This window comes from Mycetomoellerius zeteki, unplaced genomic scaffold, assembly GCF_001594055.1.
Source record: "Mycetomoellerius zeteki isolate Tzet28-1 unplaced genomic scaffold, Tzet1.0 scaffold95, whole genome shotgun sequence".
Classification (NCBI taxonomy): domain Eukaryota; kingdom Metazoa; phylum Arthropoda; class Insecta; order Hymenoptera; family Formicidae; genus Mycetomoellerius; species Mycetomoellerius zeteki.
Genome location: NW_017257990.1, coordinates 955,051 through 1,058,509, shown reverse-complemented (window position 1 = coordinate 1,058,509; position 103,459 = coordinate 955,051). Strand labels below are relative to the sequence as shown.

General features: G+C 34.3%; 10 protein-coding genes across 17 annotated transcripts; 5 read left to right on the top strand and 5 right to left on the bottom strand.

The window, feature by feature from the left end:
* The first annotated feature begins 1,083 nt into the window (after nt 1-1,083).
* Nucleotides 1,084-2,206, top strand: 140up (RPII140-upstream gene protein). The gene is made up of 4 exons (XM_018460544.1): nt 1,084-1,251; nt 1,343-1,594; nt 1,656-1,904; nt 2,077-2,206. The coding sequence occupies exons 1-4, from the start codon at nt 1,100-1,102 to the stop codon at nt 2,204-2,206; spliced, it is 783 nt and encodes a 260-aa protein (XP_018316046.1). The 5' UTR covers nt 1,084-1,099.
* Nucleotides 2,207-2,558: 352 nt separating this feature from the next.
* twf (twinfilin actin binding protein) lies at nt 2,559-7,688 on the bottom strand. 2 transcript variants are annotated; one of them, XM_018460598.1, is made up of 5 exons: nt 7,362-7,688; nt 7,153-7,230; nt 6,259-6,918; nt 6,075-6,193; nt 2,559-2,814 (listed from the first exon to the last, which is right to left on the bottom strand). In XM_018460598.1, the coding sequence occupies exons 1-5, from the start codon at nt 7,384-7,386 to the stop codon at nt 2,644-2,646; spliced, it is 1,053 nt and encodes a 350-aa protein (XP_018316100.1). In that variant the 5' UTR covers nt 7,387-7,688; the 3' UTR covers nt 2,559-2,643. The 2 variants fall into 2 exon arrangements, with proteins under 2 accessions (XP_018316100.1, XP_018316101.1); XM_018460599.1 differs by lacking the exon at nt 2,559-2,814 and adding an exon at nt 5,410-5,595.
* A 1,362-nt stretch (nt 7,689-9,050) lies between these two features.
* Arl8 (ADP-ribosylation factor-like protein 8) lies at nt 9,051-11,100 on the top strand. The gene is made up of 3 exons (XM_018460600.1): nt 9,051-9,362; nt 9,965-10,281; nt 10,359-11,100. Exons 1-3 carry the CDS (start codon nt 9,240-9,242, stop codon nt 10,477-10,479), a joined length of 561 nt encoding a protein of 186 aa, XP_018316102.1. The 5' UTR covers nt 9,051-9,239; the 3' UTR covers nt 10,480-11,100.
* A 4,680-nt stretch (nt 11,101-15,780) lies between these two features.
* On the bottom strand, nt 15,781-39,307 carry Asator (tau-tubulin kinase asator). Of its 4 annotated transcripts, XM_018460567.1 has the most exons (16): nt 39,298-39,307; nt 21,794-21,956; nt 21,509-21,641; nt 21,152-21,299; nt 20,830-21,044; nt 20,449-20,718; nt 20,194-20,280; nt 19,848-20,117; nt 19,507-19,693; nt 19,100-19,434; nt 18,726-19,022; nt 18,352-18,618; nt 18,013-18,280; nt 17,525-17,902; nt 16,397-16,817; nt 15,781-16,232 (listed from the first exon to the last, which is right to left on the bottom strand). In XM_018460567.1, the coding sequence occupies exons 3-16, from the start codon at nt 21,563-21,565 to the stop codon at nt 16,178-16,180; spliced, it is 3,255 nt and encodes a 1,084-aa protein (XP_018316069.1). In that variant the 5' UTR covers nt 21,566-21,641; nt 21,794-21,956; nt 39,298-39,307; the 3' UTR covers nt 15,781-16,177. The 4 variants fall into 4 exon arrangements, with proteins under 4 accessions (XP_018316069.1, XP_018316068.1, XP_018316071.1 ...); XM_018460566.1 differs by lacking the exons at nt 21,794-21,956; nt 39,298-39,307 and adding an exon at nt 24,923-25,252; XM_018460569.1 differs by lacking the exons at nt 21,794-21,956; nt 39,298-39,307 and adding an exon at nt 24,923-25,252 and having other exon boundaries at nt 16,397-16,715.
* Nucleotides 33,936-45,646, bottom strand: sff (BRSK family serine/threonine-protein kinase sugar-free frosting). The gene is made up of 13 exons (XM_018460571.1): nt 44,946-45,646; nt 39,875-40,055; nt 39,659-39,799; nt 39,419-39,569; nt 39,090-39,305; nt 38,754-38,953; nt 38,410-38,640; nt 37,657-37,955; nt 36,535-36,686; nt 36,096-36,248; nt 35,622-35,796; nt 34,800-35,029; nt 33,936-34,451 (listed from the first exon to the last, which is right to left on the bottom strand). The coding sequence occupies exons 1-13, from the start codon at nt 45,043-45,045 to the stop codon at nt 34,227-34,229; spliced, it is 2,454 nt and encodes an 817-aa protein (XP_018316073.1). The 5' UTR covers nt 45,046-45,646; the 3' UTR covers nt 33,936-34,226.
* Nucleotides 39,821-61,688, bottom strand: rept (RuvB-like helicase 2 rept). 2 transcript variants are annotated; one of them, XM_018460572.1, is made up of 9 exons: nt 61,586-61,688; nt 61,102-61,209; nt 60,577-61,011; nt 60,078-60,510; nt 59,743-60,011; nt 59,553-59,658; nt 59,430-59,473; nt 45,673-45,677; nt 39,821-39,831 (listed from the first exon to the last, which is right to left on the bottom strand). In XM_018460572.1, the coding sequence occupies exons 1-7, from the start codon at nt 61,589-61,591 to the stop codon at nt 59,436-59,438; spliced, it is 1,395 nt and encodes a 464-aa protein (XP_018316074.1). In that variant the 5' UTR covers nt 61,592-61,688; the 3' UTR covers nt 39,821-39,831; nt 45,673-45,677; nt 59,430-59,435. The 2 variants fall into 2 exon arrangements, with proteins under 2 accessions (XP_018316074.1, XP_018316075.1); XM_018460573.1 differs by lacking the exons at nt 39,821-39,831; nt 45,673-45,677 and having other exon boundaries at nt 59,416-59,464.
* Nucleotides 55,736-59,154, top strand: LOC108730703 (uncharacterized). 2 transcript variants are annotated; one of them, XM_018460575.1, is made up of 4 exons: nt 55,736-55,804; nt 55,872-56,026; nt 58,455-58,586; nt 58,866-59,154. In XM_018460575.1, the coding sequence occupies exons 2-4, from the start codon at nt 55,921-55,923 to the stop codon at nt 58,892-58,894; spliced, it is 267 nt and encodes an 88-aa protein (XP_018316077.1). In that variant the 5' UTR covers nt 55,736-55,804; nt 55,872-55,920; the 3' UTR covers nt 58,895-59,154. The 2 variants fall into 2 exon arrangements, with proteins under 2 accessions (XP_018316077.1, XP_018316076.1); XM_018460574.1 differs by having other exon boundaries at nt 55,763-56,026.
* A 3,904-nt stretch (nt 61,689-65,592) lies between the features above and the next one.
* On the top strand, nt 65,593-73,526 carry Wdr33 (WD repeat domain 33). 2 transcript variants are annotated; one of them, XM_018460605.1, is made up of 9 exons: nt 65,593-65,986; nt 66,672-67,132; nt 67,209-67,478; nt 67,817-67,968; nt 70,280-70,377; nt 70,702-71,062; nt 71,180-71,391; nt 71,505-71,837; nt 71,974-73,526. In XM_018460605.1, exons 2-9 carry the CDS (start codon nt 66,809-66,811, stop codon nt 73,362-73,364), a joined length of 3,141 nt encoding a protein of 1,046 aa, XP_018316107.1. In that variant the 5' UTR covers nt 65,593-65,986; nt 66,672-66,808; the 3' UTR covers nt 73,365-73,526. The 2 variants fall into 2 exon arrangements, with proteins under 2 accessions (XP_018316107.1, XP_018316106.1); XM_018460604.1 differs by having other exon boundaries at nt 65,593-66,115.
* A 1,457-nt stretch (nt 73,527-74,983) lies between these two features.
* Nucleotides 74,984-77,760, top strand: Ns3 (nucleostemin 3). The gene is made up of 4 exons (XM_018460535.1): nt 74,984-75,156; nt 75,457-76,840; nt 77,012-77,312; nt 77,527-77,760. The coding sequence occupies exons 1-4, from the start codon at nt 75,055-75,057 to the stop codon at nt 77,672-77,674; spliced, it is 1,935 nt and encodes a 644-aa protein (XP_018316037.1). The 5' UTR covers nt 74,984-75,054; the 3' UTR covers nt 77,675-77,760.
* Nucleotides 77,761-77,921: 161 nt separating this feature from the next.
* Nucleotides 77,922-79,404, bottom strand: Ssu72 (Ssu72 CTD phosphatase). The gene is made up of 4 exons (XM_018460540.1): nt 79,322-79,404; nt 78,967-79,110; nt 78,517-78,775; nt 77,922-78,444 (listed from the first exon to the last, which is right to left on the bottom strand). Exons 1-4 carry the CDS (start codon nt 79,402-79,404, stop codon nt 78,343-78,345), a joined length of 588 nt encoding a protein of 195 aa, XP_018316042.1. The 3' UTR covers nt 77,922-78,342.
* Between the last annotated feature and the right edge of the window lie 24,055 nt (nt 79,405-103,459).

Genomic DNA, 103,459 nt, shown 5'->3' with positions numbered 1-103,459 from the left:
TAGCAGTCGTAGGGTCTTAAGTCGTAGAAAATTGACCAATCACAGTCGAATATGAGAAGAATAATCAACTGTGATTGGTCAATTTTCTATGACTTAAGACCCTACGACCGCTACGACTTCTATTGTAGACCCCGCATTACATGTATGAGATCGGAATCAGACTAAGCATTAAAGATTGAGATTGAAGATTGAAAGATTGAAATTTGACCAATCAAAACAATAGGAATTAAAATTCCTTTGCCCTCATTGGTTAAATTTCAATCTTCAATCTTCGATCTCAATCTTCAATGCGTAGTCTGATTCCGGCCTGAGAGGTTTGTTCGCATCGCAAGTTCCAATATGCTCCAACATGCTCCTACCATTGCTCCTATTCACTCTATCAAGCACGTTGGAGTGAGTAAGAACTATGTTAGGAGCATATTGGAACATGTTGGAGCATGCGACACGAAGACTGTGTTCCAAATTTACTGTCAACACTTTAAATAAAACAGTTTACGTTACGTGCACTATAGATTTTCAGTACAGGCATTCAATTTTGGAACATAGCCGAACAAACCTGAGCACATCTAACGTAAACTGTAGATTTTTGGCACTGGCAGTGAATTTTGGAACACAGCCAGGATAAATTGATCTAATGATGCCACCGAATATCGAATGCGCATGCACCAAAAAGCAGTTCGTCTTAACAACACTGCGTGTCAGTGTGTAATAATGTAAAATAGTGTAAAACTTATTAAAATACGAAATTTTTGAGATTGTGATATTTATCTAATTTTCTATGAAATATTTATTAACATTTATGTATACATATTTTTTAATCTTTTTGTGACAGTTTCATTATATATAATTATAATTTTCTGACTGCAGTTAAACAGAAGGTTATATGCGAAAATAATATTTCTTGAATTTTGTCCTATTATATTTAATTTTTGTTCCATCGTGTTTGTTATTATTATACCGCTTAATTTGAAATATTTATATATAAATGCTCAAGCTTTCAACTTTGTTCGAAATGATTTCAGATTTATTAATATTCACACATATATCTATATATATATATACATACATATAACTAGTAATAAATTATTCAAAACTTAAGATGATACGCTCATTAATCAGAAGTCCACTGTTAATGTCCGTATTTCCATTTCACAATATCAATGATAAGTATGATAAACCTGTGAATACAATAATAAAACCATTAGATGATGAATTAGCTTGGGACAGAGTAAAAAAAATGTTTACTTTGGAGTATGTATGTCTTAAATATAAAATCTTTTTTCTTCAATTGCATACAAAATTTTTATTTACAATGGTTTATAATTATAATTTTATTTTTCAGCGAAAATGGATTTACAAAAGAAATACAATCTATCATAAATATAACACTGTCAGGTTTTGCAATTGGCTTAGTTATGGCTGGTACAAGCTCAACTAAGGCTACAGTAAATAATTTCATCATGCAAAACGAAGCATCACGATTCACAAGTCATTTTGATGCAAAACGAAATCTTCAACAGTTGGTTGTTGTAAATTTTTTGAAGAAGGGTGGACGATATGGAATGAAACTTGGGACATTTTGTTTTTTGTTTAGGTATGTATACTTTTTATAACCTCAAATTTATGGAAAATTAAAATGATATTTTCTTTTATAGTTCCATAACAACATGTACATCAGCTTATCGTGGAAAGATAGCATTAGAGAATTATATGTTGGGTGGTTCCGTAACAGGATTATTATTTAAAATGAACCTGGGGCTTCGAGGAGCACTTGTTGGCACTGGACTTGGTAGTATATTAGGTGGAATATGTGGTGGTATATCACTTCTTATTCTTAAGGTATCAGGAATAACTATAGATGAAGCATTAGAAGCACAAAAAAATTGGATAAATTCGAGAAATATGTAAGTAAAATATTATCCATTTTATAATTTAAATATTAAATTTGATATTTCTTACAAGAGAGATCTTACCATGTACATTCAATATAACTGTGTTATATCGTTGAATGTATAAGTTATAAAATTATACTAATTATTTTAATACATTAATATTGTATATTTTTAACAATTGTAGGACGCGCGAAATAATAAAAAAAAGTATGAATAGTGAATTATCAGAAATACAAAAATTATACGAAGAAAATAGAAAACTGAAGGATATGAACAAAAATGATAATGAAAATCAAAACAAAATAAACCCATAATTATGTAAATAAATCTTGTACATAGAAAAACAGCTGTGAGATTGAAATTTTTATTATCCATTTGTCATTGCCTTAAAGTTTTGTAAGACGGCGAAACCGTCAAAAAATATTTTCTAACAAATGTACATATGAATTTTACACATAATTTATCACATAAGTGTGAAGTTTGACAAATCCTTTATATACGTATATGTATGTGTATATATATTATATATACATATATATAATTGGTTTAGAGATCAAACACTAAAATAAATAATTATGTACTTTAAATATATATTTACAGAATAGGCCAAAATAAATTTATCTTTAATATCTTTTCTTTTAAGTAAAGTAAATGAGAAATAAGAATCATGCATATTTTATGACGATGCGTGCACAAAAATATATTAAAAGTCACTATCCTGCTTTTAACATTAATAATCTCATAAAGTCTTTTAATTATCTTGTCCAGAGGATGCTAATTCTTGAACCTTGGTTATACGCTTAGCACCTCTGTTCGGTGGACCCTTGGGTTTAGCGAATTTTGGCTGATGTAAACTGATTTTTGGATGTAATTCCTCTTGAAAAAATTCTTCGGTAAGTTCCTGTCCAGTAGCTATTTCAAGCTGTGCAATTAAATTGTAAAGAAAAATTATAATATGATCTATGTAATGTATATCTAATAGAATAAAAATTTAGGAAATATTAATAATATGTATATATCAACAGAAGAGTAGGAATGTAGTTATATATAAAAGATTTATTACTATAAAAATGGAGAAAATCAGGAAAAAGATGAGCTATATAAACATGTGGCTGTAGATCATATTGCAGGCCTATTCTGCAAGTTGTAACAAAACATGCCTTTGAATCTTAAAAATAACTACATACCCATTTTATGGAGGTGTATCACCAAGTCATCCTTAGCAATAGCAATATACATACCTAAGTGGTCCTTACTAATTATATATGTATGTACCTAGTATAAATGTATATAATACTGAATATAATATAAAAAGAAACACCAATAAGTTGCATAATGCTTTATTATTTCCAGTATATTCAATATTGGCAAGATATATATATACAATTTCCTTGATTTTAATAAGTTATATAGATATAACTGAAAAGTCCAGAGCTAAGATAAAATCGGACAGTTACAGAATAGGCCTGATATGACACTTAACTAAAGTATATTATTAGGCAATATTGTGGGTCATGATTTAAAAAAATAGAATACGTATGTTTAATTAGTCTTCAGTACAAGAATTCATTTAAATATATTTATGCAAATATGAGCCAAAAACTGTACTCTTTCCTCTTCTGCTTTAGACATCTCTCTCTCTCTCTCTCTCTCTCTCTCTCTCTCTCTCACTCACTCACTCAACTGAACTAGAAAGTTAAATAATTCATTAAAAATAAGGGATATAATAATTAGGATTATAAAAAATCTATAAATCATATAAAAACCGTACTAATATAAAAAATATTAACTGTGCATGGAAGGAAAAAATCCAAGAATTTGGCTCAAATAATTTTCACAGCACAAGTAGACCCAGCTGTTTTATTAATCATTTTTCCGCACGCGTATTTTAGACTAAAACATTCAAAAAGTTTATAAAAAGCTACAAGTGTTAAGAAAATACAGATCACAAAAAATAGAATGCCTCTTATATATTTTGTTGCGGACTATCAAATTGTAGTCCTATCTGCTGTAAATTGCATGTCCATTTAAATATTTGAAAATATTTTCTCTCTGGAAACATTTTATTATTTAAATAATAAATTATTGTAATAAATATATTAAATAATGCTCTCAATATATCTTGATTAACATAGCTTTTTAGTAATAATATAAGCATAACAAATAATTACGTTAATCTTGTTTAATAGTTGGAAATGTGTAATATTTAACAGCTGATAGGACTCACCAAGATCAGTCTTACATCATACACATATTTGTAAGATCTAATATTTTTAGCATTTACAATAGTGTAGAACATGATATAAAATTTTATATGTAAAATAACTAGTATTATCACTATCTTGTAGCTGAAATAATAATGTGCGAAAAAAATATATCCACATTAATGTGGCGTTTGCATATTTATCACACGTCTACTACGTTATTATCATATTGAAAATATATAGAGAAGTTAGGCGAATGGCTTTAGCTCTTTCTCTTTCCTTCTACCTATTTAGAGCACAAATGGAATTTTTCCTAACTCTCTACTCACATCACATATGGTGTATATAGTTACCACAGATCAATATTAAAAATATTATGTTTATCGAATCTCATATGAACATTTGATTGAGTTTAAAAGCTAAGCCTTCAAATTTTACTCTAAAAATACTTAAGACACATATCACTTTTGTAAGACTAGGAACTAATTCACAGTACTTGGTACAATATATATATTTTTTAAACATATTTTTTAAAGAAAATATATATTTTAGGTATAGAAATGCTGCATGTAAAATATATATATGTATATATAAAGTTATTAGAATGAAGAGGAACTCTATGAATAGAATATGTTAAGTTCTGTATAAAACTAAATTACATACACATTTCACACAATTGCTCTATCACATGACACAATACTCATACTAAATATAAAAATTAAAAAGTGAGGCTTAGCTTTCAATGTCAAACAAAATAATCTAATCCAACCTAATTCTCGACACTATTCTTCACATAAATGAATAATTTCATACGTAATATGAATTAATGAATATAGTATATGTGAAACAACATGAACCATATGGGGTTATCTGTATCATAGGCATGTCACACTTATTATCAATAGATATAATGACGTTTTGCAAAGAACCTTCCACATGATAATTTTGCTTTTAAAATTTAGAAAAATACACCATCTGGTCTACTCTGTTTTGCTACTTAGATTTACGTATCACTTTGATAAATTAATTCTAAATGCTGATAAATAACACAGATTTCCTTTGCATGATGCATTACATTTTATGCTACTTGTAAATTAACTGTCATAACATACATTTATATATATATATATATATATAATTAGATAATTGTAATTTGCTCTAACATGAAACATTGGAAACCCATTATTTTATTTTAAACGACATATTCTATGTCAATATCATATTATCACAATTCTGGAATTCATGAAGGAAGATATTTGATGCACAAAACATCATAAACACTTCAATTAGCAAAAAGCAATAATAATGGCAGAGATAAATGCTTTAGGCCAGTTTTAGCTTAAGACACAAGACCGTTTCTGTTTTGATTTTTTCTCTGGTATGGATTGAGTAGGAGCACAAGGTGTCGATGGAGTTGCAGGAGTTATCGCAGCTGAGTCTTTTATGCTTGGAGGATCTTCCAACTTATCTGCCAATTCCTCTCCACTATTAACTTCCAACTAGGATTGCAGTTATATAATACAGAGATGGCAGTTATATATATACATGTACACACGTATGTCAAGAATATATTTTTTAGATCATAAATAAATAACAATTGCTTTTCTAAGTATAATAGTGTTACACTTAGAAATGCAATGCACACAATCTTATATATGATACAATATTGCAATTACAATTATTATTACAGTATAGGATGATACAAAAGAGAAAAAGATTTCCATTGAGGCATACTAGATTTTAAAAAGAAATTACAGATGAATGCTAGATTTGTATTCAAAATAAATAGTTATAGTCATAAAATACATGATATTAATCAAATGTTGTACTTTTATTATTTAAAGAGTATGCCTATTGGATTGAAATATACGATCTTTAAACTTAAAACAAGACTGATAAAGAAAAATAATTACGTAAAGTGGATCAGAGCCAAATTGAAGTAATTATAGTGAATTATTAAAATATTAAAAGTACTAACCTTTTTTATTATGGTTACTCCTAGAGACTGGATTAGGTCCAACAGAGGGGCTTTACATGAGGAATATAACATCCTTTCTTTAATACTGCAATTATATCCTGGCATGCTATATATGAAAACTGAAAAGAGAAAGAAAAAATTCTCTGATACTATACAGGTACATGAAATATTATTTATCGCTTACCTATGCTTTCTGTATAGTCTCCTTCGTGAGTATGCTTGAAATTATAAAGATGATATCTAGCAGCATCAGATGGGACTTTAGTAGGTAATTTATCCAGTGAAACATCGCACGCTGTGACTAAATGTATCTTTTCTTCTTCCAATTCAATTTTTAATTGAATGTATTCGTGAATTCCTTTACCCAACTCTGTGATGGCTTGCTTGGCTTCATCTGTTACTGGAAAGGCCACGCCACTCAAAGTCTGATGTCTCGTTTCGACACTGTAGTCCGTAGTCGCGGTAGTCTTCTTCAATTCAGCTAATTCTTCCTCTGCCGTTGTCAGTGGTACAGGCGCTGTATCGTTTCTTTTATGTTTATGATAACCGTCTAATGTAATATCTTCCGGAACAGTGCCATGTAATTCTTCTTTTATTGAGGCTGTACCGAATTCCTGCTTGAGCGTAGCCTTGGTAGAAGCATAAAGCATTTTCTGTCGTACTGGTGCAGTATCGGGAGACCAAGATATAAATAACCAATCATAGCCAGAATCTGGCGATTTTGTGTCCAATCTATAAAGGATATAAGCTGGTTGATTTTCCACGATTAGTGGCTTGATCATCTTATCGTAATCATCTTGCCATTTGTTAATTGGCTTCAGACTAGATGCTGGAGTCAGTTCCTCTGGAAAACGGAAAGAATAATTACTAAAGCAGCGTCTCTGTTTTGTTCTGTGGAGGATTGATTATGTATCTTATCTCTGAAACGAGATGAAATTTACAAAGTCAATATTTGCTTACTTTATAACTTTCACTTCGCTTCAAGATACACAATTGATCCCCAGATCTTACAGCAAAATAAACACATTGTTCTTATAAGATTCGATAATAAAAATTTTTGCTACAATCCAGAACTTACCATTCTCTATGGAAATTTTTAGTACTCGTATCTTTCCGTCACGGCATTTCGCGAACAACTTCTTCAATGCGTCATTGGCTAAAACAAATCAACCATTATTAATAAAAGATTGACTATTAAGATCGAAAAGATTCTGTTATCAATTCACTACAATTAATCTTCACCGTGGCGATGCACTAAGTACGCTACGAGCAAATAAACATAATCACCCTTAATTCCAGTCTGGTGTGACATTATTTCACGAGGAACTCTTGTTGCTGCCTGTCGGAGTTGGTCGGAATTCACGAAGCACGTCAACAGCCGCCCACGGTCGCCTACTCCGAGAGTTTTTTTTTTCTATGTGCCAAAGTTTCGCGAGAAAGGAACCACTCGATTGTCAAGTATAATAAAGACCTGTCTCTACGGTGCTAGAACTCGGTCCGAGTTATCGGACCCAGAAATGTGTAGCCAATCGACGTGCAGTTTTTACGGAAAAACGGCAAGTTGATTGGATACACATTTCTCGGATCGAGTTCTAGCACCGTGGACTGACTGCGTGGAAGTTCTAGCATCAGGAACCCCTACGAAACACTCGACGATAAACAATAATGCGAGGTCTACAATAGAAGTCGTAGCGGTTGTAGGGTCTTAAGTCATAGAAAATTGACCAATCACAGTTGATTATTCTTCTCATATTCGACTGTGATTGGTAAATTTTCTACGACTTAAGACCCTACGACTGCTACGATTTCTATTGTAGACCCCGCATAAGAGAATTTTAGCCAATTAGAAATATTGGAATTGTATATTCGTAAAAAAAGATTAAATTGATAAAAACGTTCAACTGTGATACCGGCTTAAGTTTCGCGTGTATGTATGAACTTGCAAGTTTTATAAATCAAGTATGAATCTGACGTTTAAATAAGATTCGATAAGAGAAACGTGGCCAATCTCGATCGAGAAATCTCTCGACGTGTCCAATCGCGCTTGATAATGATATTACTAAGATTTATTTATGTCTACATCTCATTTGTATATAAAATGCTTTATTAAAAAAAATTTCATTTCATGACACGCGCTACACCGCGTTATATCGGACTTTTACGATACCTATCAACTATTTTTAGAATATACATTGAAGACTCAAGACTTATTACACCTATTGTGTACTAATAAAAAAAATTGATTGTGCCTTTTTAAAACCCAACATTGCCGGCGGAGAATTAAAACTTTTTCTCGACGCGTCTCGAAACGCATCGAGGAACGCGACATCCCATCCAAGGATCTGCGCAATTGTTAGGCAATTACGATAACACCGAATGATAAGGAATATGCTAATGACTCCTGCACTGGACGCGGAAAAGCTTACCGCGCGGCAAAATGCGACGCGATAACCAATAAACATGTTAGGAGTTGTAAGCTTATTGGCTACCGCGTCATATTTTGCCGCGCGACAAGCGTTTCCAGTGTGCAGGAGCCATAAGAATGAGAAATATAGAGAAGCATCAAGAGGAATTTGAGCAACGTGCCACGCGTGGCACACAAATGGCACAGAAATGATTTCCAAATACACGCTTCGTTCGACATGACACTCTCAAAAGGCCATTGGCTACGTTTACACCGTGCATTTAGGCCGCTGCCTATACAATAGACGTCCTTGTTTATCCTGTAGATTAAACAAAGACACCTATCGTATAGGTCGCGGACTAAGCGTACGATGTAAACGTAGCTATTGTCACTTAGACCGGAATCAGACTATGCATTGTGATTGAAGATTGAAAGATTGAAATTTGACCAATCAAAACAATAGGAGCTAAAATTCCTTTGTCCTCACTGGTCAAATTTCAATCTTGAATTTTCGATCTCAATCTTCAATGCGTAGTCTGATTCCGGCCTAAAATCTCTACGAACAGCTGTCTGCTAATGCTCGCGCCATTGCGCACGCGTGAAATTCGTCTGTCCATCTGGGAGCGGGAGTGACGTATCCTGACATTCCTGACTCTCTTGACGGCGGATACGAGGTAGCGAGCAACGAGCAGTCGTATATTTTGAAGGAGTTTCCACTTTAACCTCTCGACGGAGCTGGATTTCGCCGCACGGGATTCAACATGCTGGCCCTTATCAATCGGATCTTGGACTGGTTCAAGTCCCTCTTCTGGAAGGAAGAGATGGAACTCACCCTCGTTGGCTTGCAGTACAGTGGAAAGACTACCTTCGTGAATGTCATAGCGGTACGTGAGTCATGAATCTCCTCTGTTTAGGAGAATGTGCGTGAGTCGACCTCGCAAACGTACAAGTCGATATCGACGAGACGCGAGGCTCACGAAACCAGTCTGCGTGTGTCGCAATGTATTGGTTAGATTCAATAACCCCTTCGAAATAACTCCGCCGTTGTGTTAACGTATACTGTCACCGTATACGCCCTTACGTCAAATGATTTGGCATACGATTGTTGCAACTGAATGTGATAGTCATCGAACTGTGTTGCTGCTTCCGCTTATTTTTCGTCTTTTCTCTCTCGCTTTTTCTTTCCGTTTTTTTTCCTCACTCTTTTTTCACGGAAATCTGATTGTTTTTGCGAATGTATAATAAAACTTATTGTTTCTGCACTTATAAACGAATTGAAAATTAAATTTGTTTATGCCAAATTTGAATACGCTCATCTATAGTATACTATTTTCGTTATAATTGGAATTATATTAAACTAAAATTATAATGAGAATAAAATTATAATCTTTGTATTATCACACACAGAATTATTAATGATAATTGTACATGTTATTGTTTTTAAATATGGACTAACAAAGATAATCTTTCTCTTTTCTGTATTCAGTCGGGTCAGTTTAGCGAAGATATGATACCAACTGTAGGCTTTAACATGCGTAAAATAACCAAAGGCAATGTCACTATAAAAGTATGGGACATTGGTGGTCAACCAAGGTTTAGATCTATGTGGGAGAGATATTGTAGAGGAGTAAACGCCATAGTTTACATGGTTGATGCAGCTGATTCAGAGAAGATTGAGGCAAGCCGTAATGAATTACACAACTTGTTGGATAAACCACAATTGTCTGGAATACCAGTGTTGGTTCTGGGTAATAAAAGGGATCTACCTCATGCATTGGACGAGAATGGGCTCATAGAAAGAATGTAAGTTTGACGCTCAGTAATGCATGTAACATTTTGCAAATGTATGGATGTATATATGTATTTGTTTTTTATTTTAGGAATCTATCTGCGATTCAGGACCGTGAGATCTGTTGCTATAGTATTTCGTGTAAAGAAAAAGACAATATCGATATCACGTTACAATGGCTCATAGCGCATTCAAAAGGTGGAGTTCGTTAATACTCTTCAAATATCCCATTTGTTAGTATCGGCGAGACTTTGATACTGATAACAGTATTGGGATCAATTGTGAAACGATCGCATTGAGCAAATTTTGTTCAAAACTGAAGTCATTATTGTAGAAAATTACTCGAGCTTTAGCTGATCTAAATTGGTTGGTGCGAATATGCCGTGGTAAAATCTAAAAATCATGCTTGTATGCCAAGAATCTGCTCGTGTGAATTATACCATAAGGCACTCATTTCCCGCGAGCACCTTAATAATAAGGAACAATTTTTTATATTTTCGTTTTAGGTAAGTTCAAGAATATATTCCAATACTTAATATAACAATTAAATGTAATTAGTATTTCTGTATTTTCTATAATTACCGCTATTGTGTAAAGCTGAAATTATACCAACATAATCGCAGTTAATTATTGTGATATTATAGTCTAGATGTCGATAATCTGATTTTGTCTTGTACCCTTGAGAGATACCAAACGTTTCATGTATAAATTAGAGAAAATTGTAGCTATTACGAAATACACACGCGCAAAGATATCACTATTAATTAATATACTATGGTATATATATACATATACTATATATGTGTGTATATATATATATACACACCCTCGAAAAACTTTAATAACAAATAAAAACGACGTATTGCAAACATCATCTTTTTGTTTCTTCTTACTTCAAGAATGTGATAATCCTGAATCGGATGCTACTCTTGTACGTTATGTATAAAGAACTGTGACGAGGCATATATTTATCAAATATTCTGCAAAGACAATAGAAAGAAAGCAGTTACTGACAGTAACAACCTAAAAACAACCTAAGACACGGAAACAACCTAAAATAATTCGAAAAACAAACTGCTCAGAAAGTATTACGAGAAGTATAAATTCTATTATATAAATATAAAAAAAATGAATTGCAGTAGAATAGATAGATTTTATTTACTCTGCAGTGATACGAGGAAGTTTAAACACTCGTACTTTTTTCGCGTTGTTCCTATAAATTGATTTCTTTTCATTCATTTCTATGTATACATATAAAGTTTATAATACGCTTAAATTTCCTTTAATCCAATTTTCTGTAATTTAAATGGCTTCTAATAACATGTTTCTAAATAACTCGATTGGCTGTATTTTGTGACATAATTATGAAATTGTCAGAGCTGAACTGCTTTGTATACCGTGTACGTTGAAATGTTCCGATATTTATTTGTATTCAAAGTATGTAGTTTTCAAACAGATCGTTACAATGACATTTTTAAATAATATACTGTATAGGGAGGGAGGAAGAGCTTTCCTAAGTTCAAATTGTTGAAATAAAGTTTCAGCGAAATTGAACTACGCTTATATGACAATATGATATTTCATTTTCTAGCAGTGTTCGTTACAGCCAATTTTTGTTATATTTATTAACTGTATATGACTCACTCTTTTAATAAAGTGGTCACAATAATATTAAATTGTCGGCAAAAAAATCAGTTACATATTACAGCAGAAAAAATCCTCATCAACGGTCTCATCAACGATTTGCGGATACATGTACATGATAAAGATAAAAACGATTATCGTGTCTCCTATTTTATAATGCATATGTTATAATACAGAATCATGGATGGAATGATACGTTTCCATCTTTCAGGGACAGAAAATATGCTCACATACATACAGTTACATTTACGGTTAAGGTCCAAAAGTCAAGTATAGTAGAATACAGAACTGGATATTTTTATACGAAATATTGTAAAGATAATACAGATAATATTAAGAAAAAAAATAAAATAAATGTAGAAGTATAATATAATAATATTCTTTATAGAATTTAAAGATAACACTTTTGTTTCTTTAAAATTCAATTAAGAATACCGTTCTATTATAACTTTGTCTGTGAAAATTTCTATAAACAGAATATCTTGCACCACTGGAAAATATTTTATTGATAGATTTTTTTAATGCGAGATTTAAAATCAATGTTTCTATACTGAAGATTTTTAAGAAGGAATATCTTAAAAAAAAATTGATCAAAATCTGAAGAATTTTATTATATATATTTAAGTAACCAAACAATATCGATCAACTTTATTTTTCAGTAATTTCGAGTAAACTTCAGTAAAATATGATAAATTACTATAATTAATATTGAGAATTATAATAATTAAGAGCCTCTCGTATTTTGCAAAGAAAAAGCCGGTTTTACAGCATCTACCTTTTAAATACTTCCCAGTAATGATGATGTTCTGCGGTTATTACAATCTGTCTTTATATTGGTTATGATTCGATTTAAAATTAACTCATTAAAGTCCAGTTACAATTTTAGTTATTAGTTTTATTTGGTTTTTAAGTACTTTGAAAATAGATAAAATTTCATACGAAGTTTCCATGCTAAAGTATATTGCTTTGGATATCTAATGAATAAAGATAGCAAAGTTTCATATACAGAAATTACAAGAAACTATAGGCTTTAATGAATTAATCTTTCAAATTTGTTGAACATCTATTGAAACTTTCTGTTTAATCATTATATGTTACATTTGAATATCCATAAAATACATATAATATTTGCATCTATATGCATATATGTATTTATGCATTCGTCATAAGCTATATCTACATATATATGCATACATGCCGTTTATTTACATAAATTCAAAAAGGAGATACTATATGCTTTTTCTCCCCATTTTCTTTTACTGAAAAAAAGACGGTGGAACTTTATAAATTTAATTATGCATGTATCCGAATAATACTTTACAGTTACAAGTCTATGTCATACTTGCATGAAAAGATACATTTTTTCAAATTTCTTATATAATAACGCTATTATTAATAATATCCAAAATTCACTGATTTTGATCCTTTTATATGTCTATTCAATCTACGTCGTGTATCCGCACTTCGTATACATCTTACACGAAGATATATTGCCACATAATTAATAAGCACTAATAAGTCGATGATAAATTTCCTATTAATACAATCTCTTTTGTTGCGCGTTATGTTCCGCCGAACAAAACAATTAAAAAGTTGTTTATTTATAAATTATTATACTAAGTGTCCACATACAGAATTGACGAAAGATGGTCATATAGTTTCGTGAATTCTGAACTCTTGATCCTTCCCCGACAAAAATTTCGAGAAAGATTAACATTTTTGTATTTAAAAAATTAAAAAAAAATCGACGTCACACATCTCATAAGAAATTACGTTATGCCTACTTTTCGCCAATTACCGGAATTACCGGATTTTTATACTTGATCTAATCATAATCATTGCACAGAATAATCTTCCTATTTTATACAAGGTGACAAGACTATATTTAAAACTGGATTTAACAATAGCACATTATGGATTATTCTATTATGACTAGTTTTATGCATCACTAGACTTCATTCAAGATCCGTTATATAAGAAAACTCGCAAAGCATCCGTGCTTAAATTAATTTTTTGTCATATTATGTGCATGAGAAATGTTTAAATATCTGTCACAATTATGTCTTATCCGACATCTTTCTCTTCATATACAGTGGCATTCTATATCTCATCTTGAAGTAGATGTACATATATATACACATGTCATATGTGTAATATATGTTTATATTATGTGCTACGATGCTCGAATAAAGGAACCTGTATTTAGTACATCGTTTGGTACAAATATTATTTGAATGTTTCTATTATAAATGTTTCTCACATGCATACACATTCCTTCGATTCGCATCTACACGCATATATTCATATAAGCAGTTTCCCAAATTCTCTGCATATCCTTTCATCTATAGATTCCCTGAAAAATTTGGGATGCATCTTTTTTAACAAAAATTTTACTTTTTAACATTCAATTTTAAATATTTTTAATAATAAAAATAAAAATGTGCACTTTATAACTTTATATATACATATAGAATAACTTCTAAGATAACAAAATTAATATAATTAATATAATTTAATACAATAATCCTAAATATCTTCAGTTTTGAATTTAAATTTATCATTTTACTATATACTTATTATATATATGTATATATGTATATATTTACATCCCTGAAGCTGATTTGAGAAAATCCCTGAATTTGTAATTATTTACAGTTCAAGAATTAAAACTCCTTTTTAATTTCAAATTAGTCTAAAGATCTGTAGATGAAAGATAATACAAGGAAGCTGAGATCATATACATATATATATTTACAGGATGTCTCAAAAGCATTAAGAGTTCTTTTAATGATGAAACATGTTCTTTAATCAATTGATGAGCGATTGAACAGAAAAAAACTACAAAAACCAATTTTCAAGAAACCAAATGAATAATAAAACATTCTTCGACTAATTTCAAGAAATTAGATTAGAAAATAATTTTTATAAAATTTTAATTTGAGACTTAGTACATCATATCAAAAAGATATGATACGAAGTTGCAATAAAAATGATTATCCTCTTTGTTATATTCTTTTGCTAAAGTAAAATCGATTTTTAATTGGCCAAAGCTGAACTGCTATTAAAAGAACTTTTGATGATTTTGCAATATCTTGTATATATGCAGAAAAAAAGATTGCATTTTGTTGGCCTTAATAATGGGCTATCAAGGAGACTAGTATATCTGTGTGTGACCCAAATTTTATAATTACTCTAGAGCCACTTCATTAAACTCTTGCGATGCTAAATAATATCTATTATCCATAGTTTCTTATATTATTCACAAAACTCATTATGTCATTATTACGTGATTTATGCTCATTGCAACGTAGCAATTCTAAATTACTGACAATTTAAAGTATCATAAATTAAATGAGTATAATTTTAATTAATAAATTATCGAGCACTCATTTCCTTTAAGATATAAAATATTTGTATTATTTTAACAAATAAAATATGTTTCAGTGTACAACAGTAGTTATAATAATAATTATTATAACAAAAAAAAATGTATTTATATTACTTCGCAGCTACTATCAATAAAATTACAAATCTTATAAAAGCTGTCTCTACAGGATATTTTATATAATATGGATGAATTATGCAAATAAGTGCATTTTATACCTCTGTGCAAGGAAAATTCTATTAGATTTAATAATAACATAGAGTTTTTTCTGGTAACATATATAAAACACATTCTATGCATAAATCAAGTATGCAAATCCAACAAATATAAAAAAAAGAAAAGAAATATATAATATTGTATGTAAAAATACTAAATTTAAAGATACTCTGGACATATTCATACTGTAACATAAATGTAACAAGTGTTATATAAATAAAGAAAAGATATTAGTCTTAAAAAAAGCGACTATCTCGAATCACCAGATTATTGTACTGCTTGCACACTGAAAGCACGCACTCTCATGTATGTACTTTTATTTCACTTACTGAAACTTGTTGAGCATATGCCCCAAAAATAATTAGAAAGACTTCTTTTGAGGAATTCACTCAAAAAATTCAGCAGTTAATTAAAGCGGCACTATTTGAATACGCATTCACAGACAATTACATTTTCGCACGCTAAATGAATAGGTATGTTCTGTATCTTCGTAGATATATAGATATGCATTTTTGCTAAAATTTTCATATATTCGACGATGTATTTATCAGAAAAATTTCGTATTGCGGGTGCCCCAAATGATATCACATTCTTAGATGGTTGAGCAGTAAAAGCCTTCTCAATCCTAACATAAACAGGCTATTTGTCATTTTGAACATCAAATCTCACGATTCTCTGCTAGCAACCGTTGCATCTGGTATGGGCCAATAACGGCGGCATCTATAATTACAGAAAATTATATCCATAATCACAGAAGGGAAATTATATCATTAGTTACAATCAATTTTACGTAGTGGGATATCGAGATAAGGGAGTAATATATCTAAATTTCCAATTTATAAATTATTTATACAAGTCAGATACATATATGCAAATATATTCACCTAGCATTGTTTTCTGCTATGTGAGGTGGCAACGATGTAGGCGGTGGTGGTGGTTGACGAGAAGAAGATTTTGGCGGTCCACTGCTGTTAGAATCACTTTCACTGCTCTCTTCGGATTTTTTACCAGGCTCCCGTAAAAGATGCGAAGGTACTCCCCTGGGAGAAAGTCTCAATACTTCAGATTGCGGTCTCGTTCTGTGTTGTGGTCTTTGGAACTGCAGATTCAGCTGACTAGCGTCTGTCACATATTTTTCACTTTGTCTTCGGCGGCGCAAAGCAGGCGTACATCCAGTTAAATTTTCGTCTTCGGCAGAGCTGGCTGAAGTTAAAGGTGACATGATTGGTCTAGCGTCAGATAATGCTATGCGACGGTAATGTGCTGGCGCTTCCATATGTGCTGTCAATGGTTTACCTCTGACAGCTAAAATTTGCGAACGTTAGTACGGAGAGGAACTAGTATGCCGAAATTAATTTCACGTATATACATTTTCTTATTTTTTAAATACAAGTCATAGTCTTCAAGACTAATGCTATTTTATTTGTCAAAAATATTCTTATGCAAGGGTTAAATTCTTTTATAGGATATTGAAAACTCATGTACATTTTACTATTACATAATATTTTATATATATAGTTACGAAATTTTAATATTTCTTGTTTTGACAACACGAAATAGTTTGTAGAAGACTTCTTCACACGATGTGTGTGATCGACATAAAATAAATTTTTTTAAGTAAGGAGTAACATTTGAAAAGTAATTTCCTACTGTAATTGTCTTCTCCACACAATTGTTTCAAAATATAACAATAAATTTTTGTATTATATTAGAGTCATATTACATTCCATAAGAAGTTTTCTCTAATAATAACAATGATACAATGTAAATAAATAATCTTCAAAATTATTAAAATAAAACACCATATATAATAATAAATTAAAGCGTTCAAAGCGTAGCTTTTTCAGTATCTTCAGTGATACGTTGCTTTCTTTACAAAATTTTTGAGAACAATATATATCTTGTCAATTTTTATCATAATCTTGCATGTTATAAATAACGAAATATAGATATAAATATTATATATCGACATTATTATAAAGAATTTTCTATATTATATTAGTTTTACTAACTATTTTCTTTTTCCTTAGTTGCGGTCGCGGGTACGGGTAGTTTTTCTATATCATTTCCAGTTCCCGCCTTGGTATTCGGAGTGTTAGTTTCGGGCGTCGATTCGGATAGCGAACACCTTGGACTTTTAACAGGAACCGGTATTTTACTATGAGCGATGTACGTCCTACTAGATGTTTCCTTCTCTTTATTGTCCTTATTATCACGAAGTGGTACTGCGTTTTGTACAGTAGTCGAGGCAGTAGTGACATTGATCGATTCCTTTTGCAAACTCGCGTTCGCAGTTGGTCGATTCTCAGTAGCGTCATAATATATCGATGGTTCTTCCGGTCCTGGATTAGGACTAGCTGGGCTACCTGCCGTGCCGTTCGTTAATTTCTCTACAAATTCAGGTAATGCAAATATTCGCATAAGTGCAAAATAGATTGTGACAGACTAATACACTAATAATAACAGATTTGTTAAAAAAAAATAATCGAATCGCACATACTTTGTAATGGTTCCCTGTCAGCACTAGTTTGCACAATTGTAGCACCACCAGTTGCATCTACCACTCTGATTTCCAATCTACCCGCTACTGCTTCTTCCTCTTCTTCTCCTCTAGGAGTGTTAACTATTGCATCAAAAGGAGAAAAAACTACTGCTGGTAGACTAGATCTTCTGACTGGTACGGTCCGTTTCGGCTCATCATATCGAGTGGCAATATTCCTCATAACATCAACCTCATATAGCAAATCATCAAATGCTGCTTGCTGAACCTATTACCATCGAAATTTAAATAAGTGCAAAAGAAATCAGTAGTGAACCATCCACAGAACATGGTACGAACCAATGGAGCTTCAAGATAAGCTCGAACATGTGGAGCTAAAACCGGAACGCTCCAAGCTCGCGGAAGTGCACCTTGTAGTTCTGGATACTTTTCAATACCCGCGATATTTAAACATCTATGCGGTACCGCCGGTCTCGGAGAATCTTCGCTTATTTTAGATAGTGCTGTGGGTATTAAAGACTGCTGTTGACACACATTTGAGGCATTTGATTGAGCTGCATTAGATTTTGTATCCAATTGCTGTGAGCCCTCGACGATACCTGTGGACTGCATGTACTTGTTTAAATTTCGAGCATTATTTGAGTATTTTCGTACAAACACATCCGTGTTCCTGCTAATCTAATCTTTTTATTGTAATAAGCAAGAATTTTTACTTGTGGCGGTATAGATGGGGCATTTGTCCCTTTGTGCTCAGGGCTTTGCAAATTTTCCCCTTTCCACTCGTTATCAGTCTCTTCAGAATCGTCAAATTGTGACTTCCATTGTGAGGCCAGAGTCAATCCTCCGCCACCTTTGGTCACTTGCTGTAGGGCGGATACATTGTCGTCGTCTATTTGTGCAAATTGCGTAATAGAACAATCACGTACCGCCGACCGTCCGCTTCTTACTTGTTGTCGGCTGTCTGCTCTTCTTCTGGGTTCTCTTCTAAGAGGTTCTCTTTGTTCAGTTACCTAAAAATATCGAAATATGAAATTTGCATAGTATTTATTGTAATCTCTGTTACATTAAGTATAAATTGTGTACTCACCGGACTTTGATTTCCAATGTATTTAGTATTAGTTACATCGTAAGAGCAATAGGAAGCATCAACTTCCGTCTGTATACGAGGACTTGGTAATTCACCGGACGTTCCTTCGGGTGTAGCGATGCGCAAACGGGCGAGAGTAGCGGGCAATGTAGCACCGCTTGCTGATTTTCTAAGTGGTGCTGTTGCATTTGTTACTGTTTTAAGGCGAGGAACCTCGGATGCCGAACGTGCGGAAGCCATCAACGCGTCTCCTTCGTTATCTACCTGCTTTTCTACTGGTGTAGGAACTTGAGATTCTACTGCCATCGAAACTGCACGTCGTTTTTTGGGAGATCCTACATGATGTGCGATAATTAGTGTGTAATAAGGATAAAACAAACATTACGATATAGATAAGCTATACAAACCTTGGGTTGGCAAAGGTGGCATAGTCTGTTGTGCGACTTGTTGATGTGTATTATCCGTCGTTGGTATTGTGGCATTGCAATTTTTATCCCTACCGTGATTACTGATAGCTGCTGCAAATGGCACTGGAGAACCTTCTATTCCACGTTGCCTGTTTCTTCTAAATATACTTTCGTAATCCAATTGTGCCTATGACAAATAAATATACATAATAAGAAATGGATCTTAAGATAATAAAAAAATTAAAAATTATTTAAAAATATAACAAGTATATAAATGTTGTCTTAACAAGGTTTAAGATAAATAAGATAAAAATACTTATATTTTTCTCTTTATTTCTTACATCTAACTCTTTTCTGTTGTCCGGTTCCACGTTCTCTTGATTATTTGTGTCTACATTCGTAGTTGGAGGCTGATTGAGGGTAGTAGCTGTAGTAAGAGGGGGTGGTACAGCTACTGTAGGTAATGATCTAGTAGTTGATAAACTTTCATTAGCTATTAATGGCCTTTCCCAATCGTAGGGATCATTTGGTTTTACACCTCTACGTTTCATACATCGTTCAAAGAGACCAGCTAACATACCATAATCTGGTTTATCTGCATACTCCAAACTCTATGAAAGTATTTCGAGTGTTATTATTACAAAAATAAAAATTTATCGTATAAGTTCAGATCATATCGGAGATTACCTGAATGTGTTCTAAAAAAACTCGTAGATCAGATGGGAGATGTTTTAAAAGTAATCGATGATCGTATTTCTCTTTCATGAGACCCACCTGTACAAGATATTATGAACTTTAATAACGCTTCTCTAATTTAATATACACATACGTGTATGTGCGTACACACATATATATATATATATATACGTGTATGTGCGTACATGTAGATAATATATAGATAAAACTACTCCTGTATCTTATGTTAAAATTTCTCAGACTTACTTGTTCTTTATCTTTTATTTTTCGCCAAGGCAATTGTCCATTAACGAATTCGACTAGCATATAAAACAGTGACCATAAATCATCGTGTCGGCCCATCTCTTTATTTTTGTGTGCATTGACTGACGCATATCGGACGGTTCCTCTAAATCCCGCGGCAGCACGAGGCGGCCGCACTTCTCCCGTACTGGTAGTAAATTGTCGAGCTAGACCAAAATCTAACATATATACTAGTCTGGAGTTGTAAGGATGGCGACCAATTGAAAAATTCGACTGTAAAATAGAATATTAATATTTTTAAGATAGTACAATTTTAATATGTATGATTCAGTAAAAGCATAAATAATTTTGTATGTAACGATGTGTAAACTCATATATACTTACAGGTTTAATATCTCTATGCAAAAATCCCACTTGATGAATACTTTCTATAGCTTTCAAAATTTGAAGACCAAGACGTAATGTAGTAGAAAGTGAAAAAGCTCCTCGCGGTTGCGCCCTGCGCAACTCAGCCAAATTCTTTCCTTGCAATTGCATTACAACATAATTAAATCGATCGTTACGTCCACAGCCAATAAAACGGCAAACATGGTCTTTACCTAAAGCAGTAAATTTTTTTAATATAATAATCCAGAAATATAAGGAAACGCTTGACTCAATTTTATGAATACAAATATCTCTTTAATGGAAAAGACTTTGTACTGACCCTGTAATTTTTTTAGTACAGCTACCTCCATCTTTAAGACTTGTTTCGGCTGCCGTGCAGATTCGACTTTAAGGGCAACTTGTTCCTTCGTCATTAAATCAAGACCTTCGTAAATTTCACCAAACCCACCTCCACCTATTTTTCTCACCTGTACAAGTTAAAGTATAGGTTAAAGATACATGTTTTTTTTTTGTTATTAATATTATATTTAGTTCGAATTGCTTCAAACGGTAAATTATGTCGATGTAAAAATATATTTTCTCCTTTGACGTGAGAGTATCTCTTTAAAGGACTCGTCTTGTTAAAAGTAGTGAATTTCTTGGAACACACACATGAGAATAATAAAAAGAAGCTTACAACTTTCCAACGCTCTTTGACCACATGGCCGGGCTGCAGCAGATCTTCGCTCGTCATAGTTATATTATTATTTTGATCCGTGCTTTCGTCGCCTACATTCCTTAACACCAAATCCTCGGTATGATTCGCAGGCCTGGAAAACGCAAGTAACAGATTATGTAAAAAATATATGAAGACGTAACGCAGCGTGACAGCGCTGTCACCGCTGGTCACCGCTGGTCACCGTGCCGACGATGTAAGCTGTCAATGCAAAACGCATCTCGAGAATACGAATACGATTTTAACCTGAACTGAGAAAATTGGTCGATACGCGCCCTGTGCTAGGCAGCCATGATTGCGTGCGAGAGAAAAGTGTTGCTGGCTCGGTTTCTTGTTATTCGGTCCTGAAGCGAACCTCCATATCAAGTGATCCTTCGATCGCTCGCAAGTCGCAACTTTGGCTCTTTCTCTCTCCCTCTCTCTTTCTCTCTTTCTTATTGCTCTCGTACGGCTTAGCGATCGTTACTCTGCCAGCGTGATTCGACTCGCCGACTAACGGATGTCACGGAAATCAATTGAGGCTGTCGGGCACGTACGATTCTTTTTCGCAATTTCGTTGTCGACTGGCGGTGCCGACGAGTCGACGGGCGCGGGCGACCATCGTTGGCGATCGACGTGGATCGACGTGGATCGACGTGAGGCGCGACATAAAAAGCGAGCTTCTTCGCCGCCTACGACCAATTAATTGTCGCGTCACGGCGCGGCGGGACGTTCGCCGTCGAAACGAACGCTGACGAACGCGCTTTTTGCCTGTTTTCACACTCCCGATCCAAATATATATACAATAGTACTTTATTTTTACTAACAATGTCGTCTGCTAGAGACACCGCGCTGACGGCGCGGCGCGGTGCGACGTCGACGTTACTCGTTGTGCGTGACGTATTCTCTCGATGGACGGCCGTCGCACAACGCGCGCGCACAACTTCCTTCACAATCCTCTCGCCGCCATCCTCCCGCCGGCCGGAATGCCGTCCGCGCAACGCTCTTGGATTGCCGCGTAGCCGATCACTCGCTCCAATTCGCTCGTAGTGCGGCTGCTGTAAAAGTTGCCGTCAAATGCCAGCGGGACGGCCATCTTTCAATTTCGCATCACACGAGAGTCGTAGTGCGGGAAACCGCCGGGAGATAGCGCGCGCTGCGCCACGATCGATGCACACTCGTGAGCGCTCGTGAGTGCCGTGCCTCACCGTGCCTCATCGTGCCTCTCGCTCTCGCCAGCTCTCGTTTCCCCGTCCTTTTCACTTTCACGCCCGCGCCCACTCGCGCCCGCTACTCGCGCCGACTCGCGCCGACTCGCGCCAGCGACGCCTAACGCCGCTCCTCAACGTCCTTCTCCGCCCCTTTATTATTCGGCGGCTTTATCATCTCTCGTAGATCTTGCGCGTAGATCTCCCTTACCGCGTCAAAGTTCTGCATGGTCGAGTAAACGCATCGGCGCGATAACCTTTCCTTTCATGGCGCTACATTGCGACGCTAATTGTGGAAAAGAAGATCGCCAGAGAGACTCATTGCCCATTCCTGCAGTTTGCAATAATTGCAATTTGCGTGGGTAGATATTACAAATCAAGACTCGAGTTCCATCGAGTTCGTAATGCAGCCAACTCCTCAATGAATCATTAATCGCGTCGAGGATAATTACATTATTCTTTTACGAACGCTCGGTATTATTTATAATCGAGTCGTATTAGGCTGCAAGCTTTAGAAGCGCTTATTAATTCGTAAGAATTGGCCGCAAGTCGCAAGTATAGAGTCGCACACGGCACATTCTTCCGCGTCAACTGTTAAATTATTTTAAGAAGACGGCAATTTTTTGTGACAGCTGGACATTAGAGCGCAAGCAGACGGTATGATACTCCGCCTATATGTATGCATCTATATATATATATATATATATATATATATATGAGTAATTAAATTCTAATTAAAGATTCGATTGCCCGTTATCGTGTAATTCAACAAAAGGTAAGATCTATAACTATTAATTACAGCAGAGAGAATAATTAAGGAAAATACTCTCGCCATTTCTTTTATACAATTATATACTTTTAATTCGCAAATATTAATTTTGCGATCTCTCGTCACAATTATACGGATCGAGTGAAAAAACATTTCGCCGTTGGCGACATCCTTCGGTTATATTTAAGGCGTAAAGCGCTTATAAAATTTTGACCGCTCGCTCTCGCGGCTCCCTTTACTAGAGGGCATAATTTAAGTTTAAACATCTATTTTTAAACGGCCCCACTCGGCATATAATACACTCGTCCACCGAGCAGCATCTTCCTCCGCGCCAACTTTTCCAACTTGTTTCCATTTTTCTCTCACTCCGTTTTCTTATTCCGCACGGACCAATTATGAGCCGACGTTGCAAACATCTGCGCGCAAACAAGAATAGCCTGGAATGCGGAATACTTTGATTTTCCCTCTATCTAAATAAACAAGCGATATTCGTTACCATTACCTATTTACTTGAATTACGTTACGTACGAATATCGCGATAATCCGTAAGTCCACACGTAAATTATTATGCATAGATGTACGATTTGTTATCGGATAATAATGGCAACAGAATTTAAAGAATATATGGAGCAACGAGATTATTTAAAGAGACTTTAATAAGACATATACAACCTCCCGATACTAAAATAGACAGTAATTATGTCGTTATATAATTCAAAGTTATTGCCGTCACCTAATTTATTATTTCTTTATTATCTGCGCTTTGTATGAAGTTGGATTCACCGAACTGTTTCAATTTTCAAATAAATAATTCTAGATTGAAGAATTAGCGTGAACGCTTTTGAAGTTGTTCTAAAGTAGAACTACGAAAATAAAAATATGAATAAAGCACGAGCTCTAATTATTTACATTTCTTATTTTCGGGAGAAAATGATTAAGCGAAGAGAGATGAAAGAAAAAAAAATCGCGTGTCTTTTCCATTTTCATAAACAGCTTCTGAGTTTCAGGAATAGTCACATGCGATTTTCGATCTGCGCTGAAAGCGAGAAATTGTTATTCCCTCTATTTATAAAAGAAGTGTTAAATCCAGACATCTCTTAGTTATGATTATACATCATATATTCGGGAAGTATTCCAAAACGGTTAAGTTTAACGCTCTGGCAAAGATTCGTAATTTATTTGTTTGAAATGTATATTGAACAGAAATTGGTATACGCTTGCCACAGACATCGTAACTCTTCATTGCACCAAACGGTTACGCACGATCATACGCTTCAGTTAGCGTCTCTAAAAGCATTTGCAAAAAAGCAAAATTACACAGTGAAGTTAGATTCAATCGATAGCATCGCGGACAGTCACTTGGCGCGACATTCGACGCCGCGTTAATTAATCGGCAAGTGCATTTTATACTATACGTACCATTTCATGATCTTGAAAAGAAACGGGATCGAAGTAACGTGAGCAGTAAACGCGATAACGTGGATCGGATCGGTATACGTCGGAGCGATATACTTTGCGTCGAATCTTACCGGACGCGGAAAGAATTAAGATAAAAACCACGCGGGACCGAATCGAGATTCTCGCACGTGTTGCGAGCAGTTTTAATGTCGAACCGGCGCGGCGCGGGGCGGCGTGGTTGCAAGGTAGATTCACCTCGACTTTCGACGGCGACGACGACGACGACGACGACGACAACGACGACGACCGAATCGGACTCGAGTCATAACAGCGCTTCGCTCTTTGGCATCGAAGCTGAGCCGCGACGCGGTCGCCGGTGGCGCGACCGCGAAATCGTCCCCTTCGGCCCCTGCTTCACTCTAGCTGCTTTTCCTTGTCTCGCCGTCAACCCCCTCTCAAAAAGCGAGCGAATCTCCACAAAAGAGCGAGATTCCTGCCACACGACGAATTTCTTTGTGACAATTAATACACAGCAAGATACAGATCGAATATAGCGAACTCGCCTTCTCGTTCACCTTTTCCACCGTCTCTTAATTCGCTCCGATCGAGCTTTGTCGATTCTCTCTCTTCTCATTAATCTTTAATATCTGCACTAACAAACTATATTTATTATTGATTTAGTGAATCTTTTGTCAAGATATTTCTTCACGTCTTCCTTTTGGAATAGATTTTAACTATTTCCAAAAAATATGTTGAAAGTATAACATATACATATATGTATATTTCGACAATCTCTTAAAATTAAAATTAATTTTTTACACACTATATCCTATGTAATGCGTTCTTAATACAACTTATTTCATATATTGCAGCGAATCTTCTTTTAAAAAAATGTTTTTAAAAAAATTCTCTGTGTGTTAAAATGGTTTTTCCTCGTTTAAGATAGAATGATAGACGAGCCTCTAAAAATAAGATTTCATGTCTTATGAATCACATTTAGTACTCTATCTGTGTACTCACCTTACCTAGTCGAAACTTCGTAGAATGACTGTCGGTAAAATCGCTGTTTGTTAAACGATGGAGAAACAAATTTTTTACATTTTTATTGCTGCATCATCCAAATCGGAATTAATAATATTTAGATTTTAGAAAAAAAACTAGGTTTTTGTGATTCCATTAACAAAACGAGAGGATTTAATAATATCTGTTTATTATTAATGTTATATTATTATTACTTTTATACATATTTGATATTGGCCATCAACAAATATGTTACAATTTTTTATTTCCCCCACCCCTAGTGTTTTTATTCGTTTGTCCAAAAACTAACGTGATATATTTTCATAATAATAATAATAATAATAATATAATAATATAATAATAATACATAATAATTCATAGTCATCGCGTGTGACATGTGACTACCAGTAATAATCATACCGCCCTAAATTGTACATTGTTCTCTCCAATCGCTCCGCACTAAAACGACGTGCGTATCGGAACAACTAGCGATGGGCAGGTAAAAACACATCGCTTAAATCGATATTCAACAAATAAGACTCAATTAAAACAATAGAACATACACATGCATACTCGACGCGATGAATCGTGACGAAAAATTAATCGCTTGGCGCGCGTACAGATTCGCAAAATCTCGTGCTGCGTCACGCGCGCTATCCTCTCTCTTCTTTTTTTTTACAAACAAAAGAATTACGCAAATAAATATGTGCTAGCTTGCCGCGCTTTTAATTTTGTATTATGTTTACGAAACTATCATGTACCCGCAAGAACAAAAATTTTATCTCGAATGATCGACGATTGTTGAAAAGTGTGTGTGTATATTTGTGTGTATGTAATTCATTTCTTTCGCCGGTTTGTGACATTTCAAACGTCACAATCCGTACACATGTTACCATTGTAATTCGCGTGTGAAGGGAATTATCTAATCGTCCATACATAATGAATTAGTATCGCTTATTATATCATCAATATCGGCATATAATCGCAAGGGCAATTTTTTATCATTCGTAAAAAAATAGTTGACTGCGAGTGACATCGAATTTCAACGTTTTTTCCTTTCTCAGGCTAATTGCATGAATCTGGTACGACGTTCGAGTAAGATGTACTCGCGATGTAATATAAGTGAGCCCTCGAAATTTTCCCGAAACGTGGTTTACTATAACAGATTGCTAGAATGCGGCTCCAGGCTGTAAGTGTCGAGTTCTCGGAAATTACGTACAAAGAGAAATGCGATACGTATCTCGCATTTCGAAGCGGATCGGTATAATTCTCTCTAAATTTCTTTTGTGAAATCTCATTTCAAAAGAGTAAAAATAGTGCTACACTGAAAAAAAAGATTGGCTGCTGCAGCAAATTAGATGGTAAAATATGGCATAGCATTTTTAATTGGCTGCAGCAGCCAATTTTTGATTGCAGCTGGTACTATTGAAAAACAGTGAAAATATTTGCACTCTTTTTTAAATAAGAATGACAAATTTTCACTCCTTTTTGGAGAGAGATTCACTTCAAAGGAAAGAAATCTCACTTCTTTTTTTTTTCTTTAGTTTTCACTCCAGAAATGTGAAATCTCACTCCAAAAAAAAAGTAAAAATCTGCCACTTTTATTCAAGAATGCAAATGTTTTCACTTCTTTTCAATAGTGGCAGTATTTTAACTCTTTTGAAGTGAGATTTCACTCCAAGAAATTTAGAGAGTTGGACCGTACAAGCCGAAGAGGAGTATATTGTAATTCTAATATTATAATATAAAAATCAATCGATACGTGCATACGCTATGTGTTTATGTATGTGTGTACGTATACGTATACGTGCCTGTGTATGTTTAAAACTGTGTTGTGTGTGTGTGTGTGTGTGTGTGTGTGTGTGTGTGTGTGTTTGTGTGAGATATAGTGATATCGATCGGACATGGTGATCGTCCGATTTACACGGGCAAATCGAGCGGAACGCGGTTTACGCTACAATAGATTTTTGCTGAAAAGAATACCGCTCACTCACAGCCGTTATTGTCAGTTTGTCTGGACGTCACTAAATATTCAGCACATACTACGTACGCGCGACTACTTGTAGATAGAAGCTCGTAATGCGTGGGAGATTTGGAAAATTATTTACGTTCCGCGGTGTATTTGCTGTTGCATGATGAAAAGAAAAATCGGTCCGATATCGAAGGAGAAAGAAAGCATTCCCTTTTATATTGCCAACGTAATTATGAAGAAAGGAACTAGCCGTCAATTTTTGGATTTTATAAAATATTGCTAAATATACAAAACGACTACTGAAAAAAACCTAATCGTCGGTATATATATGCAGGAATTATTATTATAATTATTTCCTGTTAATTATTTTCGTGGTGAAAGTTTTTTTTTCCTCAAATGAAACTGCAACGCTTTTTTAAGCTGTTGGAGAATTATATTTTCGATACGGCTCCTTCCTGCATGCCAATGTCAATTTTACATCAAGAGATTTCGATTTTTCAACCTCTATTCTACTCGATTGTGAAAGTTATTGCCGCTCTAGTGATGCACGATCAATTTGACACTCGTTCGTTATCTTAAAATTTTTGATTCGAGAAAGGCGTTCACGCGAGAATTCTGCGAGAAAACCACTCCGTCTTCGTCGATCATCAATGGAACCCGGGACGATCTCTCGAGTCCCGCATACTAATTATGGTCTACGTGGTCTACGAGCGATGATAAGAGGACAAGAGGTATACGTGCTGATTTACGAGATCCGGCAATTAGTGCGATGCAGCGATTGATGGTGCATCGTTTGCAACTGAGAAGCGTAACGCGATGTATACCGTAAAAAGAAGCGGCTGTCTTGAGGGATGTTTCTAGTCGCGGCTTGCATCGCAACGTGACTTTCTGGACAACTCGAATGTCTGAAAGAGGATGTCCCTTAGGCCCGTATTAATAATCAGGTCTTATATTTGAGGCTTCCTTAAATTTATCTTCAGATGTTCTACGAATTATTTCATTGGCTGAGAGCATCTAAAGATTTAATTTTCAAATTTAAGGAAATATCAAGTACAAGGTCTGACTATGAATACAGGCATTAGACATTCTTGTTGTTCAGATTTTAACTTCGATATCACGAATATTCGCGAGTTTTTATTTTTTTCCGCGCTTTTACTAAACCTTGGCTAAAACTAATTGGACCTCGTCGTTTGTCACGGCTACGAAAAATTAAAGTGACAGTCAAAGAGATAGATATACACACACACGATAGGCGCGACGCTCGCGCCGAGAGATCGCGAAAGACGCACGATAAATATTATTATATGAATGCGCGATATAGGGAGAAGCACACACATGATAATAATAAACCACGCGGAATTTTTCAATTGGACAAGAGCTATCTTACATAATAGATAAGACGCGTCCTCGAGAAATACGAGGACGACACGAGGCACGTCGCGGCGACCCGCGCAATTCCGTCGTCATTTTCTTATTTCCCTCTGAGTCCTATATTCTCTCTAAAATTTTTGGAATGGAATCTAATTCTAAAGAGTGACAATTGAGCCGGTGTTGAAAAAGAGTGGTTCATTCGTCAGATTTCTAAGAGTGAAATTTCACTCCAAAGAGTTTAGAGAGATTGCATCGACATTATACTTATGCTATATGTATTAAATACGTAAGACTGAACAAAGAGAGCGAGAATCTTTCCATGATTTTCTGTTCCGCGAATTATTTACAACATAATTAAATACAAATTTAATTTGAGGGAAAATAATGTTTAGAACTCAGAGGAGCGTACCACTGTCGCCCGACACGTTTCGATCGCGACGGAACTCGCGAAACTCATTGTTAGCGGGATAGCCGCGGGATTCACGCCCCGAATGACAAAAATATAGTTCACATTTAATTAACAAAAACGCCAACAAGGAAACGTGCGTGAATAATAAATTAATCGATCGCATTGCGCAAATTGCATTATCTTATAAATTGTATAAAAATTTTCTATATTCAACCTAGCTTATAATGCCTTACGAGTACGATACGTCGGGAATTTGTATAATGCCTGCAGACCTGCGCGCCTCTCTTGCGGCGAGACAATTTTCTTACGATCTGCGCGCGAGCTCCAAGCTATCGGGTACGTTCGCTCGTTATCATTGCCGATTCGGTTCTCTTAACGATTAATATTTTTAATATTTGGTCATCCAGCAAAAAGATCGGCGCGAACACGACGTGAAGAGATGGATCCGAAACTTATAGCGGTCACTTGCATTATACTAGATTAGTGCGTACTAAAAGCTGCTGTACAATGAAATTAGCAAAGTTAAATGTAAAAGCATGTAAATATTTTAAATGCTCAATAATGATATCGTCACACATTATTTAACCCTCAAACGTCGCACTACTGAACGCCGCTATCTAATCCAATTCGATTGCTTATAACTTTCATAAAAATTAACGTATTGTAAACAATTTTTTTCAATCAAAACGCTAGACATTAAAGAATGTAATAGTACGGATATTCAGCAGTACCTCAATACGTACCTTTATTAATGAAAAAGTTATAAGCAATGGAAAAAGAAATTAAAGGTGTGTTATATCGAAAAGACGTTTAAGAGCTAAAAAATAAAAAAATATGCTACAATTAAATATATTATTTAATTGTCACGGTTGATTATAACGCTACTGTATTAGTTATTTTATATAAAGCAGCCTTTAATGTATAATAATCCAATGCAGTGCGAGTGACTGAATTCATTATATAAATCATCTCGCGAAGAAGGTATCCTTTGAACGACTTTGTCGTTCGACTGAATAAATTGCAAGTCTCAAAATCGCATTTGGCTGTACAGTGACACGCAATCGATATTCGTGTTCGTGCTACGTCACCGCTATTAAGCAAATTCTTCGGGCGGATAACAATCATCTCGCGTACACGAGAACCGATCACGTGATCGCTCGCACGCTAGATCGCGGCGTCTCGCAGCGCGCAAAAGCGAATCGAAAAATAAGTCGGAGACACGTGAGAGATAGCGAGTAATCTTCTGTTCTTTCCTTCGTACAAGAGATTTAACGATGTTACGTCAGCGGCACAGCTATCGGCGAGATTTTGTCGAGGATCGATACAACGCACTCCTATCTATATTCGCAAAGTATCGCTCTGTTGCTCTGGCTCGATCTACGAAAATATCACGCGGATTTCCATCAGGTTGCCTTTTACGAGACAGAAAACAGAGATTTTTTTTCTCGAGATTTGTCTGAAATTTATCAATTTATATTATCCTCACACGCGAAACTGTACTGTGTAATTTGCTTGAATTGCTAATATAGATTTGCATATCGAAGTTATTTTAATTCTCCTCCACTTACATTCACAGACTCGCACAATATAAAATCCTAATTTAATATGGCCGGTAATTTGTTTTACATCCTCTTTCTCTTTTTCTCTGTAACCACGTCCGTCCACCCACTATTTCTCTCTCTCTCTCTCTCTCTCTCTCTCTCTCTCTCTTTCTCCTCCTATTTTGTTATTATAATATACTTACGCACTGTATGAGTAGTTTTATATTTAACCGCAATTAGTAAATAGATAATTGCAAGCTTATGATAATTTTAGTTATATGTAGTGGTACGTGTGTATGTGTGTGTTTGTATTGATAGTACTAAATTCACATTCATCTTCTAATATGTAACAAGAACTTTCATTCTTTCCTTTTTTTTTCTCATACATGCAAACGCACGCTCACATGCTCTCTCTTTCTCTTTCTCTATTATTTTCATTCTCGTAATCAATTTCATGCACAGTCCGATTTCTTAGCGTAAAATTATTAAACAGAGAAAATTAATTTACGTCATTAAGCGATTTCAGAGAATACCGTCATTCTTTTTGCGAGTTATGCGCACGAAAGATAACAAAGGCTTTTTCATCGGATTAATCTCATTTATATTCGAGTAATGACATCCGTCTCTGTTCTTCTCGATATAATTGTCCTATGATCATCAAACGACAATCTCGTGGATAATTTATTCGAATCTTTAACTACTGATATTAATTAATGTTTGTTCTCTCTTTATATCCCATATTGAATGATTTATTCTTACGGCAATCAAAAAGAATTATTGTATTTTTGGAAAGCGATGGAGAAAAAGGAAAATATTTACATTTTATCTATATAATTTGGTGTTTGCATATATGTAAATAATATTCTAATTCTCTCTCTTGTTAGTCCCTCAAAAAGTTAATAAACGTCTATACATCACTAATAATACGAGCGACTATAAAAATTGAAAATAGTTAAGGATTAACGACTTTTTATAAAATTTCACCCACGCATTTTTCATCGGAATAATATTTTCGACACGTGTCCAGCTAAATCTCTTTTACAATATTGCATTCTGCTTAATAATGCGGAATGACGATGCGTCTGCCGTTAGCTGAGCCTTTAGCCGAAAAACACCACCGCGTTTTGCGTCTCGCGGAATTTTGCTACTCCAAAATGCAACGGAAAGAGTAGATCGTTAGTTGTTTTTTTTTTACGTACCGTTAATCGATTATAAAGATATAGCCCTCGGACATTTATATATAGGAACGAGTCGCCACATGCGCGATATAATACGTAGGTAATATCTGAAGCGAGAGCGCCTATCGGGAGATCCAATGTGCACTAAAAAAAAAGTCACAATTTTGATTTGTGCGAACGTTTATGCACTTTCGCTCTCACCTATTAATCTAATCCTAATCGTGTAAACTTTGAAGATTATTGGATTATCGAGGATAATTTCTTTTCCGCATTACATTCTCAAAAAATCAATCGATTCCAAGATATTGATCTCTGAGAATATTCGGGCGCTCAACGCTCGCTATTTCCTCCGTAACTTTGTCTAGTCTTTCCTCTTTTCTTCGTAAACATATATCACGATGCAGCCTTATGTAACAAATCTTCGTTTAAAAACGATGCTAAACGCGCATTTATACACCTTATATCGCTTTCTACTAAGAAGCCAATAGGGACAATCTCGAGATATGTCTGTGTTGAGAATAACTTTATGATAAAACTACTTATTCTTTATATCGCTTAGGGAAGTGCAGCTCTTACTGCTTTTATATATATATATTTTTTTTTTCTATATGAGTTATACATTCAGCAACGCGTTAGCCCTCAATCGCTTCGCGGCGGGTTTTGCATGTCATCATCGACTTCACTGTCCTTTGCTTTTCTTCTTGTGAGAAGCAAACGAATATCTACGCTTCGTACGATCGTGAGACTTGCGTGTATATTTATTATTATCTTTTAAAATCGGAAACCTTTCTCTGTCCCTCTCTTTCTCTGTATCTATCCTTCTTCTCCGTCGTGTGTGAAAAAATAAAATTCTCGGGACATTTTTCGCACCAGATTGTGTTAATGTAGTTGGATGTTGAAATGTATGTGGTTAGTTTGGACAGATCGCTATGAGAAGATTGATATAATGAAGCTACAAATAAAAAAAATTATATAACAAGCGAACAAAGAAGTAAATAAAAATTATAATTCACAAAACGAATAATTTGTAATGTATGGGGGTAATAACGTAATACTCTCCAAGCAACAGTGTTTGTGTCTTTTCTATAATTAATGAATAAAATGTGTCCAAAAGTGCCATTCATTAACACAAACACAGCGCGACGCAATTTTGCAGTGACATTCATTATACGTGGGGGGCGAAATAATACAGTAACATTACATTATTGTACTTAAGTTTCGCACGAAACATATTTTTTTTAATATACTTTACATTTCTCTTCTTGTGTATAATCATGAAATTTCCTCTTCGTGTAATTTTTTATGTAGGCTTATTTGTTGAAATATATATGCCATTCGGCGGTTTTATCTGGAGACAATTTGGAAACGTCTCTCTCGAAATTTATTTATCTTATAAACACAGACTACAATAATTGTATTTAATGTCTCATTTAATATTTCTTCTAGCATTTTAATTTTGAGTTGTTTGAGGAAAATATTTTACGCACGTATCGTTCGAAACAAAATTAAATATTTTTGAATTTTGAGAATGAAGGGAGCTCGCACTAAAGGTTTCGATGTTTCGAATTACACAATGCAAATTTAATAAATGTATTATCATCACTGTTACCTCTCTATTTTCTCGCTATTAATGCTGACGATATGATTCACGATGTTAGACCTCAATTTTGTTTGTTGCAATATTGTATTACGCATATAGATGTGTCTCACGCATTCTGCAGTTCTTTTAAAGCGTTAGAAGCGTTCGTCAGAGGAAACCTCACCAGAATCTCTGAGCGCTGTCCCATAGGCTCTTTAGACTTGAACGGAACTCGAAGCGAAGATTCTGGTAGTATCACGCTATGTTGTTGCCGCTCATCGTGGTCACGCATTTCTTCTCAGGCGTATTTTGACTCTCCGAGTTACTTCGAACCGCTTTTGGCGGGCTGCCCGGCGTTGGTGTTGTATCGCCCGACAGGGCATTGTTATTATTCGTCGACGTCGAACTTCTTCTACCGTTCTCGCGGGTCGGCGATTTCACGTCAAATACAGACGTATCCGATTCGATGTCCGAATCGATCTAAAACCGATATGATACTCTATTAATTGGTGATGACACAAAGTCGCTCTTCCAATATTCGCGTACACAAATTTCTACAATAGCTTTAAACAAAATTGAAAAAACTCTGAATTTTTTATTAATTACATTTAAAAAAAGCGGTTTATTGAAATTATTTATGTAGAATAAATGACAACTTAGATAACGTCAATCTAGATTATGAATGAGAAAGAAATGACGTGGTTTTATGAAACTATCTCGATGAAAAAATTTTCGTTTAAGATTTCAATAAAATAGACATTCCAGAAGTGGTATCTAATTATTATGACGATGATAACGAAAATAAAGATGATAGGGATGATGCGCTACCTTATTGAAACAGACTACCTGTCTGGTAGCTGGGTGAGGATTAAGAAATAGTCGTTCACTGGTATCGCTGCCACAGCTGGAACTCTCGCTCATCTCTGTGGTGAACTTTCTGGAGGCCCTCGGACTAGGCGGCGCGGCTCTGCTTTGTCCTCCCAAGTTCATACTCACATTTCTTGAACACACCTGAGACTGGATATGTTCGCATACTCGCCTGAATCTTCGAATGTTTCCTGCGAATATCAAATTGACTTCATTGTCTGACGACTCCTTAATTCAATAATATCTAATTTTTTGAGAAGAATTTGAAAATCGTATACAGGATTATCATCAAGTTAAGAATTAATATGACTTCCTTGAAAATTAGCGTTTGAATTGTGCTTCGATTAAAGATTGCTTTTATTTATTAAAATATTGGATTTTATGTAGCGTGCTTCTGACAAATTGAATTTATGAGCCCGAGTGACTACGGCATGTTCTTATCGGTTGTAAGAAGCTTCATCAGAAAAAAGGCCAGACTCTATCGCGTCGACAGACCGAATGTAGAATATACATATGTGGGTAGACATAAAATTATATGTATATATTAGCTGTACGTGCCAAGGTAACATCGATCTAGTTGCGCTTGGATGATTGCCAAACGCAAAAGAGCGAGGCGATCCACTATACAAGCGTACTTTCGCGAGGGCTTCGTACTTGTCGAAGAACGCTTCAGTCAACATTTTTTGTTTCTTTGATTTTTATGCCATATTTGATTTAAGAATAGCAAAGATTCTAATTTTTCTAACCGAAGGAAAAATCGTCAGAACGCGACTGTGTGCTTACCGCTCAATAATGTAAAGGTAATGGCGAAGAGGGGCTCATTCGGCTGCTTCGAAATTGCGCTAATGTCAACTTGAAATCGCACTTGTCTCTGGAACATGGCTGGTGCGGTGCTACCTCTTTTGTACTCCACTCTGAACGACATTGGCGAGCTCACGCTATGAGATAATTCTGCTATCTGTAAGCGTTCAGTTTGTTTCAAATTGAATATGTCAGAGAGGTCAATCAAATTGATATAGAAGTTCTAATAAAAATTCTAACAGAAAGAATTCTGAAAGTTATATATGGACGTATAATTATAACTTATTAAATTTCTTTAAATCTATTAGAGATTTTTAATGAATGTTTTAACGAATTTTGTCGAGTATTTTGCTGGTGATTATAATTCTCGTAAACGTAAGTATTATTTTAAATAGATAATAGTCGCTTTTATTTGCGATTTATACCAAAATCGACAATAAATTTTGGTACACTTACCGATAAAAAGGCGTGAATTAGATCGGCTTTTACACTGGCTAGCGGTTTTCCTTTAACTAAAACGGTGAAGGTTTCATCTTTCTCCGTAGTCATCAAACTACCGAACCATGATTTTTTTGTAAGTTCCGGCGAAGAATCCGGCGTGAGATGTACCTATATGCAACGGAAACTTGATGATAAACGCAACGTTAGAATTATCATAAATAATAGTTATACTGTGTTGAACTTTCAAACTAATCTTTTTTCAAAAGAATTTTATTAAACATCCATCGTCATTCTTTAATTTTGTTAAGAAGAAAAAATTAGATTACTGATCAAAGAAATACAATATTCGATAATAACTCCATACATTGATAGAATATAAAATAATATTACATAATGTTAAATAATTTTATATAATGAAAAGAAATAAAGTATATCTTTATCTATTACCGCATACCTCCTCGGTACTAGTGAGCAATTTACGACGATGAAACCTGGGACTACCCAGGAAAGAATTCTTGATCGTGGTTAATCGCGATCTCCAGTGATGAGCTCCAGATCCCGCTCCCGTGTGAGGCGACCCCGGCGGTGTAACGCCGACCGCAACTACTGAGAAATGAGCTATATCTTAAAAATATATATATGTACTTGACTTATCTAAAAAGTTAAAATGTTAGCTTATTTCTTCTCTTTCCGTAATTAATTAGTTACCTTCCAAAATTTTTGTTCAAAGTAAATATGATCATTACACGATTGATCGAAATATCAAGAAAGCCTATTCCCAAGTAGAACACAGAAGTCATGAGGACATCATCACGACCTTATTCGTCACTTATAAGTCAATTTTTAGGTATCAAATGACGTCATGATGACGTTCTGTGATACCATTATGACTTAATTATGACTTCGTGTTCTACCTGGGTTGTGTGAGGCAAATTTATTACGCAATTTCGTTTAATTACAGTACGAGTCCTATATATTAGAATAACGTTTGATAAAATATAAGATTTTAATCTACGTGATCACACCGAGTATTGTGTTTAAACATTAATACACAATCTCACGGTTATGTGATAAATACGAGAACACTTAACGTAATACGATCTGCCGTGCTTACGGGATAGTGGTCTAAGAGCAGCGGTTAACCTAAGTGATAATCAGTGTTGTACAATATAGCTTTTACTATACGTAATCCACTGCGTCTGTGCACGCACATACACACATTTATATAAAATGATCAAAATTTGAACACGTTTGAAGAACGCAGTTTCAAAAAAAGATTTTTCTGTATTGCATTTGAAATTGATACAAAAAATTTGACAGCGTTTTAGGACCTGGATCAAAAATTATTTTAATAAGAAGTAAACATGTTTTTAAAAAATAATTAAGATAAAATGAGAAATTTACACAATAAAATTATATTTTAAATAGAAGTATTGATTTTATCGAACCGGTTCATATATAATATATGTAACATTCATTTTATATACGGAAAGTATAAATTTCCAATTCCAACTTTTCCACTTTTTGTAGAGACTAAACACCTGATATATTATTTTTTTAAGAATACTAAACTTACCTGGCTGCACTTCATTGAGTTCAATACCGACATTGGCAAGCGCCGGCGTCGGCATCGGGACACTTTGACTCGTGGGGCTACCACCATTTCCGGTGAGGGTGGTACTGCCACCAAGGGACAGTCTGTGTGCACCGCAGGTAATTGTCTGGCCCATGTGTGACGCCGGCATTGCTCTGTGAGGACTTAGGAGACCTGCAGGTGCATGCAACGGTGAGTTGCCTGGCGTTGACGTGTGCGAATGAGACGCATGAGTGTGGCATCCACCTGTGCTTGGTGATCGACGCGCGTGATGTCTCGTGCTGCAAATAATTAGCGATCTAAATAAGGAATCGCGAATTGTACACGAAAAAAATTAGACGCATCAATTAAAATTTGTTTTTTTTTGGTATTTAATCGAACGAAAGAAACAAATTGAAATGTAATTCGATAATCGCATCTGACGCGAGTTCAAGCTTGTAAATGCAGGACGAATCGACGAAAAAAGGGAGAAAAAAATAACATGGGGAGACACGTGATAGGGTGCACGCGACATGTGCGGAAAACTGACGCTGTCACGCGATTGCTGCAGGCCAGTTTGAAGCGAACCGCACAGCTGCCTATCTTTACACTGAACGTTTTCGTTGAGTACAGTTGGCATGTTAATTTTATCGGCAAAACACGCGGGTATTCTTGACTTTGTTCTTCACACAATAAGAATATAAAAACGACTTGTGACGTTTTTACTTCTCTTTATTAAAATTCACGCTTATTTACCTAGACTGCCTTCTAGGCGTCAAAGGCGAGCCATGACTGATTTGTCCAAGATTGAGCGCGGTACTTCCGTTCACTCTACATGTGTCCACCCGTTTTCTCGGCGGATCGGCCTCTAATTGTCCCGCGGATCCTCTCATGCTACTCCTCATTACCTCGAGCTCGTCCTCACACGCCGGTCTTCTTCGCTTCCTCTCTAGCAGTAGGAAGTATATCACCTTCTCCGTATTGTGGCTGAGAGAATATTGGTGCGTCAGATTCTTCAGTTGCTTTTCTCAATATTTTTCCAACACTTAACAGAAACTAAATTCAAAGTCTTTCTACGAGAGAGGAGTATTGTATCTTACTTTGGACTGAGCAGTTCTTGAATGAGTTTGTCGCGCTCCTTGAAGCAACCAAGACTTGCGATCGCTTGTAGCACGTCGGGATCGATTGCTTCCACGGACGGAATAACGTGCGTCTGCACCACGTCCATCATCGACAGTTCTAATTCCAACTCGCCCTTACCTGCCGCCGTTACCCAAATATGCCTATTTATTTCTGATAACTAAAAAAAATTTACATTTATTTATTAGAAAAGTCTTAGCGTTTGTAAATATATCTGATGTTAATATGTTTAAAGAGAGAGAGAGAGAGAGAGAGAGAGAATATTGTAATTTAAAAAGAAACAGAAAAGAGCTCACCGTCAATCTTTTCTCGGGATCAACTTCAATCATACCTCTGAGCAAATTCTGACACTCGGGCGGTACAAAATGTGGTATGTAAAACAATCCGCGCTTAACTTTCTCCAACAATTTTCTCAGATTGTCGTCGTCGAAAGGTAAAGCGCCTACCAGAAGCGCGTAAAGTATTACCCCACAAGACCATACATCTGCTTTTCTACCGTCGTACTTTTCACCCTATTAAAAGGAAGCAAACGTCATTTTATGACGTTGAACTCAAGTAGCTATTACTCGCTTAATATTTCTGCGTAATTTGATATCGCAAATTGATTGTAATTGAGGGCTCTTACCCTAATGACTTCGGGGCAGGCGTAATGAGGTGATCCGCAACTGGTCTCCAGCATAGAGCCCGCGGGTTGTAAAGACGCCATTCCGAAATCTGCTATCTTAATGTTATTCTTCTCGTCCAGCAACAAGTTCTCAGGCTTCAAATCTCTATGGCTAAAAGTGATAACAAAAATCAAACGATTAAGTCTTTTTAAAGTATTTTTTTATACAGACAATCATAAGCGATAATACACGCGACTCACCATATACTATGACTGTGGCAAAAATCTAATGCAGAAATTATTTGTCGAAAAAATCTCCTCGCTTCTTTCGGGGTCAGTCTGCTCTTTTTAACCAAATAATCGAACAGCTCCCCGCCTGAGACGTGTTCCAGAACAAGATATCTTAAAAAAATTTATAAAACGTGATGTTTTGTCTTCATTAACTTTAAAATTTGACATTTTTATCAATGTACTTACAGATATTTCTTGTTTTCATATACATCTGAGAGCCCGAGCACGTGCGGATGATCGATTAATTTCATAATGGCGATCTCACGCTCCACTTTCATCAACACAGACTCCGAAAGCTTTTCGCGGTTGATAATCTTGATTGCCACCTTCTTGCCCAACACACAATGTACGCCGAGCTTAACTAAACCTAAAATTTAAAAATAACAGAATATTTATGCAAGTGTATATACTATTAGTATATAAAAGATCAATAAAAAAATTTCCTTATATTATTCATCATTAGGCAGACTATTTGATTTCTATGATATAGCACTGTGATAGATAATTGTAATTTTATTTTTTCTTATATAATTCCCTTAATATAATTCCCAAATTTTTAATTATTAATTTGCCATTCTGCAATCATAGAAAAATTAAACATAGAAAAATAATCAAACAAAAAAAAATCAATGAACGTCTTGAATTACTTGGGGATCGAGTTATTCCTCGAGGATGCGGTGGTATGTAAATATACTATTATCCCGGACAGATACAAACACAATGATTTTACTCGAGTGGTTTGGCATTCTTTCCGCTTGATAAATTCCGAGAAGTTTGGCAGCGTAGGCGAATTTCTATTAAAAATCACTCTCTTCGAACATTTCGGGCAGACATAATTTTATCAATTTACTGTACCATATATTCCAGAATATATATTAACAATTCAAGTTAATCAAATACAAACGCATCGATTTCTTATTATTCGATCTTATTTATAATTATTCTTTTCAAGAGAAACTATTCCTGTATAATTACCTACAGATCGAATAATTACACACTATTGTATCGGTTGAATTCGCGATAATGTATGGATAATATTGCTTCAATCAAACGCATGTTAATTCGCGCATAATAGACCTATTATAATCACGAAAAACCTTTTGTTGATTAAATTCTTGTGAATTCTATGATAAAGAATACTACATCGTTTTATAGCTACATCTACACTAATTAACATATGAATTACTGATCACATTAAAGACAAATTACAGGAACATATTATAATAATTGAAAAGATCAACAGATCAGATTTATGATTTTTTATAACGACGAGCGATAAAAAATACGATTCAAAAAGAAGAGATTGCAGGAACAGGATTTATGAGGTTGGTACAAAATTGATTTAAATCGCTGATGGAAGTCTACGAATTGCGCTACACAATGTCTTTATCCACTTAAATGGCTGCGCTATGACGACGGTTGTACATGGCTTAAGCAGATAATTGAAGGGAAGAAGAAAATAGAAAAATACACAGAAAGAAACTGTTTGTTGTGAGATAACGATGGAGAGCAATTAAGAATCCTCGTAACGAAGTCGCATCTATCTGAAGAATTAAGGGATTTAATCCTAAGTAAAGAATCTCGTGTCGCTTTACACAGCGATTACATAAAAATTGCGAGCATTAATACAGGTTCTCAATTCTCATGCGCAAAGTGATCGATGTGTTTTGATTACTCGAGTGAAAAATAATATTTCACGTGCGCGTCAGCTTCTCTGTATCTGTATTGCATACACTTATTTACATATTATCTAAAAATATATTACGTTTCTGTGACGCTACGCTAGTATGTTATAAATAATCCAAAATACTTTTTATGATCGATGGTTATCTTTCAGCCATTCTCAATTGAAACGTGCGAGATTGTCTCGTCTGTGATTGACGAGATGACAATTCCTATGGAATTAAACGAACGCGACGTTTCTCATCAAATTTGGTGGCAATTGCATTAGCGGCTATTGAGACCATCGAGAGTTAAAGTGCACTTCCCTCTAACGATTTACGTCATCCATGATTTAACGGTGTCGGTAGCATATATATGCATTTGTAGAGAGAAACCTTCGAATCCGTCATATGCAGTTTAGAAATTTATTTACTAAGATAAAATTTTACATAAATTTAGAAACAAGTTACGTCTTACATTGCTAATATGTCCAAGAACTGATTGTGAGAGGTCTGACAATGAATTCTTTCAGTACATAAATTTATGATATTAATAAATTTAATCTTGAATCTACTTTCGAATATTCGTGATAGGAAACAAAAGATAAGTCTTACATAAAAAATATTTCGTATAAGTTCCCAATGAGCAAAATGTCTAAAATCGACGCATAAGACAACTTTAAAATATCTTTAAGAAACATCTTTATGATATTTCATAAAGAATTCTGAAAGATATCTTAAAATTTTTTATGCATCGATTTTAGACATTCTACTCATTGGGTTAAAGTCTTGCCCGAATATATCAATTTTCGACTTCGTTCGTTTTTTCACAATCGATTCACACACACTAAGCTTTTGCTCGAAGACTTTTGCACATCATTTAGCACCTCCGTTCCAGCGAGAACCATCGTAATGTTATTATTTTTCTTTCTAATGTTTCCATCGATTCCGTCGATTATAATTCAAACCGTGAACACTCATGTCGCGAGCATGAGCGGCAATTTCATTACCCGTTCGCGCGTGGGTCATGGAATTCAAAGCGTGGAGAGGAATTCATTCGTATGATTAACGCGCCGTATTGTCACGTGCCAGAGCATGCACCCCTTTCGAGATGCATACGGGATCGATATAGTCCACCGGAGGAAATGACCACCACGAGACTCATCCTCTGAAAGCCGAGCCGCGAATTCATTAACGAGCTTTTGCGAAATTACGTGTTGATCGAAGAAGCAAATTGTGTTTCTATTTAGACCTCGTATCTGCATCGAAAGTTCCATTTGGAGATATTACATCTAAATAAAAAATGAATTGAAGTAAAAAGTGTTTACTGAAAAAGAGAAGAATGTCTCATCTCAACATCGCTAATTTACTCCCATTTACACGCAGAGTATACGCGCGGGTGAATCGACGAATTCTTTTTTCTTTAGTACATTCATTGTCGTCGACATTATTACTTTCCAGTCCCCTTGCTGGTGGCACTTAATTAAAAACGCTTATTAACTGCTTCATAAAGATTTACAATTGTCGTCGAGTCTTTTTCGTACAGCATGATACAAAACGAGGGCTCTTAAACTTTGAACTATAACCACGTTTGTTATTAGAGTACCAAGTTACAGAGCAATTCAAGAATGGATATTCAGAAATTATATGCTTTATCGTTTTCTTCTGCTTTTTTTATGCTCTTTCAGTGGTTTTTAAGGCGATCTTAAAGTCGTCTGTTTTATCGATTGTTTTTCAAATAAATATTTTTTTAACTGCTTTATATATACAGATTTAAAAATCCTCCACAATTAAAATATAAGAGATAATGTAGTCCAAACCAGTCGATTTTATGTAAAAAACGAAAAAAAGAAAATTAAAGTTTTGTTATCGACTTCTGACGTCGACTTGCAACAATATTTGCTTTCTATACGAGTTCTATACTTTGTACGTATAAAATAATCTTTGGACTACGGATTATATGAAACAAACAATATTGTGTTCTTAGAATTAGGCTTAGACGCTTCATATAAAAGATTAGTTATAATTGGAAAATTTGTACGTATGTGTGCGTGATATTGATGTAGCAGTGTGTACTTGTGTAATGATATGTCAATGACACGTAAATCGTATGTAAGTCCTACTGAATCGGTAATACAGACGACTTTAGACCCCTTAAAGAGAATATAATCTGATTCTGCCGACTTATAATTATGTAGCAATAATATTATTATGATGTCGCTATGATTACCCCACTCAAAAACGTTTTTAATTCTCTGTCTGCCATAACCGTTACATGACATAATTAGTACGCTGTCAGTATCGATCGTATAATAGCATCAAATGCCTTTGAGGTGAGAGCAAATTAGTGTGGCGTTAAACTCCCTTCTCTGCAAATCTTGGATGCGTGAGCTATCTGTAAAACATTTACTTTGTAAAGCATTTGTTCTTTTATTTATTTTATAATTTATTCCGCAAAAATAAGCTTGTCATCTAAAATTTAATTATTCCAATTTATTTTTCAATATTTTCTGATAAAAAAATACTACCTCAATATATTACAAGACTGTTTGTATAGCAATTGCAATCGCAGCTTCTGACACTTATACAAGTTTCCAACGTTTTATTGAGAAAGAAAATTGTTCATTTGACTAATTTAATTTAATTGTCTTCATTTTTTTCAATATGTTTAATTTAAATACGTATACTCCTCATTGAAAAAAAAATATATATAAGAACTAAATTAACTTTATTTTAAATGAATTATTTTTTCTCAGTGTACCATTTGTAAATATGTATGTGCAACAGTATATTCAAAATATTGTTTGGTACATAAAATGTGTATGTCTATTCTTCGAGAATTTGCACACATGTCGTATGTAGCTAAGGACTAATTCGAATTGTATTTGAATACAAAATGAGAATAGAACGACATACATGGGGGCGAAGAAAATTATGATCGAATATTCGAATTGAACCGATAGCCTAACGAAAATGCATTCGGCAACAGTGCTATAAAGCTAATAGCCTTGTCGCGAAATGGCTTCGATTTGATCCTATTACCGCTATAATTCACTCTATTACCGTGAAATAACTCGCATTAGCTACCGTGTACCCGTTACAAATTTTTCTTTCTATTCTCGTTGTGTTGTTGCGAGAATAGAATTCTCAATTCTTTTAGATTCAAAAGATATAAAAATATATCTTCGTTTCGGAAGCTTGCGTGGGCAGTGAGACAGTCTGTGAGAATTACATGAGTTCTATAATATCACAATGCGGCAAACCTTGAAGTCCTGCGAAAGTTTCGCGGCAAATTTATATCGACCAACGTATTTAAACTTTAACAGTTTAATCTTTTCCAATTAAAAAGGTGTGAAACAGAGTTTAAGCTCGGTCACTGAGAAGCGCGTGTGCAAGATCTCGTATATCCACTCGAATATACGGAACTTAATTGAACATTCTGACTTGACTTGATTAGACATTCCTGTGGCTATCGTCGATCGCAATAATGATTGCAATGGAGATTTGTCATAGAGGGAGGAGGAGGAGGAGGAGGAGAGAGAGAGAGAGAGAGAGAGAGAGGAGAGAGAAAGAGGGGGAGAGCGTGCACCACCCACCAGTCTGGCCTTTCCCCAAGGTCTTTTCCAACCGATACGGGCCGACGTACTGATGGGTCTCCTGGGTGTTGGACCCAACGGGACTCTCCTTGCCCTGCATCGCCGCTGAGCCACTTCCTTCCTCTTGGTCCGCCAGGTTGAAGGGTTGTTTTATAAGAACGGCCAAACAGGGTTGAACTACGATCTTTCCTCACTTTCCGTCCTCTTCGCTCGCCGTTATCACTTTCTTGTGAGTTTTGGTACCGATCTGCTGTGTTCTGTCGCGATTTCACGCGACATCGTGCTCCTTGTCGTGATTTGTGATGGAATACGGAAAATGTTTCGAAGATAACTTAATGAATAAATTGTCTTCGAGTTAGCGTATATTTTTTTAGTTTCATTCGGGCAGCAATTCAAAGATAATCATTGCGATATACATGTCAAATGTCAGTTTATCGTCGGTATTCGTCCATTCCTTTCCGAAGAACATCGCGTAAGTTTCAAGACTCAAGCACAGGTTATTTACGAATATCGTCGGATCGTTGCCTCTCTTCCGCTCGAATTAATCGACAACTGTTGTAAATCGCTTGTCGTATACATCCCTCTCGTTGTCACTAACCCAGATTTTTATTTTTCGATAAGTAACATTCATGAACGAGAAGCGATGAAAGACATCGCTAAATATCCCCAGGCGAGAGCATCACGCACCTGAATTCACTGCATTCACTATCACTGTGATGAATTTGACATAATCTTCTTTTATCTTTGGCGGATGCTTCTTGCGTATTCTTTTCATATTGCCTCTTTCACCGTATACTGGGGAGACTATCAGAGACGTTTCAAGGAACGTCAATTAACTGGTGTAGTCTACTCATTTAAATCAGCAGAGCATCGTATGGATGATAGACACAGGGATATATTGTATATGGCTATATTTACAAAGATGCCTGCTGTTGTTGCATTAGTCGATCGTGGCCGGCCACGATTCCACAAACACGAAATTGGGCGCCATTGTGATTCGAGGAGAGATTTCACACGGTGGAATCCCTTGCTTCGTCGGGGACGTAGCTCAGCCCTGACGAAATTGGCCGCTTTTGGTCGGTGGCGGTGCCGCAGCTCTTCTACCTTATGACGGTTCCCCTTTCGTTCCGCCAACCCTTTACTACCAAAATCCTATTCAACTCTCGTTGACGATATCCACCCTGCTTGGCACTCACGGAGTGACGAATTTGACTTGGCGGCGATGTTTTAAAATTTCTCAGACACGCTCGGAGATCGGGCAGAACGCGTGTAAACTTGAAGAGAAGAGACCACCCTCCTTTCCTAAAGTCGCACCATCACTCTATCCCGCGTGCACTTGTGCATCGATGATATCGCTACAATTGAGCGATAAGCGGTGTGATTACGCTTGTGAGACCGGGCTGCAAATCGAAACTTTTTATCACGACGAGGAGGATCTCACGAAGAATCTCTCCCTCACTTCACGTTTTTACATCGCATCTATCTTCTTTCGTTTTAGCTAAACTATGTTCTCATTTTAGAAATGAAATTTAGCTCCGTCTTACGGAACTGACGACGGCCACCACGGCGCTCCCAGTTCGATTATGTGCTGGATATACAGAGGGGGTAGAAAGTGCGCGCGCAACCCCACGCCCGCGAACGAGAAGACCCTTTCCACCCTCTGCGCGCATGGGAAACCACCACCGACCGAAGGCGACGGGAGGGTGTCAGACTGGGCTCGGGAAAACGTGGCGGAGAGAGCAGCCGCGTGTCTACCTTCGGGGGTAGCAGAGTGTACGATATGCGGGGGTGGCATCGCCGCCACGTCCCGTCGGTACAATGACGATCACCGATGGTTCGCGTCCGAGCTTTCGTTCGTGGTTGAGTGAGTTTTCCGTCATGCGAGGGTGTTCACAGCTCGGCTTTTTTTTCTGGTGCTAATTTTATCTCCCAGTCAGAAAGCACTAAATAGTTCATCTCACCCTTTCATTAAAAAGTGATGCACTCTACCTCGGGTTGGGTTTCACAAAGTTACATTATACATAAATAATATATAGGAAGTAATATGCAATATATTTATATGCGTAATTTTGATATAATGTGTAAAATAACTTATAAGTATAATATGGGTACAAATTTATGAAATTATTTTTTATCTTGTTTTTTTTAGGATCATTTTACGCAAACAAAAAATAATGCTGTAATCTAATGGAAGTATGTTTATCAAAATGAAAAATGTTTGGACGGTATATTTTATTAGAATATACTACATATATATCCAACATTTTTGATATTTTTGTACACTGAAAAAAAAGATTGGCTGCTGCAGCAAATTAGATGGTAAAATATGGCATAGCATTTTTAATTGGCTGCATCAGTCAATTTTTGGTTGTGTTAGCCTATCCACAATGTCAGTACAGTCAGCCAATCTTTTTTTTCAGTGTACAATTGTCACAGATAAATATAATATGTAAATATTTTTCATACAGTGAATGAAAAAAGCATTTGCATAGAAACAAAGTGTGCAAATTTTACTTTTTCTTTATTTATTAAATCCTTATTTATTTAATCGTATTATATATTCTATATATTTTTTAATTGTCTTAAAAAATGTATCTGAAAGTATAAATAAATATTATCAAGTTACATTTGTACTATTTACTTAATTAATAATGATGCCTACTCGTCACTAATCGTATTTTGTTCGTTGTTTTATTAGCGGCACGTGTATTTAATTGAGTTTGACAAGTGGTTAAAATATACATCGAACCACTTTCCATTTATTAGTTGGAACGAGTAATAATACCTCGCGACAAAGTCGGAGCTATATTGTTGTCTCATGCAGAGAGTCGTTTCCGTCTCAAACGATAAAATGTGATTCCTCAGCGACAGAAATGGAATGCCGGAACTGCATTCCGCTGTCATTGATGTAACTCGCTCGACTGTCAACGTTTTAACTGACTGACGGAAGCTAAGGGGTTGTCGACTTACAAGGGAAGTTTCAACTGTCCGGAATCGATTTGATTCTCCATGAAATATGTTGTTAAACACAAAAATCTAAAAGATACGTTCTTTTTTATACGTGCGCCAACTCATGTTTAAGGGGTGAAACACCCCTTTGAAAAAAAAACGGTATTTCTATTTCGAGCCGAATACCGTCGGAAGTATAAAAGATGGAAAAAAATTTTTGAACAAAAGTTGTACGATTTCAAGAGTACTTCAATGTTGTGAAGAAAAAAAATTTTTTTAATTTTTTTTGTTTAACAATTATTAACAAAAAATTAAAAAAATTTTTTTTCTTCACAACATTGCAGTACTCTTGAAATCGTACAACTTTTGTTCAAAAATTTTTTTTCCATCTTTTATACTTCCGACGGTATTCGACTCGAAATAAAAATACCGTTTTTTTTTCAAAGGAGTGTTTCACCCCTTAAATATATGTTAGCATATGTATAAAAAAATACATGTTTCTTAGATTTTCGTGTTTAACAACATATTTCATGGAGAATCAAATCGGTTCCAGACAGTTGTGAAACTTTCCTTGTTAGATGGACCTAAACTACTTTCATCTTTATTGCAATGGAAAGGATTGTTCTTTGATTAATAATTTTATTCGATTTATTATAAAACAATTATTGTAAAACAATTATTTGATATAAAAGTAAAAAAATAAAGTAGTTAATTTCGCTTCCGGATAATAATGCGTTAAAAATCGAGATCTAATTTAAAAATCGCTGTGCGTAATCCCTTCGGATTATTGCAACTAAAACTGTAAATGATTAAATTTATTTAATATAAAATTAGAGACATTGAGATGATATGTGATCAATATTTCGTGATATTTTCTAGTAATAGGATCAAAAGTTTGTGTTGGATGTAAAGGATGTAAAGTTTTCGCTACCATGTGGATATTATGTATTATTCATAGTAGAATTAGGCGAGATAAAGAGATTGTAAGGGTCTGTCGGATCTCTTTCTGTACTAATTAATCGTTTAGTAAATTCAATTAACTAAAGAGTTCTATTTTATAGCTTCCTTTCAAATTTAATATCAGTGACATAATATAGATAACTCATAACTATATAAATAGTTAAGTATTGTGTTTGAATTGCATTTCTTACATTAAGATTTGTTATATTTTAAACAATATCATCTTGATATTAATATTTCCTCTAATAAACTAATAAACCTCTATATTAATATTTCCAAACAATCTTTTGTTGCATATTGTAATAAAGCATGAAACGTATTAGAAAACGATTTGTTAAATTCCTCGAATGAGCGGAAATAGCTTCATCTTGATCTTGTAAACGAATCTTTTCGCTTTCGTAGGGGAGGATTTGTGGAAAAAAGGAAGAATTTCTCTTCATTGTAGTATCTGTTAAACGTAGCAGTTAATTCTTTCGGAGAGGGAACGAGCGAGCGAGCGAGAGAGAGAGAGAGAGAGAGAGAGAGAGAAGGAGTATAACGGAGGCACTTCTCTAGATGAGGCACGTGTATAAATATGCAAGGAAAATTACCCGCGTCATGGCGTGAGCTACCATGAGGAGGGCTACTTGTAGGGGCAAAGTGTAACTATACAGGGTGATCCATTAAACCTGAATATAGCATCTACAGTGCTTGATATTTTTGATACTTTTAAGAAAAGTTGGATTATTCCTATAAAGATAGTTTTGTGTTTTGTTGTTTTTCAACAAAAGTGTTTTTATCTTTATTAAAACGAATGTTATTCATCTTTTTTGCTTTTTACATTTGAATCCAAATAAATTCATTAAAATATTGATTTATACTCCAAAATTAGTAACGGAATGGTTAAAAGAAGATGCAGGAGACGAAATCAGTTATGAACCACCCCATAGATTCAGTTTGCGAGCGAGCGAGAGAGAAAGTTACAGTGTGGTAAAGAGGCGGGATCATAGGAGAGTGAGAGGGAGAGAGGGATAACAGTCGGTGGCACAAGAGGAAGGGGTGCAGGGTGCTTAGGATCGATATATAGAGGCAGAAAGGAACACAGGAAGCGTCTGACACCTGGGAAACTTCTGGGGATGGTTTCTTACGAGGTGATTCAACTCGAACTAACAAGCCGTTTTTCAATACTGATCGATAATTCGATCATGCATTTTTACATTAAATTTTCTCGTTTCAGCGATCGCGACATAAAATTATCCCGGATATAATGATTATTATTATCAAAATTATTGTACAAATAGATTTATATAAATAATTTACATAAATGGGAGCTCATATGCTTTTCTTCAGAACAAAATAAATGGTAGATAAATATATGCATTATATGCAACAAGTAAATTGGCAGAATCAATTAATTAGAATGAATATAAATTAATCACGGATTAAATTAAAAATTTTTTAGAAGAAATGTCCTTATCTCTTTTTATCAACTATTAACCAATAGCTTGGGTGCAAATTTCTATATTATTTTTAATATATTTTATAAAAAACTGAAGAACTTATATTGTATTAATGAATAAGAGAGATTTTACTGTCATGTGTGTGTATTATCTGTGTTCTGCAGATATCCTGGATACAAATTTGAAGTTAAACATCAGGAACGCCCGGGCTTCAGGTTTTGACAGCTCAAGTACAAGCTATTAATTGGCCTGGCATCGTCCTTTACTGTCCTCTGCAGTGCAGAACCAGATAATCGTCATAAATATGCATGGTTAAATTAATCAACAAAAATATTTGCTTCTCTTACTGTTTGTTATAGAAATTCATAGAAATAAAAATTTGAGAATAGAAAAAAATAGTTATATGCATTACGTGTAAATTTGGATATATGTTTGAGGATTCGTCAAATATTCAATCAGGAACAGCCGAGATTAAACCGACAATTTTATGGTGACAGTGGGGATATCCGGAACATGTCGGGAGATGAATATTTCACTACAGTGATACAGACATAGTTTATCCGTACTGTTAACTTGACGGATTAAATCCCGATGTAATTCCTGATGTGAAATTTTCCGGAGAAGTTACGATCAGCTCTGAAATACACCAGTGATTAAATTTTTAATATATAAAGATTGTCGTACGTTGTGCTTCTGTATAATACTCACTTTTCCGCAAAAATTAGATAGAAAGCTTTAGAAAAACATTATAAAAGATTTAGAAAAGCTTGACATTTAAGTATATCATAATATAATGGATACGTGTGATACAAAATAGAAATGTTACTGATTTCTTTTAGAAATGTATTATTTTGAAATATCATACAGACTACCAAAAAGCTGCACTCTTTTATGAGTCATATGCGTGAATATGATATTCTTCTCATGGGGATGAGTAATATACGTACATATATGAAAGGGAGATGCGATGCTAACATGCCGAAACGAATAGCGGATACTTGGCACCCCTATAATGACTCCTCCGCTTCTCGTCTTCTTTTTCCATGTCGTTTTCACTTTCCCTCAAACCCTCCAATCTTTCTTTCTTTTTAGAAATATCGATTTTTGGTATAATTTCTCTTTTATAAGAAAATTTCGTTTTCTTTATAATAAGTTTAAAATAATTATAAGCATTGGGTAATATTAATAATATATGTCTCTAAGTGTGTGTGTTAAACGTATCGAGAGTGCAATATACGTAACGTGGTTTGATTTATACAGCTGCTAAATGTGATCTCTATTAAGCGTGTACTTTGTATATGGACTCCAGAGTATGGTAAATCATGAGGGTATAGCATCGGGTGCGCTCCCATAGGACATAATAATATAATCGCGCCCCAAAGTACCAAGTTCGACACCGCCGATGTCGGACGAGCTTCAGAAATAATTAACAGCCTAGCTCCGTGTCTCTTAGCTTGACTGGCATCATCTGTCGTCGAGAAACATGTCTCTTCATTTACAGATTAAATTTTTTAAAGCAATAAATAATTTAATTAATTCTTCTGCAGACAAAGATGTGAGAACGCAACACGTTTTTAAGATTATTGTAATTTTGTGAAATTTATATCATAAAAAAGAGTTGAAAATAATTTATTCGAAGACATTTTTAAATTACTTTCCCAAAGTTAATTATTAGAACATTCTAAATTAATGAAGATTTAATCATGACAATATTTGTAACATAATTTATTGCACGTACATTTCCAAGTAGGTGTATCTACGATAATACTTCATTTAAAAGTTACCAAGATAGATGGAGTCTCTTGAATATTTTAAATATATTACACATAAGTAATTAGAAACTCATTACGCCCCATCTTCTTAAAGTACAAGTAGTGTTTCTCGTAGACAATCACGTTCGCGGAGGTTGCTTTATAATAAAGAGGTAACAACCACCCTCATAGGCGTGACAACTCACGTGTCTGCCCACGCAGTAACTCGTGCATACACGTGAAACCGAGCACGTGAATAGGGGAGCAGGCTTTGATTCGGACTTTCGAGCGACTCTGCGAGAACTTTACGAAGAGGACAACGAGGGTTGGTGGTGCTCTCTATGTGTAGAAGACCTTGGGGAAATCCTAATATTTTAACCAGCGCGGCGGCGAGGTATGAAAGAACCCGCGCAAGCAGAGCACTGAAAGGGAAATGGGGTGTTGTGCCGAGTCATCCCTGCGTCTACCCTCGTAGACGAGCATCTACATACGTATATATATATCCGTATGCGGTACCCCTGGAGGAAAGTACTTGCAATTAACGCGGTAAGACTTGGCTATTGCAAAGGGTGAGCCATTCCTTCACCCTCCTCGGGTTCTTTCGGTTCCGACTCTTATTCAAAGTGAGCTTGGAGGAGATGAGCTGGAATTTGTGCTCAATTATTTGTCAATGATATGTATAATTTTTACGCCTGTAACGTATGTGTATATATAATTACTATCAGTGACATAATGTTGTTTGTTATATTAAAAAATATTTTACACGCAAAAATATCCTTGCTAGGCTTATAAATGATCTCGATACGCTTTTCAAGAGTGGATTTCTTTCCCCATACCGAAAATACGACTTAGTCATTGACTGTCCATTGTGCTACTAAGTGCATATCCGTGTGAAATCTCAGCGGTACAGTTATCTCGAATTTTCAGATATATTCTCATGTGAAACGATCGGTCGCCGTGACGAATAGATTTTGTGGTGCATTTTTTACAGTTGTAGCGTCGACGGTTTTATACGAGAAGACCGTTTATGTAAATCGCTATAAAGTATATAGTGTCGCACATAAAATCAGGAAGTAAAATTCATGGTTTTTTTTTATTCTAGTGACAAGAATGATAAGTTACTTAATATTAGTATTATAGTAAAATATATAAAAATATATATGTATGTATATAAAAAGTAATTTATAATCATATAAAATATATTGCATAAAATGTGATAATAAAATTACTCACGATTTCAAGTTTCGACACGTTTAACGAAACTTGCACGTAGAAGGTATAAAACATTTCGATATCAGCCGTGCGACGTATTTTCAAATTTATTACATTTGACTCAAATAAAATGTGCAGAAAAAGCAATTTCTTAGTGTTGATAATACGACGAATGTAATTGTAGGAGCACGTGCGTGCAAGTTATTGAATGTTTCCGCAAAGCAATTTCGTTCGATTATATCTCGGCCGATATATCTCGTATTTCCTTAATCTTTCTCTTCTTTCTTCCATTCGATTACTTCTTCCTGTAGAAAAATGACAATGACGGTATCATATTCCCGGCTATTTGACAGACACATTTACAGGAATATTCTGTCGATAAAAGTTATCTCACCACTTTATTTTACGATCAGACTCATTGGCGTTCTTCTTATCATGCACTGAAAAAAAAGATTGGCTGCTGCAGCAAATTAGATGGTAAAATATGGCATAGCAGTTTTTAATTGGCTGCAGCAGCCAATTTTTGGTTGCGTTAACCTATCCGCAATGTCAGTATAGGATTTCGATAGGCTAACACAACCAAAAATTGTCTAATGCAACCAATTAAAAATGCTATGCCATATTTTACCATCTAATTTGCTGCCAATCTTTTTTTTCAGTGTGTCATTTAATGTAGAATTTGTGTCTACACTGAGAGAATTTTCTTTTAAAATTTACCCTGAAAAAATGGTAGTTGCGGTACAATACAATATTTAAAAATTTTTACCATACACTTCAGTAAAATTGATCAAACTTATTTTATACTTTATTGTAGTTTTATTAATGAATGAGAGAGATTTACATTAAAATTCTTCGAAATACAATGTTTTCACACGACTGTCATCATATTTTCAGGGTAAATTCTAAGAAAAAATTCTCTCCGTGTAGAAATCAATGAAACCTCGCGTATGTTTTTATGGCCTTATATTCTATCATTCTTGTATCATCTCTTTTTATTGAATCGTATTTTGCAATTCCTTAATAAAATAAAGGAATTTTATAAATTAGTAATTTTTCTCGGAGGAAGGAAATATACTTGCTAATGGCCAACGACAATAGCATAATATGTCCAAGTCTAATCGTAATTCGATATTATTACTATCTCTCCAGCAGTCTACTTTCTTCGCGTCACATGGCAAAAAAATTGCTGAAAAGCAGAAAAAAGAAGAAGGATTCGGCTACTCCTGCTGACATAACGCTCGTTCTCCGAACCACTTGCAATTCTTCCGCTTTCAGCGTGAAAAAGTGGAGGAGACGTCTCTCAGGTACCAAAACTGTCATCGAATGAATAGAAAGCTCGAATAGAGCTCTATGGCCATTCCTTCTCCAATCTGAATCCTTTCACTTTTTAACCCAGTTTCCATTGTTAGATTACTAGGCTGTGTTCCTGTCACGCTTGCTGATTACCGAACTGTCTATATAGTTGGTACTATATCATTTTTTTCATTTCTTAAAATCATTATTATACTTATCTTGTCTATAATTAGATATACATATAATAAATAATTAATCAGTTCATATATATTCTATTTTTAATAAATTATATTAAAACATGTGACACATTTATATATTTAAAGCGAAGAAATTACATTGCAATTTACGTGTCTTTTTTATCTTTCGTATACACTTGTATGTCTATTTATGTGTATTCTTGGAAAAATTCTTGGAATGACGCGTATATAAAGAATGATTAATACAAATCCTTGACGCTCCTTGGTCATCGTTTACAAGCACCTTGTTTCTTTCTTGGTTTACCTTCAAGCGGAATAAATCGTGGACGTAATTTCGTCTTAAATAGTTACTCATTTTCATGAGAAAATAACATAAATGTATATCTATAAAATGTATATTTATGGCGCCATTTCGTAAATAATTATGTCCAAATGTGTTACAATATTATAAATATTTTTCTGTACAAATGTAATAATTTGAAATATGTTAAAATTAAATGTATATCGGAAACGTGATTTGCAATTATTTGGAGTGCAATAAAAAGTAGAAAATAGAGAACAAGAGCTTACGAATGTATAATATCTTAAAAAAAAGTGGCAAACATTTTTTTCAAAACAAATAAGTGTCTTTCAAAACGCAACGCGCGCGCAGAAAGAGATAGGTGAATTAACATCTAAAATGTAGATCAACGTGATGCAGTAGCATAAATAAACTACAAAAATCGAACTTTCACGCGTTCTCTCATGCGAGAGAGGAGAGCGAAAGGTACATGACGATGGAGATCTATTCTGTTCATTGCTCTTTCTCTCTTTCCTTTCTTCGATCTAATAATAAGTTTCTTATTTTATCTCTTCCTCGTTATTATCTCTGATATACTGCACGCGTCTATTTTACGCTGTGTGGATTTATTACAATCGTAGAGTCACGATCTCTTTTGGATTACGCCAATTCTCTTATTCCACAGTTTCCCCACTCGCAGCAAGTGTTTTCATTTGCTTTGGTCCACGGTAAACGAGCGCCGAGCGTAGTAGTGCCGCGTCAGGTATTGCCGCGCAAGGTATTTCTCGCGATCGAAGTGTGTTTATTATTTTTGAAGGATTTTCTCAGGATTATTATTTTTAAAGGATTTTCTTCTATCACCACTTGACAGCTGCCGACCGCAGCGAGACAGGCATGAGGACTTTTTGGACCATCATTCTTGGCGTTATCATCGTGATCGCTGCGGTGCACGCCAAGCCTACGATTTACAAAAAGAATCAAGATAATGTATTCGAGCCAGGTAAGCGAAAAATTTGCGATTCATTAAGAAACATCGTAGATTAAATCGGTAAAAAAACGCGTTTAAATATTTTGTTGTGTGTGTTGTGTGTAAATAAATTTAAATATTCTTCCGTCCGCTTATTCTCGCTTTTCGCTTGGAAGAGGAAAAGAGAGATTGCGTATGTATCTTTGAATATTTCTCAATTACGAAATCTGAACTCTTCTTAGCGCTTGAAGAATAATACGTTCCTGATGATAAAAATCGGAGCGTAAATTGGATGTAATGGAAGAGAAGCGTAAACGAAATTTCTAAAAGGCAAAAATTGGAACAATGAAATGTAAAAGAAGCACTTACGCTTCTTTTACATTTTGATGTTTCAATTTTCGCTTCCTAGAAGTTTCGTTTACGCTTCCGTTACTCTCCCATTCGACTTACACTTGGATTTTTATTTTCATCAGGGTTGTTGCCGACACGTGTGCAAATTGCATGTTTTCCAATACATCTATAGTTATCCATCATTACATAGCAATTTCCCTCTTAAAACAATAATAAAAAAATGGATCCTTTATTTTACACTAAAAATTGCACGTGGACGAAATTGTGCTACGGAATGAGTTTTCCAATTTTGGCAAAGGATCGATCCTTTCAATTTACGGTTTTTACAACGTGTGAAACATATAACGTTGTCATTCCAGAAAACCAAGTGAATAAGTTTTATCCTGCATATCGACAAAACGAAATATCAATACGATATACATAACAAAAAAATCTATTTCAATTTGAAAGTTTGCTTTTTTCTCAGACAAGAGAACTTAAATAACGCACAGAAAAATATCTACGCAGAAGAAACTTTCACTTTAGTAATTAGAGTCTAAGAATCTAATTAACCACACTAATTAACACGGAGATTGCATGTCCTTATTTCTTTTGCGCTGCATTTGTTTCTTCTACACACATCGTTCGCCTCGTGCACGAGTTGATGATAAATGTATGTTAACAAAAAAGAAATATCCGAGGTGTTACTGACCATATAAAGAGCGATCTCTCTCGAGAATTCTGAATTCGCGCGAACGATATTCGACAGGTGAATGGAACAGGACGATGATGTCAGCCAGGTAACGCGTAGGTTTCGACGATCAGGTTCACTACGTATATCGCGTTAATAACGTGCATTCCTAGCTATATTTTACTTTACGAAATTTTTTACATGCCCTGGTGAAAATTTTTCTCAGAATTTTTCATATAATTTTTCAGAATTTCTATATAATTTTATATAACTTTCTCACATTTTTTTATACGAATTGGAACACTTCTTAGAATTTTTCATATATGTTACTCATGAAATATCGTTAGATATTTCTTAAAATTTTTGTAAGTATAATTTCTGATGAAATGTTATAAAATCTAAAGAATTAAAAAATATTTTTTTAAAATATATTATGTGATGAGAAATTTCAGAATATTTCAGAATTCACTTGTATGAAAAATTCTGAGAGAAGATGTAAACTTTTCAAATATTTCTGAGTATTTCTGAAAAATGTTCCAATTCGTATAAAAATTCAGAAAAAAATTTTCACCAGGGTGTCGCTATATATATTACGCATGACAGGAACACAGAGTGATATCTTTTCTAATCTTTCTTGCTGCCGGCGCGAACGGTTGGAAAGGCGAATCGCTAAATAAAGTAAGACGCCCACGCGTAAAAGGTGTTAATAGAAGTTACATATATGTCGTCCTTGAATTGTCGTTACAACGCGAGAGAGAGGAGCGGCGGGAAGAGGGGTAGAGACGATGCGTTTCTCAGCAACCAAGTGCAATCGTCGCTCGAATGAACAATTCGAAAGGATTTCTCTGTGGTAGAATACTGTAGGTGTATACACTTGAATTCATTCTAGTGTGAAGAGATGCCGCTATTATAATGCACATTATAGTGTACGTAAACGAGATTTGTGCCTTGTAGATGAGATGCGAATGTCGCCGAAGATTATACATATTATATGAAACGTATGACCATTGTATTATATTAGCTCGCTCGCACCGCTGTTGTAATTAAAATCAATATAGATATTCAATTCATATATATATGTATGATATTCGCGATATAGATAGCTCTATCATTGTCATGCGATTGCTATATACACGATACACGACATTTACTGCCGTCTTGACATTTCCGTCGTTTAATTTTTGGTGTTTCAACTTTCTATTTTTTTCTTGTATGCGGAATGAATGATTAACTTTCACTTTACATACACATACACACACACACATATATATATATTTGGTTTATGAATATCTTATACCGATTATTGGTAATCGATATAAAATAATTGTACAAGTTACATTATCGAGTATAGATGTATAGTGACCTACTAAATCAGCCGACTATACGTATGTACTATAAATACTTAATAATTAATAATAATTTAATTTTTTTTTCTTTCAGTAATGGTACCCGTTTCATCCACGGTAATTCCATTACCTGTGTATAAAGTAGGCTATGGCTTAGGATTCATATCGAAAGATAAGAAGACCCAATCATCATTCAAACCAGAAGGTGGCATAAAATTGATTACGAGTACGTACAAAAGTATAACTTTAGTACAATTACGAGATCTTGTTTTTCCGACTCTTTCATAACTTTCTCTTTTCCTTATCTATATCAATAGATCGCGACGCGGATGCCGATATATATGTGAGCTGAATTGTAAAATATATACATTTTACTCGTAAATTATTATACGTGAATAACGCATACAAGTTGCACGAAAATAAATTTTTTATATATAATTCATGTAAGCGATTTTCTACGTTATCGTAGTAATTATTAACATTGATTTATTTATTCTTTTTCTAGTCAGCAAAGTCCAAGAAAAGAAGATCTAATGTAAATATTCTAAATTATGTCAAGTAATATTTGTTGGATCGCATCTTCAGAGAATGTTTGAAACCTGTGCGTTCTGCTATTAATCACACTTACTTATGCGCCTGTTATTGTTAAGTTATTTAATTAAGAAGCTCTATACACCAAAAAAATAGACCTCCATAAATGTTAATTTTTAATTATTTTATCATCGAAAATGTGTATTATCTCTAAGATATTAAATCAAAACTAGGCAGTTACATACTGTATGTATATGTACGAAGTTGTTTATATATCTATCTTACCGATTATGACCTAAGATGTTTTAAATGTTTATGTAAGAGATAGAGGATAATGCGAAACATTTATTTTGTTGTATGATGTTAATATGTAATTAACTATAAATAATATTTGTGATAATGCATCATAATAAGAAGAATACATATATATTTTAACCATTATTGTTAAAAACATATATATTTTAACCATTATTATTAAAAAAATTTTATTCTATTTTTTGTAATTTATAACTTAATAAAAAATTTGTTGCATTTCTACAATGTATTATGAAGAAACGTCCATGTTATCTTCAGCTGAAACAGTTGAAAAAATATTTAAATTTTAGTTACACAATTTTATTAAAGTACACATATTTTATATAAATATAACTGTAAAACTTACAGAATTCATTGAACATAAAATCATCTTGATATTCCTTGAGAAATTGCGTAGATCTATTTTCATCAAGAAATAAAGAATAGACACGTTTCACATCATCGATACTGACCTATCATTTAAAACATTACAATAACATCATTACAATAATATCGAATATATTCATGCAATAAATTGTATCGCCTGTTCTACTTACTTCTGTAGTTTTTCTTCGACGGCTTACAAGAGAAGCCGTCGTAATTAACTGTATGGCGTATCTCAGCGATGTTTCCGAAGCAATTCTAGTTAACACGGTCAGAGCATCGTCGGTCATTTCGCAATCCTCCTCTTCGCATCTTATTTTCAAGATTTCCTTCAACTCCTTTTCTTGATACGGACTCGTTGGAACAATAATTGCACGATCCAACAAGTCAATCGGAATACCATGAGGGCTTTTATAATGTGTTCCTCTAATTCTTGTGATACCTACGTAATTATAAATTGTTAAATAATAATAATTTAATATCAATGTAATTGATTATTCGCGCATACCTCTATTTGTTGCCATAATTACAACTGGAGCCATTTCATTCTCCAATGCTCGATTCAGAAATGAGAAACATTCGATATCCAACATATGTACTTCATCGATAAAAAGTACACCCGGAACTATTTCTGCCTTTCCTTCTTCCCTCCATTCTGCGACTTTAGCGTTTATTTGATCTCGAACTTCTGATTTTATCTCTCCTGTATCTCCGGAGAACAGTGCTAAAAAGCCATGCGTTCTACTGTTTATCACATCAACTTCATGTAATGTCACAGTGTGCACGACTTCTTTGCGTTTCTGCAATTCGCCTTCTGGACATTGTACAAAACGCGTTTGCGAACCTGTCGCATCATAATCTCGAGCTCTAGTGAAGGATCGTCCAAGTCTATTGATCTTCCCTGTGGCTTTGTCAATTGTTATAACATCACCAGCTTGTACCTAAAGATAATACGAAATTGTAATACCAAATGAGATATAATCTATTTAATATACATACATACTAACTTTTTCTTTCATTAAGCAATCAATCATTTTATTTCCTAAATCATAAATCGTTTCCATCTCAGTTGTTTTTAATGTCAACTTGCCAACTTTTACTCCAATTCCAGTTGCTGGTCTATCAACTTGAATCTCTACTACTTCACCCTCTATGATTTCTGTCTCCTCCTTAATTCTGACTCCAATAGACTTTCTAATAGCTTGAGTTAAGGCCTCTGTTTTACTCATCTCTAAAGAATAAATTTCAGAACCAGCCATTGATGTAAAAGGAGTATCTAGGCCTAAAGCTTGCGCCATTCCCATAGCAATAGCTGTTTTTCCTGTGCCAGGTTGTCCAGCCAATAAAATTGCACGACCTGCTATTTTACTTTCCTTAATCATCTCTAGGATAACGCCAGCAGCTCGGCGTGCCATGAGCTGTCCAACCATACCTTGAGAAACCTAATACAGTAACAACAAATGTTAATTTTTATTAAATCGTTTATAATTAATAAAAATATCAATTCTTTGCAAAAAATGCAGAATATTCACATTGCGGGGCTCTAAACTATCATTCAGTCCTAAACCTCTGATATGAGAATGAGCACCAATACGCTCTATCCTGGTGACCTCACGTACTTCTTGCACATTAGTACTAATCTGAAATAAAAAATAATTGGATACATGATACTTTAATATTTGCGTATTACGATTCAAGTAATTGCAATAAAATGGATCAAACATTTGGTTGCTATGCCAACTAATAAGGCACAAATTATTAATAAATTTATAGTACTGCTTTTTTTTATAAAAGCAATATAATTCTTTTATATAAAAATTATACAAACTATATATATATATATATACACACACAACACAAAGTACAATAAATGTATGTATTAAAAGAGATACAGATTAATCGGCGTGGATAGTTTTTGATGTAATAAAACTTCAATGAGATTATAGGAAAAAAATTCTTTTTTCTTTAGACAAAAATATACTTATGGCAGATACATAATTAAATAATAAATCTTACCGCCATGTTTAATAATAATACTGCTTCTTTCTCTCAAACCACGCGAAACGTGGATATATGCAAAAACGTGCCGACTGCCAAAGCCGTTATATTTGTGCCTTGTGGCAGTGTGGCAACTGGCAAATGTATGTAGTGATATGTTGTGAGTCATGCGAGAGTGCTAGTCGAGTAGGGCTACGTTCGGAAATAACACCCGGGTACTCCCGTGTATCATCTTATCCTTATTTAACATTGGGTGAACAATTGGGTGAACAACAAGGATAAAATGATACATGAAGGCATCGGGTGATATTTCCGAACGCAGTCTAGAAGGAATGTTGATAGCCAATGACAAGGCAAATCCATAAGCCGGCGCGCTCACCAATGGCTGCAAACATGAAGGCCATCACACGTACAAAATTTTAGTCGTAATCGTAGGATCGCAAGTAAATCAACCAATCACAATCAAAATTACGATCTCACGTTTTAAAACGGTCGATTGTGATTGGCCGATTTGCTTACGGCCTTACGATTACAACTAAAATTTTTTTATGCTGGGTCTACAAGTCGTAGCAGTCGTAGGGTCTTAAGTCGTAGAAAATTGACCAATCACAGTTAATTATTCTTCTCATATTCGACTGTGATTGATCAATTTTCTACGACTTAAGACTCTACGATTATTACGACTTCTATTATAGACCCCGCATTACATGTGATGGCCTTGTTCCTTTTAGCTGAACTTTTGCACCAGTTCATCTTTCTTCCTTTTCTCTTTAGGAAGAAAAAAAAAGAAGAAAGATAAACTGGTGCCAAAGTCAGCCAAAAAGAACAGGCCTATAAGGGCGTGTTCACATCTTGACGGAAAAGCAGAAAATGTATATAGTCACGTAGTTCCCAAACTGAAAATGGAGGTACTGGCGGTAGTATACGGGTGATTTCGATGGTAACAGGAAAAAAGGCCGGCATGGCCCCTTTCAGATTTCTCTCTACTCCTACCATAGTTCCTACTCACTTTTTTACCAAGCGCGTTGGAGTGAGTAAGAGCCTGCGCACAATGTATCAAATATTAGGAACAGGAATAAATATTAAGATTTCAACCTATTAGAAACCGTGTATTCCGGTGTAACTGATATCTGATGAAATCTTAACATTTATTTCTGTTCGTAATATTTCCTCCATTGTGTGCAGGGCAAAAATTTTAGTCGTAATCGTAAGGTCGCAAGTAAATCGACCAATCACAATCAAAATTACGATCTCGCGTTTAAAAACGCTCGACTATGATTGGCCGATTACGACTAAAATTTTTGTATGTATGATGGCCTTAAGGGCCCTGGCACACAACAAACTTAAGGCAGTAAGACGTAAGCAGTAAGGAAATCAACATGTTGGATTCGCTACTGCTTATGTTATGGCCTTATGGACTCTACTGCGATTGGTCAATTCGCTTACTGCTTACATTTTATTGCTTAAGTTTTTTTGTGTGCCATGGCCTTAACCCCGGATCTACAATAGAGTTTTAAGCCTTAAGCCGTAAGAAATTGACCAATTACAGTCGAATCTGAGGAAAATAATCGACTGTGATTCGTCCATTTCTTATGGGGCTTAAGGCTTAAAACTCTATTGTAGATCCGGACTAATTGGTCAATTTCTTACGGCTTAAGGTTTAAAACACTTATTGTAAATCCGGACTTAAGCGTAGGATGGGAAACCGACGTTGCCACTTTGAACAACGAGATCAGGCATAAAATGGGATAGATATAAGGCCTGTTCTTTTTGGCTAAACTTTTGCACCAGTTCACCTTTCTTCCTTTTCTCTCTAGGAAGAAAGAAAAGGAAGAAAGACGAACTGGTGCAAAAGTTCAACCAAAAAGAATAGGCTATACATTTGATCTTGAAAAGAGAAGATGCCGAGTGCCAAAAATGTAAGCAACGCGAACAGACCTATAATCGCGACCTCGCATGAACTACCGCGCACGTGACTTTTCAATTCTTTTCTAAATCCAATTACAAACTTCCAATCTCGTAATTTTGACTCTCGTAATATAAGATTTACTAAAAGACTTAATATTAGCGCAAAGTTAATCGTGGGTGAAATTGTATGTAAACCTAAAGTTCAATACTATAAAGATCAAATTGTTACATGATAATAGTACGTTATTATTTTTTTGCCTTCTACCCTATATCCTTCTCTTTCTTAATTGCATTATGCGTGCCAGGATCGTTGATTCCACGTGTTTCACGTTAGCACAAGAAGAATCGCCACGTGTTCGACCTCGACGCCTGTGCTCCCCATGTGGCTACTGGCAACATCCCCCGAGGTTACATCCAGGAGGTAACGGCAGAACCATCATCATCAGCGTCAGATAAAAGGGGCCAATATTAATTGCAAAAGGTAATTTCGCGCTGTAACCTCGTGCGCAATATCCGCGTCTCGTCTTTCCCGCGCAACGATCACGTTTCGCTCAATCTTGCCTTAACTACCTAGCGCGGTAATTGACCAATCATAGTTGATTATTCTTCTCATATTCGACTGTGATTGGTCAATTTTCTATGACTTAAGACCTTACGACTGCTACGACTTCTATTGTAGACCCCGCATAAAGCCTGTATCAGACTACCGACCCTGCATGCCGACCCGACTGCCAACTCTGACTGTTGACCAATAATGGACCAATCACATTGAATCAGTCTTATTGTGATTGATCCATTATTGATCGGTAGTCAAAGGCTGCGGTCCACTTGCTTCTTTCAAATGTTCTGAACACTACGCTCCGATTGGTCCATTACTGTCCCGAATGCTACAATTGCTACGTGAACGCTCCAGCCAACCCACCTCCCGAAATGAAGTGTAGTTGGAGTGAAGTGGGAGCGAAAACGATGACGTAATCAGGTTTGCTGGGAGCGTTCCGAAACGTCAAATGGACCAGTCATGTTAGTGCTACAAATGCTCTGTAGCGTTTGAAGCGCTAAGTGGACCGCAGCCAGAGTTGGCAGTCGGGTCGGCCTGCAGAGTCGATAGTCTGATACGGGTAGTATCAGTAAGGCCGGAATTAGACTACGCATTGAAGATTGAGATTGAAGATTGACAAATTCAAATTTGACCAATCGAAACGAAAGGAGCTAAAATTTCTTTGTCCCTATTGGTCAAATTTCAATCTTCAATCTTCAACCTCAATCTTCAATGTGTAGTCTGATTCTGGCCTAATGGATGAGATTGTAAGAATAAAGCCTGATTTATAATGGCCGTAACCGTTAACTTATGCCGGTGCCGGTAAAGTTCAACCATAGGATTTCAATGCTTTCGTTCATACTAACATGCCGTATTAGTATAACGAAAGCATTGAAATCCTATGGTTGAACTTTACCGGCACCGGCATAAGTTAACGGTTACGGCCATTATAAATCAGGCTTAAAAAATTGACCAATCACAGTCGATTATTCTTCTTACATTCAACTGTAATTGGTCAATTTGACTGGTAGTCGACAATTTCGGTTTTTTGTACTACTTACTGCCAGCGCGAGTTGTGATTGGCCACTGCTTTTCCACTTTATGCTTTTCTGTCAAGGTGTGAACGTACCCTAAGGCTGGCGTCCCATCGAGCGGAAATTTACAGCGGAACGGAACAGCACGACCAATCACAACTCTGCAGTCATTATTCTGCTTTCTTTAGGCCGGAATCAGACTACGCATTGAATATTGAGATTGAAGATTGAAAGATTGAAATTTGACTAATCAAAACAATAGAAGCTAAAATTCCTTTGTTCTCACTGGTCAAATTTTAATCTTCAATCTTCAATCTGAATCTTCAATGCGTAGTCTGATTCCGGCCTTACTGCGATTGTGATTGGTCGTGCTTCTGGATGCACCAATCAATAGTGTCAGGTCTGTTCACATTGCTTGAAATCACCAAAAATTTTTTTATCCAAAGTGAGATAAATAGATATTCAGGTGTTGAAGAGAAAGAGAGCGAAAATGCTGAATGCAAAAAGTGCAAGCAACGCGAATAAACCTAATACCAACTAAAAATCTGTACAGTTTTTTTATAACCATAAAGGCGGAAGTCATGCCGGCGGAAGTGGCGGCCACAGCCGACTGTCAAAGCGGATGTCGTCGCCCAAGAAAGAGTAATGGCGTCCGCGACGAAGGCACGGTATTCTCGCGGTTCGTCTGTTACGTCGCGAATTGAACATTGAAACGATTGGTTCAGTTTTAACTTTCATCGTTTTCGTCGAGAACTTTCTCTCTGTAGTCTAGAATTGATCGTGTCTATCTGTAAACGAAGCCCGAGAGAGCTTCTCAATACAAAGCGCTCTGTGAAAGCGTGGCGGCTGAACTGGTGGTTGTGTACGTCTCGTGCAGGAGCACGTCGTCAACGGAGAGAACGTGAATCTGAGTTTCGAAATGTTCGTCGACTCAGCGCGGTAATTCTGATGGTCAACTTTAACCGATCAATCATGAACTGAGAATTTTCGGAATCGCATGTTTCACTATCGTATGTGTGTACTACATCGTCGTACTCATCTTGTGTGCTACATGGAGTAACGTGACGTGTACATATCATTTTTGTCTCTCCTTGAATATGTCTTCCTCGAATTAATTGATTTTTTTTACCTGTAATTATAATTGAACCAAAAAAATGTATATATACATATAATTAATATGAATCTAATTTTTTATAATTGAATCAATACATAACTTGTTAGAAAAGAATGCTGTAGATTTCTCTTGAAAGCATCTTTTTTCGCAGAAATCATATATTATATATAAAAATTGAGCTAAGTTGAAGTATTTTAATAAACAATAAAAATAATTAATGAAGAATGCAATATATGTACAATTATATTAATATTGTTATTTTAATTTAATTTTATTTAGATACTTATAATTTATATAGAATCAATTGTTAAAAAATTTAATTGAGAGTTGTCAACTAATGATTTTATTTATTATGCTTAAAAGAGGAATATAAAAATCTTTAAATGGTATAATATAATTAAATTCACAATTAAATGCAATTTCTTATTTGACTTAACATATTATTTCGGAATTTTTAAATTATAGTTTATTTTATGTAAAGAATTAATATATTTTTTATATTTTTTACAGGGTCCTTTACCAGAATGGATCTATCGACTGATCATAGGGTTATTACTGTCATGATGAAATATATCTGACCTCTGTTGTCCAAATAAGCTGGAGAACGTGTAATTTGAATTAATTGCCTGTATTTATATCCTCTCATAATGTCTGCAAACATTCAATTTGCAAATCCGCCACCGGCTGTAAGCCTGCCCAACATGTCTGTGCCACCACCTACGACTCCGAATTTGTCAGCACCACCACCAAATTTAACCACTATAAACACATCGGGAAGTTATCAGCATCGATATACAAACCATAGAGAAGGCAATCGCGGTTTCTTTAAACCATTTAGACCTTATCATGCTCCAAAAATTGTTACTGGAGGACAAGAGACTTTGCAAGATGAATTTGATGGCAAGAGACTGAGGAAATCTGTTATGCGAAAGACTGTTGATTATAACTCCGCCATCATTAAAAGCTTAGAAGTAAGTATAAGTTTCATTGTAAATTAATTAAAATAATATTTTCCGATGTCATATCTAAACTCTTGAATTTTTATAGAATCGAGTATGGCAGCGGGACTATAGGGATCGTCGCGCGCTTCAGCCAGATGTAATATATTATCCCGATTTACTCCCTCCACCAAGTTATATTGACAACCCTATAAATGCAGTTACCACGAGGTTCGTAAAAACGGCTACCAATAAAATGCGTTGTCCAATTTTTTGTATGGCTTGGACTCCAGAGGGTAGACGTCTTGTCACTGGCGCTTCGAGTGGAGAATTTACTTTGTGGAATGGCCTCACTTTCAATTTTGAAACTATTCTGCAGGTATATTTTATGTTATAAGTGTAGTATAGAATTAATATCTTGCTTGAAGACAATTGAAAGGCAATAACTTTCTTATTTTAAATTTATATATGTATATATATGTATATATATAATAATAGTTTTGTAACTTATTTTATTATATTGAGATGTCTTGAGAGATAGAACTTTGTATGATTTTATAATTCTTATAATAGTTTTGAATATCTTGTAGAATATAGAGATTATTTTGTTGTATAAATGATAATTTTATAATCTTTTATTTTTATTATTGCGTACTGTAATAACTTATAACTTTCAAAAAAATTTCTCTGACGGGAAAAATTAATTTATTTGTTTAGGCACATGACAGCCCGGTCAGGACAATGGTATGGTCACATAATGAAAGCTGGATGGTAACAGGGGACCACGCGGGCTACGTGAAATATTGGCAGAGCAACATGAACAATGTCAAGATGTTTCAAGCACACAAAGAAGCGATTAGAGGACTCAGGTATATCATCCACCACACTAGTCCTTACGTCTCTTGCGTCACTGTTGCCGATCGGTCCATCCTTGCCGTAGTTAGGATATCGGACGTGACTCTTCTTCTCTTCCTTTTCTGGTTTTGTGCAGTTTCTGGCAAAGTAATAGTGTTTCTTGTATGGGTACACAGGTGATTTTAAACGAGTTTCAATATAAAACATCGGATAGAATATAACGAAATATGACATTTCCGTCGTGAACCATGGAATGAACCATGGAATGTTTATGAAAGAAGCTAATTGTTAAATATCTCGATCGAATTCGTGTAAAAAAGTTTTGATATCTTTTGCCGAATTAGAGGATTTTTGGAATGGAATAGTTTTCATCGCGTATAAAAATATTTTCAGTATATTCTGGCAGATATTTTTAAAACAATAAATTTTTAAAAAGTACAATAGAATTTGCAAAACTAATAAATAAATATTTTTACCGCATTTTTATCGCGATGTAAAAATCAGTATACAAGGATAGTGTAAATTTTTTGCGTACATTATATGCGCGTATCGATATAATTTATTATTTGTATTTATAGAGTCCTAGGGACCTAACTTTCGATTAACTAACTATTCCATATAATAGTATCGATAATGCGTTCATCACACATCGAAGTGACACACATTTTAAATTAAGTTGTTATAATGCTATTAGGTCCTTATGGCTCTCGTTTTTAAGCTGTTTATGTGGCTAGATTATTTATTCGGCAAAGATGTATGTTTTAGATAAATAAAAGAAAAATATATATATACATATATGGCAATACCTAGTCGAGATTCCCATATAATGATAAATAAAAGATGAAATATCCTGTGTCCTTCTTATATCGTTTAAGTTTCAATAAAGTTAAATAAAGACATTATTATTGCATGGCTATGAAAATAAAATATTTTATCTTTAGTTTATGTGTCACTTGTGCCCTTTCGCAGATGAGTGAGAGAGAGAGAGAGAGAGAGAGAGCGAGAGAGAGCGTAACAGACAAATATAAGACATAATTCATGTACACTTCGGACATTTTTTTGTGCAATAAATGTTAAATTTTGAAAAAAAAATTACTATTAATACATCACTCGGTGGTCATGTGGCATCAAAAATCAATCTTAATTTTACCCAGATGAAACTGTTTCACTACCTGACAAATAATGGGATTTTATTTGAGTGCCAGATATGACTGTCGCGGATGGTTTTTTGTTTATTTACAATATATGTTTATACATATAAAGATTCCTTTTTTTATTACTGATCTCTGGCTATTTCTCACAATAGCGTACTCGTAAAATTCGGCTGTATGTTTTCTATCACATTTGTTCTGGTTAAAATTCGGGATTACTACACTCATGTGCACGACTTTGTGTACACATTTGCTCGCATTTCTTTTCTGTCTCTCCGCGCGTATACTGCTATCAGCAACACACTGGGAGAATCAACGAAAAAAAAGGACTAACTTTCCCTAGGAGCTATTATAAAATGACTACTTGATATACATTCAATTATGATTTACAATTTAGATTTATTCGACACATTGAGTTTTCATTGTGTGATTTAAGACTATAAAAGTTTAACAAAAACATATAAATTGGTGCAACTAGAGCATATTAAAAAAGATTTTTTTAATTATAGTATATAACAACAGCTATATAATTTAAAGAACTTTTAAAGAAATCCATAAAAAATGTTGATAATTTGATAACGTATTTTCTATATATTTTTGCATATATATACATAATATATATATATTATATATATGTGTATACATATATGTCAACATTGCATGCGGTAGTTATAATAAAAATAATGAGGAATCAGTAATAAATGTAGGCAATTGTATGTTTGACTCAATGCTAAAAACTAACGAGTTATACCGTAACAATGTCCGTAAGATGTATCATGTTTTTCATATCATTTCTTTATAATATATAACTATTTTACTATTCTTTCTTATCAGATTTTTCTTCGCTTTGCTATAACAAAATGATTTAATTTTTTGTAAAATGAATTCAATAAAAATTCGTATAGACAACAATTGTATTTATTTTCTTACAATTAGTCATTTCAAGATATTAAACTATTATTTTCTTATTTCTTAAACTAATTATATGAATTTTTGATATATTACAATGTTACAATAAATGGTTAATGCTTTTTCAATATATCCCGCAAATTTAATTAATTGCTCCAGCTTGTTTTTAATTTTTTATTATGGATATTGGCAAATATTAGTACAATTTTTTATTATGTATAGTAATGCATTGTTCAAATGTAACTTGTTTTTTTTGGGCGGGTAGTTTCAGTCCGACGGATCACAAATTGGCAACTTGCAGTGATGATGGAACTGTCAGAATTTGGGATTTTCTTCGCTGTCACGAGGAACGAATTCTCAGGGGTATAAGAATCTTTGATCTTATTTATTAATAATATACGAAATGTATCTTTTTTTTGCTTATTATTTAAATAGTTTAGTTTTGACATATATATATTTTTTATTTTTATAAATTATATATTTCATATACATACATATATATATTACTATTATATATATATATATATGATAGTCTACTTTTTAAAATAGAATTTTTATTCCATTATTAAAAACAAATGACTTTTTTTTCGAAATTTTACATTATTCGATTTTATCTTATTATTTAGCAAATAAAAAATCACACGTACATACATACATATATTAAACACAATAGTATTTTTTCTACAGGTCATGGTGCAGATGTCAAATGTGTACATTGGCATCCACAAAAGAGTCTAGTCATTTCTGGCAGTAAAGACAATCAGCAGCCAGTGAAACTTTGGGATCCGAAAACTGGACAGTCTCTGGCGACTCTTCATGCACATAAATCTACCGTGATGGATGTCAAGTGGAATGAAAACGGTAACTGGTTGGTAACTGCATCAAGAGATCATCTCTTAAAACTTTTCGACCTCAGGAATCTTAGTCAAGAAGTTCAGACTTTTCGTGGCCATAAAAAGGAAGCGTCTAGCGTCGCGTGGCATCCAAGCCACGAAGGTCTCTTTTGTAGTGGTGGTAGTGATGGCGCCATACTCTTCTGGCATGTTGGGTACGTATTGTTCTTGTCTGTAATCATAGTACATAATCACTTTTGATTTTACTTATATGATTGCTATTTTTCTTAATACTAAATTGATATTGCAGTTAACTTTATCTTGAATTTCAGAGCGGATAAGGAAGTAGGAGCGATAGAACAAGCGCACGATAGCATAGTTTGGACATTAGCTTGGCATCCATTGGGTCATATCTTGTGTTCTGGCAGTAACGATCACACGTCTAAATTTTGGACGCGTAACAGACCAGGAGATCTGATGAGAGATAAATACAATCTCAATACATTACCGGCAGGTTCGGCCGGTATCGATGATCACGAAATTGGTACTGAATATTTCCTAAAATTATTTTAATGATATGATATAACATTTAATATATCTTATTTTCTCTCTTTCTCTCTCTCTCTCTAATATCTTATTTCGCTTTATTTGCCTTAGCTGATGAAGCAGCAGTGATACCTGGTATGGGACCAGAGGATAGAATCAATGCAGATTGTGAATCTGAGGAGAAAAACGGTGGAATCCCCGGTCTGGATTTAGATCACGCTGTGGACGAGGGCAAGAAATTCGCCAATAAGAAAGTTCCGTACAGTAAACCGATACCGCGAAATTTCCAGGCACAGTGGAACGAAATAGAAGGCGAAGATGAGCAAGTCGAATTAGTTAATCAGTTCGTCAATCAATTAATAGAGACAACGCCAGGTGCCGTGCCACTAAACGAAGTTACGCCCAACGCTATTATATTATATGGGAAAATGATTCCAGTGGAATGTAAGCAATATATTTTAGTAAAATAAGTATAATCAGTCTTAAACATATATATCGTTCTAAGCATATCGTTAAAGCATATTAATTTAAAAAAAATATGCAGTTACATATAGTTATTAAACTGAGTTGCATCTTTCAGCTGGCTCCAAACTGGCACAGGCAATCAGTAAAGGAACCGAAGCTATAAACAAACTAGTATTTTCTGGTGAAGTAGAAGAACTACGGGAGTTGGTATGTCCAACGAATGAAGATGACGTCGAAGAATATCTGCTGGACGACAAAGAGATCGATTATTCTAAAGTGCCCAACGTAAATTTGCCACCACCCTTGCCTAGTTCCAAATTCGCACAGAATCCGGAGCTGTTGAAATCGCTGAATCGTGGCGGCAAGCGTAAGTTCGATCAGCTGATCGGCTGGAGCGATGGTGGAGCTAGCGATCGTACATCTAAGATGCATCAGCCAGTCTTCAGTGGTGTGATTACGGAAGACTCGCAGTCCAATGACACTGATTTGAGATTTGGCAAGTCAAGTCTCGCCGCGGAGAGCAATTCCTTCCATAGCGGCCAGGATGAAGATCATAGGAGGAGTGGTCTTCACGATCTATCGAGAAGTAATCGTGGCGATGAGGATCTTAGATTTAACATGTCTGCCGGTCCTGGTAGACCCAGTTCACTCAACGAATATGATTCGCGCAGCAACAGTTTTGCGGACAAAGATTTTCGTAATTTCTTGTCATCCAAGTCTTTGAATGATGACGATTATGACGAGCGGGAACATGATAATGCTGGCGGCCGCTGGGACGACGAAGAGGCCGATGGATCGCGTGGCAAATTGGACAGTACATTCGGCAACAATTTTGACAAACGCGACAATGGCGTAGCAATGGGCATGGGTAACAATATGCATGGTCATATGGCTGGCATATCGCATCTGCCGAATCATCATAACATGCAAAATATTAATCCCAACATGCCGCCACCGATACCAAGCCTAGTGCCGCATCCCAACATGTCACAGCATCCTGGCATGCAGGGTAAATCGCCACATCCTGGTATGCCCGGTATAGATGGCCCGATGCCATCCCATATAATGCCGCCCCATCCAAACATGCATCCAGGCTTTGGACCCAATGGACCGCCGCCCGGTGGTTTCGGACCCAATTTTCGACCACCACCGCCGAATAGCAATTTTGGCCCAAATCATTTTAGACCAAATCCAATGCTACCATTTGGACCGAATCAGGGCCCGCCGCCGTTTGGCAATAATTTTCAGGGACCGCCCAACTTCCGCGGACCAAATGTCGCTCCGATGAATTTCGAACGACCAAGTTTCGGACCTAATTTCCGCGGCCAAACTCCACAGGGTCAGTTGAACAATTTTAATTCCAACTTTGGCAACTTTGGCAAAAACGGTCCCAATCGCGGCATAAGTCGTGGTGGTGGCGATATGGGCAGGGGCGGCTATAATAATCGCGGCAGAGGACGTGACAACGATCAATCGAGAGGAGGCAGGGGAAGAGACAATTATTGAAGAGATTTCTCAGAATAATGTGCGTGATTGTTGACAATGTTCTTATACCTCGATCTAAACTGTCTTGCATGAACTGTTCAGTGAAACTTTGACTCAGTATATAAGATAATGTGACACGGCGCCCTCGAGTAAGTGAACTCTGTTACTCATGTATGTGAAAATACCCGGTATTCATATGGTATTTTATGAAGTATATAGATATATATAGATATATAAGATATATAAGATATATATATGTATATATATATACTACTATATATTATATATATATATTTCTCCTTCTTTTTACGATTCGCCTATTGAGCTAAACAATCGAGTACTCTGTGTGTAAGATTTGCGCAAGTCGATTGTACAGAGAGGGTGAATAATTAAACTTTCTTTAAAGAAGAAAGAAGAGAGACAGAGACACGAGAACGAATCGCTGATTCAGATTTGAATTTACTCTGAATCGAGTTGATTTATGTGGTGCAGTATGCTACAATATGAACAGTTTTTTTTTTCAAGATGGAGAAACACGAAATTGTAATATAATGTATTAGGGATTGGCGACACGAATACTAATCCGATAGAAACTGTTCACAAGCTGCCTTGCGAGGAAATTCTTATTCCATATGTGTCGGCAAGCATTAATCGCGTTGGGTGATGTATCATCCTAGAGGAGAATGAACACGAATGTATGACTGACTTTTGTGTCTGTTTATCGTCCGAAGGATGTGAGAGTGCCGGAACAGTCTATCAACTATTAATAAAACGGAATAACATAAAGCATCTTTCGTTTCTGCCCTATTTTCGCATGTGTTATACGATAAGCGAGCGAGCTCAACTGGGATAACCGTGACATAAAGGAAAAAGAATTTTTTAAAGATTTAAAAAGGAAAGTTTTCAAATAGTATATATTATTGAACTTGATGCAACAGAGAGTTGTAAAGAAGTAAGTTTCTTATAACTTTAATCATAAAGTTATCCATTTAAAGATTATAAATTGTGACTTATTTCACGCTACTAATTTGAAAGCTTGTAATACTATATTTCTCTTAGTATCTTTATACATATCTGTTGAATATATATAGCTATAATTTTTTACAACTACTTATGTAACAATTATTAGATTATTGTTGAAAACGCTATTCTAATGTCACAATTATCCTGATTGAATTTATATCGATTTTCTCTTGATCTTGTATAATATGCAAATGTAATACAGCGAATATCGAATCATGATGAAATTTTGAACGGAAATAGGATTACATATTAGAGATCGAAACCGATAATGATAACGAGTCAATGAGTTTAATGTTTCATACTGTAAATTTGTGTTTTTATAGTTGCACATAAAAAAATTAAGGTACATTTTCTCTATATAAATTTTATCGAAATGCGAATTTGATCTGTTTCGATCTCTGAATTATGTTCCTCATTAGGAACATTTTGAATTGTAATTTGATATATCCATCGATTTATTTCAAAGAACGTACATAATTTGCGTTATTTATTAATTATCAATAAATTGCATTCTTTTAATAATAACTCGTTGAGAGAGAGACTTGATTCTTTTTTTATGTAGTGGTAGAACTACAATCCTTTGTGTGAGGTGAGGTTATATAGTTCGCAGCAGTTCGCAAAACATAACCTTCAAGTTGCAGAGTCACATGCTATTTTTGCAACGGATAAATATTATCTAATAAGAACGATGGGCAAGAAAGGCAAAAAAGCAGGTGGTAATTTAGGAAAATCTTTAATCAGGGATCGATTTGGATCTACGAAAACTAAGAGAAACAACAATGAGTCTATGGTAAAACAATAAATTGTTGTAACCTTTTCTTTTAAATGTCTTTTTTGACAAGTGTAGGGCTTGTGTAGTTTTTGGCGAGTTGGGATTAATTCCACAGATGTTTCATAAACAATGCAATTTGAAAAAGTATTCTGTCATGTTCACATTTTTAGTCATTGCAAATAACATATTCATTCATGACGTTTATTAGAAATTTTACCAGTTGCTAAATGTATCTACTAAGTATTTCATCTATGATATATTTGTTAATAAATTGTTGATAAACCATTATTTAGAATATTTTTCTTGCTTTTTATATAGCTTCACACTGCAGAGATCAATGACGGTTATGATTGGGGTCGACTTAATTTGCAATCAGTTACAGAGGAGAGTTCGTTTCAAGAGTTTCTGTCGACCGCTGAACTTGCAGGAACCGAGTTTACTGCAGAAAAATTAAATATTAAATTTGTGAATCCCAGTAGTAGTGGCTTGCTTTCAAAGAGTGAAAAGGAAAAAATATTGGAAATACAAGAAAGAAACAAGGGCCTTGTTAAGATACCTAGAAGGCCCAAGTGGAACACTTCCCTAAGTGCTCAGGAATTGCACACTCTTGAGAAAGAGGCATTTTTAGAATGGAGACGCAATTTGGCCAAGTTGCAAGAAGTGGAAGGATTGATATTAACGCCTTATGAAAGGAATTTAGAGTTCTGGCGACAATTATGGAGGGTAGTAGAACGCAGCGATGTAGTTGTACAAATTGTAGATGCACGCAATCCACTGCTCTTTCGCTGCGAAGATTTGGAATGTTATGTTAAAGAAATAAATCCTAATAAATTAAATATGATTCTTCTTAATAAAGCAGACTTTTTAACGGACGAGCAAAGAGAGGCATGGGCAAAATATTTTACAGACTTAAATGTACGAGTGGCCTTTTTTTCTGCTACGTTAGCAGCAGAAAAACAGTCAATACAAGAAGAAGATGAAGATGAGGCAAAATCGATAGATAAAAATGATGATTGTTTGAATAAAAAGGATGAAAGTAGTACTGACGAGTGGCACTCTGAATTTGCTTCGGAATCAGAGTATGAAAGCGCGGAAAATAGTATCATTGACGGTGATACGTCTACTGTACCTAATATAGAAATTGATAATGACAAACAAATGGAAGCTCAATATGCAATGGAGAACTTAAAAATCTCTACGACAGAGGAAGACAAAACAAAGAAAATAGTTAATTCATCGAAATTATTAAATAGAGATGATTTCGTGGAATTATTTAAAATAATTTTTAATGGTAATAAAACCTACACAGATGGAGTAACGACGATTGGTTTGGTAGGATTTCCGAACGTTGGAAAAAGTTCTACTATCAATGCTTTGCTCATGGATAAAAAGGTTTCGGTGTCTGCCACACCGGGTAAAACTAAGCATTTTCAAACTTTGTATTTAGACAAGGATTTATTATTATGTGATTGCCCAGGTTTGGTGATGCCAAGCTTTCTTTGTACAAAAGCGGAGATGATCTTAAATGGTATATTGCCGATTGATCAGATGCGAAATCATGTTCCAGCAATTACATTGCTGGCTACATTGATACCTAGGTACATTCTAGAGGATCTTTATGGTTTTATGTTACCTATACCATCCGAGGGAGAAGATTCAAATCGCGCTCCAACTGCAGAGGAGCTTTTAAATGCGCACGGTTGTATGTAATCAGTTTAAATTGAAATATATTAAAAAGTATTAAAATTAAAACCCCTAATTTTATATTTATAATATTACATGTTGTATATATATAAATTATGATTTATGTTCACACATTTATTTAATAATTATAATGTATATTTCTATAAATTGATATCGTATTTGTTTGCAGATAATAGAGGTTTTATGACACAGAACGGTCAACCAGATAATCCACGTTCAGCCAGATACATTTTGAAAGATTTCGTTAATGGTAGATTGCTATATTGCGTTGCACCGCCAACGTTTAATCAAGAACGCTTTCACATGTTTCCGCCGCGACGTCGTAATATATCCGCGAACAGACACGTACCACCCCGAACGATTCGCGTAAACGAAGGATGTCGAGTAACGGTCAACGCTGTAGATCGGAAATTTTTTCAGGATGCTCACATCAAGAAGATTTGTGAACCTGTGCTGCAACACTCTACAATGTAATGTCAAAATGTTGGCTTTATTTAAGTCACTCTTATACAATAGTGTGACAATAATCATATAATCTATTAAAATGTGGTCGAATTCTAATCGAATGACACTTCGTCATACATGATTGAAATATATGTACATTATAAGTGTTTATAGACTTATCAGAATGTCTCGTATTACTTCATATACAAAATTCATTTGACTGGTATAATTAATTTCCAGGCACGCGGGATCAACGGTTAGTTTAACAGAATCGGTCGACGGTCATTCAGATAGAATCAAAAAACCATGGAAAATTATAAATAAACACGTTAATAAAAATAAACGTGAGAAGGCTCGAAGATTGTATGCTCATCTTGACCAACACTGAGTACAAAACATGTGAAAAATACTATCGTTTTGCATTTTCTCAATCATAGCTATACGATTATGTATATATAATATGTGTATATAACACTGCACGTTCGAATATATATACATATGTATATATACTCGAATATATGTACATATAATGTATATATATATATATTTATATACTCGAACATATTTTTTTGTACCTCGAATATATGAATATATAAATTACATATACATGTATATTATATACACGTATGTTGTAGATTTATATTCAGATGTAATCGTGCACAATACATGTACATGTATGTATATACTTAAATATTATAATGTTTTATATTTTATACTTTCTGCATTTATTCTTTATCCCTTTTTCGTTTCATGCTTGAAGATTGATACTATTCTACAGATTTCGTTTAATCCTGATGTGATGTGAATCGACTTTATCAACTAGAATATTAACTTCAATAGTATACCATGTTAGTTTAGATTCCATGAGAATAACCGTTAAATAGGAAGCACAAGCGGATTTCTCCGTTCGAGTTAAAATTTAGTCCACCTGATTTGGTGGCTGAATATACATATATACGCGCAGTAAATTATATATAATTTAATTTCTGTTATAAATAAATTCCAAGTTCGATGAACACCAGATTCCTGATAATTCTTGTCTCGATGACGGATTTTTCAGTAAAATAACACAGTGTGCAATATTGTTCTTGCAAACTTGGCCTCAAATTCATGGAGTAGTTCATCTATATCATTGTCTAAGTCTTCGCTATTTGCCAACTAAAACACATATTTGCGTATTACAAAATTGAAATATTTCAAAATATAACTTAAAGTTAAAAATATATATACCACTGTTACTAGCTCGCATATAAGAAACGAGCCTACTGTGGCCTCTTCGTGATTATCCTGAATGTCAATATTGATCAAATGTACAGGTTGATTATCTTCTTTAGTTCTAGATTCCATGCATTCGATTACTTGATCATACACACGTTCCTCGCATGTAATTAGAATATCAAATTTATCCTTGGACATTTGAAACCGTTCCGGTCTAGGTTTTATTCGACGGTTCCGATCCAACATATGTAGTAAACCATTCTGTGTATAACTGTATTAATTGTTAAGGGATAATTAATATAGAAGACAGCATTGTACAAAGAAAAATTCTTTTTTTATTTAAATAAATTAAAATTAGCAGCTTAATAGCAGAAACTTATAAAGGTAACAAAGCAGATTTATATTTTTAATATTACATATGTTAGAAAAGTATCGAAAGGCTTGTTTATATACAAAGGATACTATTGCTTGTCTTTCATCAATAAATCATTGTAGATCTCATCGTATGAAGTTCCAAAGTCGTAGATATTAGGGCGGTCTGGTGCAGTACCAGGTAATTTGACCTTGTCTCCAGTTCCAAATGATTTCACATTAAATCCCTTTTTGCTGAAACAATCATATTTTTAAATGAGATGCATACTTTATGCAACAATCTTTATTTCAATTATTAAATATTGCAATATTTTGGGGGATTTAGAATAGCAATTTGAGAATAAGTAGCAAAAATTGCATTCTACAAGAAGAAAGTCACAAATCACCGAGGATGTAATCGCCAATGGATTAATCGGTTTGCACGAGGTTAATCATTGACCGATACCTCAGAAAAGCATGTGCCTCCATGCTCCTGTTCATGTTACTGGAACATATTACAGCTACGCTGATGGAATTTGGTGCTGGCATTTTTCCGCGCGTTCTATCAACGGTAAAAGAGCCGTGATAGAGTCGTGAAATCGCCTAACCAAAGATAATCTCACGTTTGAAGGTTGTATTTGAAAGGTTACAAAGGATGCATGTGATACGCGACGTATAAATTTTTTATGCAAGTGTAATTTATTTTCTTTTATCTCAATCTAATCGAAGCGTAATGGAGGCGCAATGCAGCCCGAGCGAACGTTAATCATTCCCCGCGGCGAGATGATATTATGCTAACGGATTATTTAGAAGCAATTACGGGAAAATCCCGAACGCTATCACGATCCACGACGATCTGTCTGTCAGGATTTTTGCTCCGTCGATAAAGACGTTGGAGATGTTCTTTAGTGACATCTAAACAGATAAACGTAATACGACATAGTTAAAAAGAGCCGTTATCGACAGAAATACGCCGGGAATAAAAAAAAATCAAACTCGAACAATATAACATTAAAATTTACGAAACTAATGCCTGGTTTATGCTTCGGTCTTAACTCTAAAATCCTAAAATTCAGCAAATAGAATACAGATTTCAGTTAGGACCAATTAAGACTGGCAGCCCTATTGACTGAATTTTAGAATTTTAGGGTTAAGACCGAAGTATAAACTAGGCATAATAAATCATAAAATTAATATTATCAGTTTCTTACTCTCAGTCACTTAAATCCTTCAACAGGAACGCAACTTCCGTAATAATGTCGGTCTTTAATATAATTATTTCGTCGCGCGGTGACAAAAAAAACATTTGGTTATATTTATTATTTTCCAAGTGAAATGTCTTTTATAAGATAATTATATTTTATACATATAATGTATTAAATCTTATCAGATATAACAATCAGTTAATTTCTTCGTATGTATATTTGGTACATACACATCGTGGTCAGCATGGTCCACCGGGTCGACGTTTGGCACCATGATGGTGGTTTATTGGCAGTTCAAACTGGTGCAAACTTCAAGCAGTTGAAGCGCCTGTGATTTGAAGGTATGCTTCGTTTTGGCGCATGCAGGCGGAAGTTCTTTGAAAAGTGATTCGTTTTATCGCGTGCACGAGATTCTTCGAAAAGTGCTTCGTGTGCATAAACGTGCTCGTTCATCACACTTTTCTCTAAGAAAGAGTCGCTCGGAAATCGTCCAGAGCCCTCATCCCGGTGAGTAAAGTCACCGACGAGATATTATTAAAGACCGACATCCTTATGGGAGTTCGCATTCTTGTTAATATTGAAGTGATTAAGAGTAAAAAAACTGATAATATTGTACTAATTTTATAATTTATTAGTTTAGTAGACGTGTTTATCGGTGTACGTGCATTTAAAACTGAATAATACTCGATTTTTCTTTAAAATTGTGATTTCAGTGTTATCGTCAAAGTTCGATTATCAACAGAGATAATAACTGCAGAGAAAAAAATTGTAATTTTTCGACAATATATAGGATATTATAGCTTTACAAATATGCATATTTATTTATAGAGCATTTATGTAATAAAATATCATGAATTTAATAATGTATTAGTCAAATATTTATGTTAATAATAGCAAATTTAATATCAATTATCGATAATGTCAGCGTTCTTCGATTACCTCCGGGCCCTTGGGGCCCTTTTTATACCGCCGAAAATTTGCCCAGGGTTGACGGTCTTTAATAGTATCTCGTCGGTGGTAAAGTTGACGAGTTTGTTTGCCGAGGTTATGCATTACATCGTTATCATATACAGGGTGTCTCTAAATCCCTGCATACGGAGTACAAGACGTGATACTTTATGCTAAAACGAACAACTTTTTCCTTTGACAAAATTGCGTCCGACAAATAATATTTGCGCTTATTTTTATTTGTTAACTTCAACCTGCTCTCCTGCAAAAACTACTTATCGGACGCAATTTTGTTAAAGGAAAAAGTTTTTTTTTATGTTAAAACGAACAACTTTTTCCTGTAATAAAATTACATTTGATAAATAATTTTTGCGTTTATTTGTATAACTTCAACCTGCTTTCCTGCAAAAACTACTTATCGGATGCAATTTTGCTACAGGAAAAAGTTATTCGTTTTAGCATAAAATATCACGTCTTGTACTCCGTATGCAGGAATTTAGAGACATCCTGTATATCCTTCAGTTATGCATACGTTTGTTGTGTGTGTGTGTGTGTGTGTGTGTGTGTGTGTGTGTGTGCTTTATTTTTCATATACCGTTCTTTTTAATTTTTGAAATTTAACGAAAAGCGATCGATTAAATATATATATATTTTATCTCATGGAAATGGGATAAAAATATATTAATACAAATTAATAACGTTCACAAGGCATAGTTTAAATGATGACCCCTACAATACAAAGTTGCACGAAAGTTGCAGTAACACTGCTGCAACATTGCATATTACAGCAATATTGCAGAGATTTTGCAGCGATATTGCTGCAAATTCTGTGCTGTATGGGGAGGAACTAAGAGATTGTTATTTTATACAATTGTTTATTGTCTAAAATTATGATAAATTTGATTAATTTTTTATGAGCGGTTCGCGAGAATTAATTAAGCTATTGGCGTCTTTCTACAAATTGCACGCGAAATTCGCGCGCTCTCGAGTCGGGGTGAATTAAAAAGGCTCGTCATTAAATTGCATAATGCCGGTCGCGGATCTGTTACAAAACCACGAAATAATGACTAGCGCCGCGTATACTTGGTCGGGATACAGTCGACGCGACTTGGGACGCTCGATGAAGATTGCGTGTCTCGAACTCAGAGGCCTGAATTAAGGCGGGGCCCAGGCTTCGACGAGACTTCAATTTCGCGCTCGATGATTCTTGCAAGATTAGTGCCCGGTGTCGCGATCCTCCGAAAGAGAACGTGAATAGTCCGAACAGATTCGGCGAGCGTTTTGAATAAGGATCGAAGGAGCGCTAAAATTACATGTATAATACCACGATTGTATGCTGCCGTTTCTATCACATCATCTCATTTTCTACCCAGTTTCTACCGCAATCTTTTATAATAATCGAATATTCTTTCATTAATTTGAAATCTATTTTTCTTCAATAGAAATATATTTATAGCTTCCGAAATTATTATACGTATATTAATTTAATGAATAAAAATGAGAGACTTTTGATGAATTAAACTTTGAAAAAATGTTTATTATTATTATTATTATATACTATTATTATTTCAAACTAGTTAGAATTGTCTAAAAATAATGTAAAAATGAGACGTTGTATATACATATTAATTTTTACTTTATCGATTGTTACGAAATCATTTTCTTTCTTCCTTAAAATAGGACATAATATAAGAAAAATTCCTTTTATTTAATTTCCTTTTAAATGAGCCGTTTATTTTGAAAGTGGCCTAAGTCCATTTGTCAATTTTTTGTTGTTGACTGTACTAGCGTGTACAACTTGAAGTTAGCTGTCATAAACAACATTTTGCGGTTAAGTATATTCAGAGTATACGATAATTTCTGACACATAAATTTTCGCAATTATTTCAATAATTAAAAACATTACTTTGAAAGTGGCCTAAGTCCAATCTATTATAATGTGGAAATCATAGACCACAAATTTTTAGTATTAGGACATTCATTTTTACCGAATGATAGAGATTTTGGCGTCGTAGAAATGTCATTAAAGAAAAATAATTTACTGTTTGTCCCCCAAGATTATTATAATGTTATCAAAAAGTGCCGGAAAGGTAATAACTTTATTCTAAATGAAATGAAACAAGAGGATTTCATATCAACAAGATTTTTGGAGGACGCAGTTTTTAAAAGGGTAAAGAATTCTAACGGAGAAACAATAAATTGGTTAAAAATATGCTGGATGCGTTTTTTGAGAAATGAACCATATAAAATTTTCTATAAGATATCAATGGATGAGAATGCAGAGTTTAAAATCCTGGATTTATTACCACGTCGGGGTAGACCAAGAAAATTCGAAAATATTGTATTGACACCACTTTATAAAAATATAAGACAAATTTCAACAGCGAAATACAAGGACATGATGGACTTACTACGATATATACTACCGGAGCACCATGACTTCTTCAAATCCCTCCCGCATACACAAAATGTAGATGAGCAGTAAATTGTTATGTAATTTATATAGTTAGAAGATTTCCTGAATTGCATAAATTGTGTTTTTGAAGTGTTGTAAAGAAATAATATAAAATAAATTGAGTATTGTTTTTTCAATTTGAAGCATTTTAAATTGTCGAATGGACTTGGGCTCTTTCAAATTTTATAACAAATCTAGTTGTTAATTTTGAAAGTGGCTTAACTCCATTTGTAGTAAGAAAACACATATTATTCACTTAATAATTGCTATTATTTTAATAGGAATTGTAAATTTAACTCTCTTAGATACACTTAAGCAGTGTGACATGTTGGTATCCTATACGTATATTTTTAATTTTATTGAAACGCAAACTCTTAAATATCTCAATTTAAAGATAAATGGACTTAGGTCACTTTCAAAATAAACGGCTCAAATATTCTTTATAAATTTTTTTAGTAATAACATTATCTGAGAAAACAAAAATTGCGATTTATATGGTTTCCAATCTTTTTTGTATCGTCATTTGACGTGAAATTATTTAAAAACGGATTGCACGAATTTTGTCGGCAATAGGTGATGTAAAATTAACGCGAACGACGTCAAGTACATTTAGCTACTCATATTGCAGCATCCGTATGCTCTCGTTCCGCGAATCATCCATGGGTGCACATGCACCGCAACTTGTACGTACAAACAGATCAACGATGAACGAAACCAATTTAGATCCATAGCTCGTCTCTTTGTACTGACCATAATGGCGCGTGTTATGTGCTCCGCTGCACCTCGCATAGTGATTGCTTTACCAACCCACTTAGATGGGAATATTTTCCGGTGACTGTAATGTTGCGTATCGACGATAGTCTTTTCGAATTTTTATAATACATTTAATATTTTTACATATTTTACGTCTCACCGATTATTAATTTATTAACTTATTAATTGCATTGCGATATTTAATGCCACACGCATAAATAATGAAAAATATAATATTGCTTTATTCTTTTATAAAAATTATTAATCGCAAGAACTAAGTTATACCAAAGTCTATAAATTGCGTAATAACAATATTACGATATTCGATTTTAATTCTTCATTTCAACTCTTCATTCAGAGTCTTGCGTTTTTAATCGGACATTTCTCTTGCATGATAATGTATCTCCTTGTTCAGAAGATAGCGGACTCAAAAATAAATAGCAGAAATATTAGCTAAATATATAGAATGTGCAATCGATTGTTCGTGTCTCACACGATGGTCATAAATTATGTTCTACGTGCTCGAAGCCGAAAACGCACAGCCGGATATGCTTAAACTTAACTCATGGATATTAATGACGAGTACTCCGCGACCATGAGAGACCATCTAACTGACGTCCAGCAGATATCATATGCATAAACGAATAATCAAAAGTTATCCTTACGGTGTAACGCTTATTAAATTATTTCTCCTTTCCTGAGTGCGTTCCGCGTTCCGAATATCAATGTTACGCGTCACGTTGCTAAATCATGCCTATCTGTCTCCGTGCTGCTCTTTACTCCAATGCTAAACCAATGCAGGAATAACTGCGATGTCATTTAGCATCAAAATCAAGTGGAGCGAGATAAATTGGAATTAATAATGGCGTAATTGTGATGTGATTGATAAGTTAATTTTTTTATCAAACTTGAAAATTTTAAATTATATAAAGAAATATATTTTGCGGTTTTAATTATTTATGTGCATCAATATGTTAAATATAGCACTTCAGTCGAAAATCAACACATACACGTATATTCTTTACAAATTTTAATTTGCATTTTTCGTGAAATTGAGAAACAATCGTAAATAACGCGAATGACAAAATAATTAAAAATAGCTCCCTCAATCTCTCTTTTTAGCTCATTTATAATAGGTTTGACTTATTTATTATAGACATTTTTGATGCCATGATATTACGCAGACTTCATAAATCATAAGGCAATAAGAAATTGTACGTCTTCATTATTAATACTGAGTTAGCTAATCTCTCGTAAGACTCGTAATAATAGTTAATAAATTGCGGCTAAAAAGAAGATCGCCATCCTTCGCACCTGAACCACATTAATCACGGATTGGCCAATTTTACATCGCAACGGTCGATTCTGTGAAAGTCGGGAAATCGCGACCGGCAGAGCGGAAACTACGACTCTTCTGCGGAGAGAGGATGCGACGCGACTGCAAGAGATCTCTCATATATACCGGAACTCAATGAAATTTCTTTAGTCGCGGAATCGAAAGTTGTCGTTTCCAACTCGATAACTATAGAATTTCCGCATATCAAAAGTTAAGGAAATGCACGATTCAGAAATCTGATAGGAGAAGAACCTATCTTAATCGAATTTTTATCTGATTTTATACAATTTATTGATTTAATTGAAAAGAAAGTTAATAAATCGAGCTCGTGAGTAAACAACAATATAACAATAAAACAAGGCTAAATAAATATTAAACGTAATAATATATGTTTATTTCAAAGCCTAAAATTTTACATTTAATCATTAAACGCGAAATTTTAAGCTTTGAAATAAACATATATATTTAACATCTTGTATTATTCGTCTTTATCTGACCTTGTTTTGTTTAATTTAATTGATTCTTTTTAAGAAATTTACTTAAAAATTAAATTTTAAAAATTCCCAATTTTGGGATTTTAAATTTTAAAATAATGCCAATTAATTTGCAAATCATTTTTTCAATTAAAAAATACACCTGAATCTTTCAATATGAGATTCTCGATATTAGCAAAGGGCTCGCCACACTGCATCTCGAAAGCGCGAGTGAACGTATACAAAGGTCATCAAAACGATTTACGATTCGCGTCACGACTTGTCCTCGATCGGTATGCAAGCATCAAGTATCTCGCATCGAGCTGGCTTCGACATTGAGGCAGCTAGACACCTCGAAAGCGAATCTCAAAGATTGCCAGACTAAGTCTGTTGCTTGCAGCGTTTCTAATCTATACAATTGCGTCTGTTTTTGAAATTTATTTCATTAATATTAATTATAAAAGCGAAAACAATAATAGTTGTTAGTAATTTTGTTCTCAAATACTGAAAGTAATTTATTAAATTGGAGAGAATATCATTTATCATTTACGAAAATGCTTGTATGAGAGTTCGTTTCTTTCTCTCTCTCTTTCTCTCTCTCACGCAATGAAAATGCCAAGTTTGTCTCCTAATTGCTACTCCGTATGCTAACTTATTATTATACCATCATGCAATCGACATTGACCGCAATGACTAGATGTTGCTTTTGGATAATTCCAATAAACTGAAAATTATCTATAATTTGTATCGTAACATTCGGTATTGATTTCATCATTAGTCAAAGTTTCCATTAATTTCTATTAATCATTTTATTATTGGTCTGCTATGCGATCAACGCAATGCGAATTATGCAACGTGATATCACCGTGCCAGAATTAAAATTAATCGCTAGTATTTGGCAACAAAAGTAGGTACTTGTCGCACTAAATATACATTTCGTGAATTTAATATTTTCATAATTTCTGAACTCGAATAACTCTTAGAGAGTCGCGTGCTTCGCTGCCGTTTCATTCACTGTAACACGACGTAAAAAAGTTTTCCGTTATTTTTTCCTAAAATGCGTCGACAGTTCGCTCGATGATGGATTCTTTCCATGCTAGAAATTCAACGAGCTACAACGGTTTTCGTGTGAATTAACATTGCACGTACCACGACTGTCGTGAGAGCAACGAACGATAAGATTACTATTGTAGGACTCGAAATAGTTGGCGTGTGTCCAACGTAGGCGCCTGGTTTTTGCCCTGGCGCTCCATGTCTACCTTTTTCTTTTTGTAACTCTAACTGCACCTCATTTACAGCCTCTAATTTTAGACAGCTTGATAAAGCTAGCAGAATGAAATCAGCAGAATCAAATCGGACTTATCGGAATTTTTAGTACTATTTCTCATTTTGTACTATTAATGATAATTTTGTATCGTGTGCCACATTTCGAAAAAAAATCGTGGCGGGGCTAGCTTAATATTAAGCTGGCAGGACCAATTCAAAATAAAAGAAAAAAAGAAAAATAATATCAGAAATCAATAGGATTGAATTTGTACTATTTTGTACTATCAAAAACAATTTTATGTTATGTGTCATTTCTAAGAAATGACACATTGGTTCTGCTAGCTTTATAGAGTTATTTTAGACTACCGAGTTTATTTTATGATGCTTGACAAATAAATAGCCAAATTATCCATTTCTTAACTAAGGTGATAAAAATTGAGATAAATAAAATAATTTTCTAATCAACTTTAGAAAAATTTTTTCCAAGTTTACAATAGATTTCAGATATAAAAAGGAAACATCCACGGCACTTTCGAGATATTCAATCTGCGTATGAAATAATAGCGATGTGTTTATATCTATATTTTATAATTAGGCATTTTTTTTTAAATAGTAGTTACATGCATATACATGGAGCATATATTGGAAATGATTCGCCCTCTTCCATCCGGCATGTGCAAATTTTTGGTAGAACGAGATACGAGCAAAAAGTAGATTTTAATCGTTGTTGCAATAGTCTCGACGAGATGTAGTCCTCTGTGGCAGTCTAATGATGATGGTTTATCATCGCTAGTTCATTTCGCTGTCGAGCGATCACTCACACCTGTCTTGTACCTGAAACGCACTTGATACGCTTCCAGAAATGTGTAATTTGCTGGCGCGTAATGGAACTAGCGTGCAGAACACGTAATAGAACTCACGCGGTTTTTCGCTCCGTTACGTCACGAAGGTCACTTCTGACGAGACACGGAGGATGGATCGTTGCTGTTAAGCGCTTCTCTCGGGTACCTTCCCGTCACCTCGAGGGAGTGCGTCCACGCGTGCAATTACAACGCGACCTTGATAGGTCATTGCCCCAAGATCTTTACGGAGACAGTTATTATTACGTATTTTTTTCCTCTCCAGGAGGTACAGAGCCCTCCCGCGTTAATCTCGCTGCTGTTGGAAATTTAAAAATATCATTTCCCGCGAAGGCGATGTTGAAAAACGTTGAGAAAGTTGATGAATTTTTGGAAAAATAGTTACACGTACGAGTACAGGGAACATGGAACACAATTAATAAACATATTTATCGCTTCTTTACACTGAAAAAAAAGATATAGTTCACATAACTAAAAATATTTAGTTGTGAACAATATAGAAACATCATCCTAGTTATCTTTATATGATAGGAATGTGTATGATTGATACGATTTATTTACTTTGATATGTCAACTATATCAATATAGGCGTGATCTGGTTGTGACCAGTAAATGATCCCCCAACCAAAACTTGGTTGGGGGATCATTTACTATGAAGTTATATATCCGTATAGTTGCGTCAATCGTGCATTATAAAGCATGATATAATAGGAATTAAATTATTAATAAGAATTAATTTCTTGTTACATCATGCTATAAATGAAGTTGCAATTTCAAAAAGCAAAAGCGACTCACCACGCTTACAATTAAAAATATATATATGTGTGTGAAATGCCATCATTACTGCAACATAACCTAATCTAATCATTGTATTATGGTTCAAGCAACCATCTAAATAGTTGTTCCATATTTTACTATTTAATCTGGTTGGCATCACCAGATTTCTGTGTAGACCAACCATACTGTTTTTTCTGTGTAGATATTCGGTAAAAATGATTATGATTGCCGAATGTTTGATTACCTACTTATTAATAAATGGAAGTAAATTTATCTATTCTTATAATATAATATATTAGCCGCAACATGCGCTTGCAAACAAACTTGTTTCTAATTAATTGAAAATAACACTAATTAATTAATAATATAATAATGAAAACTCAAACACAGAACTCATTTATCATAGTAACGCTATATGATAATGTGAGATTAAATGACTTATTAAAAGAGATTTTTAAAGCAGATACGTTGATAAAAAAAACACAAAAAAATACAAAATGTTTATGAAACTCGAGTAAATTTTAGTTGGACTTGCATATTTATGTAAAACCGCGGAATTATATCGCATCTCACGCCCATTACTATCGGCAATGACGTCGAATAAGGAAGTTATGCGTTAAATATGCATGCGAACAGCATCGCTTTCTCCAAAAGAACTCTTCATCGTAAGCGTGAAAGCGAGACTCGCCCTTAGAATTGCTATGCGATCCTCGCTTCTCGCACCTGTTCTCCGATAATGCATTCTTGCAAACGCGATAAATTTATGCGCAAAACTGACATGAACATTATGTATATTGCCAAACATTCAGTAATTACCTAACGCTGTCAAGTCGAATTATGTCGCGACACTTGTGTATATATCGTCTTGAAACTTTGCATCATCTTAAAAGATTTTAACGAGTACATGCATGATCGACTTTTGCACTAATATCATGGTAAAATGCACAATGTTCTTAAAGTTTGCCGCTCAACAATTTCTTGGAAACTATAAGCTTTAACGAAGTAACGTAGCAGTAGTTACGATAAAAATGTAAGTTAAAATAAACAAGGTAATTCAACATTGAGAGCTTACGTTACGTAAATGCCTCCTTCGTATTTGTCTTGTGTAGTCTGTTATATAAGACCATCTTTAGAAGCGTATGGTATTAAGAGAAATCAATAGAAATTTCTTTTATAATGCTAAAAGTCAAACGAAGGTTTTAAACATGTATTATGTGTGTTCATGGAGATGTTTAATTTTATCCAAATATTCATATGAGGTGATGTAAATTAACCTACCGCATCATGATGCAAATAAAAACTTGGTTGTAACGTATAAGTTACTTACTAAGCTTGTTTCTTTTATCAATAGCTTTAAAAGAAAAATACATGAAAATATCTAATACATGTTCCATTGATATGTCTATCTTTATTTTTAAAAACAGCATCTATGTTTTGCTCATTCTAGGCAACTTATCGGAACTTATCTAATTGATTTATCAGATAAATTCTAATAAATTCCAATAAACACAGATCAGATAAGTTCCGATAAATTCCCTATAAGATAAATTTTTTCTTACATTTCCACATACCAGAGTTATCAAAAGCGTAAGGAGTGTAAGCATACGTTTCAATGTTTACAGCAAACAAAAAGCATACTTTTAAACGGATCCTGATTCACGGAACAACTCGTAAATCTATTTCACCTTGTAATTCTACCAAGTGCTCGGTCTAATTGTTAACACATGTATTTAGCACTTTACGCAATTCTTAACCAACATTTCCAATCGTCACGCGAGAAAAATAAAGAGAGACAAATATAGACTTTTACACACCTTATGCGGTGCGAGACGAGACTCATCTGCGTGACGCATGATTTGCGTGCATAAAGAGAAACCAACGCACATATTTCTTCGTGGACATGGCATCGCTTATTTTTTCTGGCCATGCGATTAATGTCGCAGTTGTACCTTAACGCGAACGCAAATTGAATACAAAACGTTTTCATTGTCAACATTTATCTGTAGCGTCGTAAGGAACGTTGACGCGAAATTACGCAATTCTTTGAGACATGATAATAAGAAAAACGTCGAAGACATACAAATTATTATTATTATTATTATTAATAACAGAATAATGCTGATAATATTGAGAAATAATATTGACAGTATTAACGAAAGCAAGTCTATAATTATTTAGACACACATGTGATGTCATAGATAAGACAATAAAAGACTATTAAGTTAAGCAGTCGATTAGGTAAATATCAGTTTTTCACTGTTATCATGATATAATGTTTTTTTTTTATCTAATTCGATTTTTATACTTGGATGCGATTTTAATATTTTATCCTCTAAATCGTATATAACCAACGAATATCAGGTAGCTGTTTATAAAATGTTCATATCGTTGAGATAGAATTGACTTGATTTGATGTCCGCGACCGTCATGTAGCATTTATCGTTAGATAAGAATGCACTCTATTCATTACAGCGAAGCGAACGAGGTAGCCCGTTACGTTCGCGTCGGGATGAGGCGTAGATTGCAGGAAGGCCTGCATCAGCGTTAAAGTGCATTATAGTGTCCTCGGTAGCGCACGGTTGTCCTAATTCGGTAGTCGTTGTCGTCACGAAGTGGACCCCCCAGCCGTTTGCAGGACGTGCAATTGCATAACGGACTCGACTGCGTGTTGGTCGGACTTACTACGAGTGGCTGGTAACTGCATTAGTGACATTTCTGGGGCAAAGAAGTCCTTCGCGCTGCGATTCTGGTATTGATGCACGGTCAGATTAGTACATTTACTCTAAGAGAGCCGATCCTATCATGGTATTATAGACGAGGATGTATATACGATGTACACTCTTTGAGTGCACTCTTTGGTCTTTCATATAATAATTACGAAATAAAATACATAGAAAGTATTTCTAAAAGTTCTAAAAATTTTGAAACTATCTCTATAACAATTCTTTATATTATATTAGAATAACATAAAGAAGTCTTTTTTGCAATTATAGGGGAAGGTCACCGATACCGACATACCACTTTGTTTTTAGACAATATTTCTTAAACAAAAGGTAAAAATACGACTTTAAAAACATAAATACAAACTAAAATCAAATAAACGGCTCAATTAATAAAAAATTCTATTATAACATGAGCTACGAGCCAATATGATATATTTGTTACAAAGTTCAAATTAATATATTATAACGCATGTTTATGTTTGCGCTTGATGAAGTAGTTATAATGATAAAACGGATCAAATGATAAAAATTCAAAACATAATAACATAATACAAAAATTCAAAACATAATAACATAATACAAAAATTAAACGTCGAAAATTCAGTTAGTAACAATGTTCATAATTATACAGAAAACGTTTCGACCTATCATGAGGTCATCTTCAAGTTGTTAAAATAATATCCGGGATATAATACATCTTTAATATATAAAAAGAATAAAAATTATTATACGTGTATGTAACATAAATACAAACTAAAAAGTGTCTTCTATCAGATAGTATAAGCAGTTTTTATAATACTGTTTGCAATTTTGCAATAATTAAGTTTTTCGTAAGTTATGCAAAAATGAGCATCTGACAAAATGGACTCCAAAACTGACATAGTAGGCAATAATGCCAACGTTCCTATTCTAATAAATATATATCCTATTCTGTAAAGAAAACTAATTTAAGAAACTATAAACATTTAAAATGACATAATATTATCAATAATACAGTCACTATTATTTTAATTACGCAATTTGCAAAAGAACACCGTAAGAATTTTCTTCTCGGATTCATAGAATTTGTTTTTAGCTGATTTGGTATAGAAATAAGCTACAAATATATGAATTATGAGTTTGTACTTCTTTAATTAGCTAAACAGATCACGTTTTTATTAGTATTAATAAGGTGCAAAAATTAGTTTCTAAGAAATAAGGGGATGTCATTTTAAGAGACCTATGATAATATCGGTGACCTTCCTCTACATGATTCTCAAATGCATATTTTGATAATGTGAATTTTAACTACATATTACATATATTTTGATGGTTCAAATTTTGTTTTTTGGATGCTTTTTTTAAGATTATTGTTAACAATAGCTGCATTCAGCAGAAAAAGCGGCTTTGCAACTGTTGTAAAATTCTTGAATATGATTGGTTTACACATTTAGATCTAATGAGGAATTAAGGGCAAGACCAATCATATTAAAGAATTTTACAACAGTTGCAAAGCTGCTTTTTCTGCTGAACGCAGCCATTGAATTAAGACTTGAGTACAAAAATATAGAAGTATAGAAAGTTTTATAATTAAATCCATATAAATTACAAAAATGAATGATTTTATGATTTCACATACACTGTAAAAAAAGTAATATGTTTTATTCTTGTTCTCATGTTTTAAACTTTTTCAATAGACAAACTTAATGATGTTTTAGTTTTAAACTTTTTCAATAGAAAAAACTTAAGTGTTTAAAAAATGGAGACAAGAATAAAACATTTTAAATATCTTAAAATTAAACACTTCTTTTTTCAGTGTAGATGCGAAATATTAGAAACATTTTCTGATCATAATATGCATGCACGTATATATATATATACAAGCGGAGGCGCAACTAGAAATTATGTTATTAAAAAAGGAAAGAGAGAAACGAATTAAGGCAATGGGTAAACTGGCTTTTAATTTCTGAAACGTACAATATAAACGCCGTTTTAACGCGTTCAGCGCCTGTTAATTATAAGTTACGCTGAACGCGTTAATTAGACGTATAACGTGTTATAGCGACCATGTATTAAGTGCTGTGCCGATTTCTCCTGATCGAGTAACTCCTTAGTCTACGTAATACAAAATGCTTAAAGGAGACTGCCAGCATGGTTCGGAAATGTGGCATTGGCTTGGCCTTGCACGACTTTGTTCCGTTTGCGCAAGAACGAGCGCGAACTCGGAGCTCTTTGTCATCGGCGTTCCAACGACATGCAAGACTTGTCGTGAAAATGGAAATTTATCCTTACTTAACTCGTTGTTATTGTTTTCAAGATATTGACTTTCTTCGATGCGTTTCTCTTCATCGAATCGATTTTCGAAGTACGCCCGCAATCGATCCGCGACATCGAACCCTGCATTGCTGCAAGGCGAGGGGAAAGCGTAGCAACCTGTATATAGTGAAAGAGAAAGGCCACGGGAAAGGATACGTACTATGATAGAGGTGGTTCGATCTCTTCTCTTGGTGCATCAACACGGTGACCTTTTGTTGTTACGAAAGATTTAATACTTACGATTAGCGCCGTGCGCGAATAGAGAAATACATTATTGGGATGCCGCACGACGAGATAATCGACATGATCGTATTTCCGTATCCAACTAATAGAAAATGATAGATAGATGGAAAGACTCTTTTGTGTTGCCAGAATATTCATTTGTATAAATAATTGTCGACTTGGTTGGTCCTACAATTAATCAAAGCACATGGTTTTATCCGCTCATAAGACTCTACGAAGACATAAGTTATATGAATATCTCTCTCAAAATTTAATTTTAAATTTATTATTCATTTCTTAATTAATTTGAATAATTTGGCTAGTTTATAGCTCCTATTAAAATTAAACAAGGAATTTTTCAAATTTATTCAAGAGAATCTCTTTTGATTCTCTTGAAGAGAATTTGACAAGCATTTTAGAAACACTATCTCTTCTTAGACGTTTGATCTCTTTATAATTATAAAACTTCAGTGTGACGAAACTTTAATTAAGCATACTTTCATTAAAAATGCTTTCTGTAACTTTTTTAAACTTTTAACGACAATGTCGATATCGTTATATGTCGTTGCGCAACTTTTTTATCATATACTTGCGCAACGACGCTGTAACGATATCGACACTCATTAAGAGTTACAGAATAGGGCAGCAGGGTTATCGTATAAAATATGAATGAAAGCAAAAAAAAAAACGACGGAGAAACACATTTGTGTAAACGAGAAGAAAACATTTCTTTTAGACTCTTATTAGAAAAACTTTCGAAGATTATTACATATTGGATTTAAATACTCAGACAGAGATTCACATAGTGCATTATTCTTCTCATAGCATAAAGAAAAATTGAGTCACGATTGTACGAAGGACGAGAGATCGTTTTTTTTTTATTGTTCCGTTATTATTCCATCGATAATGAATGTTCTCAAGGAGCCGGTTTCTAATAATTGATCTTTTAACCGCGTTCAACTTATTTAATATACATAAAATGTCAACCTATTAATAATTAATTGCGCATATACGCTACCAGTATTCTTTTGTAACTTTTGTATCGTTATGAAAAGAATGAAAACAAGATCATGGCTAATGCTACACAATACTTTTATCAATAGCATTACTCAACAGTACCAATGGTAAACATGCTACATTAAAAACAATGTTATAAAAATCTTATTAGAATTATTATTGTTCGTAATATAAACTTGACCCTGTGCATTATAAAAAATTCTACCGAAGCAAAACAGATGTTCAGTTTCTTTGTTTAAAAAAAGAAATATTGCACTCTATCCTTGATCTTAATGACCGACGAACTATAATTTCATGCTTGATGAATACAGAAAAAAAACAAAAGAAGAAACATGTTTATGAAAATTTTATAAATATTACTTCGATAAAATAACACTTATTCAATTATATTTTAAAAATCTAACTATTCGAAGAGAAAAATATAAATTTTAAAATGTTTCTTTATCAATTATTTCTATCTAAATTTAATTTGAATCGTTAATTAACTTCGATCACAGATGTGTTAATTTATTCTTGGCAGTGATTGCTTGAATATTTCACTTTCGCAGAATGTTCTTTTTTTAAACAATACTAACGATGTATGTAATGCGCGAATAATTCAGCGAATGCCGACGGCAACTGATATAGAACATCCGGCCAGCATTAATTACGCTTACAAGTTTCATAGCTAGAATGATGTGAAAATAGTGCTTTAATAATTTATTTCCGATGTGCGCTTAAATGCGATAAATAAGTAGAGCGACCGCTCGAGGAAACGAACATGAAAATGGATTACGATGGTCGACCGACCTGTCGTTAACGTCGGTGATTCATGATGTTAGAGGAGCACTGGAAGGATTACGCCCTTCACACATGCCGACAGTATTCCGTGAATTTATGACTTATGCACTTTATGATAAGGATGCGCATGTGTCCTTTATGATGAGGTACGGATTAACACGCATAGTTTGAGATATATTCGCGCGCGTGTTGTATAATTTTTAAATTACATCGAGATAGAACTTTGATGATTATCTGAATTAATCCAAATGATATTTGGATACTTATAGGATTAAGTTTGTAAGGAAAAATTAAAGCAACAAGTGAGAATAACGAGTGACAATAATAGATTTATATATAAAGCAAATAATTTTAACTTAAAAAATCAAAATTGTATGAAAATTTATGTAAATTTAATTTATTTTTAAACCGATTTTAATCTAAAAGTAATTCTGAATTAATAGTTTACAAAAAAGCTTCGTAATATTTTTATCAATGCTTCAATAATCATAAAGCTTTGAGAATTTTTCCTTATAATAAAGCATTTTCCTTTAAAAAGTCGCATTGCTTAATAATAAAATATGCATGTTTAATTATCTCAAATATTTTTATGTAATTTCATAAGAAAAAGAATTTGCTTATCGTTGTATGGCATGCGAGTGTCACATTCCGAGTTTTTACGCTTGCTATTAATAAAGTTAGCTAAAGGTTCTTGGCGAAGAATTTCGCAAGGACGCGTCAAGAGACTAGCATATTATAAGGATAAAATCTATCCGTAGATAGTCATCACGCACACACTATGAAGAAAACTAATACTAATGATACTTGCAAAAATGTAAAATGACATCATACTAAGTAACGACAGTTGTATTGACAATTCTAAGGCCGTTTGTTTCAGCAACTACATTACTAAATAATTTAGTTAATTTTCTCGCAAATATTGTACTTACAAATTATGCAAAAATTTCTTAATCAAATTATCCTCTCACATACGCCAAATAAGATGAAAGGAATGTGTACTGTAAGGTGAAATTTTTGCAAAATGCGAACGGATTGCGGTTGCGATCGATTCGTGCAGATAAACGGTGGTAGTCGCGGCATGATCGACAAGTCGCGCAAAATTGCACGATTAATGGTGAATCGGTCAAATTAACGGTAATAATAAACGATTACTTAAACGATGAACGTTGTAGAATCAGATCAAAGTTATAAATCAGGATCAATTTCTGACGAACGATCAAAGTCGTTCTATTCCACAGTTTAAACGGTTTGACTATCACGAAATATGCCATTGTTTCTATCGGAACTGCTTTTAATAGATCTTAATTTTAACGTGTATATATTCAAAGATTGAATATGAAAACGAATTTTAATGATTCTTAACATAATAATTTTGAAATAATTGAGTTATTTTTTTTCTATGTTTGAATGACTTTTATTTTCATTCCAAATTTTCAGTTATTGCATAAATTTAACTTACTTATATTATTAGAATCATTAAAGATTTAAATATTACATATTTACGATTCTTTCAGGCACACGCACACATACACATAATTTCTACGATATTTTATAGTAGACATTTATTATCGACATTAAAGTTAATGTTAATTATGCAAATTATTGACAACGTAGAATCAATCTTTACATTACAATTTTGCAATAGAAACATGTTACATTTCAACATTTTCTTTAAATTAATTTATGTAAAAATTACGTTTCAGTAATAAAAATCAGTTGTTATAGAATTAGATTTAAGCAAATCATCTATGGCATATAAATTGCGGAAGCCAAATATAATTATCATTTAATGTAATCTAAATAATTATTTTTCCATAAGGCAATACTTTATAATATCATCCAAAAAACCAGAATTTATTTTAAAGATTTACTGCCCTTAAAATTGGATTCACAGAGTTATGCATAAAATAGAATTTATAATAAAGAAACGTAATAATATCTTTTTATTATGGAAGTATAATACGTTTAACTGACATATTCTATAAATTATTCTACAAATCACATGCTATATATTTAAATGTCAGTATCTTCAATTATCCCATTAGCAATAATGATACTGTTCTTGTTAATCGTAAAATTATTTGCACTATTAGCGAAGATTATATTTTGAAATGCACGTTTTTCGCGATGCAACTGTGTGATTTATTCCAGTCTAAATTTAGCCGTAATATTTATGATCCTTAAATCGCAAAGTTACAACGCCGTTAGTTGTAGCGTAAGACTTTCGTTTCGTATACCGTGGAAAAGTATCCTACTTTTACACGCTCCTTCGCTTTTATACCGTATACTCGATTTGAACTTCAGTGCCCATTGTATTCTCAATTAAACTTCCGCGTCGCAATCTATTATTTAATCATCATGTAACATTATCGGACACAATTTACTAGAAGACACAAATGCTTGAAAAAATAGATGCATTTGTATGCACAAGCGATATCGCATGCAAAGAGAAGTGATATCGCTTTTGCATACGTTGCTTTGTTATATACACTGATAAGTTGAATATTGCAAATTTCATCGGTATTTTAGCTTGCATAACTTGCCAGGCTCTAAGCAAAGCTTTATTGTTGTATCTCGTAACGTGATATTTGTGTCCTGTGTATTGGTTATAATATTTCGGATAGTCCTGTGTGTTGGCCATTATATTTCGAAAATAATGTACATATAAGAATATATACATACCTATACAATATTGCGAGTATAAATATCACGAGTGTTAATTTAAGGAAGATATTTTCTAATTTATTTTATGTCATTTTATAATAGACTTGAGAGTTTTATATGTTTATCCATTTTTACTAGTAGGATAGAATAATAGATGAAACAATGAACAATGTATCTATTATATGATCGTTTATTTCGTTTGTCCTATTATTTTTTTCTATATATGTAATTAAAGCAAAAAAAAACATCGAGAATAAATTACAAAGTGTGACAAAATCAATAATGCAATAGTGCGAATTCGTAAAATTTATTGTCCACTTTTATAAATTTTTGTTTATTCTGTATTGTGATAGTATTCTTCTCATAGTTCTTTTCGCATATCAAAGCATCTTTCTCAGATGGATTACGACATCGTCAACGCGAATGGGGTCTTTGAGACGATCGTAACAGTTGAGCGCGAATAATTACGTATCCTGCTCACCGCTTGTTAATATTTTGCAATATAAAACTATTGTTAGATCAATACAATCACTATAATGGAGAAAATGGAGAAATAAATTTGACAAACGATTACTGAAACCGTTAGGCTTCTAATCTGCTTATCGATTTAAGCTAATGATGACGTAAATCATCAAGCAATAGCGTATTTAAATATATTACACTAATATAAATATGAAAATTTGTTATTTTTAATTGCTATATGTGATAAAATAGTAAGGGCAATAATGCTGCAAAAGTTTAAAATTTACTTTTATTACATATTTATGAGGAAATATATAATATTATGAGGAAATTTGTTCCGTTTAAATAAAAAAAATTTTTACTTCAAAAATCTATCAAATTAATTTTTGATAAGATATTATTATACTTACAAGGAATCCAAAGGGATCCAACTGTCCCCCTCCGATTTTAATGAGCTTTTAATATGTTATTCTCCAGACAAAAATAAGCGACAAGTATTTTTTTATACGCACTTTTAGGGGGTGAAACACCCTTTAGAAGAAAATCGGTGTTTCTCTTTCGAAGCGAATATCGCCGGAATTATAGGAGATAGAAAAAAATTTTCATTCTGAAAATTATTTTCTATCTCTTATAATTCCGGCGATATTAGCTTCGAAAGAGAAAAACCGATTTTCCTCAATCCTAAATTAGATTATTAATATTTTGTATATTATTAAATTATTGTGCTCCACATTATAATATAAAAATATTGTGCAATACAAACTGAAGATTAATTGATAATATGATATCTAAACGAAAACAAACAAAAATGTACGAGAGCTATATAAACATTAGTATCTTCAAATCATAACCGATATAAAATATCTAATCTTAGCTTGTGAAGTACTAAATATTGCGTAAAAAAAGTACTAACAAGAAAAGGGACCCAACTGTCCCCCTCCGATTTTAATGAGCTTTTAATATGTTATTCTCCAGACAAAAATAAGCGACAAGTATTTTTTTATACGTACTCTAAAGGGTGTTTCACCCCCTAAAAGTACGTATAAAAAAATACTTGTCGTTTATTTTTGTCTGGAGAATAACATATTAAAAGCTTATTAAAATCGGAGGGGGACAGTTGGGGGTCCCTTTCCTTGTTAGTACTTTACGCAATATTTAGTACTTCACAAGCTAAAATTAGATACTTTATATCGGTTATGATTTGAAGAGAGATACTAATGTTTATATAGCTCTCGTACATTTTTGTTTGTTTTCGTTTAGATACCATATTATCAATTAATCTTCAGTTTGTATTGCACAATATTTTTATATTATAATGTGGAGCACAATAATTTAATAATATACAAAATATTAATAATCTAATTTAGGATTGAGGAAATTATAAAACTTTTAATTTCAAATTTAAATTAATGGAAAGGTTAAATTACATTTCGTAGAATACTGTGTATTGGAAGTTAATACCAAAGAGGAAATATTCAACAGTGCTGATGTTGGTGCTAATATCAAGGAAATCCCTTGAAACGATTATTGTCTATAATGATGATCGTGACAGCCATGTCCCAGTTGCTTCGCTTGCGGACCACGTGCACTCTATTGTTCCTTTCGTTGGGAAGACCTTACCTAAGATATATCCTGTCATTTTTCTTCAATGAAGATCTATGGGCTGCGCGATTGAATTCTGACATGCAATTTACAAGCAAAAAATTTAATACAAAAATTTTCATTACATTAATAATACAAAATTATGAGAGTGTTTCTCAATCATCCCACATTATTCTTTAATTGCGTATATTCTGGAAATTAACTAAAATAAAAAATTCTATAAATTATCGAAGTTCCAATAAGTTCTAAACTAATTTTTTTTCGCTATGCATTTACAACTTTATGTAGTTATGCTTTATAGATGTGTGTGTGTGTGTGTGTGTGTATGTGTGTGACTTAATTGCCATTTGTTCCGTTTACTTTAGATTACAAAATACAATTTACCATCTTAAATAAAAAGTTTAAATAAAAGTGTTTAAATTAAATACTATATGTATATAAATTATAAACAATGTAAAATATCACTTTATGAAATTACTTTATCATAAAGATCGAAATTTCATTGTTAAATCCATTATTAAATTTGTTACTTGATTTGTTACTAATTGATACAAAAATTTATTTATTTCAGATAGATGGTGTCACATTAAAAGAAATAAATCAACGAAGATGATGGATCCCCCTGCCTGATCCCGCGGCCAGGACAAATCTCCTTCGAATATTCTTCATCCACCTTTATTCTCAGTGTCGTCTTAGAGTACAAGGTACGTAAATAACTAATCATATTTGCAGAAAAGTCGCTCCGCTCCAAAACATATAGTTTTACTTATAAGATGTGGTTCTAAAGATTAATCACACAGATTTTATCGGACGAGTAAATCGTTTCGATCAAACTATTTTTATTCAACGATTTAATTCAGTTCAGGATATACTTGGTTGATAGAGATCATATGATTTGTTCACGCCGTCGATAGAGATGCTGCTTTATCCTTTAAATTCAGTTGAGAAAGTTGCCGGGATCATGATTTCCTGTGTTAGTCGCTGTGTAGGTCGCACTGGGATCCTTTTACTCTCATACCATATATCTCACGATTCTTCCCGTATATTCACAACGATTAGATGTCTCTGAACCGATTTCGCATCCGCAACGTGATCATTTTTCGATGCAATCGGATAGTTAATTACAGCTTGATTTCCTGATGGCGCGTCGACAATTTCGATGAGGAAATTTCAATGAGCCGCTAAATTTTTGCCGCTTGTAAGTTTTCGACATAAAATTTGCAATTTATTAATAATTTATCAATTTATCGCCTATTTTAGTGAAGTTAAATCTAACTCATTGGATGATTATAAAAAATATTATCGTTTTAAATATGTCGCTTTCTAATGTCTTTATAATTTCACATATAATTATTTTTTATACATGAAAAATGTAATAATATACATATAAATAATAAAAATATAAAAATTTATTGTATATTAACATATATAAATATATTTATATAAACATTTTTACATATAAAAATATTTATTTATTAGAATTTAATGACAAACTGTACCATGATTTTGTTGTTAAAACTCAAAAAGAATAATTTATAATTAAGAGAAGAACTTAAAAATTCAGAGTTTCGAAGGATCGAAGGAAAGAACATCTGGTTATTCGGGAGAACGAAAAGTTCTGAGAACTTGTTTCGCGACTAATTATTACATCCGGTTGTAACAGATAACGAGTCAAAGAGTTTCTTTAATCATTCAAACCTAATATCTTGTAAGAGATATGATAAAATAGAAAATAAGATCAAAAAAACGTTCGCTCTTCAATAAAATATATGACATATGTTTTAGATCTTCTCTTTTCGTAATATTAAGAAATAGACACCCCCATAGAGAATATAGAAATTGATAAAAACTATTTTTTGTCTTTCTTCATTATTTATTGAATTATTAAAGAAGATAAAAATCACACGTTCTAAAATATATTTTCGCGTCCATTATGTTATCCTTGCGACTTGTCGCCCTATGAAGGAGTCACACGTATCTACTGATGTCTACCCTGCCACACAAAGACATCGCCTTTTCTTCGAACTTAGTCGGTGTAGACGCTGTTTTCTTATGCTTCCCATATGTTCCCCAATACCCTTGAATCCCGGAGGAATCTCCCTTCCCATCAGAGTCATGTTAGTTAACCAATCGGCCACCTCTCTCTCTCTCTCTCTCTCTCTCTCTCTCTATCTCTCACTCTCTTCGAGCTCCCCTCTCGATTCTCGAACGGCCCCTAGCCGAAGACTTCGTCTGGCGTCTGGCGGCAGTTGGGAGCGAGACGCCGACACGATATACGACGAGTATTTTTGTCCCGAATTTGTCGAACTCCGGAATGCAATTTAATTTTTCATTAACGTGTTTCTCATGTTTTATTGTACATAGACAATATTATAAAGTAAATCTGTAGTCTCTTGAGATAAATAATTACCGCGGTTATCGTGTTAAACGAGATAAGGTTTTGGAGAACGAGAATGTGCCGGCTACTGATGTAGAGGTGCGCGTAACAGGTCCTTGTATATATATCCTTTCGAGTACCGACCGGCGACTGGCGATCGGCCTCTAAGAACGACTTTTGAATGCTCCAACTTAATCAGGTGACGCACGAAGATAGAGAAAGATCGATGAATCCAAAAAGCAAACAGTTGATCGCATTCGGCTTTAAAAACTATCAAGTCATTATCATGTTCACAAAGAACAAGTGACGATGATCGATAATTTGTATGTGTTTGCGGGCGATCGCTCAATGCGCAAAGAATCGCGAGAATTGTAAGATCGAAGTACATC

Coding starts and splice junctions, on each gene's coding strand:
- Wdr33 (XM_018460605.1), top strand. CDS start 66,809: ATGTCTGCAAACATTCAATTTGCAAATCCGCCACCGGCTGTAAGCCTG. Junction 71,063..71,179: donor ATACTCTTCTGGCATGTTGG/GTACGTATTGTT, acceptor CTTGAATTTCAG/AGCGGATAAGGAAGTAGGAG. Junction 71,838..71,973: donor GAAAATGATTCCAGTGGAAT/GTAAGCAATATA, acceptor TGCATCTTTCAG/CTGGCTCCAAACTGGCACAG.
- sff (XM_018460571.1), bottom strand. CDS start 45,045: ATGCAGGGCAAGGAGAGTCCCGTTGGGTCCAACACCCAGGAGACCCAT. Junction 38,641..38,753: donor CAAGAACTGCTCAGTCCAAA/GTAAGATACAAT, acceptor ATATTCTCTCAG/CCACAATACGGAGAAGGTGA. Junction 35,797..36,095: donor TAATTCACGCCTTTTTATCG/GTAAGTGTACCA, acceptor GAACGCTTACAG/ATAGCAGAATTATCTCATAG.
- 140up (XM_018460544.1), top strand. CDS start 1,100: ATGATACGCTCATTAATCAGAAGTCCACTGTTAATGTCCGTATTTCCA. Junction 1,252..1,342: donor AAAAAAATGTTTACTTTGGA/GTATGTATGTCT, acceptor TTTATTTTTCAG/CGAAAATGGATTTACAAAAG. Junction 1,905..2,076: donor TGGATAAATTCGAGAAATAT/GTAAGTAAAATA, acceptor TAACAATTGTAG/GACGCGCGAAATAATAAAAA.
- Ns3 (XM_018460535.1), top strand. CDS start 75,055: ATGGGCAAGAAAGGCAAAAAAGCAGGTGGTAATTTAGGAAAATCTTTA. Junction 76,841..77,011: donor GCTTTTAAATGCGCACGGTT/GTATGTAATCAG, acceptor ATTTGTTTGCAG/ATAATAGAGGTTTTATGACA. Junction 77,313..77,526: donor GTGCTGCAACACTCTACAAT/GTAATGTCAAAA, acceptor ATTAATTTCCAG/GCACGCGGGATCAACGGTTA.
- LOC108730703 (XM_018460575.1), top strand. CDS start 55,921: ATGAGGACTTTTTGGACCATCATTCTTGGCGTTATCATCGTGATCGCT. Junction 56,027..58,454: donor AGATAATGTATTCGAGCCAG/GTAAGCGAAAAA, acceptor TTTTTCTTTCAG/TAATGGTACCCGTTTCATCC. Junction 58,587..58,865: donor TGGCATAAAATTGATTACGA/GTACGTACAAAA, acceptor TTCTTTTTCTAG/TCAGCAAAGTCCAAGAAAAG.
- twf (XM_018460598.1), bottom strand. CDS start 7,386: ATGTCACACCAGACTGGAATTAAGG. Junction 6,194..6,258: donor AGACTATACAGAAAGCATAG/GTAAGCGATAAA, acceptor TTCTCTTTTCAG/TTTTCATATATAGCATGCCA. Junction 2,815..6,074: donor GAGTAACCATAATAAAAAAG/GTTAGTACTTTT, acceptor TTAATTGCACAG/CTTGAAATAGCTACTGGACA.
- Ssu72 (XM_018460540.1), bottom strand. CDS start 79,404: ATGCCAGCACCAAATTCCATCAGCGTAGCTGTAATATGTTCCAGTAAC. Junction 79,111..79,321: donor GAGGCACATGCTTTTCTGAG/GTATCGGTCAAT, acceptor TGATTGTTTCAG/CAAAAAGGGATTTAATGTGA. Junction 78,776..78,966: donor TTGATGAAAGACAAGCAATA/GTATCCTTTGTA, acceptor CAATTAATACAG/TTATACACAGAATGGTTTAC.
- Asator (XM_018460566.1), bottom strand. Junction 19,023..19,099: donor ACATTGGAAATCAAAGTCCG/GTGAGTACACAA, acceptor CGATATTTTTAG/GTAACTGAACAAAGAGAACC. Junction 18,619..18,725: donor CCCCATCTATACCGCCACAA/GTAAAAATTCTT, acceptor AAGTACATGCAG/TCCACAGGTATCGTCGAGGG.
- rept (XM_018460572.1), bottom strand. Junction 61,012..61,101: donor ATAGTTTAGAGCCCCGCAAT/GTGAATATTCTG, acceptor TTACTGTATTAG/GTTTCTCAAGGTATGGTTGG. Junction 60,511..60,576: donor ATTGCTTAATGAAAGAAAAA/GTTAGTATGTAT, acceptor TATTATCTTTAG/GTACAAGCTGGTGATGTTAT.
- Arl8 (XM_018460600.1), top strand. CDS start 9,240: ATGCTGGCCCTTATCAATCGGATCTTGGACTGGTTCAAGTCCCTCTTC. Junction 9,363..9,964: donor CCTTCGTGAATGTCATAGCG/GTACGTGAGTCA, acceptor TTCTGTATTCAG/TCGGGTCAGTTTAGCGAAGA. Junction 10,282..10,358: donor AATGGGCTCATAGAAAGAAT/GTAAGTTTGACG, acceptor TTTTTATTTTAG/GAATCTATCTGCGATTCAGG.